Raw genomic sequence first — 128,469 nt, 5'->3', positions numbered from 1 at the left:
TGTTTGGCACAGAGCTTTAAAAAATGAATGTTTGGGGCGCCTGGGTGGTGCAGTCGGTTAAGCGTCCGACTTCAGCCAGGTCACGATCTCGCGGTCCGTGAGTTCGAGCCCCACGTCAGGCTCTGGGCTGATGGCTCAGAGCCTGGAGCCTGTTTCCGATTCTGTGTCTCCCTCTCTCTCTGCCCCTCCCCCGTTCACGCTCTGTCTCTCTCTGTCCCAAAAATAAATAAACGTTGAAAATAAATAAATAAATAAATAAATAAATAAAAATAAAATAAAATAAAAAATGAATGTTTATGGGTGCCTGGGTGGTTCATTCAGTTAACCATGATCTCATGGTTCATGGGTTCAAGCCCCGCATCCAGCTCTGTGCTGACAGCTCAGAGCCTGGAGCCTGCTTTGGATTCTGTGTGTCTCTCTTCACCTCCCCCATTCACACCCTGTCTCTCTCTCAAAAATAAATAAACATTAAAAAAAAAATTTGTTTTTCAAAGAATGTCTAGGGGCACCTGGGTGGCTCAGTCGGTCAAGCATCTGACTCCAGCTCAGGTCATGATATCATTGTTGTGAGTTCCAACCCCGTGTCAGGCTTTGTGCTGACAGCTCAGAGCCTGGAGCCTGCTTCAGATTCTGTGTATCCCTTGCTCTCTGCCTCTCCCCCACTCACTCTCTGTCTCTGTCTCAAAAATAAATTAACAGTAAAAAAAAATTTTTACATAAAAACTTAAAAAATGAATGTTTAATGATAATTTTTTTAAAAGAAAGAGTGTTTAATGAAACTTTTGAGGTAGAGTATGGTTATTGATCATAGTGATAGGTTTAAAGTGTACATTGTCAAAATTCGTGTGCTCCACACTTCAAATTTGTGCACTTTATTGAAAGTTATGCTTCAATAAAGCTGGGGGGATAAAGGATATTTCATGAAGGAACTATTTAGGAAGTCTGAGCAAAGTCAAGGGTAATGCATCTATGGACAAACAATCCTGAGAAGCCATTACCACCCTAGGGCTAAAGGAGCACTGAGAGGAAACTTTACAGGAAATCATCAGAGCTATAGCTGTAAACATGGGGCCAGCCATCTACAAACTGTTTGTAACCATCTAGGAAGAGAGAAGGACAGAAACTGAGAGTGAGCATTTAGAAACTTCTATACCAATTTAACAGACTAATGTTATGTTTTTTTTAACCAAATGTTATGTTTTAGAAAACCTGAGGATTATATTTTGTATGTATTTAGTTTTTAATTTCACTTTTCTAGTAATTCACTTTTGTTACTTATTTTTTAAGGTGTTGGTCATTGGTGGGGTGGTAATTTAAGAAAGATTGTTCATCACTAGTTTGAGAAACGCTGATCTAAAGAAATTCAATCTCTGATAAAACTTGAGCTGTGCATGGAAAAAGCTAGGGAACATGCATACGTCAGTCACTTTCCTCCCACGCTGATCTCTGTCTTTCCCCTGGACCAAACCCAATTAGAAGCCAGGTGACAGAGAAGTTCAGGTGATGCAGTATATAGCCAGCCATGGCAAAGAGCCCAGCAGGGAAGGGTGGATCTGGAGGAACATACAGAGAATACGTTGTACTCTGGGCTGTGACACTCAGATGTGTGATCATCAGAGAGTAATTTTTTTTTAATTTTTTTTCAACGTTTTTTATTTATTTTTGGGACAGAGAGAGACAGAGCGTGAACGGGGGAGGGGCAGAGAGAGAGGGAGACACAGAATTGGAAACAGGCTCCAGGCTCCGAGCCATCAGCCCAGAGCCTGACGCGGGGCTCGAACTCACGGACCGCGAGACCCTGACCTGGCTGATGTCGGACGCTTAACCGACTGCGCCACCCAGGCGCCCCCATCAGAGAGTAATTTAGTTTCAATGATCCTTAGTTCACCTCACCCCCAAAGAAATGGGGATCCCTAGACCACCATTCACTTATTCTACCACTCTGCATTCGCTTCTTAAACTAGAGACTTGGCAATGTTTTATTCTCTTTACTCCCATCCCATCCAGTCAGTGCTGATTGGCTCACCTCCATAATGACATTTACATGTGACCCCTCCTCTCCATTCTATGCCCTGCCTGAGCTGATAAATTTTTTGGCATTTGTGCGCTGAGCTGCAACAGCTTTCTAACTGGTCATGCTCTATTCCAGTCCATCCCCTAGGGTGACAGATACAGATTTGACTAGCTTATTCCCTAGATTAAATGCAGATCTGGAAAGAGAGCATTTAGAAAAACTTAAGTGTTTAGAATCCTTGAAAATTTTGGTTTGCTTTGATTTTGGTCTTCAGATTATAATGCTTTCTTGGGGCACCTGGGTGATTCAGTCAGTTGAGCATTCAACTCTTGATTTTGCCTCAAGTCATGATCCCAGGGTCATGGGATCGAGGCCTGTGAGGAGCTCACATCAGACTCTGCACTGAGCATGGAGCCTGCTTGGGATTCTCTCTCTCTCTCTCTCTCCCTCTCTCTCTCTCTCTGCCCCTCTCCCCTGCTTGTGCTCTCTCTCTCTCACAAATAAAAATAAAACAGATATTTTCTTATGCTTCCATGCTTCTAATCATGCTCTATGTCTCTCTATGTAGCTGTTGTCTACTTTGCCAGCTAATCCTCTATACACCTTTGAGAACTTGGGAAAATTTCCCTGACCACCACACCCAATACAAGCAAGGGGCGGCTATATGCTTTTATTGTATACTTTATTACATGACTTATTTCTGCATTGTAATTAACTTTAGCTTTAGAAACTGTAAACCCCTTGAGGCACCTGGCTGGCTCAGTTTGCAGAGCAAGTGACTCTTGATCTCAGAGTTGTGAGTTCAAGCCCTATATTGGTCATGGAGCCTACTTAAAAAAAGAAAAGAAAAACAGACCATAAACCCCTTGAAGAAAGGAACTACACCATTGTCATGGTTGTATTTCCATGCCTAATATTACCTGAACACAATAAGTGCTCTCTTTATGTATTTGTTGAATGAATGAATAAATGAGAATTGGGGTGGTTAGTTGATCTTCATGGACATAGAATTTGAACTAAATTCTGAAGGACATAAGAATGAGATGGCCAGAGCAATCTCAATCAAAATAACACCATCATTCTTCACAGAGCTAGAACAAACAATCCTAAAATTCGTATGGAACCAGAAAAGACCCCAAATAGCCAAAGCAATCGTAGGTTTGAGCCCTGCGTCCAGCTCTGTGCTGACAGCTTGGAGCCTGGAATCTGCTTCAGATTCTGTTTCCCTCTCTCTGCCCGCTTGTGCTTTCTCTCTCTTTCTCTCTCTCTCAAGAATAAACATTATTTAAAAAAAAACAACAGTGGTCTCTTATGATGAGCTTAAGTGCATGCAGCTTATCATTTACTGATTGACACTGTAAAATTCTGGTCGGTACCAATGACAGAAATAAAGATGGGACAAGATGATGACACGATGAATCCATCTGGTTCCTAAAGTATACTGCTGTTATTATTTAAATATAAAAAGTTATGTTGAAAATTAAAATCTCAGGCAAAAATTTTACATTTTGAACCCCAAGGACTAGTTACAATATCTACTGCCACCTGCTGGCAGAGGTACAGTGACTATAGTCTCTTAATTGTGAAACCTGCAAGTTATGGTTAACATTATATAGTCATCTAAATGTCAAGCATCTGGATGATAATAGGAGTTTCTGTTCTTTATTATATACTCCAATAGCCATATCAGTACCAGCTCAAGGAGCCCTATGGATCCGCTACTGACTGATCAAGCTTGATGCCTTATCCCATTTTCATTTGACTATTCGTGAATGGTTTTAGGATTTCCTTAGATTAACAATGTCCTCACTTCTAAGACTGAAATAGCAAAACATTGCTAGTTACTTTTGCAATGTCGTAAAAAAGAATGGAGAAAAAAAAAGCATTGAAAAGTAAGGATGTTTTTCTTTTGTTTGTACCAGGCATCTGTTTTGTTCTACAAATTGATTTTTTTTTAACGTTTATTTATTTTTTGAGACAGAGACAGAGCATGAACGGGGGAGGGGCAGAGAGAGAGGGAGACACAGAATCGGAAGCAGGCTCCAGGCTCTGAGCTGTCAGCACAGAGCCCGACGCGGGGCTCGACCTCCCAGACCGTGAGATCCTGACCCGAGCTGAAGTCAGACGCTTAACTGACTGAGCCACCCAGGGGCCCCTACAAATTGATTTTTTAAGAACTTCGATTCAGTACCTTAAAGTTTTTATTCTTGCCACGTTGTAGTAATATATTTTAAAATATACTAGCGTGAGGCACTTGGTTGGCTCAGTCGGTTGAGCGACTGACTCAATTTCAGGGTCATGAGATCAAGCCTCGAGTTAGGCTCCTAAGATTCTGCTTAAGGTCCTCTCTGTCCCTCTCCCCTGCTCACACTCTTTCTCTAAAGTAAAAAATAAAGAAAGAAAAGAAAAGAAATCAACGTAAAAATTTATAAATAAATAAAATATACTAGAGTGATCCTACGTTTAAATGAATATTGATAGGTTGATATTAGTAATACTGGATCTAAACACATATCCATAAAAGATTCATGCCCTTTGACCCAATACTTTTCATTTTGGAAGTTTATCTTAAAGATGTAATCACAAAATGGTAAAATCAGCTTTATTTACAAAACATGTATCACATCATGTGTAATAACAAGAAATTAGACATGTTAAATGTCCAACAAAATAGTAGTAATTTTAAACAATGTTATAATCATAAAATGAAGTGTTTTACAGCCATCAAAATATTTATGAATAACTTAGAATCACATAGGAAATGTATAATTACAGCTATGTAAAACTAAACAAAATTTTAATAATCCACGAATATAAAAAGCTAGAAGCAAATATACCAAGAGGGGTGTTTCACAATGAATCTCATTTTAATTTTTTTCTATATTCTAATTTTTTAATGTTTATTTTCAAGAGAGAGAGGGGTGGGGGAGGGGCAGAGAGCTACAAGAGACAGAATCTGAGGCAGGCTCCAAGCATTGAGCTGTCAGCAGCACAGAGCCCAACTCGGGGTTTGAACTCACAAGCAGTGAGATCATGACCTGAGCCGAAGTGGCTATTCCCTGAGAGTATCTGCAAGAAAAAAGTACCTCTCTGTTACTACAAGTGTGCAATTCTCTGTTATATGAATGCTATGATTATTATGCTTTGTTATATTGAGACAGTACTATGCTGTAGGGATGAAGCTACATTCTTGCAGGTCTCCCAGGAAGGGTAAGGTCACTTCTGATGTCAGATATGAGGGAGGAAGTGTGTTTTTCAGATAGAAACTTGAAACAAAGAGGGAGGTCCAAGATAAATAGTTAAGGTGGTTTTGCTGAATGAAGGGTTAAATGCCTAGGAACTAAAGGATGTTATCAAGAAAGTGAAAGGGTAATTTACAGAACAGGAGAAAATACTTGTAAATCATATACCTAATAAGGACTACAATCTAGAATATATAAAGAACTTTTATAGCTCAACAACAAAAAGACACTTTAATTAAAACGTCCAACTTTAGTTAAGCGTCCAACTCTTCTTGATTTCAGTTCTGGTCATGATCTTGAGGTTCATGGGTTAAAACCCCCATGTTGGGCTTTGCACTGATGGCTCAGAGTCTGTTTGGGATTCTCTCTTTCCCTCTCCTCTTTGCTCCTCCCCCACTCCCTCATGTGCATGCATGCGCACATGTTCTCTGTCTCTTTCAAAATACATAAACACTAAAAAAAAAAAAAGGGCAAAGGACTTTATAGATATTTCTCCAAAGCAGATATGCAAATAATCAACAAACACATGAAACGATGCTCAACATCATTAGTCATTAGGGAAATGCAAATCAGAACTACAGTGGAAAACAAAAAAAAGAACTACATGAAGAGGGGAGGGGTGGAGATATGAATTAAATAGATGGGGATTAAGAAGTGCACTTGTCACGATGAGCACCGGGTGATGTATGGAATTGTTGAATCACTGTACTCTACACCTGAAACTAATATAATCACTGTATTGTACACCTGAAGCACTATATTGTACACTTGAAACTGATATAACTAATATAAGAATTAAAATAAAAACTTTTAAAAACCAAAAAAAAAAAAAAAACTACAATGAAATACTGCTTCACACCCAGTAATATGGCTGTAATGAACAAAATATAATTAACAGGTGTTGGTTAGGATGTGAAGAAATTAAATGTAACTGGTGCATCTATTGTGGAAAACAGTTTGGTGGTTCCTCAAAAAGTTAATCACAGAATTACCATGTGATCCAGAAATTCCACTCGTAGGCATACACCCAAAGAAATGGAAATAGAGACTCAAATATTTGTATATACAGCAGTATTCACAGTAGCTCCAAAGTGGAAACAACTCAAGTGTCCATCAACGGATAAATTGGTAAATTGTAATGTATCATACAACAGGCTATTAATCAGCCATAAAAGGAAATGAACTCCTAACATATGCTGTAGTATGAATGAACATTGAAAATATTATGCTAAGTGAAAGAAGCCAGGCACAAAAGACCACATATTGTATGATTCCATTTATATTAAATATCCAGAATAGGTAAATCCACAAAATTAGCAGATTGGTAGTTGCCAGGGACTGAGGACAGGGTGGGAAGGGACGTAACTGCCTAATGGCCACAGGGTTTTTTGAGGGAATATGAAAATGTTTTGAGGGTAATAAAATGTTGTGGTTGTGCAACATTGTAAATGTACTAAGTGTAAATGTAATTGTTCACTTTACCTTTTTTTTTTTTTAAAGAATGAGAGAGAATGCATATGCACGAATGGGGTAGGGGCAGAGGGAGAGGGAGAGAGCTAATCTCAAGCAGGCTACACCCCCAGCGAAGAGGAGCCCTACTCAGGGCTCAGTCTCACGAATTGTGAGATCTTGACCTGAGCGGAAGTCAAGCTTAACTGATTGAGCCACCCAGTTGCCCCTGAATTGTTCACTTATAAGTGATTAGTTTTAGGGGCACCTGCGTGGCTTGTCAGTTAAGGGTCTGACTCGATCTTGGCTAAGGTCATGATCTCTTGGTTTATGGGATGGAGCCCCACCTCGGGGTCTCTGCTGACTGTGAGGAACCTGTTTGGGATTCTCTGTCTCTCCCTTGCTCTCTGCCCCTCCCCTGCTCATGCGCACAAGTGCACTCTCTCTCTCTCTCTCCCTCTCTCTCTCTCTCAAAAGAAATAAACTTTAAAAAATAATTAATTAATTTTATATTATGTGAATTTTGCCTAAAAATAAATAAAACCAAAACACCTAAGAAATTGCTTCTGGGTATTAAATGAAGACAGCTTCTTCCACGGAGAGAAAAGGGAGGAGCCAGGAGGTGAGGGACCTAAGCAGGCTACTTTGGGCCAACTCTTTGGAGCCACAGTGAAAATATCTCAAAAAGGCAGTAGAATAAGGACAACTGTGCCAACTGTGGAAACTTCTTTGTAAAACAGACTTTTATAATGCTTCCAATTTTTATATTTATTTCCCATAATTTTGAGTAAAATTGTTTGGAAAATTTGAAACTCTTAGACTGAGCTTCTTCAAAATCAAGAACTGTCATATTTTTGAACCCTTCGTTCCTGGTACAGAGTAGGTTCTATAAATGCTGATTTGATGACATTGGAGCAGGAGGGTTTGATTACACTTATACAGGAGCGTAAAAATGAGAACAGCACACTTTTGGAACATCGTTGTCATAGCAACAATAAACAATTACAGATCCCAAGGGAAAGTGAAACTCTGAAAGTCAACTTCAAGAGGAGGGGAGAGAGGAGTCAATCTTCCTTCTATGGTTAAATAGGTACTTATTTTCTTAAAAGGGTCTGCAAACCTTTATAGTGTATGTCTGACTATGGTAAGCAAACTCTCATCAGTTAGTAGGAATTTCATCACAAATAAGAAAACCAAACTTAACTGGCTTAACAATAAAGGAAATCTATTGGGTTGTACATAAGATGTCCAGAGGCAGGGCTAGCAAGCTCCACGTTCCCTGAGGACCAGTTTCTCACTGTACACTCTGCCTTCTTTGTTCTTGCCTTCGTCTTAAAGCTGGCTCTCTGCATTTCCAGGATGATAGCCTAAAGTTCCTGTGATGGCTTACTTTCGTACATCCAACAGGAAAAAGCCGGCACAATTCTCCCACATGAATTTCCAAGAAAATTCTGATTGGATTGGTTTCACTATCTGCCCACCCCTGAACCCATCACTGTAGTCTGTTGGATGGAACACACTGAATGGGATTAGCCTAGGTCATATGTTTCATCCCTGGATTGAGGGGCAGAACCAGCCTCCCTAGAACCTTAGGATCTCAAAATGGAAACTGAGGGTTGCAAGAAGGGAGAAGAGGAAAATGTTGCTAGGAAGGCAACTGACAAAAATGCCTACATAAACTGTCTCAAAACCACATTGTAAAATCCATCTTTTCTGGTTAAATGTTAGTCGTCCTATGGGATGCTCCTCAAAAACAAAACAAAACCAAAAAAGGAAAAAAAAAGTCCTATGATCAAATACATTTGACAAATAGCATATACTGTAACCTCCTCTTAGAGGTTCCCATTGCACATTAATATAGTGAAGGCTTTAAGAAATGCTTCAGCAGAGAGAGTGCTGAATTTTGTGTAGTCAATTGTTTCAACAACTTCTTTGGAGAAACTTTTTTCTGAGGAACACCTTTAATAGCCTTGGAACATGTTTTGGAAAAGACTGTGTCAAGGCAAACATCTGACGTCTTCAGACTTGGCTGTCTCTGGTGGTTGGAACTGGTCTGTACTTAGTTACCAAGTCAACAATTACAGAGCCATACTAATGTAACATTGTATGTCAAATATCCTCAAATTTAAAGGAACAATGTAAAACCAAACAAACAAAAAATCAATTACAGAACCAGGAGTGAATTTAGCAACCATAAGATTAAATGCCATTTTATAATTTTTTAGCAATATGAAGTGATTGTTTCATAATTTCACTAGACTTTTGTCTGCCAAAGAGTTCTGTGCCAAATCTTTTTGTAACTGGTTTTGTTACTGTGGTTAGAAAGAAATGAATCAACATTAAATAGTTATCTCTGGGAATGGCAAATTGTTAAGGGCACTGTCACAGTGTAAATTTTAGAATCTAAATGCACAAGAGCTCTAAAATCACAGGAGAATGGCACCCATACTTTCTAATATTTCCAGAAAATGTTCCCTATTAAAAATCATCTTTGGAGCACCTGGGTGGACTCAGTCAGTTAAATGTCCAACTTCGGCTCAGGTCATGATCTCTTGGTTTGTGAGTTTGAGCCCAGCTGTGCTGACAGATCAGCGCCTGGAGCCTGCTTCGGATTCTGTGTCTCCCTCTCTCTCTCTCTCTCTGCCCCTCCCCTGCTTGTGCTCTCTCTCTCTCTCTCTCTCTCTCTCAAAAATAAACTTAAAAAAAAGAAAGTCTTTAATCCACCTTATCCCTATTTCACAAAATGAAGAGGTCTCATACATGTCTTTGTAAAAAATCCTGTGGGAATCTTTTAAAAATTAAACTTAACATGTGTTTAAAAAAAAATTCAACTGAGTAAAATTTAAAGATCTAATTGGCTTTACTCAATGAGTCATGAATCAGGCAGCATCCCATATAGCAAATAGAAAGGCACAGCTTGTCCAAACTGCTGCACAAAAGGGGAGACTTCTACAGGCAGAATGGGGCGGGGACAAAGAAAGAGTGGATTACTCATCTTTCTTTGGGGGGATGAAAGGGGTCTATTAAGTGAATTACCTCACTACCGCAGACCAGGAAATTCCAGACTGACCAGTTAAAATTATATTCCTCGGGGAGGTTGAAACTGCAAAGTAGGTTAGGTATTAAGTTTCAGTTTGGTGATATAGTCTTAGCACAAGTGACTCCATTTTGATGCTGTTCTTTTTTTTTTTTTTTTTTTTTTTTTAACATTTGCCATTACCATTTGAAAACTTCTTCCCCAAATATCTCATTGATTTAGAGGGCACTGGAGAAAAAAATCTGGGAAGTGAGTAATGTATAAAAGAAATGTGAAAACCATGATTCTCCATCAAAAACCAGAAGAGGGGCACCTGGGTGGCTCAGTCAATTAAGCATCTGACTCTTGGTTTCACCTCAAGTCATTATCTCACCGTTCATGGGTTTGAGCCCCGCATCAGGCTCCATATTATTATCGGGATCTTTGGGATTCTTCCTCTGCCCCTCCCCCGCTTGCGCCTCTCTCTCTCTCTCTCTCTCTCTCTCTCTTAAAATAAATAAATAAACTTTAAAAAAAAAAGCAGAAGCAATGTGGGCACAGATGAAATTCCCTTTGAATATCCGTCAAAGATATTGAATGGTGTCAGCTTCCCAGTGTGATGGTGGGTAATAACCTCAGATGGTCTGAGGCCTTTATTTTCTTCCTGCCTTTATTCCCTAGCTGTCTTAGTTCTCTCCATCACTATACTTTGGTCTTCAGTTGTATATTTGTATCAAATGTCCAGTTTCACCCGAAACTCTGGTTTCAGAAATTTTTCAAAACATATCATAACAGGCCAATCAACAAGTGCCCAGCTAGGTATGTGGTTTTTTATAGACAACGACAGCTGCTGATTTGCTTATTTCCTCCACTAAACGTTGCTTAGTTGATAGGTCATCTGGCTTTAGTTGTTTTATTGCAATGGTGATTGAATCAATCCTTTAAAATCTATTTTCTTATTCATATCTCCATGATCCAGGAAGAGCAAAGTGTGAGAAGGATCAATAATATTCGTGGAATGAGTTATGATCATGTTAGGCAGGTTTTCCAGTTTCTCTTATTTAGCAGCATATATATTCTTGCTGTATTTTGTATATTTGTGAAATTATTGCCTGGAACTCCAATATGCATGATGAACAGTTTCAGATACTAAAATTCTAGTTATATAATGCATTTAGTATTTTTAGCATATGTCTCAATCATTAAAATTTATGTAATAAGCATAAATTTATGCAATAACTAGGGGTGCCTGGGTGGTTCAGTCAGCTAAGTGTTTGACTCTTGATTTCAGCTCCGTTCATGATCTCACAGTTCATTGGATCGATCCCTGCATCAGGCTCTATACTGACAGCACAGAGCCTGCTTGGGATTCTCTCTCTCCTCCTGTATCTGCCCCTCTTCTGCTCGTGCTCTCTCTCAAAATAAATAAAATAAACTTAAATAAATTAATAACTACAATGTACTCTGGAATTTTTTTAAAAACGTCACCACTTGCTTTAAAACCCCAGGAAATCCAAAGATTGAAACTACAAATTAGGGATACCTGAATGGCTCAGTCAGTTAGGCATCTAACTTTGGCTCGGGTCATGATCTCAAGGTTTGTGAATTTGAGCCCTGTGGGAGGCTCTCTGCTGTCAGCACAGACCCACTTCAGATCCTCTGTCCTCATCTCTCTCTGCCCCTCTCTTGCTCTCTCTTTCAAAAATAAATAAACATTTTTTAAAAAAACTCCAAATTTAACTAAATTTTTTAGTGACTGATAAATTACAAAACTGGATGAAATTCATATGAAATATATCTTTCAAAATGCATATTAAGCATGATATGATTTAATCTTTTTTCCTTTGAACCACTGGAGCATGACTTCCTTTTAGTTAAATTTTTACCTTTTTAAAAAAAATTTTTATGTCTGTGTCTTCATTAGGATAAATAGGCTATTTGGGCCAGAAAGGATCACAGAATGTTGAATCTCTATACAAATAATCTAAACATTAAGAAGGGTATTCAGACTGAAATTTTTATGTTATCAATGTGAAAAACCCACAAATGATAAATTTATCCCTGAATTATTGAGTGCCACTTCATATGTTTTTCTTTCTGTTTCAGTAGACTATGATTTTATTAAGAAAAGAAATTTGGGGGGTCTCCTGGCTGGCTCAGTGGGTAGAGCATGTAATTCTTTATCTTGGGGTCTTGAGTTCAAGCCCCACATTGGGCACAGAGCTTGCTTAAAAAGAAAGAAAAGAAAAGAAATTTTTGTATTCCTTTCCTAGACCTAGTATAATTAGGTGGTTAGTTGGTGTTTACTTAGCACTGGTTAAAAGAACAATGAGTTTTAAGGGCACACACACATACACACACACGCACACACAAGTGAAAATGAACATTGGTCAGAGCCTTTCAGAGGTAAAGAGATATTTAGGTCATTTGAATCTGGGGCAGCTGTTGATACATTAAGAATTGAAGAAGTACCAAAACAGCTTGTAAGAATTGTGGTATATTTTTCAATGCTTATATTTAACACATTAATGCTTTTTAATACAAAATATAGAATGCAATATAATTAATTACATAAATCACAAAGTAATTAGGGGGGGTTAGTTAAGAAATATGTATAGTATCCCCTAGGCTGTATGGTCTGGTAATAGGACAGGAATTTCAAGTTCCATGACAAATCTCTTCTGTCCTTGTAACAGTATCTCTCTGTAGGAATCATCCCTATTGGGCAGGTTGAGCCCCACTGTGAATCTGTGGTCAGCGCCAGGAAAGACCTGCTGGAACTACCTGCGAAAGAACACTTTGATATTAGAGAATCGAAAGATGGCCTTCATCATAACCATCACAACCAACCACAAAGAACAGTCGAACCACATGAAATTGCAGCTGTTTGACACTTTTTGACCTGAAACATCCAGTTTTAGCCTAAAAGTATGCCCTATGAGCCGAGTTGCTGAGGACTCAAGGAGGTACAAGACATGTATACAGCCCTCTGGGGCACTGGGGTAACTGGATTAGAATGAAGCTTCTGTCTCCCTCCTAGGTTTGACAAGGAGTAGAGACTCCCAACAGGAGAAGGGCAGCTGGATCTCATTGCCTCCAGTCTTGTTGACCTCACATCATGTTCCCCTGGATATCTTCAGTGCTAGCCTTCAGGTGCACTCCTTGAAAATTCTGACCCCTTCACAGACACGCTCCCTTCCTCCTAACTCTCGGTGACAATTACAGATGCCTTTCTTTTATTCGCAGAGGTAGCTAAACTTCTGCGAGTTTGAGACCCACCTTGGGTGTAGAGATTACTAAAACAACAACAACAATAACAACAACAAGAGCAAGGCAGGAATTAGTGAATTAGGGGCAAAAGACCAGGGAGAAGAGGGGAGATTAGGAGACAAGAGTTGGGGTGGGCTGGGACATACCTAGCATTTTTGACACCATGGGTAGATCATTTTTAATAATCAAGAAATTTATGGGGCACCTGGGTGGCTAAGTTGAGTGTCTGACTTCGGCTCCGGTCATGATCTCACAGCTTGTGAGTTTGAGCCCCATGTCGGGCTCTATGCTGACAGCTCACAGCCTGGAGCCTGCTTCAGATTCTGTGTCTCCCTCTCTCTCTGCCCTTCGCCTGCTCACATTCTGTCTCTCAAGGTCTCTCAAAATTGAATAAACATTAAAAAAAATTTTTTTAAAGTGCAGACCACACACTCCTTTATTACAAACAGAAATAATAATAATAAAATTTCAACTTGTTTGCTCTGTTGTATAGTTAAGGTACTATTCACTATAAAGTCTTTTCTAAAGATTTAAAAGCAACAATCGAGAAATCAAGTAGAATATGCACAACTAGAGAATGTAATCTACAAAATCTCTCTCAAGTGCACAGTACACACCTGTGTAGTTCAGGCTCTGCCTGCTGTGGACTGAATTGTGTGTCCCCTCACCCCCTGCAAATTCATATGTTGAAGTCCTAACCTCCAATGTAATTGTATTTGGAGATAGGGCCTATAAGGATATAATTAAAGTTAAATGCGGTCAGAAGAGTGGGATCCTAATCCATAGGACTGGTAGCCTTATAAAGAGGAGGAGGAGAGAGAGCATTCTCTCTCTACATGCACAAACCAAGAAAGGTCCACGTGAGGACATAGGAAGAAGGTGGCTGTCTGCAAGCCAGGAAGAGCGCTCTCACCAGGATGGAACTGGTGGCCATCTTGATCTTGGACTTCTTAGCCTCCAGAACTATGGGAAATAAATTTCTGTTGCTTAAACCACCCTAGCCTATTGTATTTTGCAATGGTAGCCTTAGCAGACTAAAACACTGTCCCTTGTAGTGAACTCTACCTTTGCCCTTACAGGAACTGATAAAAGAGGTAGCGCTAATCAAGAAGGATATTCAGTCCATGGCAAGTAAAGCAGGAACCTCTGGGACCATAGGCACCCCGACTGGACTTGGCTGTGGACTTGGTGAGATGAGCTTCAAGGGGAAGAGGTTTGCATGAGACTAACTCCTATGCCTCAGTGTCAGCTTTCCTCTCACCCCAGTTTATGACCAAATCTGTGTTTGTATGTACGGTGTGTGCACATGCACTTGTGCCTATTTTATCATGCTTTCAAATATCTTTGGAATCAAGACATTTTAAGCATATCTTTTTTTTAAGTTTATTTATTTATTTTGAGAGAGCAAGAGAGAGAATCCCAAGCAGGCTCCAAGATAACAGAAGATCCGACATGGGGCTTGAACTCATGAACTGTGAGATCATGACCTGAGCTAAAATCAAAAGTTGGATGCTTAACCAACTGAGCCACCAGAGTATTCCTAAGGATGTCTGTTTTAAGAAACTTTGGCAAAAGGCAGACAGGACCCGGTTGTAATTCTGAAAATTACTGTACTGACTCCATGTGGCCACCAGAGGGAGTCAAACTATTGAGGCTCTATCACCAGAGGCATTAAATGTGATCTATGCCTTAGACTTGCTCCAACCCAAACATAGATCTAAATTAGGGGATCAAATTGCAAAAGGCAGTCCAGTCCTGTTTTCCTCATATAAAAGCCTGGGAGACTTTTCTATTTATTTACTGCTCCACCAAAGTAGTTAAGGGGCCAGTGTGACAAAGTAACAGTTCTAAACGAAAGTGAGGTCCTACAGGTCCAAATCCTAACCACTACTTGCATGAAGACATTGTTAAATTCAAAGAGGTTATAGAAGTTTATGTATATATACACACATACAGATAAAACAGTTTATACATATACATACATATATACATATGTATACATACATGATACATATATATGATATAGATGAAATGTAAATAATTGAAAGGATATACACCAAAATGTTACAGTTATCTCTCTTTGGATAATGGGATCATAGGTGATTTTTATTTCCTGGTTACCTTTTTTTTTTTCCTGGTTACCTTTGTTTTCCAATTTTTAAATATTTTAAATTTATTTTTAATGTTTATTTATTTTTGAGAGAGAGCACAAGCAGGAAGGGGCAGAGAGAGAGGGAGACACAGAATTCAAAGCAGGCTCCAGGCTCTGAGCTGTCAGCACAGAGCCCGATGCGGAGCTTGAACTCACAGACTGGGAGACCATGACCTGAGCCAGAGTCAGATGCTCAACCAACTGAGCCACCCAGGTGCCCCTAAATTTTTATTATAATAACCAGAAGTTATTTTGGTAATTAAAAGTAAAAGTTTGGATTTAAAAAAAAATTTTTTTAACGTTTATTTATTATTGAGAGACAGAGAGAGACAGAGCATGAGCATGGGAGGGGCAGAGAGAGGAGGAAACACAGAATCCAAGGCAAGGTCCAGGCTCTGAGCTGTCAGCACAGAACCTGACGTGGGGCTCGAACTCACAAACCACAAGATCATGACCTGAACCAAAGTCAGACGTTCAACCGACTGCGCCACCCAGACGCCCCTAAAAGTAAAAGTTTGGATTAAAAAAATTTTAAATCTACAATATATTACCTCTAGAGAAATCCCATATAATTACCAGTTACAATGCACACAGTTCTGGATTTTTCCCAAAGTCCTAATTTTTTTATTAAATAGCGTTTTCTAGGGGTTGCTCCATTTAATAATAGTAATTCCCACTACAGGCAGAGGTTTGGGAAGACAGATTCAATCTCTTGTAGGTCCTTGAAGTTGAAGCAAACACAGAGCTGGTTCTGAAAGCCCAGAGATGGCCCTTGTTAGGAAGAGGTATTTAAGCAGAATCTGGGCTGGCCACAAACCACCTACATTTGTGTGTGTGTGTGTGGCAAAATATACATGACATACAATTTACCTTGTAATAATTTTTAAGTATACAATTCAGTGGCATTAAGTAAGTACATTAACAATGTTGTACAACCATCACCACTATCCATTTCCAGAACTTTTCCATCATCTCCAAGAACCCAGTAACCACTTTTCTGTCTCCATAAATTGATGACTCACGTAAATGGAATCATACAATATTTGTCCTTTTGTGTCTGGTTTATTTCACTTAGCATAATGTTTTCAAGGTTCATCCGTGTGATAGCATGTGTCAGAATTTCATTCCTTTTTACAGCTGAGTAATATTTCATTGTATGTGTGTTCCACATTTTGTTTATCCACTCATCAGTTGATGAACACTTGGGTTGTTTCCATATATTAGCCATTGTGAATAATAGTATTACAAACATTGGCATACAAGAATCTGTTCAAGTCTCCGCCTTTTAATTCTCTGGGGTATATATCTAGGAGTAGAATTCCTGGGTCATAGGGTAACTCTATGTTTAACACTTTGAGGAACTATCAAACTATTTTCCATAACAGCTGTAACCACTTTACCTTCCATTCAGCAATGCACGAGGGTTCTCACTTCTCCGCATCTTTGTTGTTTCCAGTTTTGCTTTTTTTTTTTTCTTTTCATTATAGTCACCCCACTGGGTGTGAGACCCACTCACATTTTCTATGCCATATATATCCTTAGCAGGCACACTACCAATAAACAATTATGCTTGTTGGTTAAGATTTGTCACACTAAGTGTTATATGACCCAGGGAATTTAAAAAGCAAAGTTTACTGTTCGCTTTCCCACCCCTAGACACCTCCTAAACACTTTGTATAGGAAAACAGGCACAGAACCAGACAGCCATAGGAAGCATCACAATTGAGGGCAGGAAGAGTCTGAGGGAAACACGGAAGAAGGCAAACATGGAGCCCAGGGGAACCAAGAAAGCCAAAGGATGTGACACAGAGATAAAAGATAAGAAGAAAAGAGAAAGATTACAGAGTTAAGGGGGAGGAGCAAGGAGAATGAAAATTCAAAGGAACATTTTACCCAAACAGAAATATCACTAACTGTCACTCACCCGGACCAAGCCTGCCTCCAGAAAAGCCAGTTTGGCAGCTTGGAAAGAGGAGAGGGTAAAAGTCAAAGTTTCAGATTTGAGCGTTAAAAAACATATCTGGACACGACCCTTTTACATTTTCATCTTTTTTGGTTACTTTGCTAATCCCCACCCTGCTTTGAGTGATTTCTGAAATTAACCTGGGCATTACATAATCACAAAATTATTCAGGCATCTACAATGAAACCCCTTCCACTAGTTTTTGGAAATAGATGTCTGGGTGTGGCAATCAGGTAATTACCAAACTTGCATGTCTCTTAATGCCATTCTATCTCATAAAAGCATTTGGTGGATCAACAACACACTTTACATTTTAAAAGATTAAAAATCTTTTTGCATTTCCTAATGTTTTGCCAGAATTGTTAGATTTTAACAGAAGCCTTCTGTTTTAACTGTAAAGAATTAACTTCTGGTGGGGCACCTGGCTGGCTCAGTCCCTGGAGCGTGAGACCTCGATATCAGGATTGTAAGTTTGAGCCTCATGTCGGGTGTAGAGTTTACTTAAAAATAAAATCTTAAAAAAAGAAAAAAATAATTAACCTCTGGGGCACCTGGGTGGTGCAGTCAGTAGAGTGTGCAACTCTTGATCTTGGGGTCATGAGTTTGAGCCCTAAATTGGGTAGAGATTATTTTAAAAGAAAGAAAGAAAGAAAGAAAGAAAGAAAGAAAGAAAGAAAGAAAGAAAGGAAGGAAGGAAGGAAGGAAGGAAGGAAGGAAGGAGGAAGGAAGGAAGGAAGGAAGGAAGGAAGGAAGGAAGGAAGGAAGAAAGAAAGAAAGAAAGAAAGAAAGAAAGAAAGAAAGAAAGAAAGAAAGAAAATGGGCTCCTGGGTGGCTCAGTCGGTTGAGCGACCGACCTCGGCTCAGGTCATGATCTCACGGTTTGTGAGTTCCAGCCCCGCGTTGGGTTCTGTGCTGACAGCTCAGAGCCTGGAGCCTGTTTTTGATTCTGTGTCCCCCTCTCTCTCTGCCCCTCCCCCTCTCATGATCTGTCTCTCTCTGTCTCAGAAATAAATAAACATTAAAAAAAAATAATTAACTTCTAAGCCTCAAATAAAGTAAAAATATATGTAATATATTCTGTTGCAAAAATTAACTCCTATTCCTAATGACTCACTTCCTCTGTTTCATATTTGAACTTGGTGGTCTCAAAAGAGATTTTTTTGAATCTTAAAATTAAAACATTTATGAAAAATATTTTAAATTCTTTTGAAATATTTGTCACAGGGGGGAAAAAAACTAAATACAAAATAGAAAGATTCTAAATGGAGCCCTGTATCTTGTATGCTATTCTCCCAAACTAATTTCTTTTCTAGACATGACTAACTGGACATCTTTGGAGTCCTTCAGGAAAACCTAGTGTGCTCAAGGACATAATACAAGTGATTTAGTAAGACAAAAATCCCTTCTGAGTTGGCACTGGGACAATATAGTTTATACTTAAAAAGATACATAAGACATAATCTCAGGCTGAAATTTTAAGGTGCCAAGTAAGCATTATCTCATCTATTACTATGTGACATTTCACAACATATTTATTTATAACTCATTCTCTCTTTCTTAGTCGCTGCTGAGGGTACTTTTTTATATCATCTGCCAATTTCTCTGTACCAGAGAATCAATCAAACACTACTCATTGAGCCTCTTTCATAAACATCACACTGGCAGACATTGTGAGGGATGGAAATGAGGGAAAGTATAACTTTTGGTGCTTAGAGAAGTGACTTTTTTTGATTGTTTGTTTGTTTGTTTTGTTTTAATATTTCACAAGAGCTGGGATCCTGGGTGGCTCACTCTGTTGAGCACATGACTCTTGATTTCGGCTCAGGTCATGATCCCAGGGTCATGGGATGAGCCCCACGTTGGGCTTCCACTGAGCATGGATCCTACTTGAGTTTCTCTCTCTCCCTCCTTCTGCCCCCCTTCCCCACTCGTGCTCTCTCTTTCTCTCTCTCACAATAAGATAAATTATTAAAGGAAGATTAAAAAATATTTCACAAGAGCTATGTGGCCTGTGTTGTGTATGTTTTGCCTTCTGTTATATTTAGTTATTTAAATGCCTGTCTCTCCAAATGGAATCTACATGTAAATTCCTGAAGACAAGAATAAAAACTGTCCAGAAAGCACGTTTTATTCTTCCATGAAGTCCTCACAGTGAAGCCCTCATAGTACACGGAATATTTGTTGATATATAGAAACAGATGGGCCACAACTTACAATATCATGATATAACTTATTAGTTAGTTTTAGGGACTCAGCATTAGATTTCTAACAGAAACTTTTAAAATTGGTGGTTCAATGGCCAAACTGGTAAAAATGGGAGTTTAGTGGCCAAACACACAACACTGAAAATTGAATTTTAAAACTATACAGGTCTTCCTTCTAAATTGTAAAAGTACAGCCCTAAATTAAGATAATCATATACTTCAATAAATAAATAAAATGTAAAATGTAGGAGAGCAGAAAACGTGTCTGTCTTGGTGTATCTGTAAGGATGCCTTTGCTACAAACAGTAGGAATCAACTCTGGGGAGCCTGATGTGTAAAGGAATGTAATCAGTGAAGAAGTGTGACAGAGGAACACAGAAGGTACTAGAAGAGTACAAGATGGGGAAGGCATGTGGAAAGTTTCCAAGAGGCGTTGTTTCATTTAAGGTGAATCTTAGAGGACAAACACATTCCTAGGCAAACAAGAGAGGAAAGACCACCCAAACGGAGGTGGCAGCCCATGCAAAGGTCGGGGAGAAAGAGGTCAACAGAGACATCCAGTGAATGGCTGCAGTTTAGTAAGGCAGGAAATAAAGCTTTCAAGTATTCATTCATTGCTTTACATTAATATGTTTATTGAGTGCTTCCCATGTGCCAGTGTAATGAATGTTTGTCTTTTTAGCTACCATGTATCCATTTGTCCTATCTAACATTATTTTATTCCTTTCAAGAAATTACCTCACCTCTATTGGCCAGGTATATGGGACTTCATCAGGGACCTTGCTGTCATGGCTAGGGATGGGCATAGCTATAATTGGGTAATCCTTTCTTTTTTTTTAATATTTTAATTTATTTTTGAGAGAGACAGGGTGAACAGGGAGGGGCAGAAAGAGAGGGAGACAAAGGATCTGAAGTGGGCTCCACACTGACATCAGCAAGCCGAATGCAGGGCTTGAACTCATGAGTTGTGAGATCATGACCTGAGCCACCCAGGTGCCCCCAGGTATTCCTTTCTTGAAGTCTGCCCAGCCAAAGAGACAAAAAATGGTTGGAGTCCATTTAGTTTGCTCCAGTTACAAGATTTTCTCTCCACCTCTGTTTCCTATCTCTCAAGAACAGCCCTAAGCCCTTCCTACTTCCAAATCTGGCTCTCTGTTCTTCCCATTGAGTCTGCAAACTGATATCCCTCCTCTAAATCCCTTTTGGTTTACGTTGATCAGAGTCAGGCTTCCATGGTCAATAGAAGACTCTCACCAATACAGCCAGTCTCTGTGTTAGCAATGAAAATATACTACTAAAAAAGATGTGGGTCTTATTCAGAAGGAAGCATATTTTCCAGAATGGAATGGGGGGAGTAGTGAGGATTACATAACCAATATAATTGAGTTATGTAAAAGATATAATGGGAGCAAAAGAGAACAATCCTAAGACCCTCTGAGAAAATCAAAGTAGGCTTCAAAGCAGAGGAAGCTCTTGTGCTTTCTCCTAAGGGAGAAGTAGGAATTTATGGATAGAGAAGTGTAGAAGGACTACCAAAAAAAAAAAAAAAAGAACCATATGCAGGAAGGAAAAATCATGACTAATCTGATGACTAATCTGGGGGGACTGAAAGAATATTTTGGAATGTGGAGAAGATTCTGTATAGGATTCAGATATGCCTGGAATTTATCTCATAAACAGTGACAGGTCATTCGAGAATTTTAGGCAGAATTATATGACCTGGTTTTTATTTAGAAAAATAACTCTGCAGACCACTGAGGATAGAGTGAGAGAAGGTAGGAGATGAGAAGGTGGGAGAAGAGTGTGAGGAGGAAGGCAGTGATAGAGAGGAGGGAAACATTAGACTGGAAACAGAGTCTAGAGAAGCAAAAGTGTTACTTACATGAGAAATGGCAAGGGCACAAACTCAAAAAATTGCAGTGGGAAGGACTGAGTCCAGCGATATTTCAAAAAGTAATTGATAGATGGGGGGCCTGGGTGGCTCAGTAGGTTAAGCATCCGACTCTTGATCTCAGCTCAGGTCTTCATCTCAGGGTCATGAGTTCAAGCCCCGCATTGAAAAAAAAAAAAAAGGTAATTGATAGACTTGAAATCTGTTGGCTGTAAGAATTGAGGGAGAGGTGAGGGTGACAGTCTAAGATGAAGGATAAATCACTGGGTAATTGGTAATAACTAAGATAGGGTATGCAGGGAAGGAGCATCTTTGGGAAAAGATAATGTGGCTCCTTTAAGAGGTGATACCTGTATGTCAAGCCTTGAGCTCAGGAGATAGGGATGTGGGAGTCATCATGAGCCAGTAATTAAAGGAAAAAAAGTAGGTGAACTTTCTTGGGAGAGTATGTATAATGAGAAGGAAAAAGGGCCCCAACAGAAGCCTGATGTGTTGCAAGTCTTCAAAGGTGGCCCCAAACTGCCTAGGTGGCTCAGTCGGTTGAGTGGCTGACTTCAGCTCAGGGCATGACCTCATGGTCCATGAGTTCGAGCCCTGTGTCAGGCTCTGTGCTGACCGCTCAGAGCCTGGAGCCCGTTTCAGATTCTGTGTCTCCCTCTCTCCCTGCCCCTCCCCTGCTCATTCTCTCTCTCTCTCTCTCTCTCTCTCTCTCTCAAAAATAAATAAACATTAAGTTAAAAAAAAAATTACTAGAATAAATTTGAAATACTGTACTGGTTAACTTGAGATTTCACTAGACTGTTTACAGAACTGGCCGAAAGTACACAGCAGTTTTTAGAGAAATAAAAAGTCATGCCTTGCTAGAACTGACCAATCTTGAGTGATTAATTTTGTGACCTGATTGTACAATTTGTGCTATACAACTAAAAGATGAGCCTCCAGCCCCAAGACCTTTCAATTAACGGTTTCCTGGAGTCTGATGGCCCTAACCGATGAACTTCTTATACTGAAAGAAGTATAGTGAACTAGTGACTGAAGGTGAGTTATTTCATTATCTCAATTTTAAAGTTTTTTATGTCTCCTAAAATATAAAGTGACACAACCACCTTGGAAAACTGGCTCTTTCTTTCTTTCTTTCTTTCTTTCTTTCTTTCTTTCTTTCTTTCTTTTATGTTTATTTATTTTGGGGAGAGAGAGACAGAGACAGAGCAGGAGCGAGGGAGGGGTAGAGAGAGCAGGAGACACAGAATCCAAAGCAGACTCCAGTCTCAGAGCGACAGCAGAGAGCCCTACGCGGAGCTCGAACTCATGACTTGAGGCGAAGTCTGATACTTAACCGATTGAGCCACCCAGGGGCCCTAGAAAACTGACACTTTTTAATAAACTCAAATATTTGCCCTATGACCCAGCAAATTCTGTTTCTAAGTAATTTTCCAAGAAAAATGAAAACATAACATCCGTGGGACGCCTGGATAGCTCAGTCGGTTTTGTGTCCGACTTCGGCTCAGGTCATGATCTCACGGTTCAGGGGTTCAAGTCCCGCGTCAGGGTCTGTGCTGACAGCTCGGAGCCTGGAGCGTGCTTTGGATCCTGCGTCTCCCTCTCTCTCTGCTCCTCCCCTGCTCTCACTCTGTCTCTCTCTCTCTCTCAAAAATAAATAAAGATTTTTTTTTAATTTAAAAAAACCCGTAACATCCGTGAAGAGCTGTACACAAGTGTTCACAGTAGCTTTATTTATTTATAATAGCCTGAAAAGATCTGGAAGCAGTCTGAACATCCATCAACAGGAGAATGGATAAAGAAATTATGCTATGTCCATACAATGGAATTCTACTGAGCAATAAAAAGAACTATTAGATGCAATAACATGGATAAATCTCAAAAATATGCTGAATGAGGGGCACCTGGTTTGGCTCAGGCAAAGCATGTGACTTTTGATCTCGGGGTTGTATTTTCAAGCCCCACATTGGGTGTAGAGATTACTGAAAAAAAAGGTTAAATGAAAGAAGCCAGAGGCTCCCCCCCCCATACATATTGTATAATTCCATTTATATGAAGTTCAACAACAGACAATTCTAACCTATGGTAATAGTCAAAATTCAGTTTATCTCTGGAGAGTAAAAAAAATTATCCTTCCCAGGATGTTTTCTGGTTTAGGAAATTACATGTTATAAATCCCTTAGTTTGATTAATTTTTATGAATAGGAAATTAGTTTCTCTCCATCCTCACTAAATAAATGTTGAACACTTACAGAATATCTGTTAATTTGAAGAGTTACCAAATTCTCATTTCAGCCCTGAGAGCTCCCTGTCGTGAACAAGGGACACAGAGGAGAAAAGGGAATATATCATTGATGGGGTGATGGGGGTAATTCTGAATACAGAAATAGCTTGACTGTCACCAGGACACAGAGAGAGCCAGTTCTCCTGAACCCCCTTGAGTGGAGAGATTCTCCAGCAATTGGGTTCTTCTGGGAATGGAAGCTAGCTGCTCTAGAAATAGGAGTGCTGTGGTTTCCATCCGAGATGTGTTTCCAATTTCAGCTACTAGGGGGCAGAATTGCAGCAGCAGGAATGGTGGAATGGTTCCAGAAATGGAGAAGCTGGAGGCAAAATTAGGCATCTAGCCAGTAAAAAAGCAAGAAAAGGTATAGGCCAGAAAAGGCACAGGAAATATGGGCTCAGCTGAGCTGGTAAGCAAGAATGAGGGTGTGGACAGACCAGGAACATCACGCTGAGGTGGCAATAGGCTACTGAAAACTGCTGAGGTGCAAGGTGGATAAAGATCACCCGACCCCCAGAACCTGACATTGCCTCTGAGAAGAGTACCCAAGGTGTAGCTACTGCAAACAAGAATCTGTAAGCCCGGATGTTCAAACATCTATTAATGTTGGGGTGGGGGGTGTGGAATTCAACTAGGGAAGAACAGTTTTCTGAGGGAACCTCCCAGGAAAGTTGGAGGGGATCCAGAAGCAAGTACAGACATTAAACAGGGGTGGCCTATAAAAATAGAGGTATGATTTTTCAGGGGAGTGGTAAAGAAATTCTCCTCAGTCAGTAAATTGATAATTAAAATCTTACCAGCTTGCTTTTTCCTGATCTTAAAGCTTTGAGTCCAATTAAAATGTAACGCCCAAGAAAAATAGAGTACTTGGAGCACTTGTCAGACATTTATACTCTCGTGTGAATAAGTGATCTATTAAGCAAATTTTAACTGAACATCTACTTTGTGGAGCTAGAGCTTGCATTCCAATGGGGCTGGACCAGCAATAAGCAAGTAAACAAATACGTAAATAAAAATTTCAGAGAGGGAAAGGGCATTGGAGAAAAGCAGTCAGGTAACGACAAAGCGAAAGACAGGGCAGGTTGAGAGTCTTCAGAAAAGTATTTCTTAGGGTGATGTTCAAGCCAAGACCTAAATGTTGAGGAGTCCATAATGCAAAGATCTCTGGGAAGAATCTTCCAAGCAGAGGGGACAGCAGTACGAGGGTTTAGGGCTGTGTTGTTTAAACTTCGTAAGCTCCAAAATAAGGAGTTGGATCTTATTCAATTTGCAGTGAAAAGTCATTAGAATTTTAAATGGGAGAGTGGTCTGACCTCATTTACATTTTTAATAGTGTTCGGTAGAACATCAACTCAGAATGGAAGCAGAGAGACCAATTAGGGAGCAATTGCAATCATTGCTGAGAGATCATGGTGGCATGGTCAGAGAAGTAGCTGAGAGACAGTAAGTGGAGAGGTTCTGATGGGATTTTGTAGGTGGATGGAGAGGTAAGCAGAAGCACAGATGACTGCTAGATGTTTACCTTGAACAACTGCCTGGATAGTGGGGCTATAACATGACAGGAGTAAGGCTGCAGAAACAGTGGTGGTGTTGGGGGTGGTCAAGAGTTCTCTTTTGGACATGCTAAGGTTGAGATGCCTAGCAGATCACCAATGGAGGTGTTGAGCTCTGATAGAAGATCAGCTGCGGAACTGTCAATGCCATTAGCATCTGGGTGGTATATGTGTTGCCAAAGGGAACACAACAGATGAATGGTATTGAAAGCCATCTGCCTAACTGGGATCACATAGGGACAGAATGCAGGCCAGGCAGAAAAGGGAGGCCATCAGGAGCTCTAGGAAAGGGAACTGGAGGAGTGAGGCATGGGAGGTGGAGCCTGCAAAGGAGCTGAGAGGGAAGAATCTGAGAGGTAGGGCAGCCCAACATGGCAGAAATCAAAAGGTGAAAGTATTTCAAGCCAAGAGGGTGTGCCACCAAGTCAAAAGCTGCTGAGTTGTTGAGGAAGAAACAGAAGTGATAATGACCTTGACAAAGGTAGTTCCAGGGAGTGAGGTTGAAAACCAACCAGAAACCAGCTTTTGATAAAAAGGAAAACTTTTGTGAGGACAGATCTTCCAGGAGAGAGGAAGACCCAGGGATATCAGAAAAAGTCCATAAGGGGCATGAGAAATAGAGGAGGTTCTCAACCTGGCTGAATGTCAGAATCATCCAGGAACTTAAAAAATAAAACAAGGGGCGCCTGGGTGGCTCAGTCGGTTAAGCGTCCGACTTCGGCTCAGGTCACGATCTCGCAGTCCGTGAATTCGAGCCCCGCGTCGGGCTCTGGGCTGATGGCTCAGAGCCTGGAGCCTGCTTCCAATTCTGTGTCTCCCTCTCTCTCTGACCCTCCCCCGTTCATGCTCTGTCTCTCTCTGTCTCAAAAATAAATAAACGTTAAAAAAAAATTAAAAAAAAAATAAAACAAGTTTTGGGGTGCCTGGGGGGCTCAGTCGGTTAAGTGTCTGACTTTGGCTCGGGTCATGATCTTACAATTCGTGAGTTCGAGCCCTGCATCAGCCTCTGTTCCAACAGCACAGAGCCTACTTGGGATTCTCTGTCTCGCTCTCTGCCCCTCCCCCACTCATTCTCTCTCTCTCTCTCTCTCTCTCTCTCTCTCTCTCTCTCTCTCCTCTCTCTCTCTCTCTCTCAAAAATACATAAGCCTAAAAAAATAAATTCATTTAAATAAATAAAACAGGTTTCTGGTCCCCTCCCAGATTTACTAAATTAGTAGGAGTGGGAGTTGAAATACATATATATGTAGATTATCTTTCATTGTCATTAGTTTCTTTTTAATTTTTTAAATGTTTATTTATTTTTGAGAGACAGAGACAGAGTGAAAGCAGGGGAGGGGCAGAGAGAGAGACACACACACACAGACTCTGAAGCAGGCTGCAGACTGAGCTGTCAGCACAGAGCCCGATCCAGGGCTCAAACCCCCAACCATGACATGGTGATTTGAGCCAAAATCAAGACTTGGACACTGAACTGCTTAACCGACTGAGCCACCCAGGCGCCCCTATTGTCATTAGATTTGAATTTAGTTTTTACTAATGGAATCTATATATTTCTTTAATTTTTTTTTGTTTTTAATTGAGGTATAATTGACATTGAGTCTATATATTTTTAAAACTCCTTCAGTAATTCTGATTTAGCTAAATAGAGTAGAGGTGAGATGTGCAAGAATATTCCCACCAAAACAAAAGAAATACCTTCTGAGGGGAGAGGTTAATAGGAAGAACTTTCAAGTTTTAAGTTTACCTCCCCTAAGGGGTGCCTGGGTGGCTCAGTCAGTTAAGCGACAGACTTGGGCTCAGGTCACTATCTAGTGGTTCCTGAGTTTGAGCCCCACATCCAGCTCTGTGCTAACAGCTTGCAGCCTAGGGCCTGCTTAGGATTCTGTGTCAATCTCTCTGCCCCTCCCCTGCTCACACTCTGTCTCTCTCTCTCTCTTAAAAATAAACACTTGAGGGGTGCCTGGGTGGCTCAGTTGGTTGGGCGTCCGACTTCAGCTCAGGTCATGATCTCGCGGTTCGTGAGTTCAAGCCCTGCATCGGGCTCTGTGCTGACAGCTTGGAGCCTGGAGCCTGTTTCGGATTCTGTGTCTCCCTCTCTCTCTGCCCCTCCCCTGTCCATGCTCTGTCTCTGTCTCAAAAATAAATAAAACGTTAAAAAAAATTAAAAAAAAATAAATAAACACTTGAAAAAGAAAATAAAATAGTTTATCTCTCCTAAACTTTTCACAACCTTTAGAGCTTGATATCACTTGTCTTCTGCTGAGCTTCGAACACAAAATGAGTATTAACAGAAAGACTTAGAAACAGGCAGCCAGGCTTAGATATCCTGCTCTTTTTCAGGGATATGAGGGCTCATGACTGTGATTTTATACTGCATATACAGAATTAAATGTATTTTCTTCTGCCATTGAAATTGGTTCTTGTGTTGGATCCCGGAGCTGTTTTTAGCAATTTTGGCAGTGTTTTGCAAATTGCTAGTAGATTTTGAGGTACTCTGTCATCAGAACAGGTTTGAGAATGCTTCAAAAGAGCCCTGAAAGCTTCATGCACTCTCCTTCTCCCTGTTCCTCTCTCTCTAAGCCTCTCCCTCCCTCCCTCCTCCTCTTCCCCACCTCTCTCTCTGTCTCTCTCTGTCTCTCTCTCCCTTGTTCCCTCCCCACCCTACCACCTCTCTCCTTCTCTGCTCAGGTTAGCAATTTCCTCAAGGGAGGGCTGAAAGTTGAACTTGAGTCCCCCTTGAGCTCAGCTGGCAGGAAGAAAATCCCAAAATGGGAGTAATTTGATATGTCTGGAAGCAGGAAAAACAAAATTTAAAATAGAAGCTTCCTTCCAAGAGGCGATTATAATAATGTCTCACATGTATACATCACTTTACAGTTCACAATACACTGTTGTGTCCATTACTTTATTTGATCTTAGTATCAGTCCTGAGAGAAGCTCTGCTCTTATCAACTTCACACCATTAAAAAAAAAAAAAAAAAAGACAGATGAATAAATGGAGGCTTAGAAGGGTTAAGACCATTTCCAAGGTCCCTCAGGTAGAAAAGTATAAACTTCTTTTTTTTTTAATACTTGTTAATGTTTATTTATTTTTGAAAGAGAGAGAGAGAGAGAGAGAGAGAGAGAGAGAGAGAGGGGGCACAAGCGGGGGAGGGGCAGAGAGAGAGAAGGAGACACAGAATCTGAAGCAGGTGCCAGGCTCTGAGCTGTCAGCACAGAGCCCTGTGCGAGGCAGCTCGAACCATGAGATCATGACCTGAACTGAAGTCTGATGCTTAACCGACTGAGCCACTCAGGTGCCCCAAAAAGTATAAACTTCTAAGTGACTTGTTCACTATCACAGAGTAAAAAAGTAAATGAACTCAACAATGAAAAGGAACCGACTACTGATACTTGAAACAATTTGGATGACTTCCCAAGGACTTATGCTGGGTGAAAAAAGCCAAACCCCTAAAGTTTACATCCTCTTTGATTTCATTTATATAAAATTCTTAAAATAATAAAGTTTTAGAAACACGACAATGGTTGCCAGGTTGCTATTCAATATCTACACTATGATGGTGGATACAGGAAACTTCATGTGTGAGAAAATTGCATAGATCTAAATACAAGTGAAGCAGGAGAAGTCTAAATAAACGAACTACACGAATGTCGATATCCTGGTTCTGATGTTTTACCATAGTTGTGCAAAATGTTCCCAATGGGAGAAACTAGGTAAAGGGTAGACAGGAGCTCTCTGCTTAATTTCTTACAACTGCCGATGAATGTATAATTATCTCAATAAAAACTTCAATTTAAAAAAGTGAATGAGTCAGGATGTGTCTCTGCTTCTTGCTTGTGCGTTATTTACCTTCCCACAGTGTAATGGAATGAGAGATGACCTTGCTCTTGGGATCCCCAGTTTGATTCGATACTCTGTGAGTGAGTGAGTTGGAGATGGGGGTATATCCAAATTTGACCCTGATTATTAAATTAGGTAAGGGAATAGTGTCCGCAGAACGTTTCCTACATTGAGAGTCAGGGGAAGCTTAATTCTGTACCAAGCGCTGAAATGTGTTAATTTATCGAGTCACCTATTCCAGCACACACACTCTTAAGTCTTTCCTGGCTTTTTGGTCTCACCTGCTGATGGGGGGCAACGTTAAGGGTAGAGAAAGGAGGGAATGGGAACAGAGCCTCAGACCTGTGGGGTGGGGCAGTTGGGGTTGCTGGTAAGGTTAGTGATGTTCTCTCGGTGATCGTGCATGCAGAGCCAGAAGCTGAGGGTCACCTCTGATGCCTATCCATTCCACGCCTCAGATTTTGTTTACCCTTTCCTTCTCCTGTTATCTTCCTGTCATTTAATTTTAGCTGCTTCTCTCTACCCTGCCCCCACCCCTGCTGTCTTTTTGTGTCTCTTTCTCTTGATTTTTCTTTCTCTTTTTTACTATATTTTTCTACTATGGTCACATTTTATTATTTTTTTAATGTTTTTTTTAAAAAGAACTTATTCTAAATTTTTTTTTTGTTGTTAATGCTTATTTATTTTTGATATATAGAGAGAGACAGAGTGCAAGCAGGGGAGGAGCAGAGAGAGAGGGAGACACAGAATCTGAAGCAGGCTCCAGGCTCCTAGCTGTCAGCACAGAGCCCGATGCGGGGCTTGAACTCACGAACCGTGAGATCATAACCTGAGCCGAAGTCAGATGCTTAACCGACTGAGCCACCTAGATACCCCATGTTTATTTATTTTTGAGAGAGAGACAGCAGGGGAGGGAAAGAGAGAGAGGGAGACAAGAGGATCTGAAGCGGGCTCCGTATGCAGGGCTTGGACTCACAGACAGTGAGATCATGACCTGAGCTGAAGTCAGTGGCGCAACTGACAGAGCCAACAGGCACCCTGACTGTATTTTAATTAGTACACAATTTTATTTTATTTTATTAAAAAATTTTTTTTTCAACGTTTATTTATTTTTGAGACAGAGAGAGACAGAGCATGAACAGGGGAGGGGCAGAGAGAGAGGGAGACACAGAATCCGAAACAGGCTGCAGGCTCTGAGCGGTCAGCACAGAGCCCGACGCGGGGCTCGAACTCACGGACCGTGAGATCATGACCTGAGCCGAAGTCGGACGCTTAACCGACCGAGCCACCCAGGAGCCCCTAGTACACAATTCTAAAATATTAACTAAAAAATAGCAAGAAAGTCAGTGTAACCTAGTACAGGTCTTGCTGTAAAAGTCACATGACTACAACTCAAGTCCAGAGGAGTCTCTACTAAGACACAGCTTCCTGGTGCAGGAGTGCTTTTTGCAGGGTAAGAAAACCCAAATTAAGGTCTGGGTTCCACCACTGACTTTCATTTGATCTACCACAGTTTGTTTCCTCAGCCACAAAACAAAAGGGACAGACTCAAAATTCCCTCCCTAAATCCCTGCAAGTTTTGTCCGAGTCTAGAGAAACAAGCCTTCCTGGCCAGGTGTGGTGGAATGCTAAAAAAACAAAAATTAAAAACTGGTGAATCTAGGTAGAGAGCGAGATGTTGGAAGATTGCTTCATTTGGAGGCTTTCCCAGAGGCTGGGTATTCCAATGGGCCCGGAAGTTGTGATCCAACCAGGTGCCATCAACCCAAGGCTGTGCAGGCCAACACTGTAATTATGCCAAGGCCTCAGTAGCAGGCAAGGCCTGTGGGCATTGGACCACAGAGAGGGGCGGGCTAATCAAGAGAAGAGGAGGGATCTGGCCTGAGCAGAATGAATGTCTAACTAGAAAGGGAAGAGGTGAAAAAAAAAAAAAAAAAAAAAGAAAGGGAGGAGGTGATTTGGTTCATGCATCTGGGCAAAGATTTGGGTAGGGTGATTCAAACAGTGGCAACGAGAAGAAAGAGCTGGCTCTCGTGAGGGTCAGAGTGGAGAATAGAAAGTGTAAATAAAGGGGCGCCTGGGTGGCTCAGTCGGTTGAGCATCTGACTTTGGCTCAGGTCATGATCTCAGTTTGATACCTGCGTGGGGCTCGGTGCTGACAGCTCAGATCCCAGAGCCTGCTTCGGATTCTGTGTCTCCCTCGCTCCCTCTCCTACTCTCGCTCTGTGTCTCTCTCTCAAAATACATAAACATTTAAAATGTTTTTTTTTTTTAAATGTAAATAGAGTTAAGCAGTGGAAAACATTGAAGAAAAAGAAACTACTATTCCCAAGGCAACAACAACCCATAACCACTAGGCTCTCACAGGTTAGGGTCAAGGTGGAGAAGGAATTTTTATCACTGGGGCAAGGTAGATATTTGTTGTGATCTTAGTATGTGCCAGGCACTTTCACAGGTGCTACCTGCCTTGATCTTCACAGCAGTTCTACTAAGTATTAATATCTCCATTTTATACCTAAGGAAACTGACCTTCCGGGAGGTTAAGTCCCAAAGAAGGAACTTGGGGAGAGCCAGCATGAAAGCTGGGTTTGTCTGAGTCCCAAACCTAACTCCCAGGATTACTGAATGCTTTTTTTCACTTTTTCTTTTTTTAATTTATTTGTTTATTTTGAGGGCAAGGGAGGGGCAGAGAGGGAGGAAGAGAGAACCCCAAGCAGGCTCTGGCACCAGAGAGCAGAGCCCGACGTGGGGCTCAAACTCACGATCATGACCTGAGCCAAAATCAAGAGGCGGACACTTCGCAGACGGAGTCACCCAAGCACCCTTCGGGTGCTTTTTTGGAGCCGCTGAAGTCCCCAGTGTCACTTTGCCACTGACCACATGCGCTCGTGTGCTAACAATAACACCAAGAATGCTGTGTTATCTAGCAGTGGGCAGGGAGCTGTGGCCCTGATTTTGAGTCAGAAAATCCTGCATTTGAATCCTGACTCTGCTAACCTGTGCCTGGGGGCAAGATAAAAACTTCACGAAACCTCAATATTAATTTCTTTAAAGCGGGAGTAACAATACTAAAGTTCTAGAGTTGTTGCGAAGATTATATGTAAATGTAAATGAGAAGTTCAATGCTTGGCACATTATAAATGCTTCATAAATGATAGCTATTAAATTATATTAGCATGAGCTGAGGCAGTGGGATTCCAGCTTGGGTTGCACGTTGGAATCACCTGGGGAGCTCTAAAAACACTGAGGCCTGGGCTGGCTCCACCCCCCAGGGATTCTGGTTTAATGGGTCTGAGGTGCAGTCTGGGTGTGGGAATTTACAGGCTCTCCAGGTGATTCTAATGTGTGTGGTTTGCAAGACTTCAGCACGGGCATCAGAATCACCTGGAGGGCGTGTTACAACAGAGTTTCCCGGGGTCCCATCCCCATCTGAAACCTTAAATCTTTCAGGAAACCTCCAAACTTTCCAGCTGCCTTCATGAAAATAACATTTTTATTGAATACCCATCATATTCTGGATGGTGATGCTAACTGCTTTACGGGTAGTATGTCTCATTTCATCCTCACAACAACCCTGTGATTATTTTTCGTTTTACAGGTGAAGAGTCTGAGGCTCAGAGGTTAAGTGATTTGTCCCAAGTCCCATAGCTGCTAAGTGGATAGGGCCAGTTTGGACTCCCAAGTGCATCCTCTTAATCGAGACCTTGCAGGGCTGCTTTTCCTCTTAAAGCCCTGTTCTTTGATCTTACTGAGACCTCCAGGCCTTAGCCCCTTTTTTCTCAGTTTCTCAGCTATCATCCTTCCATCCTTCCCTTTCTAACTTCTAGCCGTGCCAACGGTGGAGCCTGAGAATTTGCTTTTCCAAGTTCCTAAGGTAATGGTGATGCTGCTGGCCAGGGGACCACGCTTTGAGAACAACTAGCCTAGAAGAAGTGGGGAGGGATTGAAAGGAGGAAGAGCACTTGTTTTAAAATCTCACACCCAGGAATCACAGTAGGTCTTGAGTGACTCACAAATTATTTGCTTGCAAGAGCAGAACAGGGTTCCAAGCCTGGATTTCATTGCCTGATAAATGTGTTGGACACTGTTGTTGGGAGATGTGGTTAAAGTGTGCAGGACGTGGTAGGTGGCATTGAGTGGGCAACTGGCATCTGTTGTATGTGGCAGAAGGGCCACCTTTGCCCTAAGACCCAATATCTGTAGAACAGATGGTCCAACCAGGAAATAAAATGTTCTTACAAATTCTTCACACATTCCTAGACAAACACTCATGCCTTCAGCACAGCTTTCCTTTAGTGCTCCCATTCAGGGAGTCCCACACAATGGCTTTCTCTCCAACTCTATACAACAGGCATAGTGGGTTTACTCTATTATCCCTCCCTGGAATGTTTGCAATTTAAAAGAGGTCAATAGAGAGTATGAAGTTAATCACAAAGAACTCAGTTACTATTAGACGCAACCGTCTAGAACTAATAAAAATGTCTTTCATGATGGAGAAAGAGAGCTGCGCAAGAAGCCTTCAGTCTGTACCACCAGTGCACTGGTCCTTCTTTGTTGACTCAGAATCACTGTAGGGTTTAGAGACAAGGTGACCCAGTCAGAGTAGTGTTTTAGGGAGGTCACTGGAGGGCAGTGGGATTTAAGAGGGCAAACCTGGAGCCCCTGAGGTCAACCCAGAGGCACCTAGAGTAGTTGAGATGAGCATACAGAAGGCCTGCACCAGACGAGAGGAAGCAGAAATAAAGAGGAGGCACTGGGCAGGAGATTTTAAGGAACAAGAATATGCAGGGCCTTGTGATACATTGAATAAGAGGAGAGCCAGGGAAGGAAAAAATTCTAGGCATGGTGCAGGATTCTAACTAGCGTGGCCCAGCAGGGACTTTAGAAGGATGAGTGGATTTATAGGTAGAGAAAGTAATCCATTTACTTTGGAACATATGGAATTTTTGTCTGTGTTTGGAATAGCTGAGTGGGAGATGCCTTATTTCTCAACTGTTTGGAGAGGTACTCTTGTCTTCAGATGAGACAAAGAATTAATGGATTAAACAAATGGCCTAAGGTAGATGGTAGAGTGAGGACTGAAGCCCAGCCTCCAACCTAAAGGATATTAGCATTGTGAGGAAAGGTCTGCATGGAAGACCAGAGACTTGAGGGTCATCAACATAGTACAGCTGGAGCCATGGCAGTGGAGAGAAGTGCTGTGCAGAGGAGAAGAAAGCCACCCAGGCCATCAAGAAGGCCTGGTCAGAGAGCTAGAAGGAAAATTAGGATAGGCTGTTTCCTCAGAAACCAAACAAAAGGCAGTAATACACCATGTGAAATGCCATGTAGGAAGGGACAAAACAGTGGCCTTGGGGTTTAGCAACATCTCATTGGTGACCTTTGCTAAGGTAAGTTTCAACAATGTGTGGATACCTAAAGCTACAAGATTATTGCTAGGTTGAAAGAGGGACTGGGAAAGGAGGAGGAAGATGCTATTTTTTTGAGATACTGGCTTAGAAGAGCAGGAAAGAGCAAATGCTTTATCTTGAGGAGACCCAAGAAAAGGTTTCCTTAATGAGAGGGAAAGTTTGAAAATACAAAAAAAAAAATTATATATATATATTATATATATATAATATATATAATATATATTATAGTATATATTATATATATTATATATTATATAATTATAATTATATTATATAATATATTATATATTATATATGATATATATAATATATATGATATATGATATATAATATATTATATATAATATATAATGTATATATTATATATAATATATTATATTATAATATATATATAATATATATAATATATATTATATATAAAGTTTGAAAATACAATTAAAAATATAAAATTATATAAATTATATAAATATATTAATATTAATATATTACATTTATATAATTTTAGTCAATGTATATACAATATATATTATATAGAATTATATAGAATTATATATATAACATATATAAAACAAATATATATATAAAACAAAAATATAAATAAATATATATAATTTTAGTCATCTAATCTTTTGTATTTTTTTTTCAATTTTTTAAAAATTTTGGGGCACCTGGGTGGCTCAGTCAGTTAAATGTCTGACTCTTGGTTTCAGCTGAGGTCATGGTCTCAAGGTTCCTGAGTTTGAGCCCCGAATTGGGCACTGTCAGTGCAGAGCCTGCTTGGGGTTCTCTCTCTCTCCCTCTCTCTGCCTCTCCCTCACTTGTGTGTGTGCACGTGCTCTCTCTCTCTCTCTCTCACTCTCTCAAAATAAATAAACTCAAAAAAATTTTTTTTAATTTTATTTTAAGTAGACTCCACACCCAATGTGGGACTCAAACTCACAACCTTGAGATCAAGAGTCACATGCTCTACCTACTAAGCCAGCCAGGCATCCCCTAACCTTTTGTATTTTGAAATACAGAGCATAATGATGTAAGGAACATCAGTGCATCCTCCACCCACCTTTGTCATATCTTAAAGTTTTGCCACATTTTATATGCATATATACATTTTATATTAAAAAAAATAATAACCACATCAGGGCTGCCTTGGTGGCTCAGTTGGTTGACCCTTGATTTCGGCTGGGGTCATAATATCTAGGTTTCATGGGTATGAGTCCCTTGGGCTTTGCGCTGGCAGCGAGGAGCCTGCTTGAGATTCTCTCTCTCTCCCTCTTTCTGCCCCTCCCCCACTCTCACTGTCTCTGTTTCTCTCAAAAGAAATAAATTAAAAAAAAATAATAACCACATCACGCTTAAGTTTTGAAATGGTGAGTATTATTATCTGCCTTCTTAGAGTCCACTGAGATAATGATCTGATTTATTTTCACTCCTTAAGTGCAGTGGCCCCTTGCCTTTTGCAACGCTTGTGGTACAAGCCTGCTTAGACAGTGTGGGAGGGCTCAGCTATGTCTGTGTAGCAGAGTTTGATTACACCCATATTCAAAAACAGGATTAACCAGTACATTTTTTTCTTTCTGGTTATTCTTCTCAAGTTTTTAGAGTTAAAACCACACTAGCCTCATAGTGACCAAAGTGTACCAAAGTACAAACTTTCAGTTATATGATGAATAATTTACAGCATGGCCACTATAGTAATAATAATACACTATATACTTGAAGTTTACTGAGAGTACATCTCAAGTGTTTTCACTACACACACACACACACACACACACACACACAGTAGTAACCATGTGAGGTGATGGATAGGCTATTAGCTTGATTGTAGTATCATTTCAAAACATCACGTTGTACACCTTAAAAATATTGCATTTATGTATTCGTCATACATCAATAAAACTGGGGAAAATAAAAATTAAAAAAATGCATTTAATTTCATAAAAGAAGCAAAATTGTAAAACATGTCCTTATCTTTTTGTTAAAAAAAGATAGTATGTAATGTAATGTAATATGGGGATTGTACAGTTTTTTAAAATTTGGAAAAGTCTTCTAAGAGTCTTTCAAGTGATCCTTTTTCCCCTAACAGAAATATCTTCATTGACTTTACCAATTTTAGTCACCGTAAAAAAATCAATTAGAAATGTTTTAAGGGAAGACTTCATTCATATCTCATTCACTAGAGATAACACTGTTAAACAGTTTCATATACATCTCCTTAGCCTTTTTTTTCTTTTTAAATTAGGTTATACGTGCATACCTTCTATATATAACCTGCATTTTTCTTTTATCAATAGATTTTGGTCATCATTTACGTCAAAACATAGAAAATTATACTGTTTCTACACCACATCAAATTAAAATAGTTGCTAAAGTTTTATTCTTTTTTTAAAAAATGTTTTATTTATTTTTTGAGAGAGAGAGCATGAGTAGGGGAGAGGGATAGAAGGAGAAAACGAGACAGAGAAAGAGAGAGAGAGAGAGAGAAAATCTCTAGCAGACTCCATATTCACTGTGGAGCCCAATGCAGGGCTCTATCCCATGACCCTGGGGTCGTGACCTGAGCCAAAATCAAGAGCTGGACACTCAACAGACTGAGCCACTCAGGCACCCCCTAAATTTTTATTCTTAAAAATATTCTGTGGTGTGGGGCGCCTCGGTGGCTGGGTAGATGGACTGTGCGACTCTTGATCTTGGGGTTTAAGTTTGAGCCCTATGTTGGGTGTAGAGATTACTTAAAAATAAAATCTTTTAAAAAATAAAAATAATGTGTGATGAGCAATCTCTCTTTTGAAACATTCATGTTTAAACATTTCTTCAGTAAAACTTTCTAACGTACAATTGCTGGGTCAAATGGTAACCACAAAAAAACTGTGATATTTCTAAATGGTACTCCAGAAAAAAATTTCTACTCCCAGCAATAGTGTATGAAATGGTCACCCTTTTTGTTGTTGCTCTATTAATAATTTGTTAAGTACCTATTTGTTTCTCTGCTGTATGTATCTTCCTGGTTTCTTTCTGTGACCCCCTTGAGTTTGGTGTCCTTACAGTATCATAAGCTGGTCTTCTCTTCCTCTTCTTTAGCATATTCTATAAGCTTGTGGCATAATATAACATTACTGTCATTAAAAAATATGTTCGAGTTATGTGACCTTTTTTCTGTCCATGATTCTGTTACTTCGAATTTTTCTTTTATTAACTAATCTGGTGGTTTCTCATTTTTCCCCCAAGGCAAACTGTTGATTTGTCATCAGTTATAAAATAAACACAAAAGGCATCTGGCTGGTTCATTTGGTGGAGCATGCAACTCTTGTTCTCAGAGTTGTGAGTTCTAGTCCCACGTTGGGTATAGATATTACTTAAAATCTTTAAAAATAGGGGCGCCTGGGTGACTCAGACATTTAAGGGTCCGACTTGGGCTCAGGTCATGATCTTGCGGTTCATGAGTTTGAGCCCCATGTTGGGCTCTGTGCCCAGAGCCTGAAGCCTGCTTTGGATTCTCCCAAATCTCCCTCTCTCTGTGCACCTCTCCCGCTTGAGCTCTGTCTCTCTGTCTCTTTCTCTCTCTCTCTCTCTCAAAAAGAAACATTAAAAAAAACTTTTTTAATCTTTAAAAATAAAATAAAATTGGGGTGCCTGGGTCATTCAGTCGCTTCAGCATCCAGTTCTTCATCTCCGCTCAGGTCTTGATCTCAGGGTCTTGAGTTCAAGCCATGCTGGGTGTGGAGCCTACCTACCTACCTACCTACCTAAATGAATAAATAAAGAAATAAGTAGGGGTGCCTGGGTGACTCAGTTGGTTGAATGTCTGACTCTTGATTCTGGCTCAGGTTGTGGTCTTGGGGTCATGGGATCAAGCCCTGTGCCCAGCTCTGTGCTGAGCATGGAACCTGCTTGAGATTCTCTTTCTCTCCCTCTGCCCCTCTCCTCTGCTTACACTCTTTCTCTCTAAAATAAAATTTTTTAAGTTAATTTAATTAATTAATTAATTAAAATACAGACAAAAAATAAAATTGATAAGCAAACCAATATAATTCTTTAAAAATTAACAGAACACGGGAGCCTTGGTGGCTTAATTAGTTAAGTGACCTGCTGACTGACTCTTGATTTCGGCTCAGGTCATGACTTCAGCTTTGTGGGATTGAGCCCTGCATTGGGCTCAGTCCGGACAGCACGGAGCCTGCTTGGGATTCTCTCTCTCCCTCTCTCTCTCTGCCCCTCCCTTGCTCACAGTGTCTTTCTCTCAAAATAAATAAATAAATAAACTTTAAAAAAATTAACAGAACTGATTTTTCAAGCCTGTAATTTCATATAAAATATGCCAAAATGTTAAGATATAACAGAACTGGACTGTAAAGAAATACTTTGTTTCTTTTCATACTCTTTAGAGAAAGACTTAATTTATCATGCTTCTTTCTTAAATTTTTTTCTTTTTGCTATGGGGTGCCTGGGTGGCTCAGTCAGTTGAGCATTCTACTCTTGATTTTGGCTCAGGTCATGATCCCAGGGTTATGGGATCGAGTCCTGAGTTGGGCTCTGCATGGAGCATGGAGCCCTCTTAGGATTCTCTCTTTCCCTCTGCTCCACTTCCCCACTTGCACTCTTTCTCTTAAAAAAAAAATTATTTTGCTACTATAAGCATTTAAGAGCAAAGAGGTTTTCTTCCAAATACTGACTTAATAAATGATATGTATATTTTAATTTTGTTGTTTAGAAAACTGATTATAGTGTGAGCTGGTTTTGCTTTATGACTTAGGTTTTATTTAAGCATATATGCGGGGTGCCTAGCTGGCTCAGTCCTTAGAACATGTGAGTCTTGATCTCTTGGTCATGGGTTTGTGAGTTTGAGCTTCATGTTGGGGGTAGATATCACTTAAAAAAAAAAAGTCAAAAGTATATGTGTGGTGTATATATATATATACAGATACATATACGTGTTCATGTGTTTATTTTAAAAGATATTACATTAAGAATGTATTTAAAATTTTGTTTCATCATTGTCAAAGAATACCATACATAGAAATAATATCTTGAAGGGTGCCTGGGTGGCTCAGGTAGTTAAGTGTCTGCCTTCAGCTCAGGTCATGATCTCATGGTTCGTGAGTTTGAGCCCCACATCAGGCTCTCTGCTGTCAGTGCAGAACCTGCCTCAGATCCTCTGTCCTCCTCTCTCTCTGCCCCGGCTCTGCTCTTTCTTTTCTCTCTCTCTTTCTCGCTCTCAAAAATAAATAAACTTAAAAAAAAAGAAATAACATCTTGAGATATTAACTATGTGAATCTTTGTCCTTTAATACAGGATCAGATTATATGAATCTTACAACTGCATCGAATAGAGTGTGTTCCCCAAATTCTACCAGTAAGATATTTTCACATGTAAAGTCTACCACGAATTTTCTAGTTCTGTAGTTTCCTTAGTTCTTTTGGTATCATGGGACTGATGTATTAACTTTTCAAATATACTTTAGTGTTATGGTTCCTTTTCATCTTTCACTGTCATATTTCAAAATGGGTTTGGTAGCTCTGTGATTTGGCTCATCCAGGCAGTGGGAACAATGTACACAAAGGAAAAGTGCTATACCACACACCAGGTGGGTTACTATGAGTGGTTTGGTGTGGCTGGAGGATAGAGAGTAAAGAAAGGAAAAGTGACAGCCAGCAGAAAGGGAAAAAAAGGAAACCAAGGCTTCTGAGTTCTCAGTAAGATCAAAGAACAGTTGCTTTAGGAGGAAAAGAGGCTCTTCAGGGTCTCCATTAAGAGGACGTACTTGGGATCCCAAACTGGCTCCGTCTACTTACCAGCTGTGGGACTTGGAACAAGTCACTTAACCTCTCTGAGCCCCAGATTCGCCATGTGTTAAATGAAAAATACTCACAGGGTTCTTGTGAGGATTAAATGAGATATAGTACCTATAAAGCAGTTAGCACAGTGTTCAGTACGTAATAGCTAATCAGTAAAATGTTATTTTCCATAATTTAAAAAAATGCTTATTTATTTTGAGAGAGAAAGCTTGAGCAGGGAAGGGGCAGAGAGGGAGGGAGAGAGAAAATCCCAAGGGGGCGCCATGCTCAGCTCAGAGCCCAGCTGGGGGCTTGATGTGGGGCTCCATCCCACTACTGTGAGGTCATGATTTGAGACAAAATCAAGAGTCGGACGCTTAACCAACTGAGCCACCCAGGTGCCCCAAATATTATTTTCATTAAGAGAGCTGGAAAGCTTGGACGTTGTCAGAAAGATTTAAGATTTTAATGTAGAATTATCTTTATAAGTGATTGTTTCCTAACTCTGGTTCTTAAGAAAACTTCCATTATCATTATAGCCCTTGCCCATTATAGCATGTATTTACATTGTATTCTAATTATTTGCTTCCCTATGTAGACAAGGGGCCCTGAAAGCTGGGGTGGGGCCTCACTTCTGTTTATATTCTCAGTGCACCAGTCATTTTGTCATTCCCACAACATTTGTTGAATTGAATTTGGAAATCATTCCCAAAGAGGCCAGTAGCTGACATAAATGAGAAATATCTCTAGGAGAGAACTTTGGGTCAGGAACTACACACTTAGCTAGGGTTTGATTTCTGTTCTCACTAATTACACACTTACAAGTCTTACAGAAACATATTTTCACAATGTCCCCATCTGCTGGGTTCATTACTTTGCTTCTCAATGGCTGCTTGTTTATACAATTGACAACAAGCACAGTGATGGTTTATTAAAAATTAAAAAAGAGGGGTGCCTAGCTGTCTCAGTCAGAAGAGCATGTGACTCTTGATCTTGGGGTGGTGAGCTCAAGCCCCACATTGGGTGTAGATATTACTTAAAATAAATTTAAAAAAAAATTTAAGGGGTGCCTGGGTGGTTCAGTCAGTTGAGCGTCTGACTTCAGCTGAGGTCATGATCTCATGGTTCATGAGTTCGAGCCCCATGTCGGCTCTGTGGATGGCTCAGAGCCTGGACCCTGCTTCGGATTCTGTGTCTCCCTCTCTCTCTGCCCCTCCCAAGCTCACACTCTGTCTCTGTCTCTGTCTCTAAAAAATAAATAAACATTAAAAAAAATTAAAAACTCAAAGGGAACAGTTCTCTACCGCCTTATTTACACACAGAGTGAGGCCTCCTAGGAAGTCAGACCTTCCTGTCCCAGTAAGGGGTGATAGAAAAAGCAACCAATCAGAAGTAAGAGCTGAGTTCCCAAGCCAGCTTTGTTGCTTACTAGCTGTGTGACCTTGAAGGAAATCATCTAACCTACCTAAATCTCGTTTGTGTCATCTGCAAAATGAAGATAATATTTGCCCTACCCTTTTTTCTTTTTAATAGATTTGAGTATAAAATGGAATCTTGCATGTGAAATCCTTAAATACTATATGGTTCTATTCAAATACAAGATAGTATCTTGCATTCACTAGAACTGGTTTTTTAATCTTTCTAAAATATTGCTACTAATAGTCCAATAGGAAGGCTTCAGCCCAACATTGGATACTGTACACATATTAACATAGTTTACTTATTTGCTGCTATATCCAGCGCCTGGCATAACACCTGGCAAAAAGTAAGTGCTTGATAAATATTTGCTGAATGAAGGAATGAAAGAAGGAAGGAAAGAAGCTGGGCAGCCAGGTGCGAACAGTAGGTTTTTGGCTTTAGAACTGTGTGAAAGCAGGGCAGAGTAGTTGTGTGAAAGAAGCATGATGATCACCTGGGCTTTCAAAGCAGGTTTTCCAGTGTGGCCAGAGCTGGTCGTGACAGCCGACAATGAAAAGGTTTTCCTCCTCTGTTTTGCTCTAATTGGAGCACTCTCCCTTGTAGATTTTGAGTAAACTAATGGAGTAGGAAAAGGCATAGGGAACAAGTAAATGAGACCTAAGAACTGGCCTTTGGTTTTAAACATTTAATTTGTTTCTATAAACCTTGTTAATAAAAACAGTAGATCAAAAATCAAAAAGAAAAGAAAAAAAAGAAGAAAAGGTGTAAGAGAGAAAGGTTGAATCAGCATTTTGTTTGAAAATACTTTTCATTAGCAAAACACCACCAATTAGCCAAAATATTGAAGGACAATTAAAAATGGCGCATGTTTGGGGCACCTGGGTGGCTCAGTTGGTTAAGCTTCCAACTTCGCCTCAGGTCATGATCTCATGGTTTGTGGGTTTGAGCCCCTCATGGGGCTCTGTGCTGACAGCTCAGAGCCTGGAGCCTGCTTTGGATTCTGTGTCTCCCTCTCTCTCTCTGCCCTTCCCCTGCTCACTCTCTCTCTCTCTCTCTCAGCAATAAACATTAAAAATTTGGGGGGAAAATGTTTTGGGGCACCTGGGTGGCTCGGTCAGCTAAGCATCCAACTCTTGACTGTGGCTCAGGTCATAATCTCATGGTCCTTGAGTTTGAGCCCTGTATCAGGCTCTGCCCTGATAGGGTGCAGTCTGTTTGGGATTCTCTCTCTCCCCGTTTCTCTGCCCACTTACACACTCTCTCCATTTCAAAATAAGTAAATAAACTTAAAAAAATGGTACATGTTTACTAGGTACTACCACCCTTACCACCCATATCTGGACAGCTTCCTTTTCTATGTCTCCTAGCCAGATGGGATTTCAGGTTGCTCAAACTCGGTGCCTTTTCTTCTCTATACCTTTGCCCAGCCACCAATAATCTTTTCATTCCCACTGCCTGTTGAAGTCTTAAACTTCTTTCAAAGATGTCAGTGAATGAATTATTGATCAACAGGTATTTATTATGTTCACTGAGTACCTACAATATGTAAGGATGAAGGGAGTTCATAGTCTAATTCCAGTAGGAGGACAAATACATAGAAAGACATAATTTTAATGTTATATGATAGGCTTTTTTATATAACAGCTTTATTGACATGTAATTCACACACCATAAAATTCATCTTTTTACAGCATGCAGTCCAGTGGGTTTTAGTATATCACAGAGTTATAAAACCAACATTACTATCTAAATTTCATTGTCCTCAAAAGAAACTCCATGTTTTTTGTTTTTTGTGTTTTTTTTGAAACTCCAAATTTATTAACAGAAATTAGCCATTTCTCTCTCTTTCCCAATCCCTAGAAACCACTAATCTACTTTGTGTCTCTATGGATTTGCCTATTCTGGGCATTTCATATAAATAGGATCATATAATATGTGGCCTTTTGTGATTGGCTTCTTTCATTTAACATAATGTTTTCACGTTTCACCTAGATCGTGGCATGTATCAGTACTCCATTCATTTTCATGTCCTTCATTCGAGATCATGTCCTATGTATCTGGAAATTCTACAGAGAGATTTACTGATATCAAAAGAATGCACCCGTTAAACTTTCTTTGGACAGCTTTATATATTTTTTTTTATAAAGTTTATTTGGTTATTTATTTAGAGTACATGAGCAGGGGAGGGGAAGAGAGAGAGGAAGAGAGAGAATTCCAGGCAGGTTCTGCACTGTCAGATCTGAGCCAAAATCAAGAGTCGGTTGCTTAACTGAGCCACTCAAGCACCTCTGGACAGTTTTAAACTAAAAATGGCTCTAGGGGCACCTGGGTGGCTCAGTAGGTTAAGTGTCCGGCTTTGGCTCAGGTCATGATCTCACAGTTCGTGGGTTCGAGCCCGCGTCGGGCTCTGTACTGACAGCTCAGAGCCTGGAGCCTGCTTTAATTCTGTGTCTCCCTCTCTCTCTGCCCCTCGCTTGCTCACACTCTGTCTCTCTCTCTCTCAAAAATAAATAAACATTAAAAAATAAAAAAAAAAAAAAAGAATGGCTCATTCAGGGGCTCCTGGGTGGCTCAGTTGGTTAAACATCCAACTTCAGGTCAGGCCACAATTTCAATGTCCATGAATTTGACCCCATGTCAGGCTCTGTGCCAACAGCTTGGAGTCTGAAGCCTGCTTTAGATTCTATGTCTCCCCATTCACACACTCTCCCTCTCAAAAATAAAACAAAAGTATATATATAAAAAAAAAAAAGAATAGTTCATCCAGGGATGCCTAGGTGGCTCAGTTGGTTGAGCACTTAACTTCGGCTCAGGTCATGGTCTGGCAGTTTGTGGGTTTGAGCCCAGCATGGGGCTCTGTGATGTCAGAGTGGAGCCTGCTTTGGATCCTGTCTCCCTCTCTCTCTGTCCCTTCCCCATTCATGCTCTCTCTCTCAAAAATAAACATTAAAAAAAAAAAGAAAAAAGAAAAAAGAATGGCTCATCCACCCCCCACCTGCTCTCTCCCCACCAAAACTCTTCTAAATTCTCAATCCATAGGCAGTAGCTGTGGAATCAGACTCCAGGACAGCAAGTAGACGTGAGTCAGCATCAGACACTCAAGTCTCTCTCTCTTTTTTTTTTAAATTTTTATTTATTTTGAGAGAGAGAGAGAGTATGCACAGGTGCATGAGCAGGGAAGGGGCAGAGAGAGAGAGAGAGAGAGAGAGAGAGAGAGAGAGAGAGAGAGAGAGAGAATCCCAAGCAGGCTCTGTGCTGATGGCACAGAACCCCACCTGGAGCTGGAACTCACAAACTGTGAGATCATGACCTGAGCCAAAACCAAGAGTCAAATGCTTAACTGACTGAGCCACTCAAGCACCCCTCAAGGCCTCTTTCTATCCCCTAAGTTGCAACCAAGATGTCTTTTCCCTACCAAAACCTTAACGGTAAAGGTCATTTTCACCAAAACCAGCTACATAGACATTTCTGAGTCCCATCTAGAAAGCCTATCATATTCTCAGAGGGAGCATGCTTTCTGGGTAGTCATGGACACAACAGGGAAAGAGCATTGGGCTAGGAGCCAGGAGACCTGAGCTCTGAATACAGCCCTTCTGCTATGTCACCTTGGTTGGGCAAGTCACTTACTTCTTTGGCCTCTTGTGAAAAGGAGTTGGAACAAAATTTACAAAAGTCTCTTCCAAATATGAAAATAATAAGCCTTGATGACAGATTTAATGCTTATTTTAACTACCATGTTATTTATAACTGTTGTAGAATATTATATCCTCGATTGGTCTCAAGTATACTTCATAATACATGGTTATTTTGCAAGCAAGCTGAGGTATAAAATGCGGGCTATTTTATAAAATTTAAGGTGTGATATTACTAAAACTATTAAATCAGCTTACCGTAGCTTTGTTTTTGTGGCTTCTTATTGGCCATGTGTATGTGTTATAACCCAGTTTTCACAGGGAGATAGGTTTTACTTTGTGACAGTCTGCTTTATTTTAGTTTATTAATAAAATTTCTGAAGTACAAATGTGGTTCGTGTTAAGTACAGAGTAGTAGCTAAATGCAGTCTCCGGTGTCAGACTACCTAGGTATAAATCCCAGCTCTGCCAGTGCCCCCCATGCTGTTTTCACCAAGTTCTTTTTTTTTTTTTAAGTTTATTTATTTATTTTAAGGGGGTGATGCAGAGAGAGAGGGAGACAGAGAATCCCAAGCAGGCTCTGCATTGTCAGCACAGAACCCAACGCAGGGCTCAAACCCATGAACAAGATCATGACCTGAGTCAAAAATCAAGAGTTGGACGGTTTAACTGACTGAGCCACCCAGGCTCCCCACTAGGTTATTCTCAACCTCTGGTTTCATCAGTTGTAAAGTGGGGGATTAAAAAAAAATGTACTTTTACCTTATTTGGTTGTTGTGAGAATCACATGAGATAATATATAGTGTCAATTTAATAAATAAAAGCTATTTTATTGTTGTCATTTATGTTTATTAAGAGAAAGATCTTCCTCCTGCCCCCTTTCCCATCAAGTCCACTCTTTACAAGGAGTAAGTGCTAATGGTGTTTTTTTGTGTGTTGCCTTTCAGCATGATGATGTGATTCAAAATATTGTTTGCAAAAATGGATGCTGATTTAAATAGATTCTAAAGCAGAAATACAGATTTGAACAGGAAAGGGATGTCCTATTGCTGAGAGCAGTGCTTCTATTTTGGAAATGTTATTCTTCTAAGGCCAGCATAATTGATGGGTACCCTCACCAAACATCTTTCCCAAGTTCAAAGCATGAGCAAGTTCTCCAGGTTGTTACAGTGCATAGAGGGATGACAGTCTGACTCAGTCAGAAGAGCATGTGACTCTTGGTCTTGGGGTCATGAGTTTGAGCCCCACATTGGATACAGAGATTACTGGAAAACAAACTTAAAAAAAAATAGAGTGCACATAAAGAGTTTAATAAATGGGAATAAAACCACCCATCCAGTGACCATTAAGAGTCTAGAATTTTAAGAAAAGAAAGCCATTGCCTACTTGAAATAAATAATTTGGACAGAATATTAAGTATATATTCTATTGTGGTAATCACTGAGGGCTTGACTCTGGGAAGCATCATAGATGGATTTGAGATTTCAGTTAAATAATATACAATTTATCCCAGACTTCTAATTTAATTTGAAAAGAGAAGCAACAAGATTGAACTAGGCTTCAACCTTTCTGAGTCAGGTGGCCTGAGCTGGTGGGACTGCGCCGAGGTGCTTAAAAGCCTTATTAAAAATGTTGCGATCCCCATGAAGCTCTACTAGATTTGGGTAGCATGAGGTTGATGGGCTTCATGACTTATAAAATCAGGGTTACTGATTAAAAAAAAAAAAAAAAAAGTAAAGCTTTGAAAGCTCTGAGTCCTGCACCTGCTCACGGTCATCTTTAATCAGCTTTACTTGAAGTACACATCAGAGGGACTATCAGCCTGACTGTAAACTTCAGGAAGCTCTGTTGGATGGGAATATGGAACATCATGTGTACACTTGTAGGAGTGTTGTTCCCTTTGTGGCATGAACAAATGTACCTGTGAGATACACTTAAAAAAAGATTGAAGTAGGATTTTAGACTAAATTTATTTATTTATTTATTTATTTATTTATTTATTTATTTATTTATTTATTTTAGTATTAGTACGTGCATGTTATTTGTAAATGAGGAGGTCACAAGAACAGAAAACAGCTGGAAGTCGGTAGTGGCTGCCTCTGGGAAGCAGGAATCAGAATTCAGGGAGAGACAGTTTTTTTCTTATAAACATGTAGAAGGATTAGACTTATAAAATGACATATTTGGTTTTTTTTAATGTTTGTTTTTGAGAAAGAGACAGAGCGTGAGCAGGGGAAGGGCAGAGAGAGAGGGAGACACAGAATCTGAAGCAGGCTCCAGGCTCTGAGCTGTCAGCACAGAGCCTGATGCGGGGCTCGAACTCACGAACTGTGAGATCATGACCTGAGCCGAAGTCGGACACTTAACCGACTAAGTCACCCACGTGCCCCTAAGGTGACATATTTGAATTACTTTAAATATATATTAATTTTAAAAACACATGAGTTTTAGGGAAAAGTTTTTTACTACACTCAATGTACTAAACTCACGACCCAGAGATAAAGAGTTGCTGGCTTCACTGACTGAGGTAGCCAAGTGCCCCGGAAAATCAATTCGTTGATAATTTTCAGAAGGGATGGAGGCAGTGACTTCAAAACCCTGGTATATGACTTTTTCCAATAGGAGATTCGATGAGACAAAAAAGGACCATGTGGAGGGGTGCCTGGCTGGCTCAGTCGATGGAGTGTGCCACTCTTGATCTCAGGGTTTTAAGTTCAAGCCCCACGTTGGGTTGAACTTAAAATATTTAAACAACCACTCCTGTCAACCCAACTTGACTTAAAAGATAAGGTTTGCTTCTATGCTTCCCTCTCTAACAGGATTTTGGGAGGGACAGGGATGTGCTTCTGGGCAAACGGCATGAGGCCAGGAGTAGGGAGGAATTCTCTAGGTGGCATAATTCCCTTGTATGCCAAGTTAAATCTGTCGTTCCCAAGGAGAAGGTTCATCTCGTCTAGATTCATGGAATATTTCCCTGCGTATAATTTTTCTGTGTATTTCCCTATGGCATGGGAGTCAGTAAAATCTTGTTTAAATGTTTCAGCCTGCCTTCAAGGCTAGGGTCAGAAGGTTAAGGCCTTTGTGGTTGTCCGAAGACACCCCCTCCCCACCTGGATATTGCTCTTGAGTAGTAAACTTCCTGGTACTCATGTTTGTCTTCTTTAAGGAAGACACTTCTTTTTAAATTTTATTATTATTTTTTTTATGTTTATTTTTGAGAGAGACAGAGACAAAGACAGAGACAGAGTAGGGGAGGGGCAGAGAGAGAGAGGGAGGCACAGAATCTGAAGCAGGCTCTGAGCTGTCAGCCACAGAGCCCAATGCGGGCTCAAACCCATCAGCCTCAAGATCATGACCTGAGCCGAAGTGGGATGCTTAACCAACTGAGCCACCCAGGCACCCCTAAGGAAGACACTTCTTTATACATTTCCTCTCAACTATGAAGTGTACATTGTCATCATCCCAATTTTTACAGGCGAAAAACTGTATCCTTGTCAAGCTAAGGAACACATTCAAGGGCAGGAGGTAGCAAATGGCAGGGCCAATTAATAAACCCATACTTTTTCCATACAGACCATCTATAATAGTTGCTATAATAAAGGTTCAGACCAGTAATTTGTTTAAATATGTGATGCACAGAGTAATTCACAGGAAATTATAATGTATCTAATTATCTTGACCATCACTTCCTCTTACCACTCTATTTCAGAGAGGTTGGATTTGTCCATGGAATATAAAATATGATCTTTTACAACTGTCTCTAAAACAAATAACTAGGAAATATCAATGGCTTGTGGTAGCCTCAGAACACAGGCTTTCACTTTGATTTGCTTTTAAAAAAACTGAGATATAGGGGCGTCTGGGTGGCATAGTCAGTTAAATGTCTGACTCTTGGTTTTGGCTCAGGTCATGATCTCAGGGTGGAGATCTCAGGTTCAGTGAGATCGAGCACTATTTCTGGCTCCACACTGAGCATGGAGCCTGCTTGAGATTCTCTCTCCCTCTCTCTCTCTCTAAAAATTAAAATAAATTTTAAAAACACATATAATTCATATGCCATAATATTCATTTTCAAGTGTACAATCCAGTGGTTTTTAGTATATTCACATGTTTGTGCAACCATCACCATTATCTAATTCAAGAACATTTGTTTCACTTTTTTTTTTTTACCATTACAAAAGTTTATTTTACAAAAAGGTTCAATATGAAAATGCACATGATCTGATTTTTATATTGTAGGAAAACAGGTGCTATGGAGAGGGGACATGTAGAAGCAGAAATCAACTGATTTCTTCCAGTGAACACACCCATTGTTTATACTTGTTCCAAAGCTCTAACATGATACTATTTCTTCATATCATCACCATTCCAATATTGTTCTGTTGCCCACTGGTTGACATCTCCACACATTTCATCTGTCACAAGATTTATAAAGGGATCGAACCCCCGCAATATTTTTTGGACACGTCTGCCAACCTTTCATTTCTTTTTCTTTTTTTTTTTTTTTAAAGTTCTCCACACCCAGCATAGAACCCAATGTGGGGCTCAAACTCACAACCCTGAGATCAAGATCTGAGCAGAGATCAAGAGTCAGATGCTTAACAGACAGCCACACAGGTGCCCCTGACACCATTTAATCTCAATGATACATAAATTGTACATAAATTTTTCAACTCAGATGGGTGAGCTTTGCTGTGGTACCTATTTGTTAGCTCAAAGATCCATACTTTGATTCACTTTTGAAGGCTCTATTCTAACACATGCAAGAGAACAACTAGGTATGTGCAACTGAGAACTCCAAGAAAGATCTAGAGATCTCAAACAAAACTGGAGCCAGCAAATGTAATGCTACTGTAGTCTTAAAAAGGGAATTGTATGACAAGTTATAAGAATATGACATATAGATACCACTGTGTCAAAGGTCAGGCCATGGTAGACACGTTTGAATTTTGTCTAGTTCAAGAGCGGCTCTCTAAAAGTGATAAAAGGAAAAGGGTCCAAGGAGTATAATGAAGATCATTAAAAGAAGAAAAGTAAGATTCACAATGAAAGCTTTAAAGAGCTTGGAGTAATTCAGTCTAGGAAAACTATTTAAGAACAAACTTGGGGCGCCTGGGTGGCTCAGTAGGTTAAATGTCCAACTTCAACTTCAGCTCAGGTCATAATCTCAACAGTTGGGTTTGTGGGCTGGAGCCCTGCGTCGGGCTCTGTGCTGACAGGTTAGAGCATGGAGCCTGCTTCAGATTCTGTCTCCCTCTCTGCCCCTCCCCTGCTTTCTCTGTCTCTCAAAAATAAATAAACATTAAAAAAAATTTTTTTAAGAACAACCTTAAAGTATATAAGAGGATTGTTATACAAAAAATGTGATGACCTTTATTTCCTTCTTTCACTAAGGAAAAGACAAAGAAAATGGATTCATTCTACAGGAGGAAGGATTAGGTTAGCATAGAAAGTCATCAGAGCCTTATTAAACACCAAATGGTAGTTGCAGCAAAAAGTCCTCCGAAATTTTTTTAAAAAGTTTTAAAAGTTAAAGGATAGTATAAAAAATTCCTTCACCCAGATTCACCAATGTTATCATTTTGCCACATTTGCTTTATCATTTTCTCTCTTCTGTATGTATATTTACAATCATTTGAGAGTAAAATTATTTATATGAATCCCCCTTTATCCCTAAATACTGGGTATTTCCTAACACAAAGCACATTCTCCTGCCAAGCCACAGTAGTATAAAAATCAGGAATTTAACAGATACAATACCATTTTTTAATCTATAGCCCTTATTCAAATTTTTCCTATTGTCTTAATAATGTCTATTAAATTAAGAAAAAAAAAAGTTTTCAGGTCCAGGGTCCATGTTGCATATAGTTGTCATGTCTCATAAATTTCTTTAACTTGAAATTTAAAGACTGAGTTCTTCAGTCTTTGTTCTTCCCTTAATACTGGCAAGTTATGTAGCCTGTCTTGCAATTGGGTCTCTGCTGCTTCAAAAAACAAAAACAAAAGAAACAGATTCTCATTTGTTTTGGGAGTTTTTGGTGTGGTCTTGAGTGAAGATCACTGGTAAATGAGCCATTCAAGGCTCCTTCCAGCCATTTCCTACTGCTTATTGTTACTAAACCAGAATTATTCTAGATGGTGAGGATAGACAATAAAACATATTTGTATTCAGAGCTGCAATGTATTACGTAGATTTTGTTTCCTTGGCACTCCTGTATTTTATGAGAGTTTAATGTCTTTAAAAAAATTAGGTTTGGTGAAGAATTAGCACCTACTCTTTTTAAACACTTGAGACTTAAATTCCCGGTAGACTACCATTTTCAGAATTTCACCTTCGCAGTGATGAACTATGCCCTCGCTAGGAAACAAGAGCTGCAAAGATGGGTGCGTGTCACTCATTAAAATCTTTCAACAAATATTTGTTGAGTGCCTCGTAGGTGTCCAGCTCTGTTCCAACCCTGGGAATACATTAGAGAACAAAACAAAACAAAATCCCTGCCCTTGTAACCTAATTGTCCAAATTTAAATTAAAAAAATCAGAGCCCAGGCACCCGACTTCCTTAAACAGGAAGAAGCCAAGCTCTGAAAAGGGGTAGCTCGGTGATTCAAATCGAATATGGATAACGCCGCGGAATCCCCGACAAACGCGCGGATAGTAAAGTTCCCAGTTTATCCAAACGCGCTATACAAATGATTAATCCGAAGACCAGAGGCCACAGAGGACAGGCGGAGCAGGACTTCAGAGCCGTTCTAACCACTTTCTCAGCCACAGTCCGCCGTCCCGCCTTGGGCCTCCGGGCGGTCGCGGCTCGCGCTCGGGTCCGCCCCGCAGGGGCCACGCACCCAGCCCCGCGTCCCCTCCAGGCGGCACCTCCCGGCCCAGGCAGAGCCGAGCACCTGGGAACCGCGCATCGAGAACGCCCCGCGGGGAGGCGGCTCGGGGGAACCGGCTCCTCCGGCGGCCTCGCCCACTGCAATGCAATCTGGGTGGTTTTTCCAGGTCCCTCCCTGTCTTGTTCCGCGCCCAGTCCCTGCCCCCGCAGCGCCTGCGGGCCGGGGAGCGCGGCTCGGGGACCGGGGGTGAGGGGCGAGCCCGCCGAGAACCGCGGGGGGCGCCTTCCCCACCACGCACTCTGCGGTCCAGGAACTGAAAGCACTCGCCCCTGGAGCTCGAGCTGCGGACGAGGATGGCCCCGAGCACTCTCGTGGGCCGGTGAAGCGCTACCTAGCCCCAGCCTCCGCCCGCTCTCTGGGGACGCGAGCTGCTACCTGCGCCGCGGGCGGCAGCGCCTCCGCCCGCACAGTCCTGCCGGGAAACGCAGCGGCGCGGCCCTGGGCTCCTCAGACTCCCTCCTCCCTGCCCCCGGAACGCTCAGCCGCTCCCCACTGTGTCCGCGCTGCCTCGCGACGGGGAAAGCGCGCTCTCCCGCCGTCCCGGACACGCATCCCGACAGGTTCTCAGATCTGTACCCGGAGCGGGTTCCGGCAGTGACTATATATATGCTTGCCTGATTTCACACCATGAACACAAAGGGCTGGACACCTTGGGCCCAACTAAGTAATACTTCGGACCGATTTCGGTTCTCCAATAATAGATAAGTTGGAAACATAAAACTCCAGGAAACGTCACCTCTGGCTCTTTCCTCTCCCACGTCAACAGGTCCCAACCACATTGCCTTCTGACTTGGTGGCTGGGTGGCGATAGTGGGCGCATAAGCCTCTGTGCAGACCATGCTTAGCTAGAGAAGGGAAACTGCTCGCAAAGTTGGCCAAACCGACACATAAGTACAAAGGCAAAGGTATGAGGAGGGACGTAGGGGTCAGAACTGGGAACTGAGGGAAAATTTGCTTTGGCCTGATTTAGGAAAACATTAGTATGTTTTACTTAGGGCCCAGAGCAAAACAAAGTTTGTGGGCCCAGCCATGGAGAAGGTTCTAGTCTCAAGCTAGCAGCCAGAACCAAACAAGACGTGGCAATTAAGAAGTAGAAGAGAGACAAGGAAGTGGGGTCCATTGTGCCTAAATTTCCTCGCGGGGACTCCCTGCTCCGTAGCGCGCAGCCTCTGCGCCTTTGAGCGAAACTTGGTGGCTGGGCGTGCTGCCCCGGGCGTCTGGCTGTGTCTCCAGAAGGTGGGTAGCGTCCCGGGGTTTGGAGGAGCTCAGGCCTGGGCTCTGGCCGGGAGAGAGGGAGGGCCCACAAGGTTTCACCTACTGTTTGCACTTAAAGGTGTGTTGGGCTCAGGAGCGGCTTTCCCGGTGCTTGGCAATTGCCCCTGCCGCTTCCCGGCTATGGTTGGCCGGTGCCTCCCTCCGCGGTTCGCCCTCTTGGGGCGCCGCGCCCTGAGCAGCTCCGCACCCCAGGCTTCACCTCTGGCCTCTTTTCTCCTTCCTGCGCCAGGCCTTTTCCCTTGACCCTTTAGAACCCCCGGCTTAGTTCCCCCACAGTCGACATTTTTCCATGCCCCCCATCCCTCTCGATTACCTCCAAAGGGGTGACCCCCCACAAGCGACTCCGGCCCTCCCCTCCGCGCCCTTCACCCCTCACCCTTTTCCCGTCTGGCCTCGGCTACCCTTCGGGTGGCAACCGCCTCTTCCCCGCCCCTCACGTCTCCCCCTCCTTCTTTCTCGCCCTCCAGTCTCCATTCATCCAGCCATTGTCTCCCACCCCCTCCTCCCCTTTCCCCAGGCGGCCTCCACCCCCACCGCTGCCACGTCGTGGTTTGAAGGAGCCAATGGGCCGGCGCCGCCAGGTGTCTCTTACCTGCACCACGTGGGGGAGGGGGAAGGGGCGGGCAGGTAGAGCCACATCCCAAAACAGAAAAGCTTTCAGCCATTGCGCGCTCCACCCGGGGTGCAGCCCAGCTCCTGGCTTTTTGCATAGACGCACGGGCAATTGAATACAAAAAGGACAGGCCTCCTGCGCCCTCCTTCCCACCCCCTTCCTGCCCAGGGTGTGGAGCACCGACCAGGTGTGGGCTAGGGTGGTTGGTTACCGCCTTTTGCACCGGCGGCGGCGAGGAGGGGGGGGGCGGGCGCTCTTTCTTCTTTTTCTCTTGGAAGAGGGTTTAGCACGGGTTTTCTCGTTCTCACTTCCACCCCGCCTCACCGCCTCCCGACCCCCCTCTCCCCCTCCCCACCTATCGTCATGACGGCGTCTCCGGATTACTTGGTGGTGCTTTTTGGGATCACTGCTGGGGCCACCGGGGCCAAGCTGGGCTCGGATGAGAAGGAGCTGATCCTGCTGTTATGGAAAGTCGTGGATCTGGCCAACAAGAAGGTATTCCTCCAGATTTCTGTCCAATTGATAGGAGTGGGGCAAGAAGTTTATTGTAGAAGTTTGGAGAGTCGGTAAACAAGTGCTCTCGTTTAGCCACTTGTGAGGCTGGACCCGAGGCCTACAGAATCCAGAGTAAAACCAAACTTGTTGGCCAACGGCCTGGGAACCGTTTCAGTAATCTGAAATCTGGCTCAGGGGGAGCGGCCGGGCGCAGCCGAGCCAGGTTCTCTGCCCGTCGGGGGACGCCCGGCGGAGCTGGGGTGAGATCCTTGGGGCTCGGGTTCCCACTTCTGGGCCTTTCCGACCTGATCCGGGTGGGGGTGGGGCCGGAGGCAGGGCCGTGCCGACCTCTCTGCCACCGGAGCCGCTCGCGACGAGTGAGCTTTGATTCTGTGGCCAGAACCCTGCAGCCGCGCTGGCCGCCCCAGCAGGGGAGCGAGGAAGGAGGGTGAATATGGAGGCTTCCAAATTGAGGAAGGGGGAAACTGACCCCAGTTTCTTTCCGCCCTGGAGGTGGGACAGTTGCATGAAGTGCTAGTTAGACCGGATCAGTTGGAGCTGACGGAGGATTGTAAAGAAGAAACGAAGATCGACGCGGAAAGCCTGTCCTCCGCGCCGCAGCTGGACCAAGCCCTTCGACAGGTGACAGCCTTGGGCCGCGCGGTCCACCTTTATCCAGGCCACTCCGGCGTCCCCCGCAAGGCAGCCCAGCCACACCAGGTCCCACGCCCTCGCCGGCCGGTCCACGCACATCCCCGGGGCAGAGTGGCAAGACGCCCAACCGCGTGGGTGGAAACCCGGCCTTGGAGGCCGAGGTGGACCTCTTGGGAGGAGGTCGCTGCTCCTCCAAGCCTCCCAGCCCCTAGCGTCGTGGGCCCAAACTTGCTAGTTTTCGAGTCTTTCCTGGGGCTTCAGGAGCAGTTGGGTTTTACCAACTGAGGAGCAGAGGTTGAATCCTAGCGCCCCCATCCCGAGGCCCAGACGCCCGACGCGCCCGTCCTCTGCGGGGCTTTGGGTGTGTGGCTCAACGCTAGGACAGAGGGCGCTGTAGTGTAGATGAGCGGGTGGGCCCCGCGAGGCGTGCCAGAGGCGGCCCCAGTTCGGTGGGAAGCTGAGGGTGCCTGCTTGGCTTCAAGCTTCTGAACTCCTCCTAAAGGCTCGGTTTGGGTTCCCTTATTACTTCTTCAGTGGCTTTGATCCTAGCTGGGGAGGGCTTGCAGACCCGAAGACGTAGGGCTGATCGTTGGGTCACTGTGAAACTGGTGGAATCCCCTTAACAGAATTGAGGTGACCTAAAAACCTGCTGCTTCCTGGTTCTGACGGGTACTGGATCAGGGATAGGGCGGGGCGCTAAACACCTGTGCACAGGTGCGTGTCCGGTGCTCTCTTGGCCTGTGCGCCAGGACACGAGGTGCGAATTAATAGGGGAAAGTTATCATTTGGGATTGTGTTCCAGGGAAAGTGTTGCCAGACTTCCCAGAGGTCTGTATACCCATTAACCGCCTTTGCTTATCAGAAACTGGCATCTTTCTTAATCTTGAAACATCCGAACATAGAATAACACCAGGGAATGATGTAATCTGAAGGCAACCTGCTGATGAAACGAGACCCGACTTAAAAGTCTTGAATGTGGATTTAGCGCAAAAGTAGACGGGGGCACTGAAGGGAGAATGTCTATACTAAATTCTCCTGCGGGTGAACTGTGGGTTGATTGGAAAGCTTGTCAATCCAAAGGATTCTAGATAGCTTGTGGGAACGGAGCCTTTCTTTCTAATGTTGCCCCAGCACTGGTGTCCTCTTTTATGGCAGCGTGGTTTTCGTTGGTTACCAACACGTGGGGCCACTTTGCCGGAGTTTGTAAATCCTGCTTAAGTTGCATCCCTGTGTCTTGTTTACAGTTTAACCAGTCAGTAAGCAATGAACTGAATATTGGGGTTGGAACTTCCTTCTGTCTGTGTACTGACGGGCAGCTTCATGTCAGGCAAATCTTGCATCCTGAGGCTTCCAAGAAGGTAAGAGTGCTGGCTTCTCGGAGAATGATTGGACCTTCCTTTGGGGGTGACTGGAGGCTTTTTTCTTCCCCCCATGGTTTATCCAAGTTTTTCCATTTTAAAAAGATGTGTGTCGGGAGTTATTGTTTCCTGGCAGAATTTCAGTTTGAGAAGATAACAAAGGAATAGTGGTAATGGTGTCACAACAGTGTGAGATGTAGTTAATGCCACTGAACTGTAAATATTGTGTTGTGTATATTATTGAATGTTAAAATGGTGAATATTGTGTTATGTATATTTTACCACAAAAAAAATCATGACCCTTTAATAGAGATCTTTGAGATTGCAGTAATTTTATAGATACCCTCTGGTGACTTAACAAAAGTTTCTCTTTTTTGTTTTATGTTAAGTTTTTGAGATGGTTGCCATTCCCCCTTTTCTAAGCATATTAGCTGAATTTTGACATTTAAAGTAACAGCAAGTAGGCAGGAGAGAACATTTACTTTTAAATTTTAAGACATTGTAATATTCCCTTCTGTAGAAAATGCTTTATCCTAGAAAGGAAGGAGCAAAGAAAAATAGTTTATTAAACCTTGTTAATCGTAACTAATTTCATTAAAGAGCTTTGTACTGTGTAAAGACCTAGTCATATAACTAGTGAAACATTAATTATAGCATACTGCACTTTGACTTAAAGTAAATATTCAAAACTGATTAAATACTGTATCATAACAGTAGGGTCAGCCTTCATCTTTTACCTTTGCTGGTCTTTCTGACATAGAAAAGGGTATGGAGTGAAAAAAACATAATCTTACTGTAAAAATGTGACTCCTCTCTGGGAAGAATACTGAGGGGGCTGTGGGGAAATGGAGACAGCAGAGGGCAGCCCCAATGTAGCCAATCATTGCTAATATCGTTGATCTTATCAACTTAATTAGTTTGAACTGTAACTTTTTATTGTGGTAGGCAAATACTGAACTTGAAAAGATGAAGTATTTTCAAGAAACTGGATGAAGCAAGTCTTCAAAGAAAGATTCAGACTGACAATTGATGTCCCAAGTATAGTAGTGACTAGTCAGTACAGATTTTTCTTTTTACCTCACTAGGGAAATGGAAAGAAAGGAGTTAAATATATGATGACAATTTCAAAAATTCAAGGGAGAAACTCAAGTTCCTAGATCTTAAAGGTTGAGAAAATCACTCCTCTTATAGCAACTTTTGTAATAACTTGGCTAAAGGGGTGGGCACGGGGAGTGTTTTTTGTTAATTAAATGTTAGACCAGTTGCTATCCCCTTGATCCAGAAATAGACATATGAGGATTTTTTTTTCCCCTTTCAAATTCTTTTGGAGAGGATAAAACTTAATACTTTCCCTATTTGGCTTGAGGAAAACAGCTGTTTTTGTTATTTTAGATGGGCTGCTTTAAAATGTGGGGAAACCTCCAGAGAACAATTGAGACATTTTCCTGAATCACTTCTATTAGGATTTTCATAAAGAAACCTGAACCAACTTAGTATCCTAAAACCAGAAACTAATTTAGTAACATAAAGGAATTCTATTCATGGCAGGGGGGAAGGGGGAGAGAAAATGGTAAAACATAATAATCTGCCATTCAGAAAACAATATTATTATTTTTCTCTAATATGAACATATTTGAAAATATTCTTCCAGGTTTTTGTAGAAAAGCCTCATTTTTACAAGGAGCATTCATACTACACACACTTTTTAGCCTATTTTATAATTAATATAACATCAATATCTTTTGTAGGAATTAAATGTTAAGTATTTTTAAGTGGATACAGCGATTTAAAATCTTTTAGTGTAAAATGTGAGTTATCAACAGGTTTTAAATGAACATTTTTGTAGATAATCCTGAAGATTTCACCATTTTTTTTAAGTAACTGTTTTGAAAACTGTTTTGAAAATGGTACAATGATATCTATTTCATTTTTTTTAAGATTTTATTTATTTTTTTGTGAATCTCTACACCCAACATGGGGCTTGAACTCACAATCTCGAGATCGAGTTGTAGGCTCTACCAATTGAATCAGCCAGGTGCCCCTGCCAGACATCTATTTTAATTATAGCATGAGCAGGTGTATATCTGATAGATCCAATGAGGAAATCTGAATAGAAAGAGACATTGTATAAATGTTATGGTTGCAAACATTAAGTCTTTATTTCCTTGACTTTCTAATGTATAAGTAGGTAGAAATTCCCAGTAAATCAACAGAAACTATTTTGAAATTGTAAGAAAAATCTAAATTCAGTTTTAAAAAATTCATCTTTGACAGATGGGACTTTTTTCTACTAAGGGAAACAAAAATGCATTAGTACAATATTTGCCCAGACAGTTGAACTTGCTTAATAAGTACGAGAGTAGTACTAGTAGCTAAGAACAGTAGGGTAACTAGTTCTTCTTTACCCTTGAGATTTGTGATTTTTTTTTTTTTTGAGTCTAATTTGAGTTCTCAGGTATAGCTAGAATATTGGTCACAAAACTAATGTGGGACTATAATTTGGCACAAAATCATGCTTTTTAGGTAATCAGGAATTTACTATCTTGCTCTGATTTTAGTATAAAAATATGAGTATTATATGAGCCTAGTATTTAACTATGTTTTGTAACTGAATCCTATATCTGGGTAGACACTGTAAATATAAGCATCTTTATGAGAACTGAGAGGGCTAATGTTGCTGCCTGAAAATATAGACTATGAAATGATTATGGCTGAAAAGAGTGTAATTTTATCAGTTAGAAAATGTATGACAGCCCAAATATAGCTTCAGAAGTGTTTTGAATGGAATGTGTAATGGAACACAAATGTAATCTATTGCCTTAAAATAAGATAATTTTTTTCCATGACACTTGTATATAGGATATAATACAGTACCAGAAAATAGTCACTCTTATATTTAATTTTAAAAATTAATTTTGGTAAAATATACTCCATGCAATTCTTAGGTTCCTAATTATTAGAGAAACATTAAATTCATCGAGTTAACAGTGTCTACCTTGTCCTTCCTCAGAATGTATTATTGCCTGAATGCTTCTATTCCTTTTTTGATCTTCGAAAAGAATTCAAGAAGTGTTGCCCTGGTTCACCTGATATTGATAAACTGGATGTTGCAGCAATGACAGAGTGTATCCTTTAAGTGATTACCCAAGAATCCTTTGAAAAGGTAGCTCCAGATAAAATGGCAATTCAGGAAACTTTAAAATCCTTTTGTTAGTGTATGAATGAAATTGACCTGTCCAAAATTTGTCTACTGTGCTAGGAAGAACTAATAGTATAGTTATAGGCATCTTTCAAAGTACCTTTTATTTTTATTTTTTTTTTATTTTAGAGCGCCTGCATGAGCAGGGGAGAGGGGCAGAGGGAAAGAGAGAATAAGAATCGTAAGCAGGCTCCCTGCTCATCACGGAGCCTGATACAGGGCTCGATCCCATGACCCTGGGATCATGACCTGAGCTGAAATCAAGACCCCGATGCTCAACCAGCTGAATCACCCAGGCGCCCCTCAAAGTTATGATTTAATTAATTTAAATACTGATTTAGTGTGATGGATTTAGAGTTGGATTTTTGTGAGTTGAACATATCTAAAATAGATTTCCATTTCACATTATGGGAGTGTTTTTGGTTTTTTGGTTGATGAAGAATGTGAAGACTACCTTCTTTGATAACTGATTCCAAGGCCACTTATTCTTGATTATCTTTGTTTTAGGGCTTATTTTGACACCTTTCAAATGGATATGCATTTTTTTAAATAGCGGAATATATGCTCTTTACAAACGTTTCATTGGTATTTCTTTTAACCCTCCTTGGGTTTCTCAAATACGTATGGTGATTATAATGAGTCCTCTTTTGAGATGGTACAATGAGGTGGGGACTTTACCCCAAAATCCTTTCATTACCAAAATAGCATATTTGATGCAATATGCATCCTAAAAGTAAATTTTATAATCACAAATCTTGTAGTCATGAATGACTGACTCGTCATCTTTCATCCAGTAAGTTTTAAAAGTGCTAACTAATAAGCAGTCATGTGCTAACATCAGATGTGAAATTGAGTAATAGAAGCATTGGGCAACTCACCCAAAGCCACTATGAGAACCAACTTAAAATTGCATTTAAGTTCTTTCAGGAACCTGTGGGTCATAGGTGTTTATTCTTAAACTTTCTCATTTTTTAGGAGCCAAAGCCTGATTCTTGTTTTATTTCAGAATTTCCTTTCCTGATTGGAAAATGTTTGCATGTTTTTCTTAACCCCTTGTAAGCAGGTCAAACCCATTATGTCTACCTTCTTTCTGGAAGTAGTTAGCTGGAAATTTGCTTTAGCGTCCCTAGTAGTGCTGGGAGATGGATGTAGTAAGCTCATTTTGAGGGAACTTTTGTAAGAGTTAAAAGGTTTGGACACCAGAAAAATTCTTACTGATTGTTTTGTTGGTTTGAATGCTGTATTAGCCTGCTAGGGCTACCATGACAAATACTATATAGACTATGTGGCTTAAACAACAGAAATTTTATTTGCTCACAGTTTTGGAGTTTGGGAAGTCGTAAGGTAGACAAAAAGAGATCCAAAAAACAATAGATGGAGGGAAAGTCTAATAAAGTTATCTTAATTTAGAAAAAGACAATTTGAGTAGAAAAGGCAGTATATTAAGAATTGTTTATCCTTGACAATTCAGTATCCTCTTTTAGCAAAGAAAATCTTCCCCTAGTGATTATAGGTCACATGGTAGTAAAAATTTCCACAGCTACAAGCAAGAGATGCTTATATTTGGGTTTTTTGGTTTTTCTCAGTGTGTTGACAGTTCAGGGAAAATTTATTAAAAGTTCATCCTTTTTTTTTTTTTTTTTCTTTTTTTCTCCTTGGCTTCTTGTGACCTTCACGTGTATAAAATTTGGGGCTATTAGTAAGCATTTTCATTGTGGTGATCTGGACTTTTTACTTGCTCTCTGCTTTGCACTGGTATATAGTACTTTTTAAAATAAAATTGAATTATCTGACATTAAATTTTTTTTTGTTTTTATATTTGAGAGAGAGAGAAAGCATGAGCAGGGGAGGGACAGAGAGAGAGAGAGAGGGAAACAGAATCTAAACCAGGCTCTAGGCTCTGAGCTGTTAGCACAGAGCCCTGTGTGGGGCTCGAACCCACGAACTTGAAGATCATGACCTGGGCCAAAGTTGGATGCTCAACCAACTGAGCCACTCAGGCACCCCTGAATTATCTGACATTTAAGTGAATAGATATAGGATGCTATGACAATTATTGTTGTTTTCTTGTCATTCAAATTAATCCTAGCTCTAAAACTATTGTTGGTGGTTCTTTTTCAAGTGCCATGAAGATGAAAATCAGAAATATTTGACTATAGTAAACAAAGAAATTGTGAATAAAGCAAACTTGGACTCCATTTCAGACATATCACACTTGGAGTATGATCTCATGGCCCTTTAGTAATGCATTCATTGGAAAAACTAAGGTATTTTCTTTTTTCAAGTTCATTTATTTTGAGAGAGAGTATGTTCAAGTGCATGAGCAGGGGAGAAGCAGAGAAAGAGGGAGAGAGAGAATCCCAAGTAGGCTCCACACTGTCAGCGCAGAGCCTGATGCTGGGCTCGATCCCGTAAGTCGTGAGATCATGACCTGAGCCAAAACCAAGAGTCAGCTCAATCAACTGAGTCACCCAGGCACCCCACTATTTTCTGTTTCTTAAATAGCTTAATTATATCCTACTTCCTTTGGGCTTACATTGGAAAAGTCTTAGATTTATAGTTTTATTACCAATCAGAAAATTGATTTTAATCTTAAATGTTCTTATTAATGTTTTATCTGCATATTTTTCCCCACTTAATGGGTAAGAAATCTTAAGCTTTCCTAACAGTGGTTTTTATTTTATATTGCAGCTGTGACGAATTATTTTATGACTTCTATTCAAAGGAATCATTATTTCCTTGACTAGACCACCAAAGTCCCCAGCTCAAAAAGTCATAATGGGGCTTCTAGGTAGCTCCGTCGGTTAAGCATCGACTCTTGATTTTGATTCAGGTCATGATCTCATGGTTCGTGAGTTGAGCCCCACATCAGGCTCTGTGCTAATAGCACAGAGCCTGCTTGGGTTTCTCTCTCTCTTTCTCTCTTTGCCCTTGCACTGCTCATGCTCTCTCTCTCAAATAAATAAACTAAAAAACACAATCATACCAAATATGACTATCTACTTGTCCTTATTTATGCATAGGATTTCTACAATGTCTGGACCAAAGAGTTCTTTCAGTTCACTAAATATTTCCCTTTCTAATATGGAAATGACACTGAATTTGGAAACCTAAAGATGGTCATTACACATCCTTGATGGTTTTGCCAAGTAGATGGAGAGTCATTTGCTCCTGAGGGAATGAATACCTGTTGGACCAGGTAAACCAGCAAGGGAGGGAGAGGCTCTTGCCAACCCTTGGAAAGGAACAAGTAAGAGAATATGTAGCTTTACTTTCCTGGGAAAGTTACTTACCTTCTCCAAGCTTTACTTTGATCTCAGGTATTCCCAAATGAAAGCTTTGTAAACCACTAGGAGCTATGTAAATGAAAAAGTATGACCACTTTGATAAAAGAAAGGGTTTAGGAATTTCTTGAGTGCGGTTCTCGTCCTTATTTTAGTGCTTATTTCCCTCTTTTGTCTTTGTGTTGGTTCTGAGACCACTTCTGGTGTTAGTTATTGGGTCTCTCTCTGAGTTCTTCAAGTTGCAGTTTTGTTACCTGCTTTTTAAATTATGCAGTCTCAGCAGACAAGAAGACCTCATTTAGCAGATGAACGATGGGTAGCATTTTGTAAGCTTTTTAATCAGGTGAGGTGGTGAGGGTGTGAAATAGGGATTGAGGCCTCAATTTTTATTTTTTATTTTTGGAAGAAATTATCTTAGATTTTTTTTGGAAATTAATAGTTTTCTCCTGTGGAAAAGACCTTTCAATTATGGGACTATTTGTATAAATGACTTCTTTTATCCATTTAAAAAAAAGAATCCTATTTTCCCCCCAGTGGTGCATGGAATTACTTCCTCTTGGTTTCTTAACCTATTTTTTTCTTTGCTTTGTTGTTCATGAACTAATTTATTTTCATTAATCAAGACCTCTTCCATTTTGTTTATTTTACTTAGCCTTTGGCAAGAACTTTTTAATGAAGTCTGGCCTTGTAAGGAGAGCAGTGAGCACTTGTGAGTTAAGTGCTTACTGTATGCGCCTCCAGCAGCCTCATAACCAGTGGGGGAGTGTCGCCCCCTTTTTACAGCTGGGAAAACTGAGGCTTAGAGTTAGAAGTGTCAGCATTTGAGCCAGAGTCCTTCTGAGGTAAAAACCGTGCTCCTTAACTAGGGGGTAATATTTGAGAATTTACAGAGCTCACTTGAGGGTGGTGTTACATGTTTAAATAGATGATCTCCCTTGTAAATTTATATTCTGTTTCCTGAGCACGTGTTGAACTATTCAGCAAGAAAGAGGAGTGAATAGAAATTTTGTAAAATTTTTATCCAGTTGGATCCGTAGGTGCTGTTTATTATTAGCAAATGCCATTTCACTAGTACAGCTTTCTATTATCAGGATAAAAAAAAAAGTCACTAAACCACTCTTGTCTGCCTGTCCAAGGGTTAGTAGGGGTGTGTGTGTTTCACCACTTATTTATTTTTTTAATAAATGTGTCATACTCATGTTCTCCCAATCACTTTTTTTTTAATGTTTGTTTATTTTAGAGAGAGAAAGAGACACAGAGCACAAGCAGGGAAGAGGCAGAGAGAAAGGGAGACACAGAATCCAAAACAAGTTCTAGGCTCTGAGCTATCAGTACAGAGTCCAGTGCTGGCTTGAACTCATGAACCCCAAGATATGACCTGAGCTAAAGTTGGATGCTTAACCAACTGAGCCACCCGGGTGCCCCTGTTTCACTACTTCTTGATGAGGGTGAAGGATTGTATGTGTGTATGCATGTGCTAACACAGTGATATTGGCCTGTTTTCCCATATATTAAAGATCAAGATAAAGCCTTACAAGCAGAATGGTTGAGAACACAAGCTCTCAAGTCAGATTTATTAGGGGTGAATTTACTATACCTCTTAGCTTCATTTTCCCCATCTTAAAATGGCCATGCCTATTATAAGGAATAATAAGAGGGGCACCTGGATGGCTCAGTTGGATGAGTGTCTGATTCTTGGTTTCTGCTCAGGTCATGACCTCCTGGTTCAGGGGATTGAACTCTGTGTCAGGCTCTGTGCTGGTGGCAGAGAGTCTTGGGATATCCTCTCTCTCCCCCTTTCCCCCCTCCTTCCCTCCCTCCCCCCCACCTCTGACCCTATCCTGCTCATGCTCTCTCTCTCTCTCTCAAAATAAATACACATTAAAAAAAAAAAAAGGAGAAGAAGAAGATAGTATATGCAAACACGTAGCCAGTGCCTGGCCTCCCACACACTTTCCAATGTTGCTGTGATTATTCGAACCTCACCAGGTTGTTGGGGATGAAGAAAAACAGCTTCAAAGGACTTCCTTGTTGATTTAAGACCTTATTTAAACTATTTTACACTTAAAATTTTTTTTTTAACTTTGAGCGAGTTTGGATATAGACCTTTTAAAGCCTCAGGTACATGTTAGTACAGCTAATCTTCAAGGTTAACTTAGCTTCTCCAGTTGTAAATAGTGTGTGTGGTTCATTCTGCACTTACTCGCTTATTCTGATAAATCCAACAATTGCATAAACCTTCATTGCCCTTCTTAAAAGGGGGAGGGAAGTACCAAATCCTCCTTGGTACTTTTTTGCGTATGAAAAGGATTTTACATATCCCCAGTGTACAGTTAAGCTAGGTTAGTAGTTGACCTTGTTCACTGGAGGGGGAAAATTATCTTTGGCATCTCATCAGCATGATATGAGCCAAATCCACAAATACTCTGGTTTGTGGTCTGTAGTAAGTGACTAGAAATACTGTATATTCTTGGCCAGCACTCAGAGTTATGTTAATTTTGTGTGGTTATTTTAATTATAAAATAATTTACTTTTAAAATCGGAGTTTGGGAATTTCGGGATAATTTTTTTGGTTTGTTTTAGATGGCGTTAGAAGACTTTGTTACCATAGAGTCTCTCTTTTCCTAATTTGTTTATCCCACATACGTGTCTTTTTCTAAAGTAGACATTTTCACTCTTTTGTGGCATTAGCCCATACTTCTATTTTATTTCTTTGAGATTACAATTGAGTCATCAGTTTTGTGTTTTGTTAAAATAATACCTCCTGAAGTAATATTCGTTAGGATCGGTATTATTTTTCCCTTCTTGGAAAGAGTAAGCTTCTGAGAAATACAGTTAGAAAACTATGGGTTTTTAGATTCTTTTTCCAGCATTTTATTACTGTTATGAAAAAGTTTTTGTTGCCTTGGCTGTTAGTTCTGTTTGACAGTGGCATTCTTGATTTGCTTTTTTCAATTTTTTTTTATGTTTATTTATTTTTGAGATAGCATGAATGGGGAAGGGTCAGAGAGAGGGAGACAAAGAATCTGAAACAGGCTCCAGGCTCTGAGCTGTCAGCACAGAGCCCGACGCAGGGCTCGAACTCACGGACCGCGAAATCATGACCTGAGCCGAAGTCGACTGAGCCACCCAGGCGCCCCATTGATTTGCTTTTTTCAAAGCCTACTTTAGTATGAAAGTTTACTTACAGAACCTATTTTTTTAATTATGGAACGCAAGGGTAATTTATCACTTGCTTTTTCCCTTCTTTCCTTCACATAATTGTAGGAAATTCAGTTCTTTGTTGGAATACTAATCCAACTTTTCTCTTGCCATATTGTTTGTTATTCTTTTTGTTCATTAGCATAGGTATTTTATTGTAATATGTCTGGCAATTAGGCAATTGGTGCTTTAAATCAAAGAGTAAGAATAGAATTGGAGGAAACAAACTTGTCTTCTGAAGGGTCTATGACAGGAAAAAATGGCGTGGGGTTGGAATTTCTAATTGGGATGCAATTATAATGTAGCTTTAGCTTAAAAAAGAGGTTACTTAAAAGTGAAAATTAATAACCAAATGTGTATTTTTAAGCAGTCAGAAAAGGTAACTTTTTGGCTGGATAAGCTAATAGTGGCGAGTTTTTGGTGATTCACCCCGCCTCGAGAGAGTTAGCTAATATTGATGAACTCCAAAATCTCACACTGTGAATTCCACCTTCAGCTATGGTATAAGTTTGGGTCAAATCCTGAAATCTGTTTCACTGAAAAGAGTGCTAAGGAAAATGTTCCCCCTACTCAGATGAAGGCAACAGCTGGACTTCTGTAAGCTCAGTGTAAATGCAGCACTTTGCTCAGTTGTAGCCCGAAATGTTAGTTTTGTTCCCACCATGTCTGGCTTTACCCTTCCTCATTTCCTCATGGCATTTCTCATTTGTAAAGCTGGCTGAGCCTGTTCGTGCTGTTGTGGTTGCCTCGAGGGCAGAGTGAGTAAGTTGCATGATGAGCCATAAATCAAGGGGCATAGACTCATCTTTCCTTTCCTCAAGATCAGACGTGCAGCAAGTAATTCAATATATAATTAGGAATTGATAGAGGAAAGAATTGGTACTAAAACATTTATTTTATTTTATATTTTGCTATTCTTTATTTGTTATTCATGTTAAATTCTGGTAAGGATTATGGATTGAGCAAGCCTTTTGAAGAGAGGGTGTCTGTGTGTGTAAGTGTGTGTGAGTTTTGGTTTAGGTTTGGGCATGCAGGAGGTTGGGTGACTTAAAAGTTGTCGGGAGCTTAGAGCTGCTGATCCTTGGTGTGTGATGTCTTGAAGGGAAACATGTTGGGACGTGTTATGTGGAACCAAGTTAGCCAAATGCCTAGAACATATTCCTACTTTAAATGTAGAATTCAGTAAATAATCCTTCATCTACCAATCTTTGTCTACACAGACAGGATACTTTACGTTTTTACTTTTGATCTTTTTTCACTTGACTTTGATATATACATTTAGAAAATCTCTCATAAAGTATTGCTTAAAATGAATTAAGCAAAGCTGCTTCTCTTGGTTCAGGGAATTATGTACACATAGTCAGATCAGAGCTGTATTGTAATCCCAGCTCTCTTACAGACGAGCTAGTGGACTGGGTAAGTTATGGAACTTCTCTAAATCCTAGTTTCTTCATCTGTTTGGTTTTACTCTTATCTATCTGGTAGGGCTATTGCAAAAACTGGAGGAAACAGTCAGTGTGTGTGGGGCGTGAAATGTTTAATAAATGTCATCATTTATGTCACTAGATTCTGGGAAATGATAGGTGCTGTGATAGACGGATAGAGAACAGAAGGAGGTAGGGGCCTGTGCGTAGGAAATATACAGTACAGTTGAGGACAGAAATATTTTATGCGAATGGTAATATCTAATCAACTCTTAAATTGACGGCTGCAGCCTAGAGCAGTTAGGGAGGGTATTGGTGCTGGGTAGGAGTTACCTATGGTCTAATTTGGTTAGGGGATTAGAAAGATAGGAGAGCTTCATAGACTAGTTAACTGAGGAAAGGTGGGAAGGCTAGAAACCTCTTTATAGAAGAGAGAAAACAGTGGTTTGAATGGAATATACTCTCCCCATTCCTATTCCTTCAAAGCTTGATTTCAACCAATATTCTGTTTGGGGATAGAATGTTGTGATGTGGTAAACGTTCCTGTGCTGTTCTGCTTTTTGGCCATCTTCAAGCAATTGCTCTTCCTTTAGGCCAGAGGTCAGCAAACTTTTTCAGTAAAGGTCCAGATAGTCAATAGTTTATACTTTTTGTAGGCCACATATGGTCTCTGCTCATATTTTTCTTTTTATAATCCTAAAAATGTAAAATCCATTTTTCTGTTTTTGATCGTCCAAAAACAGGCTGACCATCAAGGGTTGACTCTTGCAATGTTTTTCTTTCATTTCCTAAGATAGGGTGTGTGTGTGTGTGTGTGTATTTACTGATAGGGGTTTTGATAGAGCACTGTACAGGTCCTTACATGGGGTTTTTTTAGCCAATTTTCTTGAAACTCTGTTCAGTAATGGTCTCCTATATTATAAAAACTTTCTAGGGGTGCCTGTGTGGCTCAGTTGGTTAAGCGTCCAACTTTGGCTCAGGTTATAATCTCAGAGTTTTTTGGGTTCAAGCCCAACATCAGGCTCTGTGCTGACAGCTCGGAGCCTGGAACTGGCTTTAGATTCTGTGTCTCCCTCTCTGCCCCTCCTCTGGTCACGCTCTGCCTCTTTCTTAAAAATAAATGTTTAAAAAAAAAAAAAAAAAAAAAACTTTCTCTGATCATTCAGTGGATGGTGAGGGGTGAAGTTGGAACAATTGGGAACCATTAGCCTATACGAGTGGTTCTCAACCTGGAGTGACTTTTGCCCATTTGGGGACATTTGGCAATGCCTGGAGATATTTTTAGCCAGAACTCAGGTGGGTAGAGGCCAGCATGCTAGTAAAAATCCTAGAGTACACAGGATCCCCACCCTATGCACCACCACCCACCCACCCCAAAGAATTGTCTTGGCCAATAGTGCCAAGGTTGAAATAAAAGTGATTTATACAGTGGGATTGGTCTCCATTTCTTGGATACTTTTCTCTTGATTCCATTGTAGCCCCTGACAAGGCCAAAAGCAATTATTCTAATTGCAGGGTTTCAGGGGTGCCTGGGTGGCTCAGTTGGTTAAGTGTCTAATTCTTGAGTTTCGCTCAGGTCCATGAGCTCACAGTTCATGGAATCAAGCCCTGAGTTGGGATTCTCTCTCTCCTCTTCATCTTCCCTGCCCCCGTTCGCACGTGTGCGTTCTCTCTCAAAATAAATAAACGTTAAAAAAAAAAAAAAAAAGAATCGTGGGGGTGCCTGGGTGGCTCAGTTGGTTAAACATCCAACTCTTGGTTTTGGCTCAGGTCGTGGTCTCGCATTTCATGAGTTCAAGCCCCGCCTCTGGGATCTGGGCTCCATGCACTCAGTGCAGAGCCTGCTTGAGATCATCTCTCTCCCTTTCTCTCTGCCCCTCCTCCTCTCACTCTCTCTGTCTCTCTTGAAATGAATAAATAAATATTAAAAAAGAATTGCAAGGTTTCAAGGGACTGTTTAGTGGCAGGGTTTGCGTGGTAAACTATGGCTAGTCACAGCTGGTCCTTCTTAGTTCTGTAAGGATTCTTAAAGTACCCCTCCTCACCCCCTCCCTTGCCTTCCCAGAAAATTTAGGGCAATTGTCTCCCCAGAGTATCTTCATCATTTGTTTCTCCTGTTTCTGTCCTGTCGTACTTTTTGAAAACAACACTGGATTAATACTTACTGTATACCTTCCATGGATAATCATTTCATCTTATTTTTAAGATTTTATTTTTAAGTAATCTCTACACCCAACATGGGGCTCCAACTTACAGCCCCACGATCAAGTGTCACATGCTCTACTGAGCCAAGCAGGTGCCCTGATAATCATTTTAATGACCCATTCCATGGTCATTGCTCAGGTGGAAGCATCTCCTGGGATTGATTTTCTAATTCCTGAGGGGTCAGCACATTTATTTCATCACTAGATGATGTAAACGGTGGGATTAGGGGGTGGGGAGTGTAGAAATTATCTACCATTTCAGCTTGATGATTATCCTGTGAGTATACAAATAGGCATCTGGTGAGTTCAGAATTTTGGTCATAAATGTGACTCTCAAAGTGTGATTATTGTGGGTTATGAAAGTTGGTTACCCAAGGGTTCTAGGATGAGGGGGAGGACATCGCTTTTTATAATGTCTGCTTTGTGCCCTGGACTTGTTTTATCTCATTTAATCTTCACAAAAATGCCCAGGGAGGTAAAGATTATCACAGCTTTGGCTTTTCAGATAAGCTGAAGTTTAGTAGGGTTAAGTAATTTGCCAAGGAACATATGCCTGCATTTCTACATGTAGTATATTTAACTGCAGAGAAATGTAGCTGGATGAGGGCAACACAAAGTGAATTTACGCAGCACTGTGGGAAAACAACATCTCTTTAGTGGAGAAAGAAAGGAGGAAGGGGGGGTGGAGCTTGTGGAAGGATGAAATGGAAAGGGATTTTTAATTGAATGGAAAAGGATATTTATTGCTCATTGAATTAACTCCTCAGATGATTGGTTATAATGCTTGGTGGAAGTTAGGCTCTCTGAACTCTTTGAATCTTGTATCCTCTTTGATTGCCGTGAAGTAGTGCTTTGAAGTTTTTCTTAATGTCTGTCTTCATTTTTTACCCTTATTATAAAGTACCAGTTAGAAAACTAAAAGGCAAACAACCACCCAGATTGCTGTTTTCATTCCAAATTGGAGGAAAGATAGGTCCCACAGTGTTATCTGTTGTATACGTTGTGTACTATATTATGAAATTTATGCAAATTTATACATAATACAAAGTATGACTGTAGTATTGAAACTTAGAAATAACAAAATTAAACCTTTTAATGACTTCTTAAGCAACCATTTTGTCAAAGATACATGCTTCTTTTAGAGAGATTATAAATTTGTAAAACTTGATGTAAATCTCTTCTGGTCCCACTCCCCAACCCAACTTAAGCCATGCATTTCTCAAAATCCATGTATCCTGGCTTGCTCAAAGCATGTATTCACTTGATTGAGAGGCATATTAGCCATTGTTTGTTAGCTCTGAGTATTTGAATTCTTTCTACAAATTTACTCTCAAAGGACAAGCATTTGCTGCCATCTAAGAAGGCTATACTATATGGCTCTATAAATCTGGTAGGGAAGTTCTGAGTAAAGGTGGCATAGAAATAGTGTCATCACTAATCTGAAGTTGGTTTTTTTTTTCAAACAGCCTTAAAAAGCCTTTTGATGCCTCATGATCTTGACTGATGTAACTATCTTTTTTTTTTTTTTCCTTTGAGAAAGAGAAAGAGAAAGAATCTAGCAGGCTCCATGCCCCGTGCAGAGCCTGATGTGGAGCTTGATCTCACAACCATGAGATCATGACCTGAGCTGAAATTGAGTCAGACACTTAACTGACTGAGCCACCCAGGCACCTGCCTATCTATCTACCTACCTACCTACCTACCCACCTACCTACCTACCCATCCATCCATTCATTTGAGAGACAGTGGGGGATATTTATTGAGAGAGTGAGAGAGATGTAACCATATCTTTAAATTTTTTTTAATGTTTATTTGAGAGAAAAACAGAGCTCATGTGGGGGAGGGGCAAAGAGAGAGGGAGACACAGAATCCAAAGCAAGCTCCAACCTCTGAGCTGTCAGCACAGAGCTGGACGCAGGGCTCGAACTCACGAACCATGAGATCATGACCTGAGCCGAAGCTAGATGCTTAACTGACTGAGCCACCCAGGCATCTCTAGATGTAACCATATCTTTAAGTCAGTATGATCACTGCCTTGGATGTGCTATAAAGATAATAGGATGAGTATACTAGGTAGTTTGAAACTAAACGAAAGTGCTTAGTATTCATGCCTTTGCTACTACTCAATAAATAGAAATTTTATTACTAGTAGTGCCTCAGGATAGGATTGATTAGGCCACTTTTTTATATATTTGCCCAAGAGGGAAATTGGAGACTCCAAAAAGTGTGGGTGAACTCCAGACTGACAGGAAGCATCTATTCTGTGATTTCAAATAATTCTTGATCTCAGATGTATTTTACTTGGCTTCTTGGCTCTGTGTAAGTTTAATTTGGGGTTAGAAGCAACCTCATGTTACTTCCTCAAAATGTTTCCTTAACTTAATATCCCAGGTTTAAACTTTGAGAAGAATAGTTCAGTCTCCCGGTATGGAGCCTCTCAAGTTGAAGATATGGGGAATATAATTTTAGCAATGATTTCAGAGCCTTATAGTAAGTATTGCTGTTTTAACAGTTGTAGACGTAGAGTTTGATCCTGCCATTTTTCTCTCATGTATACTTTTAAATCTCCTGCCATATCTTTGTCTTCCTAATAGGTAAAATGATGACTTCTGTTTTCTCATTTTTAGATCATAGGTTTTCAGATCCAGAGAGAGTAAATTACAAATTTGAAAGTGGCACTTGGTAAGTACTAGAGTGGTATTCAGTTTGAGCCTTTTAATTTGTTTTATTCATATTGGGATATTTAACTCTTCTCGTAACTTCACTAAAACTTTTGGCTATCCATTGTTAAAAATATTATGTTATTTATAAAAGAAAGTTGTATCTTAAAGTGAGCTTGGATGTTGGCATTAAACTTAAGTGGAATATTTGTATCTTTAGTTACTATGACCCATAGGTGTTGTATCTGTGACTCTTGCTTTAGCCTCTCAGAACTATTCATCCTCTCACCAGAGAACTTCCAAAGGAAAAATCATAGGCTTTAAAAGAGTTCACAAGGCCCTTACGGAGATAATTTTAAGTATGTTCTATCAACTTCTACTTTAAAGCAAAGGAAATAACTGACAAGAAGTATGAAATGGTGGGATCTCATTCTGATGACAGAACTGTTCGTAAACACAGCAGTGAATCCCTGAGATTGCCTGCTGCCTGAAATGAGCAAAAACTTTGGACGTCTTTGCCCAGTGAGAGACTTTGAGGCCTATTTAGTTGGGGAGAAAGTGACTCATTCTGAAAGTGTCCTAGGACTATTAGAAATATGAATATGGGAGGAATAGCACATCAAAAGGTGTTAAAATATATAATAGGTGACTTGCAAATGACTCATTAAGGTGTGGGAACTCCCATGCATTTCCTTAAACACTCTGATGGCTCCCCTGTTTGATAGGGGAGATATTTTAATGGCAGTGTTCTGACTGCATGCACACATTCCTGATGTGGGTTAATTGTCAGCTTTATGCAGATCTTAACTTTTGCTGTCAAACTGGATTTAAACTCCACTGGTATACTGGCCGGATCTCATAATAAATTTAAACGTATTCTTCTTGGTTCTAGGAACTTACTGGCTATCAGGGTATTGGGAGAACTTTGCTTTCTGTGACTTGATCCTAGGTCCTTTTGAGTTTATGGCAAGCAGGCAAGCAACTCCACTGATAGATGGTTTGTTGAGTGAGCTACCTGTGTGGGACCTGCTTTGGCACTTTCCTTTCTATAGTGAACCACCTAAAGAATACTTTGTTCCCAGATAATTTGTTTTTAATATTTTTATTTATTTTTGAGACAAAAAGAGACAGAGCATGAGCAGGGGAGGGGCACAGAGAGAGGGGGACACAGAATCTGAAGCAGGCTCCAGGCTCTGAGCTGTCAGCACAGAGCCTGACGCGGGGCTCGAACTCACCAACCGTGAGATCATGACCTGAGCTAAAGGTGGATGCTTAACCGACTGAGCCACCCAGGCGCCCTGAGTGCCCAGATAATTTTTGAGGTTCTGAAATAAATGAGGCAGTATTACAAGTCTGTCTGAACACCAAACAATACCTTATGTGTAACTAGGAAAATGGTGGGAGGGAATAGTTTGGACTCCCTAGTGCTAATTATGCAAACTGAAGTTTTGCTTGACCCACAGCAGCAAGATGGAACTTATTGATGACAACACCATAGTCCGGGCGAGAGGTTTACCATGGCAGTCTTCAGATCAAGACATTGCAAGATTCTTCAAAGGACTCAATATTGCCAAGTTGGTTTTCTTTAATTCTATTTTGTTTAGTAATCCCAAAGGGATAATGGGTGTCCTATCATTTTTCCTCACTGTGTTTTTCCCCCACTGCTGTCTGTCCTTTTCAAAGGGGAGGTGCAGCACTTTGTCTGAATGCCCAGGGTCGAAGGAACGGAGAAGCTCTGGTTAGGTTTGTAAGTGAGGAACACAGAGACCTAGCATTACAGAGGCACAAACATCACATGGGGACCCGGTACATTGAGGTACGTCCTCACAATCTGAGATCCTTGGCATCTTGAATGAATATTAATGTTGGAAGGCTCAGAAACTGTATTTAATTCCCCTTTCTTTTCTTAGGTTTACAAAGCAACAGGTGAAGATTTTCTTAAAATTGCTGGTGGTGAGTGCTTTTTATATAATGTGGCTATAAGAAGAATCTAAAATTTATTTATATACTAGAATAAATTAGGGTCATGAATGGTTTCTATTGCCTAAAGAAACAAAGGAATTGACTTTTTTTTTTTTTATAAGTTGGAAACAAGACCCATATGGTATCAGTGACTAAATGTATACACTCACCCTAAGGCTTGAGTCAACCAACTGTAGTTAAATAGCCATTAACAATAGTAACATACGGGAGAGCCTGGCTGGCTCAGTCAGTAGACCATGTGACTCTTGATCTTGGGGCTGTGAGTTCAAGCCCCATCTTGGGTGTAGAGATCATTTAAAAATAAAACCTTTAAAAACAAAATAGTATCATAAAAAGGTGAAAGGGTCATTGTAAAGTCTTGTACAAAGGAAGAGAGTAGTTCTTGAAAGAAATTAAATAGTCTGAAAACTACTGTGAAACAATCACAGAATACCACACCAGAATACCTGGAATTGTTGCATATCTGCTTATGGTTTTTCTCTCAAGCTTCCTTAACTCATCAATGACCAAAAACATAGTACTTTTCTTGCTCTAATATGTTTGAATATGTAGTGTTTTGTTTGCAGTACTATGGTCAAAAAGAAATGGGAACAGATATTTATCTAATTATTGAGTAATTTGTTACTTTAAAAGCTGTAAGTAATGGATAAAAAATGTTAACTATGGTTTGTCTGACAGATTTTTTCTATACATAAAACTACTTTGTAAGTTTCTATTGCTCTGTTCATACAGCTTTATAACTTTCTCCTTTTAGTATATTATAAATATTTTCCCATGTAACTAAATATTACATGTTAATTACTATACAATATTAAGTACCATACATTATTTTAAAAACACCCCTGTTGGGCATTTAAAGCTTATTTCCAATTTTTCATGCTAAGTATGTTACAGTGAATATTTTTGTGTCTCTGAATATACCACTCATTAGGATACCTCTCTAAAATTAGGATGGCTGAATCAAAGAATGTAGGTAGACCTTTTAAGAGGCTTTTGAAAATCTTCTATTGCCAAATATATACTAGGATGACTTTTACTTAAATATAGAGAACTTTTGTATCTCTGCATTATATAATATAGCCCTGGTTAAAATCCTTGCAACTGTTGAACTTGTAGTAAAAACATCCTGTTTTTAATTTGCTGGTATATTTCTATTCTGGCACTTATTCCTTTAGACAAATGAAGGCTTCCAAATTCAGAGCTTCAAATTTAATAGTGCTTCCAGAATCCCAAAGTGATGTTTGATACTGGTTGGTGATAAAATACATTTGGAGTTGCTATGGCTCTGAGGTTCCATGATAGCTAATATTGTAAATTGAAGAAGCAAAGTTAACTAATATGTTCATGCCTGGGATTTCATGGCTTGTAGGTAGTATGATAGTTTGCTCTTAAAGGAAAATGTTCCTGGGGCACCTGGCTGTCTCAGCCAGTAAAGCATGTGACTCTTGTTCTAAGGCTTGTGAATTAAAGCTCCATGTTGGTGGTAGATGTGCATTTGAACATTTGCTATGAGGCAATATTGTACAAAATGCTTTATGTCAGGCAGAATGTTGATAAATCTTGAAATTAGCTGCCATGTATGTTCATTATATTCCCCTTAACTTGATTATTTTTGAAACTTTCTTAATAAAACATAGGAAAATAATAACAAAAGTCACCAAAGTGCTTCATGTATAGTAACTTATTTAATTATCATAATTTATGAAGTAGGTAATTTTACCTCCACTTTTAGATGAGGATACTAAAAGATAGAGGTTAAACTTGACTAAAGTCATAACCTAGTAAATGGCAAAGTCAAGATTGGGCCCAGACATTCTAGCTCCCTGACCTGTGCCCTTACCTATCACAATGACTTACTGCCTCTCTGTGAGAAGAATACAGTGGTTGGTGCATGATTTAACTGTCTGGCCACCTTCCTAAGTTAACAGGTATTTTATGAAAATAGTAGGGGAAAAGTTTCAAACTTGTGGGAAGAGAATTCTGATTCCTGGGATGTTGTCATGAATTCAGTGGGAGTGTGAATTTTAATTAAAAACTCAAGACATTGCCAAGAATTTTGCCATTTTAAATTTGGTAAAGTTGATGTCTTAACCATTTCTCCCCATGTTTCCTGGTATTTGTGTTCCCTAGGTACGTCCAATGAGGTAGCCCAATTTCTCTCCAAGGAAAATCAAGTCATTGTCCGCATGCGGGGGCTCCCTTTCACGGCCACAGCTGATGAAGTGGTGGCCTTCTTTGGACAGCATTGCCCCATCACTGGGGGGAAGGAAGGCATCCTTTTCGTTACTTACCCAGATGGTAGGCCAACAGGGGATGCTTTTGTTCTCTTTGCCTGTGAGGAATATGCACAGAATGCATTGAGGAAGCATAAGGACTTGTTGGGTAAAAGATACATTGAACTCTTCAGAAGCACAGCAGCTGAAGTCCAGCAGGTTGGTTTTTTAAGAACATTTTGGTGCTTAGTGTGATTTATTATTTATTCCCAAGAACAAGACTACATTATTTATTGTGCTAAAATAAAACTTGAGAAATGTAGAAAGTGTAAGTGCATTTTAAAAATTTTTCATTCCGTGATTAAAAGATAACCACTGTTATTTTCTATACGCATAGGAAAAATACTATGTTTTTATATAATTGGAATACTGCTGTAGATATACTTTATATTCTGTTTAAAACCTATGTTTAAAACCTACATATCTTGAGGAGTCTGAGTGGCTCAGTTGGTTAAGTGTCCAACTCTGAATTTTGGCTCAGGTCATGATCTTCCGGTCCATGGAATTTAGCCCCCCCAAGTCAGGCTCTGTGCTGACAAGTCAGAGCCTGCTTGGGATTCTCTCTCCCTCTCTCTCTGCCCTTCCCCCGCTCACACGTGTGCTCTCCCTCTCTGTCTCAAAATAAATAACCTTAAAAAAAACAAAAAGTCTCTTACCAATAAAAAAAGAAAAAAGAAAAAAAACTTCCATATCTTGGAAGTTTACCCATGTCTAAAAAGTTCCATTTTTGCTATGTCTCAAAGGTACATGATTTATTTAGAGAACCCATTGTACATTTAGGTTGGGGTTTTTTTCTCCTATAAGAAATTTCTATATAAACATGCTTATAAAACTCAACTTCTGGTTGATTTCTTTAGAACTGGATGGTGTGAGCTTTTAATGTTTTTAATAACTTACCAAATTTATTTCCCAAAAGGCTTACGCAGTTCCATACTGCTGGTGACAGCATGAAGTGCCCTTTTGTCCTGTTATTGCCTTTCAGAATTCAGAGTTGTTTTTGAGGCACAGATGGGACAATCATTTGCCCCACATGGTCCAGACATGAAGCCATCTGCAGGGTTTCAAGCATTTTGACTATTCTTGACTTACCAGCTGAATGGTCTTCAAGGGTCTGTTCATTTTTCCTTGTATCTGAGATCATGTGGACTGCCTCACACGTGGCTCTTCCAACTTCTTTTACTTGGGTCCCATAGTAGAACAGAGTCACTTTAATGATTCATTTTTGTCCTCTTTACAAGCAATTAGGACACTGACTCCACTATTATTTCTATGAGTTCATAAAATGATTTTGTCTAGCTTTTTTCTGCAAAGCCCATTGTGTATTGTGGTTTGACATCATTGCCCAAAGTTGAAAAGAACGTTTCACCTGGTAGAATACCAACATGTTTTTATACCTACAGTGAACAGAGGTGACATTCTGAGCTAGTTCTGCATCCTGATGTCCTCCTGTTCTTGAACCCTAATCTATGAACATACTTCTACTTTAAGTAATTCTGTACCTTGTTGAAAATTAGAATCATAAACTCTGAATTTCTAAAATATGCTAAATGTGCTTGAGGCTTCACATATTACATTCATCAGTGCCAAACCAGAGGAGGTGAAAATGAGACTTTAGATCTTTAATTGGAAGAAAAGTTTTATGGAAATCTTGGCCTAGAACAGACTACTCCAGGGCCTTGGCTACTGTATGTTGATTGGTTTGGGTATAGAGTATGCTGCCTCTGTATGACTTTAATGTGGTTTTGGTTATAGATGAGCTTCCTCTCTAACCCCATCCTACTGACTTATTTAAGAAATGCTGAAGTAATCATATGCTCTGTACTGTCATCTTCTCATTACTCATACAAGTAATCATTTCATTCAATAACTATTTGCTCACCTCCTATTTGGCAGTTATTGGAAGGTGCCTGACCATGTCCTGTCCTGAGTTTGTCTACAACTATATTTATTTTCATGTTCATCCTGTAATGTTTGTTCTATGTCTAGATTATTTGTATAATTTCTTTTTTTTTTTTCTTTTTAAATCTTGCTGTCTCTTTAAAGTTTATTTGGCTGTGTTTGTATTTATTTTTGTCACCTCTTACTTAGATAGCAACCAGACAGGGTGTGAGTGAGAAAATCAGGACAATTTTTTTGGGGAGGGTTTTGATTCTATATTTCTAGTTTATAGGATGATGAAGGCTACCGTACTAAGTTCAGAAAACCTAGGGATGTCACACATTGTTGCACAAGGACCTTCTAGTATTATAAACAAGTAGGCATGTTCTAAACTAAAACAAAAGTAGACCAGAACCTTACAATAAGGTTTTGCCTGGCAGTAATCCTTTCTCCTAAATATACCTGACCTCTCATTCATTATCAAGATAGCTGAATTCCATGACTTTAAATGATAGTCAAGGGGCACCTGAGTGGCTCAGTCAGTTGAGCATCTGACTTTGGCTCAGGTCATGATCTCGCAGTTCATGAGTTCAAGTCCTGCATCGGGCTCACTGCTGTCCATGCAGAGCCTGCTTCAGATCCTCTGTCCACCTCTCTCCTTCCCCACCCCCGCTTGCTCTCACTCACATGCACTCTCTCTCAAAAATAAACATCAAAAAAAAAAAAAAAAAGATAGTCAAGATATTCTGTCTTGCTACTATCACAAATTCACATGACAACTGATTATTTTGATGGTCACCAAATGATTTTTTTCTTTCATTTTTTACATTACCAGTTATTCTGTTTTGGGCTTTATACGTTATTATAAATGTGGCGTTATATAATCCAGAGTCATTGTTTGACCTGTGGTTCCTTTATTATGTCATTCTCTTGCTTGAGTTTGGAGGTAGAATGTGGTAACAGTATTAAGGGAAACACTGTGCCTGGTGAAATGAAATCTAATAGATTGCTGCAAATGTCCACATTTAGCAATATGTCTGGTTTTTATAAAAGCAGCATACTTTCAGGATATGTGTCCTGAGACAGTGATGTACTTGTCCAGTAGACAAGTCCTTAATCTAAGTGTGTTGTATTGTGTGTGGCACATGCCTCAGCAGGTATCTGACAAAAGTAGGGATCATGCTTTCCCAGCTGAAAAGCATGGATCCCTTTCTCCATAAGTGCTTCTCAAGCTTTAATATGCTTATGAATTACCTGGGGATCTTGTTAAAATGCAGGTTCATATTTACGAGGTCTGGGTTGGAGCTGAGGAGACACATTTCTAACAGATTCCACAGCGCTGCTGGTGCTGGTTTGCAGACCATGTTGGAAGAGTAAGGCTCTAAATCACTTCTCTTTTGCTTTGAGTATAGGTGCTGAATCGATTCTCTTCGGCCCCTCTTATTCCACTTCCAACCCCTCCCATTATTCCAGTACTACCTCAGCAATTTGTGCCCCCTACAAATGTTAGAGACTGTATACGCCTTCGAGGTCTTCCCTATGCGGCTACAATTGAGGACATCCTGGACTTTCTGGGGGAGTTTTCCACAGATATTCGAACTCATGGGGTTCACATGGTATTGAATCACCAGGTAAGAAAGTTACTTATCGAACACTGACTTGCTTATTTTTATGATCAAAGGCTCTCTTCCAGTAAAAAAAAAAAAGTACAAATGTTCATCAGCTGTGTACTAAGTCTTTAAGGAAAGATTTAACTATAAATGGAGGAGGTCTTTAAAATGGACTCCAGAAAGAATGCTATCATTAGCCTGGTAATTTAAATTCAGCTCTGATTCCATCATTATTTATATCGGTCAAATTATTTGCCTCAGGAAGGAGACAAATACATTATTAGTCTAATACAACATTTTTCTGAGCTTTGCTGTTGTAGTGTGAAAGCGATTGTATATAAACCAATGAGCATGTCTGTGCATCAGAGTATTTTATATTTATAGACTGTTTAGAAATGGCTTGTTTTATATGTATGACCTCAAATGACGTTTAGTAAAATGCGAAGTTAGTAAGGATTTGTATCTGTACCACCTGGAACAGTATGTGATCATAACAGGTGCTCAAATGTATTAATGAATTGTGGAGAATTCTCCATCAAAGTGGAACCAAATTCTAACTGTATACAAGTATACTTATGAGTATATTAGCAGTAGTTCCTGGCTTGGTGTCCTTTGATTTTTGGTTAAATAAAATTAGCCCTATTTGTTGCTGAATAATTTACCAGCATTGTGTGCTATTATAAGCAGGACAAAATTTCTAAAAACCCCTAAGCCAAGCAATTCTAATTAAAATTTTGGAACTCTCTATTAAAAGCAAAGTTGAATTTTTGAAAATGTTTTCTTAGTATTATGGTTTAAATATAGACTTGTATTGGAAGTTCCAACATTTTTCTAAATTGCTAGTCTCTGGCTTTCTCTTCTCATGTGGAGATTTGGTCACATTCATAACCATAATCCTGTCCCACTGGAAAGTACATCCCTCTGGGGATGAGGAATCAGAAAACATCCTGAGCCTCTGGCTTGGGTTTCCACACCAGCACATGCTCATTCTTACTCGTATGTCAATATTAAGCTACGCAACTTTTTATCTTACACACCCTCAGCATGCTTCACTGGGGGGAGTCGTTTTAAATAAAACCTCCCCACAATTCAGCATCACCAGGGGATTATTTTGTTTCTCTTCGAGCACCATTTCTAATAACCTAGGGGCTATTATAATTCTTTGATTAACCACAGTAGACCTATTTGTCTCTTATTGACCCACATGACCTATTATGATTGCACTTGGGAGAAATGCTTCTTTAATGATGGACAAGCTTTTAGCTGCCTCAAAGATGTTAGGTTTCCATCTTGGACTGGGTTTCCATGGTATCCCTAATTTCCCTGGTATGGTAACTCTTATGGTAACTTGCATGGTTATAATTTGCACTACATAGTCCCTTAGAGATTTTTAAAGAAATCCATAAAAAAGGAATCTTAAAAACTGTGTCTTTTTCTCCCCCACAAAATGTCCATGTTAAATAAAGCCAAGGTGTTCTGGTTCTGTGAAACAGAAATCTAGTGTGGTTTTAAACAGGATTTTTAGCAAGCTATTAGTAATAGAGGAAGTGTCTATAAACACCTGTCTGACCAAGGTTTAAGATGGAGGTGCCAGGGAAGAGATGAAAGAAGGGCTCCCACGCAAAACTTTTAGTACAGCTTTCACCAACCCCCACGGTGCTTTGCATCTCCCGTTTCCTTATCCCCCTTCTGTATTCCTAAGCCCACGTCACCACCTAGGCTTCAGGGAGAAGGGAAAGGGATGTTGCAGGTCAATGATAGACAACTGAGAGCCAAAAGAGAACACTGGTTTAGTCAGCTTCTTGTAGGAGGATACATAAAGCTCTTATACTGGTTCTATTCCTAGCTTTTCTCAATCAAATAAGATTTAATCAGGTTTTTCAGAAATGCAAAACCCAATATACACTCCTATACTTTGAAACCACAGTTACAAGGAGACCCTTTCAAAACCCTGTAAATCTGATACTAACTAATAGAAATGAGAAAGGATCACTTTTACTACAAGCCCTCAAAACTGTTTCCAAGGTTTTGTGGGCCATTCTGGTGATTAGGTGATGAAATGCGAATCAGATTTCAGTAGACAACACTTGTCACCCAGATTTTGTGGCTAAAACGTCTGTACTATGGGTGATTGTCACTTTGCATGTTTTGTAAGCAACCATTTCCTTGTTGAAGGAGACAGTCTCCTTTTGTTTTTATTCTTCCCCCACACACTCAGGGCCGCCCATCAGGAGATGCCTTTATCCAGATGAAGTCTGCGGACAGAGCATTTATGGCTGCACAGAAGTGTCATAAAAAAACCATGAAGGACAGATATGTTGAAGTCTTTCAGTGTTCAGCTGAGGAGATGAACTTTGTGTTAATGGGGGGCACTTTAAATCGAAATGGCTTATCCCCACCGCCATGTAAGTTACCATGTAAGTTTTTCTTGGGTCTTGGCGCTATTCTACGCTATATGCTGGTAGGTGCTTAAGCTGCTTTCATAACTTTCTGTGCCCCTGGTTCTTTCTAAGGCAGGTGAGATGGTTACATAAGGCTTTCCCATCTGAAATCGGTAGTATCTGGTAATCATTTAAGACCTTGGTTGTGGACACCCATAATTAGAGATGCTACGAATACCTCCTTTCAAATTATATTCTTGCTTTTCCAGTGATAAGCACTTGATTTCTGAAGCTTAGTGTGCTCAAGATAAGCACTGACTCTGAGAGGCAACCTGGCTATGTAGATATTTTAATACGCATTTAAAGGTAAAATAAATATGGCTGGATCCTTTTTCTTTTCCTTCTGCTTTTTTTTTTTTTTAGAAGGGTGATTGATGCCCATTTTGCATTTTTAATTTTTTGAGCATTAAGTATGTCTTTGGAAAGGACAACCTGGGGAGCATTTCTCTTGCTTTCCAGGATATCTGTAATGAGTAAGTTAGTAACAACAACAACAACAACAAAAAAAAATATATATATATATATGTATGTATACACACACACATATATATATACACATAAATGCGTAAATAAATTAGCCAAAGTTTCCATTGGATCGCAGGATCAGTGCTTAATTTCAAGCCATGCTCTTGCTCATTGGCACCTGGGTGCAAGCCATCTGGAATCCTGTTTGAGAGGAATAAGCCCTTTAGTCTGGAAACCACGTTCTGGATAGTGAGGGACATTTGGGGATCTTATGTTAAAACTTGAATCTTTTTGACACAGTTTTCACTTTTGAATAAGACATACCTTGTTAGGAGTCATACTGGGTATGTTCAAAGAATGTAGCACTTGGAATGTAGTTCAAAGATGACTGAGAAAGCAAACTGGATTATGTGCTTGATCCCAATAAAATGAGGAGTGTTAGGACATCGCTTTCTAATAAAGAGTATCTTTACCAATGAAACTATTTGATAAAGTATTTTTCATAGAAGATTCGGTGGGGCTTAATCCTTTTTTTCCCCCTTGGACTTCCTAAATGCTAATATTCCATTTACCTGCTGCTTGCTGTTGGTGAATAGGAGTTGATGACTAATGGCTATCAAGTTTTGAAAACTTGTGATTGGGTTTAAGCAGTATCTTAAAGTAATCTTAGTCCTATGTATCCTGTCCATAAACCCCTGATAATATCAGTAACTTTCAATTTCCTTTAGTGATAATGTTATCAAACATTGTGACATAAGGGAATTTCTTCGTGATGTATAACCCAAATTATTCTGCTGTGGTATCCTTTTACTTCTCTCTTCCTAGTGGAAAACTGGGCAATACAGACTTTCTTCTTAAGACTTCATTTTTCCCCCTTTCCTCCTACAAGTCCTAAAATAATAGAAAAAATTAAAATTTTTTTTGTAAAAATAGATTTCCATGTATTTTAATATTCTTCAAAAATTTTAACCCAAATTAACTACTTACAAGTGGAAGACATACTCATTTAAAAAATAAAAATAAAAAATAAAAGAATTCTAATCAATACATTGTAATATTATGCCTGTTCTGGAGTTTTTTTTCCCTGCCAACTCTAGGTGATTTCCTATTTTTACAGCAACCAAAAAACTTAGGGAAATTGCATATATTTTTTATCTACTCTCAATGACTAAAGAAGTTAAAATAGTGATTGGAAATTCCCCACTGAGGAGTTTCTTGTTCAATGTGGAAAGAAATGCTGCTACAGTCTCAGTGGTTTAAAGTTTAAAACATTAATTTGTTCATTGAAATTTTAACTTTTGCAAAAAGTTGAACATTGGAAGGTGAATTCCACTTTTCTAATCTATGAATGTATACATCTGATTTTCTCTTAGGGGTATAAGAATAGCTCTTTTCAGTTGAGGAAAATCCAAATCTGGGCAGCCTAATCTGTTTTGTTATCAAAAATTTCTACCTTTCTTTATATTGTCACATACTGAATTACTTGATAGTTCAAAAGCAAGATATAGGCATAAGCTTTATAATTTTCTGTATGACTTAGTGCCTCAATTTGTTCTGTTTGCCCTTTTGTGGAGTCTTGAAGGCCAGGAATCATAATTTTAAAATTTATGTACATTACGGACCAAACATGCATCACAGTTTTTATTGAATTATGAAGGAGATACCTAAAAGTTGAATAGGAGATCGATATGTTGGTCTTTGGTTTATGTACCCCCTCTCAGACTCTTACTCATCACCATACATGTGTAGAAACTTTTAAGAAAAGCATAAGACAATAGAGATTTTCCTGTGAAAAGGTATCCCTTGGGCCTCTGTTATTTACAAACTATATTAAATAGTTCCTGGTGTAGAAATTAAAGTCAGGAATTCCAAATTCAGGCCACCCCTCAGTTATCTCTTCTGTCGGGTGCAGATGGCCTGGATAGTTATATTCATCCCGCTTGATAAAGCCGCTGTCTAGTAATGAGTCTGATTTAAAAGGGTTATGGGGCCTGGAAGATGCTGAATAACTGGAAGTTAATAGAATTTCATCCTTTTCTATTTTCTGTTTAAACTGAGGTTTTTATCAGCTGATGCTTGGAAGCCTTGAACATATATTTCTTGAGAGTTATTTTTCAGGTTACATGTGGTCTTTTGTTCTTTTTTTTAATTATTTTTTTATATTAAATATGATTTATTGTCAAATTGGTTTCCATACAACACCCAGTGCTCATCCCAACAGGTGTCCTCCTCAATGCCCGTCACCCACTTTCCCCTCTCCCCCACTTAATTATTATTTTAGAGAGAGCATGCGTGAACAGAGGAGAGGGACAGAGGGGGAGAGTGAGTGCGTGAGAGAGAGAGAGAGAGAGAGAGAGAGAGAGAGAGAGAATCTTAAGTAGACTCCTTACTCAGCACAGACCCTGATGTGGGGCTCCATCCCAGGACCCTGGGATCATGACCTGACCCAAAATCAAGAGTCAGATGCTCAACCAGCTGAGCCACCCAGGCACCTCTGTTGTCTGTTTTTTAAAAACAGGTCCAAAAAGTTAGATTAGCTTCAAATCCCACCTTCTGGGTTTTGTTTAGGTGGAAATAATGGAGTTAATCTATTCTTAGATCCATTCACTCTGGTGTGATCTATGCTTGGGCATAATGCATGGAACTGGTTAAGTTGTTTTTATCATAACAATTTGCATCTCATGCTTACTACAGAGTAGTTAATAAGATGAAAGAACAGCATAGCTCTCAAAAGGGCAACAACAACCCAGCTTTTAGTTTGAAGTTATACTAGATGTGAGTCCTGTGTTTGTTTCCTCAAAGGGTTAGTTTGTAGTAACTGGCACTCAAGAGTAGAAAATAAAAATCAGGGGTGCCTGGGTGACTCAGTCGGTTAAGCATCTGACTTGGGCTCGGGTCATGATCTCGTGGTTTGTGGGTTCAAGCCCCATGTTGGCTTCTGTGCTGACAGCTCAGAGCCTGGAGACTGCTTCGGATTCTGTGTCTCCCTCTCTATCTACCCCTCCCCTGCTCTCTTTCTTTCTTTCTTTCTCTTTCTCTCTTTCTCTCTCTCTCTCTCTCTCTCTTTCTCTCTTTCTCTCTTTCTCTCTCTCTTTCAAAAATAGACAAACATTTAAAAAAATCACATCATGAAATGGTTGAAAAGACGTAAAAGTTCACTTGCTAATTGGTTTCTCCCAATTTCCAGGTATTCGGGTTTTGAGATTATTTTTAGGTGTTATCTGTGTAATCAAAAGGAAGTTATTTGGACATTTTAATCAAATTTTGTATGAAGGATCAGGTTTCAACGATTGATGAGTTGAAGATTCACCAAAAAATTACCAACCTTAAAAATGTTTTTACAGATTTGTAGAAGATTACACATTTGAGAAAGTTCACGTTGGTATAAAGAATTCAGAAAATATTAAATCTATGCAATAATAAAAAAGCTGCTTGGAATGACAGAGCTAGTCTCTTCAAAATGTATGGATGTGTGGAACGCTGACCTTATGGCTTTAGTGTTAGCATATGTGTCGGTTGTGACAAATAGGTCTTAAAGTCTCTCTCTTTGCTTATTTAGGCCTGTCTCCTCCCTCCTACACATTTCCAGCTCCTGCAGCGGTTATTCCTACCGAAGCTGCCATTTATCAGCCCTCTGTGCTTTTGAATCCACGAGCACTACAGCCCTCCACAGCATACTATCCAGCGGGCACCCAGCTCTTCATGAACTACACTGCGTACTACCCCAGGTGAGGCTCGGGTGGAAGTGGAAGCGAAGGACAGAAACAAAGGACTCCTTTGATGGCCAGTGCCTGGGTTCACAAAAGAATATTGTCTGCCATTAAAGGTTAGGATGGCGGGCAGCAGCCTCTGTCCTATCTCTCTGACCACAGAGGTTGTTTCGAGACCAAAATAAGTTTATTTTTTCACCACGTATTGACAGCAGGATCTTTTAGGTTACTCACGGAGACAAATTTCCTTTGTTTCCTGCTCCTGTCTTAGGACCATAAGTAAGTAGCACTGTAAGTATCACAACAGCGTGGCAATATCATGTAACTGGATTTTAAAACAGGAAAATCCATAAGAACAATTATATTTTTAAGTAGCATCAATTCATACGTCGGCCTATAATAAATAAAAACTTTTAAATTTTACAGAACTTGTATTTTGTTCGCCCCACCCCCACCCCAAACCAGTACTAACAAGTCCAAGATGAGATTCGTCAGTACTTTTCTTGGAATCAACATATTTTTAATCCAGTTCATTCTTTTGAGTTCTGTTCAATTTCTGGAAGGCAGGAGGTATAATGGAGAGAAAGCTGTTGGTCTGGAAGTTAGGATAGCTGAGATTTAGTCTCAGCTCTTATTCTAACTGGGGCAAGTCACTTAAGTTTTCTGGTTCTTAAAATATGATAAGATTGACCAAGTTTTTGAAGTCCCTTTCACGTCTGATTGCTTGTGAATCTAACTTGGATGTATAATGACATCTCAAAATTTTGTTAAATTTTCTTTTCAAAAAAACTGTTTAGCCAGTAACCGGTTCACGTTATTAGAATAAAATTTTACTTTGGTGCAAGCAATATTGCTCAAAAATTTTTAACTTATCCCAGGCCTTATTTTTCCTTCCCAAGCTATTTGACTACATGTTTTGAGTACGTCCACCAATATGTAAGTGAAGTTTTTTGATAAGTGATCTGGAAGTAACCTATCCGATCCCCATAGTTGCCATGTCACATTGTAGTTTTCTTCCTTCTCCATCTAGTTTTTGAGAATGGAGCAGAAACTGTAGAATCTCTAGCAGTGAAGCTGGTAACCACAGTTCATTACATTTGTTACTTAATTAGGCATTTTAAAAATATTCACTAATGTTATTATACATATTCTTTTCTTTCTTTCTCTTTCTCTCTTTCTCTCTTTCTCTCTTTCTCTCTTTCTCTCTCTTTCTCTCTCTTTCTCTCTCTTTCTCTCTCTTTCTCTCTCTTTCTCTCTCTTTCTCTCTCTTTCTCTCTCTTTCTCTCTCTTTCTCTCTCTTTCTCTCTCTTTCTCTCTTTCTCTCTTTCTCTCTTTCTCTCTTTCTCTCTCTCTCTCTCTCTCTTTCTCTCTTTCTCTCTCTCTCTCTCTCTCTCTCTTTCTCTCTTTCTCTCTTTCTCTCTTTCTCTCTTTCTCTCTTTCTCTCTTTCTCTCTTCTCTCTCTCTCTCTCTCTCTTTCTCTTTCTCTCTTTCTCTCTTTCTCTCTTTCTTTCTCTCTCTCTCTCTCTCTCTCTCTCTCTTTCTCTCTTTCTCTCTTTCTTTTAAGAGAGCACATGAACAGGGGAGAGGGGCAGAGGGGGATTGAGAGAGAGAGAAGGAGAAATAGAGGCTTAAGGAGAACCACGCTCAGTTCAGATCCCAACATGGGGCTCCATCCCATAACCCCAGGGTCATGACCTGAGCCAAAAATCAAGAGTCAGACGTTCACCCAACTGAGCCACCCAGGTGTCCCACAGCTATCCTTTATTCTACTGGGGAAGAATAGGGAGGAAGCAATAATAGTCAGTTGGCCATCTTTTGAAGGTTTGAAGAAGCTCAGAAGCATGAATGATTGTTCATGGTTGAGTACTGTGTCAGGTGCCCAGCCGAGTCCCAGTCTGTCACCTTCTCTGGGCCCTGTGACAATCACTTGGCTAGTAGTGGGTCCTGGTTATAAGAAAGATCTTTGTCTACACCATCAGAATGTCAGGAGTGAAAAGCATTGTTCCTTTGGGTGCTATTTCTCAACTCTAGAATACATTTGCAGAGTATTCGATTCCACTGTTGACTTGTAAGCTGGATCCTATGAAAAGAAGGAATCCCTTAGAAATAGCTAGCTATCGTGGTAAGATGGGAACTTGAGTCTTGAATGGAAACCCCAAAGGCAGGAGGAACTGACATTTATGGCTTGATAGCTCCTGTAATTTCATGCCCTTGCCTGTAGGTTAATTTTTTTCTAGTAGTTTTAAAGTTGGTAAGGTCCTCTTGTTAAGTCTAAGAGTATAGAAATATGGTGAGTAAAAGTAGACTCCCATTTTATAAACCTCTAAGTCCAGAAGCAATCACTCTTATTGGTTTGAGAATATACACATGTTTGCATTTCTAAATAGTGTGGCATACTTAACATGTACTGCTCATTTGTTCCTTTTTTATTTTTGGGAGAGAGAGTGGGGAAGGGGAGCAGAAGGAGAGAGAGGGAGACAGAGCCTGATTGGGGGGCTTGATCCCACAACCCTGGGATCATGACCTGAGCGAACATCAGGAGACAGTACAGTCAACCGACTAAGCAACTCAGGCACCTGTTTCTTTCCTTTTTTTTTTTTTTAAACCTGCCATGAGAGGTTTAAACTTCCGCATGATGTCACAAGGGTGAAAATACATGAGAATTTAACAATTCCTTTATTTTTAGACCTCTAATTTAAAAAAAATTTTTCTCAGGGCACCTCGGTGGCTCAATCAGTTGAGCATCTGACTTTGACTCAGGTCATGATCTCACAGTTCGTGAGTTCACGCCCCAAATTGGGCTCGCTGCTTATCAGCATAGATCCTGCTTCAGATCCTCTGTCCCCCTTCCTCGCTGCCCTTCACTGCTTGTGCTCTCTCTCAAAAAAAAAAAAAAAAAAAAAAAATTAAAAAAAAATTTGTTCTCTATTAAAGTTTGTATTGATCTTTAAGTACATCTATTTCTGTAGGGCAATTTCACAGAAATGAAATTTTTAATCAAAGATCATGTGTATTAAATTTAAATTAATACTTTCAAATAACCCCTAATATATTTCATTATTTTAATTGACATTTCCCTAATTGTAATGAAATTGCCCACATAAACAAGGTGTTGAAACATGGGAATGTCCTCTTATTTATACTGCAAAATCTAGAATAATTTTTAAAAATGAATTCCAAAAAACTATAAAATAGTTCACAGTTTTGGAATAATACCACTAAACTCTAATCTGACATGACTATAAAGCATTTGAGGCTATTGAAAAATTTCTGCGTAAGTTTTCATGTATATTTTGACCATATTCCCTGATAAATGGAGAAAGTCTTAAGAGAGCACATGTGAGGCTAAAAAAGGATATTAATCAGAAGTGTTGGAGTTTGTGTCTCTTTTTAAAGATTTTTAAATTCCCTACTTTTTTTTTATAAAATATGTCAGTTTGACTTGAAATTAATTTAATGTGTTCATTACTTTAAGAGTTTAAGATGCCAAGTATTTTGCAGAATTTTTAAAGCATGTCCCTCAAAAAGAAGTGATTGGTTTTAACTGTTTAAGATTTTATTATTATTTTTATTTTTATTTTATTTTGACTATTCTCTGCCCCTGACATGGGCCTCGAACCTATGACCATGAGAACAAGAGTTGCATGCTCTACTGACTGAGCCAGCCAGGCACCCTGGTTTTAACTGTTTTTGACTTTCAATTTAACTGAGCAAACTATTACTTAGTACCTCTGTGTGATATCTGTTGGGAACATTAACAAAACCTGGACTCTTTCTGGTATAGAGCAGCTGACGGAGTATGTATATAACCCTGTTCAAAGTCAGTGCCGTCAGTGGTCTCCTTCAGCTCGAGAGCATTTGTCTTTATTTTGTCTCTAACTTGCTCTCTTTAAAAATGTGAAGATAAACTCTCCAGTGGCTACTGCTCTGAGATATGGCATCTTTTATCATAAGGATTTGGGTTTCTTGAGGAACAATTTAAGGAGAAAACATGAATTATTTGTTTGTTTATTTAATGTTTATTTTTGAGAGAGAGTGTGAGCGTGCCCATGCTTGAGCTGGGGAGGGGCCGAGAAAGAGGGAGACACAGGATCCGAGGCGGGCTTTGTGCTGACAGCAGACACAAACTCAAACTCACGAACCTCGAGATCATGACCTGAGCTGAAGTCAGACATTTAAGCAAATGAGCCATCCAGACGCCCCATGAACCATTTAATACTAAATAAGTTTTTGGCAGTTTAAATGTGTGGCTGTGACAATAACATCATGAAGAGTAAGTGAAATAAAAGCATATGTGGTTTTTATTTTCTGTTTATGGACATTCTTTCTCCTCCTTTTTTTTAAGTTTGTTTATTTTGAGAGAGAGAATGTGAGCGAGCACACAGGGGAGGACAGAGAGAGGGGAGAGAGAGAATCCCAAGCAGGCTCCACACTGTCAGTGCAGAGCCCCACGCCTGGTTTGATCTCATGAACCAAACAGTGAGATCATGACTTGAGCTGAGATCAAGAGTCCAACACTTAACCTACTGAGCCACCCAGGCACCCCCAATTCCCCTCTTTTTGGAAGACCGTTCCAGTTCCTTAGTATCCTAGAGCTTAGCCAAGGGTACAAAGAAGTTAGAAAGGCCAATATGTTCATGTCCACCCTGTTTACCACTCAAAACTCTGTTAGATCACACCTTTTCCTCTCCAGTTACATGAAGTCCCACCTTTTATTCTGATCTTTCAGTTTTCTAGGAAAAGCATATTCTCCTTTGCATCAAAGCTGTAGCACCGGTGAAAAATCTGCTTTTTAACTCAATGCCATCTAATTTAAGAAAAGCCAGATTAACATAAATGTCTTTGTATGCATCACCTCACCTTTTGTAGGACACTAAAAAAGTAACATATTCCTTGGACCAAGAAAGAGGACAAGGGATATTTTATTTTATTCATGAGTGTGCTTCATTTGCATGCCCATGTGAAAGATTGGGGGTGGTAGAGATTATTTCTTTCCTGGGATAACCATTTGTTATACAATCAGCTTATTTCTACCTAAGCAATGTAGATTTAGTAATATTGAGGCATTCTGCACTGTTTGCTTTGTTGTACAGCATTATCGTATTCTATTCTGGAATTCTTTGCATTTGAACCAAAAAAAAAAAAAAAACAAAAAAAAAAAAACTACCAAGCCTCTGGGAGATGCCTATATTTCATATTTTCAAACTTAGCTTTTGAAAGAAGTATAATTTAATTCACATGCAATTGTAGTAAATAGTAGGGAGAAATCTCCTATACACCCTACCTAGTTTCTCCCAGTAGTAACATTTACCTTCTAGTCTTTAAGAAGAGCCCAGGTGTAGTAATCAGTATGGGCAACTGCCACACAAAATTCATAAACAGTGCTGAAAATTAACCTTGAGATTATTGATTTCAAATGAAAAAGCCAAGTCAGATCAAAAATTTCCTACATGAAAATTGACTCCAGACTTCACCCTTGCTGGAATTCAAAGAGTCACTTCCGAATACATGGTCTTTGTAACACTGTGGTGTTGATGAATGTTGTTACAAAGGTTGTGCAATAATTTTGGCAAGGGAATATTTCCTAGGTTAATGTGTTATAACTCATCAGAGGGGAGAATGTATTTCATGAATCTTTTCACTTAACCTATTTCTCTAACAGACTACATAATGCTTAGATTTCTCTTTTCAAGAGAAATCTGGCAAGTCTTCAAATTAAGAATATTGTCACACTATGACTACCTTGATTTTGAATGTCATCTGATGACATTAATTTGTGTTACCAATGTTTAGTAGTTTGTAATTAGTAAATGAGGAAGGGTATTATGAGGCTTGTTTTCAACAGAGTGTGTATTATGAGTGTTCTGATGTGGTAGGCATCTTGGCCCCAGTATTTTCTTTCTTTTTTTTTCTTTTAATTTTTTTTTAATGTTTATATTTATTTTTGAGACAGAGACAGAGCATGAGCAGGGGAGGGGCAGAAAGAGAGACACACAGAGTCCGAAGCAGGCTCCAGGCTCCAAGCTGTCAGCACAGAGCCCGACACGGGGCTCAAACCCACAAACCGCGAGACCATGACCTGAGCTGAAGTCGGACACTCAACCGACTGAGCCACCCAGGCACCCCAGCCCCCAGTATTTTCATATATCTTTCCCTGTTCTGCAAGAATTTTTGTAAGACTTACTCAAATACATTGGGTATTACAAAATTAGATATAAATTCGAATCTGGGAAAATAAAGGATAGAAAAGAAATGTTTGGGTAGTCTTGACAATAGACTCTTAGGCTATTGATATGGGAATAACAATCTTGAACTCTGAGCAGGTAGTCAGATGAAAGGAAACCTATATTCAAAACTCCTAACTTCAAAGGAAAGGAAGTCATAACTTCTCAGAAATATAGGTTTTCTCTACATTGGGTTTGAAAAAGGTTTTAACTGGACAGAGAAGACATGGAGTACTGCAGTGGAGGGAATCTTCAACAGCTTTATAATATACTTATTCATGTGTTTCCTTAAGCAGTTTCTTAACACTGTCTCAGTGCAGCTTGTCCCAGCAAGTGGTCATAAATAATGTCTTTACTTCTTGTGTTCTTTTTCCCTTCATTTCCTCTGCCTCTCCTCATTCTTATTGGGGTTGCACCCAGCTCAAGTGCAGTCTCTCCCTTTTTTTTTTTTCTTTTAATATTATTTATTTTGAGGGGGGTAGAGAGAATCCCAAGCAGGCTCCACCCTGTCAGAGTAGAGTCCAATGCAGGGCTTGATCCCACAAACTGAGATCGTGACCTGAGGCAAAAGCAAGAGTTGGACGCTTAACTGAGCCACTCAGATGCCCCTCAAGTGCAACCTTCTTGCTTATGTGCCTACGGTACAATCTTTCCAACCACAGGACCTTTGAGTTCAGTGTTACCTTTTTAGTCCTATCAGTTTTTTTTAACCTTTGTGGCTTCTGAGTAGAATTTACATTGTGGACCTCCTATACGCATGAGACATTGATAAACACTTGCACTTGAGAATCTGAAACCTCACTAAGGGTATAATGGCAGCAAGAACCCAAAACAGTAACGACTGAACGTAAAGATTAAGATGAGTTACTAGTATAATCTTTTGATGGGTAGCTCTTGTTTATGGTTTGTTTGTTTTAACGTTTATTCGTTTTTGATAGAGACAGAGTGTGAGTGGGGGAGGGGCAGTGAGAGGGGGACACAATCTCAAACAGGCTCCAGGCACTGAGCTGTCAGTACAGAACCCGACGCGGGGCTCAAACTCAAGGACCGCGAGATCATGACCTGAGCTGAAGTAGGACACTCAACCGACTGAGCCACCTAGGCGTCCGTCTCATTTATGTTCTTAATTGGAGTGGTTAGAAAATGTCCTGCTTGAATTTCTTGTCTTTTTCTAAATTACTGCCATAAAGCAAATGCACATAATTTCTGTGTTCTCCTTATTCTGTTGTGGCAGAGAAATCCATACATATTTTGAAGCTATTCTTATGTTGAAATTTGTTTCTCTTATCTTTCATAATGTTTTTTAATCTACACAGAATCTGATAAAAGACTTAAAATTTTTTAAAGTTTTATTTACTTAAGTAATCTCTAACACCCCATGTGAGGCTCGAATTTACAACCCCGATATTAAAAGTCTCATGCTCTTCCAAATAAGCCAGCCAGGCACATCCTAAGATTTTTTTTTATAACTCAGTAATTTATGTTCCATGAAAAGCATTGAATATCTCAGACATTGACTATAAATTGGTCTTTAACTCAATTAGCTGAAAAGTTAATGCTATGATTTTTCATATTTATTGAGGCACTTTATATACTGTAAAATTGACCCATTTTATTTTTAAAAATTTATTCAAATTCAAATTAACATACAATGCAGTAGAGTCTTTTATGGGGCACCTAGGTGACTCAGTCTGTTAAGCATCCGACTTCAGCTCAGGTCATGATCTCACGGTTCCTGAGTCTGAGCCCCATGTTGGGCTCTGTGCTGACAGCTTAGAGTCTGGTGCCTGTTTCAGATTCTCTGTCTCCTTCTCTCTCTCAAAAATAAATAAACATTAAAAAAATATTTTTAAAAATCTCTTATGGTTTGCCTCCATCTTTGTTTTTATCTTATTTTTCCTTCCCTTCCTCTATGTTCATCTGTTGTGTTTCTTAAATTCCATATATGAGTGGGGCGCCTGGGTGGCTCAGTCGGTGGAGCGTCCGACTTCAGCTCAGGTCATGATCTCATGGCTTGTGAGTTTGAGCCCCACATCAGGCTCTGATAGCTCGGAGCCTGGAGCCTGTTTTGGATTCTGTGCCTCCCTCTCTCTGCCCCTCCCCTGTTCACACTCTGTCTCTCTCTCTCTCAGAAATAAATAAACATTAAAAAGAATTTTTTTTAATTCCATATATGAGTGAAATCATATATTTGTCTCTCTGACTGATTTCACTTAGCATCCATGTTGTTGCAAATGGCAAGATTTCATTCCTTTTGATTGCTGAGTAGTATTCCACTGTGTATATGTAACACATCTTCATTTGTTAGTTGATGGACATTTGGACTCTTTGCATAATTTGGCTATTGTTGATAGTGCTGCTATAAACATTTGGATGCATGTGCCCCTTTAATTCAGCATCTTTGTCTCATTTGGATAAATACCCAGTAGTGCAACTGATGGATCAGAGGGTAATTCTATTTTTAATTTTTTGAGAAACCTCCATACTGTTTTCCAGAGTGGCTGTACCCAGTTTGCTTTCCCACCAACAGTGGAAAAGGGTTCCCCTTTCTCCACATCTTCTCCAACATCCGTTGTTGCCTGAGTTGTTAATGTTAGCCATTCTGACAGGTGTGAGGTGGTATCTCATTGTGGTTTTGATTTGTATTTCCCCGATGATAAGTGACGTGGCGCATGTTTCCATGTGTCTGTTAGCCATCTGGATGTTTTCTTTGGAGAAGTATCTATTCATGTCTTCTGCCCATTTCTTCACTGGATTATTTGTTTTTTGGGTGTTGAGTTTGAATAGTTCTTTGTAGATTTCGGATATTGACCCTTTATGTGATATGTCATTTGCAAATATCTTCTCCCATTCTGTCGATTGCCTTTTAGTTTTGTTGATTGTTTCCTTTGCTGTCCAGAAGCTTTCTATCTTGATGAAGTCCCAATAGTTCACTTTTGCTTTTATTTCCCTTGCCTCCAAGACAGGTCTAGTAAGGAGTTGCTACAGCTGAGGTCAAAGAGATTGTTGCCTGTTTTCTCCTCTATGATTTTGATAGTTTCCTGTCTCACATTTAAGTCTTTCATCCATTTTGAGTTTATTTTTGTGTATGGTGTAAGAAAGTGGTTTCATTCTTCTGCATGTTGCTCTCCAGCTTTCCCAGCACCATGTGCTGAAGAGTCTGTCTTTTTTCCATTGGATACTCTTTCTTGCTTTGAAAATTGACTCATTTTAAATGTATTTTTAGTGTATTTACAGAGTTGTGCTGCTAATTTTACAAGTTTTATAATCCAATTTTTAGATAATATAACATTCTAATTTTAGAATAACCTATCACCCCAAAAAGAAACCTGGTGACCATTAGTAGAAACTCCTATTCACCTCCCTTCTCCCCCCTTCACTCTCTCCCGTAACCCCATCCCTAAAGAACTACCAACTTATTTTTGGTTTCTATGGATTTGCCTCTTACAGATACTTCATATAAATGAAGTCATACCACATGTGGTCTTTGTGCCTGGCTTCTTTTATGGAGCATGTTTTGAAGTTCATTCATACTGTAGCATTATTCTTTTTTATGGCTAAATAATATTATGGCTAATAATATTTTAGGGATTTACGACATTTAGTTTGTCCATTTATCACTTGTTGGACATCTGAAGGTGTTTTGACTATTAAGTATAATGGTACTGTGTACCTCTACATTCAAGTTTTTGCATGTGTATAAATTTTCAGATTTCTAGTATAAGGTTTACACCTAGGAGTGGGATTGCTGTGTCATACGTTAATTCTAAGTTTAACTTTTGAGAAAGAGCGAAACTGTTGTCCAAAGGAGCTTCACCATTTTACATTTGTTTCTTTTTTTTTTTTATGATGTTTAAATTTTTTAATGTTATTTATTTTGAGAGAGTGTGTGAGCACACACGAGTGGGAGAAGGGCAGAGAGGAAGAGAAACAGAGGATCTGAAGCGGGCTCTGCACCAACAGCAGAGAGCCTGAGGGGGGGACTAAAACTTACAAACAATGAGATTACAACCTGAGCCACCCAGGCACCCCTTAAGACTTTATTTTCAAGCAGTCTCTATACCCAACTTTGGACTGAAACCCACAACCCAAGACCAAGAGTCTAATGTTCCACCAACTGAACCAGCCAGGTGCCCTACCATTTTACATTTCTAACCAGCAATGTATGAGAGTTCAGTTTCTCCACAACCTTTTAATTTTTTTTTTTTAACGTTTATTTATTTTTGAGACAGAGAGAGACAGAGCATGAACGGGGGAGGGTCAGAGAGAGAGAGTGAGACACAGAATCCGAAACAGGCTCCAGGCTCTGAGCTGTCAGCACAGAGCCCGACGCGGGGCTTGAACTCACGGACTGCAAGATCACGACCTGAGCCGAAGTCGGCCGCTTAACCAACTGAGCCACCCAGGCGCCCCTCTCTACAACCTTTTAAACTTGATTTTATTTTAGTCAGTTTTGTAGGTGTGGATTGCTTTCTCATTATAGTTTTGATTTACATTTCCTTAATGGCTATTGATTTTGAGCATCTTCATATGTGCTTATTATCCTTTTGTATATTTTCTTTGGAGAAATGTTCAAATCTCTTGTGCATTTTAAAACTGGATTAGTCTCCTTACTGTTTTTCAGTGGTAAGATTTCTTTATATATTCTAGATGAGAGACCTTATTAAGGTGTGATTTACAAATACTTTTTCTCAGTCTGTGGGTTATCTTCATTTTCTTAATGATGTCTTTTAAAGCACAAAAGTTTTAAATTTTGATGAAGTACAATTTATCAGTGTCTTATTTTCTCACTTACAGTTTTGTTGTAATATATCACCCAAGTTTCTGGAGATTTACTACATATTCTTGCAAGAGTTCTATAATTTTACTTTATTTTTTTAAGTTTATTCATTTATTTTGAGAGTGAGTGAGAGAATCCCAAACAGGCTCTGTGCTCTCAGCACAGAGCCCAATGCAGGGCTTCATCCCACGAACCATGAGATCATGACCTGAGCCAAAATCAAGAGAGTCAGTCACTCAACTGACAGAGCTACCCAGGGGCCCCAGAGTTCTGTAATCTTTGCTCTTAATTTAGGTGTCTTATTCAACTTGGATTAATTTTTTGTATGATATGAGATAGAGGCCTAAATTCATTCTTTTCCATGTGGGTATTACATTATTTCAGCACCATTTATTGGAAAGACAACAGACATGCTTTGTTTTATTGTGTTTTGCTCTCTTGTACTGTGTAGATACTGTGTATTTCTTTTTTTTTTTTTTAAAGAAATTTTTTTTAATGTTTATTTTTGACAGAGAGAGAGACAGAGCATGAGTGGGGGAGGGCTGGAGACAGAGAGGGAGAGACACAGAATCCGAAGCAGGCTCCAGGCTCCGAGCTGTCAGCACAGAGCCTGATGTGGGGCTCAAACTCACAGACTGCGAGATCATGACCTGAGCCGAAGTCGGACACTCAACTGACTGAGCCACCCAAGTGCCCCTGTGTATTTCTTTTTTAATGTTTATTTATTTTTGAAAGACAGAGCACGAGCAGAGGAAGGGCAGAGAGAGGAGGGAGACAGAGTATCCAAAGTAGGCTCCATGCTGTCAGTGCAGAGCCCAACGTGGCGCTCAAACTGGGAGACCATGACCTGAGCCCAAATCGAGTTGAATGCCCAACTGAAAAAGTCACCCAGGTGCCCCTCGGTACTGTGTTGTTTTTGTTTTGTTTTGTTTTGTTTTTGTTTTTAACAAATTGAAGGTGTATAGCAATCCTGCATCAAGCAAGTCTGTCGGCACCATTTTCTCAACAGCATTTGCTCACTTTGTTTCTCTGTCACATTTTGGCAATTTTTGAAATATTTTGTAGTTTTCTATAATTTTATTTGTTATGATCTGTGATCAGTAATTATAACTAGCTGAAAGTTTAGGTGATACTTAGCATTTTTTAGCAATAACGTATTTTTAGGGACGTCTGAGTGGCTCAGTTGGTTGAGTATCCAACTCTTGATTTTGGCTTGGGTCATGATTCTGGGTTGGTGGGATCAAGCCCCGAGATGGGCTCCATGCTTAGCATGGAGCCTGCTTAAGATTCTCTCTCTCTCTCTCTCTCTCTCTCTCTCTCTCTCTCTCTCTCTCTTCCAACTCATGCTCCCTCTCTAAGGTAAAAAATAAGTGAATAAAAATTTAAAACTTCTAAAAAATAGTTATTAAAAAAAACTTTAATGTTTGCTTATTTTTGAGAGAGAAAGACGGTGTGAGTAGGGGAGAGGCAGAGAGAGGGAGACAGAATCTGAAGCAGGTTCCAGGCTCTGAGCTGTCAACACAGAGCCTGATGTGGGGCTCGAACTCATGAACCAAGAGATCATGACCTGAGCCAAAGTCAGACGCTTAACCAACTGAACCATCCAGATGCCCCCCAAAATAGTTATTTTTAAATTAAGGTGTGTTTTTAGACCTCATGGCATTGCACACACTTAGTAGACTGCCGCATAGTCTAGACAAAACTTGTATATGCACTGGGGAACCAAAATATTCATTTGACTCTATTTATTGTGATGTTTACTTTATTGCAGTGGTCTGGAACCAAACCCACAGCATCTTCAAAGTTTGCTTGTATTCTTTCCTCACCAAATTGTCTTGGAATCTTTGTCAAAATTCAAATGACCATAAATGTAAGGGTTTATTTCAGGCCACCCAATTCAATTCCACTGATCATTGCCTACCCTTATGGGAGTATCACACCATTTTGATCACGGTAGTTTTATAGCAAGTTTTAAATTTAGCAAACATAACTCCTACTTTGTTCTTTTTCAAGAGAGTATGGCTCTTCTGGGTCCTTTGCATTTCTGTGCACATTTTAGGTTCAGTTTTGTTGATTTTTGTAAAAAAACAAAAAAAAACAAAAAAAAAACAGTTGAGATTTTGATAGCTTGTGAATTGAATCTGTAGGTCAATTTAGACAAGATTGCCATTTTAACCATATTAAGTCCTTTGTTTATGAACATGACTGTCTTTCCTTGTGTTTAGATCATCTTTTGTTTTCAAATAATGTCTTTTAGTTTTCAGTAAGTCTAACTATTCCTTTTTAAATTTTTTTCCTAAGTGTTTTTTTTTTTTTATTGCTATTGTGAATAGAATTGCTTTCTTAATTTCATTTTTGTGTTTTCACTGTAGTGTATAGAAATGCAATTGATCTATTATATGTGTCGATCTTGTATTTTGTTACCTTGCTGCACTGGTTTTTTCTACCTTGTTTTTAGTAAATTCTTTTTTATTTTCTACATAGAGGTTTACCTTGTCAATATCTTGTCATTTTTTAATAAGTTATTTTTGTTGATTCTGATTTCAATAATCTGAAAGACCTTTGCATTTAGGTTGATAGAAAATTCTTATTCTCATTTCCTGTCAGGTACATACACAATTATTTAATTTTCCTTAAGATGCCTTGTGTACAGCAGAAATCCTAGTGCAAAAATAAGGATGTGATTCCGAGTTTAGGGTTCCTGAAAATAGGTGTTACCTTATAGATACTGAACATAATTGTCACTTATAATGTTACATTTCTAGTTGGATAACTTTTATCTATTTTGTCTTGTTTGTATTTTGAAGGTACTAGACACCTGGATTTAATTTATAGGAGATCGTTAGCCAAAGGTATAGAATGTGCCAGGACAGAGTCATAGAAGTAAGTTGTATACTGTGGGAACAATCTGACTCTACTAGTTAGTAGGAAAAACCTAGTTACTCCATTAAATACACAGAGAAGTCTTGGTGGTTTTTGAGAATGAGTTATCAGGCATTTGACATGAGCACATATGGTCTTTGAATGAATGGTGGTTAAAAACTCTGGGTGGTTCTGGTTTGGTGAAGAGCTAACTAGTTGTGTGACCTTTGGGAAATAATTTAACTCTTAGTTTCTGTTTCTACCTCTGTGAAAACGATGAAGTATGTCTGAGTGATTGCTAAAGTTCTACTCAGGCATAAATTTCAGCATTCCCTCTGTATCTGCTCTTATAGTTGCATATAGATTGACTGTTAGTCTCTAAATAGACTTTCCCCACACAAAGTTAGAAACATCTCCCAACTATCTTTAATATGCACATAAGTTGAGGATCACTGCTTTATAGACTTAAAAGATTAAGGGCAGCTTGATGTCAAGTAATTTTTTCACGCTCTGATATTTTAAAAATGATGGAATGATGGTTATGGAAATAACAAGAATGAGGTAACAAATTATTTTATGATTTATGGAGTAACTTGGTATGTTACATTATTGAATCCGAAGAACAATTATGTGAAACTAGGAAAGTGCTATTATCCCCATTTAGCAAATGATGAAATTGAAGTTCAGAGAAATTAAGTGACTTGCTCAAAGTTTCTGTACTAATAAAAAAAAAAAAAAATGGAGTCTGGAACTATATGCACATCTGGCACCATTCCTATTAACCCATCAGTTAGGATTATGTAGGATAAATAATCTCAGATTCTTAGCCCTTCCATTATGTGTTTACTGGTCTTTGAAGTTGGATAATTACCTACTTAGATTTAGAAGATTGAATAATCTAAAGCTGTGGGTCTTTATTGATCCTTAAGCTACTAACATCTTTATAATTTTTCTCTATGTATTTTCAATTATGGGTATCTGGCCACTGTGATGGAAAACAAATTGGGTAGGGGGGCAGGGTGAAACTAATTTCAAAATATGGTAATCACTTGCGTTGCCACATAAAGAATAATTATGTATTCACTTGGCTTGTTCTTCTTGGTGGTAATTGCTGCAGATAGCACGGAGAGGACACAAGCATCAATTTTCCCTTTGTGTTAATGGTGATTGATTTAGCTTGTTATGCATCCCTTCCAATTTACCCACTTCGCTACCTTTTTTTCCAATCAAGGTTGGAAGAACTAATTCATGAGTGCTATAGTACTTTGTGTTTTATGCTGTACAATTGCTTGTATATGTGGGTAGAACCGTCTATTCTTTGGAGCAATAACTTTGGATTTTTTTCTCTTTTTCTTTTCCTTTTGGTCACTGTGGCTGTGGTTCCTATTAGTGCTTTGAATTCATGCATTTTCATGCCTAACTATTCCTGGCAACTACCCAGTTAATCATCAATGAGCTGGGCTTTGGAAGTGGTGCTTTGTGGTTGAGTGACTACGAAGGCTTAATTCTCTCTTTCCTGTCCCTTTAAGAATCTCAGAACTGGATCTCTGGGGAAGACTTGCACTTAAGTCTATATTAACCCTTTTGCTTTTCAACTTTGGACTTTTGTGGAAACGTGGGACAGACTAGCTATGGTATTCTTACCTGTCTTGGGACAGATAACTGAGAATTCTAAGAAAGATCACCTTGAGGAAGTCTGTTTCCTTACATAACTGATGCTTTTAGAATAAATATTGGACATTGTCTATTCCTATTGGTTCACTGTGCTTTCTCTCCCTTTAGCCCCCCAGGTTCGCCCAATAGTCTTGGCTACTTCCCTACAGCTGCTAATCTTAGCGGTGTCCCTCCACAGCCTGGCACGGTGGTCAGAATGCAGGGCCTGGCCTACAATACTGGAGTTAAGGAAATTCTTAACTTCTTCCAAGGTTACCAGGTCAGTAGCTTGAAGAAGAAAATACACAGTGCCCTTATTACTTAAGTTGATTTGCCTAAAGAATGCAGCCAGGAAAGAGCAGATTTTCTGAACCTCATGTGTGCATATGCTAATAGGTTTGCTTATAGAGGCAAAAAGAACCAGAGGCAAAGTCAGGGGGACTAGTTTTGAGTGCTATTTTCTTTTTCTTTTTTTTTTTTTAAATTTTTTTTTTAATGTTTGTTTATTTTTGAGACAGAGAGAGACAGAGCATGAACGGGGGAGGGTCAGAGAGAGGGAGACACAGAATCTGAAGCAGGCTCCAGGCTACGGGCTGTCAGCACAGAACCCGACGCGGGGCTCGAACTCACGGACTGTGAGATCATGACCTGAGCCGAAGTCAGACGCCCAACCGACTGAGCCACCCAGGCACCCCTTGAGTGCTATTTTCAAACTCACCCATTTGACAAGATTAGGACTTTTCCAGGCTACTCTAATTGTCTCAATATAATCTGTTGGTGCTCTTTTTGAAAATTGGGCTACTTTGGGAAAGCTCTTCAGGGTACACAGCAATGTGGGTCTTTTCATCTAGAATAGGATTGGCTAAGAAGGAGTTTTCCTCTAATTCTTGACTACCCCCCCCCCCAAAAAAAAGTACTTAAACATGCAATTTGAGTATGTAAAAAGTAGTCAAGGCCTCTCTACCTAACCTGGAAAAAACAAAGGAGACTCAATGAATCTTTAGATGCTAACTCATTAAAATGAGCTGTAGGATATTTGGTGAGCCTTATATGAAATGATCTGTGATAATTCTTGTGAAACGAATGTTGGCTCTTACCAACTTTTTCTGCCACTGCCTATGTCCATCAATTGTTTTCCGACTCAAGTTACGAAATGAGATGTTTCTTGGTAAACTCTATAAGAGCTCTGTAAGAGTGAGCAAAATCTCCTCATTGCCATCTCCTCTGAGCAGAGACCTTTCTTTCCTCGAATCACATAATTACCTAGAACCCAAATTCCTTTCTTGCAATACCTAAAAATCAGTATCTTGAAACTCTTTTATTGTATTAATAGCAAAAATTATCTTTCTTCTTGAAGCTGAACTTTGCTTGAGTCTCTAGAGCCAAGAAGTATTTATGGACATAATCATCAAACCTAAAATAGGCCTTGAGCATTTGCAGTACAGAGTTGTAAGGATTATGCCTACAGAGGCTGTTTCACCATTGGAATGGGTTTACAAGCTTGGCGTCCATGAATCCTGGAGGATTGTGGAGCTCGTCTAAAATTATCTCTGTGGGGATGCCCCAAGCCTACCAAGTTATTGTAATGTTCTTATGGGCTTTTAAAATTGAAAGTGTATTTTCTGGCAAATGAAGAATATCTAATGAAGGTTAGACAAAAGTTATTTTTTGTTATTGCCTGGCTTAACACAGTCATACCGGAAGTAAGAGGTCTTTAGAGATCAGTAGATCTTTTCCCCTTATCTATGGAGAAAACATTCCAAGACACCCAGTCGATGCCTGAAATTGCAGATAGAATCAAACCCTGTAATTTCTTTTTTCCTATCCCTACCTACCTGTGATAAATTCTAATTCAAAGACAGAGATTAACAATAATAAAGCAGAACTGTAATAAAAGGGATGCGAATGTGGTCATTCTCTCTCAAAATATCTTACTGTACTACATTTACCCTTGTTGTGATGATGTGAAAAGATAAAATGCCTGTGTGGTAAGATGAAGTGAGGTGAATGACGTACGCATCGTGATGTAGTGTTAGGATTGTGTTAGGATCATTTGCTTCTGGTCAGTCCAGAGTAACTGAAACTGCTGATAAGGGCGACTATTGTACATACTTTGCTTCTTCCCTAAACCATTATGCTGCCTATTGGGAGCTCTTGCAGGGGGGGAAACAGTTACTCTAAACTTCACATAAGATTCATGAGATTCTGAAAGGAATAGAGAATTTTACTGAAGGCTATTGAGGAGGTTGCTTAATAAACTTTTGAGTTTGTGTTTTCTCCCAGTGTTTTCCAATTCTGGAAAGTACAAGCAAAGTTTCAGGCTCTAAAAGTCAGCTGATTTTCTATTTTGAAGTCAATTAATTTTCTATTTTGTTTTGACTGGTCAACATTTAGCTTTGCAATGACTAGAATTAAGAGGTCATACACATAAATTGGTTGTGAGATTAAGCAAAATTGCTCTTATTATGAAGTGTTCTCTGGCTGGCTTTTGTGGGTATTCTACCAGAAACAAGTAAAAGCAGTTATTTCTAGATTTATAGCTACAAGATTGATGTGCTTCAAAGTTGCAGTTTATACCAGTTTACCTTCTAGTATCTTCTAGGGAATCATTGAAGGCTGGAGTAGAGTTACCTGGTATAATCAGAAGTAAGAAGATCGTACAAAATTATTTGATCTCAAGGAATTTGGCCTTCATTGCTGAAGTGCTTGGAGTTCATGACCTGGTTCAACCAATTAGGATTACGTAGGAACTAGGAGCACCTGTCTGGTTCAATCAGTAGACCATGCGACTGTTGATCCCAGGGTTGTGAGTTCAAGCCCCACATTGAGCATAAAGCTTCCTTGAAAAAAAAGAAAAGAAAAAGATTATATATAAACCTCACTTATCAAATTAAGTATATCAAATTATTCCAATGTCTTTAGTAATTTGAGTTTTAAGGCAGTTACAAAATCCAAAATCTTTTGTATCCTAATTTTATATCACTCTTACATGAAGGCTCATACATTCAGTCTTTGAGAGTCTATGTCTATTTTTTTGTTTGTTTGTTTTTAATGGTTTTGTTTTTTAAGTTTTTATTTATTTTTGAAAGAGAGAAAGAGAGAGAATGAATCACAAGCTTGATTGAATGAATCACACAGGGCTTGAAACCGTGACCCTGAGATCATGACCTGAGCTGAGATCAAGACTCGGATACTTATGGGACTGAGCCACCCAGGTGCCCGAAGAGTCTGTGTCTTCTTATTTTTTCTGTCCTTAATTATTTTGGTAATAGTCCCTAGCTATAGGAATCCAGATTGGGTGTAGATTTACCATAAGACAAAATCAGTAGAGTGTGACTTAAAACCGTGTTCTCTTAAGTATATTTTGTATTTATTTTTATTTACAGTGTATTCATTGCTGTTGATGTATTGGGAGGTTTTCATTTTATTTCTGGTTATGTAATATATTCATATAATAAAGCAAATACTTAGTAATAATTGGTTGAGTGAAATCTCTTGATAGTTTCCAATTCTGCCTTCTAAAAAACATCTCAAGATAATAATGGCATATGTCATTTCCTATAAACATTATATTTAAACATAATTTTTGGATATATGTTTCTCCTACCCTTAGCAAAATTCCTTCTACTTCGACGTAATTTTTCTATACTTCACACTTGGTGGTAGTGGGGAAGGGGGTATGAAGCCAGAGAGGGCAAGGATTTACAAAAAGGGAAGAATTCTGATGTCCAAAACAAAGTGCAGCACATGGGTTCTGCTATCAATTTTGTAATTTTGTAGGGGCACCTGTCTGGCTCAGTCAGAAGAGCATGCTACCCTTGATCTCAGATTTATGAGTTTGAGCCCCACGTTGGGTGTAGGGAATACTAAAATAAATAAATAGGTAAACTTTTAAAAAATCTGTGATTTTATAAAGTTAAAGTGCCTGGGTTGGGCCCATTTTGGTAAATGAGATTTATAGAATGAGGACTGAATACATGAAGACAAACTACCATGAAAATATTTGATCAGGAGAATGTCATTCTGGTCGTGAAAATAAACCTGTATCTATATTTGATGGGCCTCTTATTCTGGACTCTCTGGTCTCCTTACATAATTCTTATAACTTGATTTGCCATTTGCTTTATCCTTTACTGTTAATACTTTGCATTTTTAATGGTTTTAGTTTTTGTTTTTTCTCAGAATACTGACTTTAATCAGTATCTCTTTAAGCCTCTTGCCGCTATTATGTTTATCTGCTGTCTGCTTGAGAGAATTAGGTTGATATTACAAATACAATATTTAAAGTTCACAGAGTTGCTTGCTTGCAGATGCTGGGCTTATTGGACAATACTTTGCAAATAGTTGGTACTCAAACTATTTTATATCTAGTCACACCTGTGATATCATGGAAACTACTGTTAGCACGATCTGACGTGTTTGTTGTTTATTGTGTTATGGGTTCTTTATCCCTGTGTTCACTCTAACTAACCCCTTCCCTAAAAGAAGGTTTTATTAAGTAGGAAGTGGTGACTTGGGATTAGTTGTTACATATGTGGCTCTTACCAGCATTTGAGCTTGTTTCCTACATTCTGAATGTCGTATAGTACTGTCCGTAGATCTATTCAGTTGAAATGCTAATCGTCCATAGTGGCAGTTTGTCCATCTTATGATCCTGTTTGTTCTAACTTGCATTGTAGTACGCAGCCGATGATGGACTTGTACACACAAATGACCAGGCCAGGACTCTACCCAAAGAATGGGTTTGTATTTAAGGGCCCCAGCAGTTAGACCATCCTCAGAAAAGAAGGTAAGGCGCTATGATGTGAAAGCTCAATCATAAAGGGCCAAATAGAGATCGAGAATCTGAATGTATTTTTTATGAGTCGCGTAAGAAGTTCCCCCTTTTCTTTAGTATGATGTAGGAGTGACAGAGATTCTGGAAGAATTGGGAGACTGGAATTCAGTGTGTCATCCAAGGAGACAGTATCTTAGAAACATTTATGGATCGTAGTTGTATGTTATTTGGGGGTAAGGGAAAACTTGTCAATTTAGAAATTCATTTGCTAGATTTAATGTGGAATACAGTTTGGGTATGCTTTTTTGTTGTTTTAATTTAGGTAAAAATCATAACAATCTACCATTAAAAAAAATTTTTTTTTAACATGTATTTACTTTTGAGAGAGAGACAGAACATGAGTGGGGGAGGGGCAGAGGGAGGGAGACACAGAATCAGAAGCAGGCTCCAGTCTCTGAGCTGTCAGCACAGAGCCCGATGCAGGGCTCTAACACACGAATGGTGAGATCATGACCTGAGCCGAAGTAGGACACTTAACTGACTGAGCCACCCAGGCACTGCCCCTAAAATCCATCATTATTATAAGTATACAATTCAGTGGCAGTTAGTATATTCATAACATGTGCAACCACCACGTCTATCTAGTTCCAAAACACTTTCATCACCCCAAAAGAAAACCCCAAACCCATTAAGCAGTATCTCCCTATTTTCTTTCCCTATAGACCCTGGAAACACCATTCCTGTCTGCGTGGATTTGCCTTTAGTGCATATTTCATAAAAATGGAATCCTACAATATGTGGCCCTTTTGTGTCTGGCTTCTTTCACTTCCCAGGTTTTTGAGGTTCATCCTTGTTGGAGCCTGTATCAGTACTTCCTTTCTTTTCATTGTTGAATAACATTCCATTGTATGGATAGACCGCATTTTTTATTCATTCCTCTTTTGATAGACATTTGAGTTGTTTCTGCCTTCTTGCTATTGTAAATAGTGCTGATATGAACATTTACGTACAAAGATTTGAGTACCTGTTTTTTAATTCTCTTGGGTATGTATCTAGGAGTGGAATCACAGAGTCCTATGGTAATTCTGTTGAGTGGACTTTTTTCCCATTTCATTTTTTTTAATGGTGGTAAAGTATACATAACATAAAATTAACCATTTTTAAGTGTATGGTTCAGTGGCATTAAGTACAGTCACATTATTATGTAACCATCACCACCATCTATTGTCATCATCTCAAACTGACACTCCCCTCTTCCCTCACACCCTGGAAACTACCTTTCTACTTCCTGTTTCTATACATTTGACTATTCTAGGTAACTCAAAAATAGAATAACCTAATATTTGTCTTTTCATGATTAGCTTATTTCCATTAGCATAATTTTTTTTTAATGTTTATTTTTGAGACAGAGCATGAGCAGAAGAGGGGTGGAAAGAGAGGGAGACACAGAATCCAAGGCAGGCTCCAGGCTCTGAGCTGTCAGCATAGAGCCCGACGCAAGGCTTGAACTCGTCAACCACGAGATCATGACCTGAGCCGAAGTCGGACGCTCAACCGACTGAGCCACCCATGTACCCCCATTAGCATAATGTTTTCAAGGTTCATTGTCTAAATCTAGAGTAAAGGAATCCTGATAGTTTTTGAAAATAGTTTTTTAATTGGTAACCTTTTCTTAAAGGATATTGGCTTTCATTAACTAACTTGAACTTAAATAAAAACTTCGGGGGTGGGGTGGGGCACATGGGTGGTTCAAGTGGGTTAAGCGTCTAACTTCCACTCAGGTCAGATCTCATAGTTTATAAGTACAAGTCCCACATCAAGCTCTCTGCTGTCAGCACAGAGCCCACTGCAGATCCTCTGTCTCCCTCTTGCTCTGCCCCTACCCTACTTGCAAGCGTCCTCCCTCCCTCCCTCTCTCCCTCCCTCTCTTTCTCTCAAAGATAAACATTTAAAAAATACACACATACATACATACTTGGAAGGGAAAAAAAGGATACTGGGTTTCTGTGTGAGCTTGCTCTAGAGATGGCATTGTGGGGACATGGTCAGGAATTGCTGTAACTTAATTCCTTCATTTTTTGTTGTTGTTGGATTTAGTTTCCTGGTATGCCACTTTAAAATTTTGTTACTGGGGCACCTGGGTGGCTCAGTCAGTTGAGCGTCCGACTTTGGCTCAGATCATGATCTCATGGCTCGTGAGTTCAAGCCCTGTGTCGGGCTCTGTGCTGACACCTAGGAGCCTGGAGCCTGTTTCGGATTCTGTGTCTCCCTCTCTCCCTGTCTCTCTCTCTCTCTCTCTCTCTCTCTCTCTCTCAAGAATAAATTAAACATTAAAATAAAATAAAATTTTGTTACCATTTTCATGGTTGAGGACCCTATGGGCCTTAACTATATGAGTTCTAAATTGGAAAGTGTGGTTGCCAATAGTACAATATTGTCCTTGAGAAATGACAATTGGGGTCTTAGGCTCTCGTTCTGAAGTTGTAGAAACCCCAGTTCTGGGATGGAAGTGATGATTCTCTGCTATTTTCTGTGAGATTTCAAGATATCTTGGGTACTAAAGAACATTGTGCCCAGATACTTTGCAGTGGGTATGGGGTATTTTCTAGTTTAGTTCACAGGAATGAGAGCACATTATTCTAGCCTTTTGATACTCTTTTTGATCCATACTTCATCATTTGAAATGTTCTTTATTCAACTTCTTAATGCTGTTTATGAACGTGATAAGCATATTCTTCTATATCATAAAATGAATATATTGAATGAGAAATGACTAGAGGGGTGACTGGGTGGTTCAGTCAGTTGAGTGTCTGACTTCAGGCACTCCCAAGGTCATGATCTTGGGGTTCCTGGGTTCAAGCCCCTCGTGGGACTTTGTGCTGACAGTGGGGAGCCTGCTTCAGATCATCTCCTTCCTTCTCTCTCTCTGCTCCTCCCCTGCTTGCACACACGCTCTCAAAAATAAATAAACATTAAAATCTTTAAAAAGAAAAAGAAGAAATGACTAGACGTGGAACTTTGTTCTTTTTTAAAAATGTTACTTACTTTGAGAGAGCATGTGAGCATGCACACACATATGAGACAGGGAGGAAGAGAGAGAGGGAGAGAGAGAATCCCAAGTAGTCTTATGGGCTATCAGTGCAGAGCCCCAGACAGGGCTCTATCTCACCAATGGCAAGATCATGACCTGATCTGAGATCAAGAGTAGGATGCTTAACCAACTGAGCCACCCAGGCACCTCAGAGCTTTTTGTTATTATATGAGAAATGTCCTAACTTGACTATAACCATTACTCAACTCTGATTCTATCTTATGTTTATATATTTGAAGTCATGATAGAAATATCAGGGGCTCTGTTAAAATCCAGGTGTTTGGATTTATTATTATAAAATCAGATTGATCTACTTTTATATTGAAATTTTAAAAAATTCACATGGAGTACTGGCTGAAACACCTGGTTAAGTTATCAGTTATTTAATGATCTCAGCGATCCTGGGAGGTAAGGATCATAAAAGTATTGTGTGCTCATTGTAAAGAATTTGGAACATACAGACAGGTGCAAAGAAGTCACTAATAATTCCACCCTCCAGAAATAACCATAATGAATATTTTCTTTCAGATTCTTTTTTGTACGTCCTTATGCAATTTGGACCCCATTTATTTCCCTTTAACCTTCTCGTGTGGCTATATATTTTTTCTCATCATCTATATTAATAATCAAATTTATCATCACTAGTCATCTCTTAAACATTACTAGAATGCCTTATGCTCTGTAAGCAATTTTATATCTCCAGTGCCATTTAAGTCTCATTGCAGCACTGTGAGGCATCAGGGCAGGTACCCATGGCTCCATGTGACAGATGAGGAAATGAAACCCAGAGAGGCTGGGTAACTTTCTGAGTCCTACAGTTAATGACCAAGCTGACTAAAGATACATCACTTTGAGTTTCAGTCTTGGTGCTCTTTTCTACTAAGCAAATAAGAGCCTGGCAGAGTAAGTACTTATAGTGGGATGGATGGTGGCCCCAAATAAATGTCCACATCCTAATCCCTGGAACCTGTGACTATTACCTTATCTGGCAAAAAAAAAAAAAAAAAAAGTAAGGATCTTGAGGGGAGTTTATCCTGGATTATGTGGGTGGGCCCTTAATGCAATTATAAAAGAAGCAGAAATAGGGGCACCTGGGCGGCACAGTCAGTGGAGCACATGACTCTTGATCTCAGGGTCATGAGTTCAAGCTTTCACACTGGGTATGGAGCCTACTTAAAAAAAAGGGCAGTGGGGAGGAGACCAGATGGACACAGGAGAAGAGGAGGCAATATGACCATGGAGGCAGAGATTTAAATAATACAGACATAAGCCAGGGATCACCTGCAACCATTGAAAGGTGGAGAAGGCAAAGAATTGTTCCCTAGGGCCTCTGGAGGATGTACATCCTGGCTGACACCTTGATTTCTGGCCGCCAGATATGTGAGAGAAGTTTCTGTTTTAAGTCATCAAATTACATTATTTTTTACAGCAATGACAGGAAACTAGTAACAGTACTTGAAAAATTTATTGAAAGCATGATGCCATTACTGGTTATGGAGTCAGATAAAGGTAGCCAAAGCCCATGATAAGGTCTGATAAAGAAGTTTCAGTATTCTGCCTTCTTGTATAGCCAACATTTGTCAGCTAACCCAAGAATTACTCTAGGTATGCCTCTTTTTTTTTTTATCATAAAAGATCCCCAACGACTGCTCACAAGCTGTTGAAGATGCCCTCTTGGGAAGGAGGTTTGATGGCTGTCTGGAAAAAAATGCCTCCTCAAAAGGCCAGAGTTCTTGTTTGTACCCCCAACTCCCTCACCATAAGCTCCAAGTGTAACTCTCCTAGTGTGTTGGGGGGGGGGGGGGCGGGCAGGACCAGCTCATAAATTTGTCAACAAATGCTTGGCTATAAACATATTTTGCATACATATGGAGAGACAGTTCTTCAGAGGTAACATTTTCCTATTCTGTAAAATGCATATAACATCACTTCTTCATATGTGACTTAACTTTTCTAGGTAAGAATCAGGTGGGTTAATGAGCGTAAGCAAGTTTTACAAACTATAAAGTTATGCATATAGACAAATAACTACTTTATTGCTATGATTACAATAATCAATACAGAAGCAATGTTGATGACTATTATCTATGCTCCAGGCATTGTTCAGATTTCACCAATTTTTCCATTAATGTTCTTTTTCATTTCCATGATCTAGTTCCATGATCCAATCTATGAATCCATGTTGCAGTTACTTGGCCTGTCTCCTTAGTATCCTCTAGTCCATGTTAGTTTCTCAGTCTTTGCTTATTTTTCATGACCTTGACAATTTTCAGGTATTCTGCTTTTGAGGTATTTTGTGGGCTATCCTTGATTTTGAATTTGTTAGATGCTTTTTTGGCAATTATACTGGGGTAATGAGTATTGGGAAAGAATAATATCATGGAGGTGAAGTGCACATCCTATCACATAATATCTGGGATGCTATTACCTACATAACATTACTGGCGGTGTAATCTTGATCATTTGCTGAATGTCTTAGTTCATTCTGGCTGCCGTAACACAATTCCACGGACTGGGTGTTTTATAAATAACAAACCTCTAATTTCTCACAGTTCTAGAGGCAGGGAGGTCCAAGATGAAGTGTTAACATTTTCCTTTGCTTTTTTGTGAGAACTTTTGTCTATACTAGGTATTTTTGGAAGTTCTTGTGATGTGTTAAGCCTGGTATTTTCACAACAGCTAGGTTTTAAGGAAAAGCAAAAGAATACCCAACAATCAAACAAAAACCATGCAGCTTTCATTTGGAGAGTATCTTTTATACCTGGCCTCTTAAGTATATAGTTTAGATTACTTTGTAGTTCGAAAATTATCTGTCTTGCACTATCAACAATAGCCAAATTATGGAAAGAGCTCAAATGTCCATCGACTGATGAATGGATAAAAAAGATGTGCTTTGTGTGTGTGTATGTGTGTGTGTGTGTGTGTGTGTGTGTGTGTGTGTACTGGAATATTACTCGGTGATCAAAAAGAATGAAATCTGGCCATTTGCAACAACACAGATGGAACTAGAGTGTATTATGCTAAGCAAAATAAGTCAGAGAACAACAAACATGATTTCACTCCTATGATGAATTTAAGATACAAACAGATGAATATAAAGGAAAGGAAGCAAAAATAATATAAAAACAGGGAGATAAACCATAAAAGACTCAAATACAGAGAACAAACTGAGAGTTGCTCGCGGGGTGGGAGGTGGGGGATGGACTAAATGGGTGATGGGCATTAAGGAGGATTTGAGATGGGATGAGCACTGGGTGTTATATGTAACTAATGAATCACTAAATTCTATTTCTGAAATTATTATTACACTATATGTTAACTAACTGGGATTTAAATTTTTTAAAAATGGTATGTCTTTTGTATTATATAATTGTTTGGAGCAATATAGTGACTAATATTTTAGTTTCTGGCCAAAATATTCAAGATGTTTCTTGGATAAATGAGATTTTAAAATGAAACAAGATTTTACTTTCTTTCTCTTTCAGCTAGTATTTATAATAGTGGGCAGCAACAGCTACCTAAATGCCGATTAGTGATTTAAGTGACAAAAAGGCTATCAAAACATTTTTCTTTGATTAAAGAATCTGAGTTATGGGTTTTATTTTACCTATTATATAAGGAAAAAGAAACTATTTCTTTGTCCTAACAAAGAAATCTCACAAATGACTTAATTTTTTTAGAAAAGAGATGTCAAAATTACTACAAGGAAATAAAATATTACAACTAATCAGAATTGCAGGGTTTTTAAGGGGTTTAGCTTCATTTCATAAGACGTAACCCCAGTTGGTGAAATCCAGTTTTCTTAAATGATTTCTTTGTACATGGTACTTTCAATGTCCGTGTACAAAAAAACATTTTTTAACACAGATCTTACTGGAAAGGAAAGAGATTTGTGAATATTTGCAGTTGTAACTTCAAAATTGTCTTTGCATAATAGTTTCTTTATACTTTTACTCTTTTCTGCAGCTAAGGGAAAATAGGAAACATTGGTTGTTTTTTGTTTGTTTTGGGGGTTTTTGTTGTTTTGAGGGGGAGTTGAAGGTTTTGTGGGGTTTGTCTTTTGTTAACAGCTTGAAGTCTAAAGTTTGATTACTAAACACTAAAATTCCATTGGATACTACTGGGATTAAAAAGCAAGGGGCACCTGGGTGGCTCAGTCAGTTGAGCGTCCGACTTCCACTCAGGTCATGATGTCACGGTTTGTTAGTTCGAGCCCCAAATCAGGCTCTGTGCTGACAGCTCAGGGCCTGGAGCCTGCTTCGGATTCTGCGTCCCCCTCTCTCTCTGCCCCTCCCCTGCTCATGTTCTGTCTCTCAAAAGTGAATAAACACTAAAAAAAAAAAAAAAGGCAGGCTTCAGAGGTGAGTGGGTCGCTCAGTCAAGCATCTGACTTCAGCTCAGGGACTTCAAGACCCATATCAGGCTCCACACTGAGGGTGTAGAGCCTGTTTGGGATTCTCTCTCTGCCCCTGCCATATGCATGTGCACTCTTTCTTGCTTTTCTCTCTCAAAATAAGCTGAAAAAAAAAAGAGGCTTGAGAAAGCTAAACTTTTCATTTTTTTCAGACTTTTCTATGTTTTCACAGAATATGAAGGTATAGTTTTCAGCATCTACATTGGTTTCTTATTAGAATGATAATATGAGCTGGGAATGGAAAAGGTTTTATTTATTGACTCTGATAACAGGCCCATGGTTGACTGACTTGACTGGATCCAAGGGCTTGCTCTTTCCAAACTGTCTCTGTAGGGTACCTCCAGCAACTCTTGGCTTACATCCTTCCATCTTAAATCCAGAGGCAGGCCAGGAATTGAGGTTATTTGGCCTGGCTTAGGTCCATTTCAGAAAGCACTGTGGCCAGGAACATGCAGGGCTCTGATTGGCCATGTCTGTGTCACTTGTTGGGCTCAGTTGTAAAGTTGCTTCATTATGGGTTTAAGATTAGGTTATGGGACAGTCAGTTATTTAAGGACAATTCAGATGCTATTGCCAAAAGAATATAGTAGATCTTGGACAATTGTGTTGGTAGATCATTGATAGAGATTTTATTTGTACTTAGTAACCAAGGGGAAACTTGCGTGTCCTGTGTTTTACACTAAGTACTAAATTACAGTCACTTTGTAAACCACATTTTAAGAATGATTTCTAACAAGTATTTCCCTGTTTTATAAATACCTGATTCTAAATTTGTATCAATTTTAGAGTCTATTATTAAAGCAAATCTAACCTTGACCATGATTTCAAACTGGCCATATGAACAGATCTGAACTCTGAAGAACCATTTTTATGTCTATCTGCAGTCCAGTTTCTCATCTACTTGTGAAAGCATGCACAATGCCAAAAGTTTTCACTTTAAAGTTTTTGTGTGGTGGGGTACCTGGGTGGCTTGGTCAGTAGGGCAACCAACTCTTGATTTCACTCAGGTCATGATCTTGCAGCTCGTGAATTCGAGTCCCGCGTCGGGCTCTGTGCTGATGGTGCACAGCCTGCTTTGTTTTCTCTCTCTCCCCCTCTCTCCGCCTATCTCTCTCTCTCACACAATGAATGAATGTATGTATGTATGTATGTATGTTTTTGTGTGGTGTATAAGTGAAATAGCATAACGGAACCAATTTGTGTTCAAATTCTGGACCTGCCGATGACTACTTTAATTGCTCTGTGCCTCCGTTTCTCCATCTGTATGATGGGAATAGCATGGTAATCTTTATAGGATGGTTGTGCAGATGAATGAATTCACATAAAGGTTGTCTATCAACTGTTCACTGAAAGAGTTGATGTTTCCTATAATGTCATGCCTCATTGCTTCTTATTGACTCAAATATTTTTGTTTCATATATGAAATTTCTTATACTAGACTTTAATTTTCAAAAATTGTCTTAATGGTTTTAATAATGGCATCAAGCCTCTTAATAGCAGAAGAATTGCTATGATGGAGTGCCTGAGTGGCTCAGTCAGTTGAGCTCTTGATTTCAGCTCAGGTTGTGATCCCAGGGTTATGGGATCGAGCCCCATGTCAGGCTCTGTGCTGAGCATAGAGTCTTCTTGTGGTTTCTCTCTCTCTCCCTGTGTCCCTCTCCCCAGCTTGCATGTGTGCACGCACACTCTCTCTCTCTCCCAAATAAAAATTAAAAACACAACAAAACAAAAAAACGCTGTTGTAACTTGAGGACCCAGACTGAGGAATGTCTGTATGTATAGACATTGTGAAATAGTCACTCCACAAAGGAGCTGAGTAAAGTATGGAGGTGCAAACATACACATCATCGACACATAGTAACACAAGGGAGGGAGCTGTGGGAATGCCAGTTACCACTTAAATTTCATCTGCCAACACTGCTCCTTGAGAACTTGCTGTAGAAATCCCAACTATGTGTAAAATAACGGCTTCGGATTCTGTGTCTCCATTTCTCTCTGCCCCTCCTCTGCTCATGCTCTGTCTCTGTCTCAAAAATAAATAAAACATTAAAAAGAAAAAAAGAATCCCAACTATGTGTAAAATAAAATTGTGGACTCCCTTAAGGCTTTTGGGGGGGGGGCCTTTTGTAATTCGAAATTGTTTTATTATAGCTGCCAATAATTGAAAATTTAGAGACTGTAATATTTCTTTTTATTGTCTTGTTTTGTTTTTTTCAGTGTTTGAAAGATGTATGGTGATCCCGAAACCGTCAGATATATCAACTTCTAGCAACTTCAGGGGAAGTTTGTCTACACTCAGGCTGCAGTATTTTCAGCAAACGTGATTGGACAGTGGGCCTGTGCCCTATCTTTTGGTAGAGGAAAAAATTTGAGCCAATGAAGCTAAATCCTTCTAGCAAGCAGCATGCCTGGCTCCTTGCTGATTGCAAATAGGCATTTAAAATGTGAATTGGAAATTGAGTGACTCTAATACTTCCAGCTAACGTGGCATCATAGGTGTTTCCTAAGTTTTAAGTCTTGGACAAAAATACTAGTGTCTACCGTCTCCATCAGGAACTCTGTTGTGGAAGCTTCATTTGTGTGTTTCCATTTTTCTATCTCCATCTCCCTATCTTCTGCACGAGTGTGCCCTCTTACTAAGTAATTCAAGAATAAGATCTTGGAATACTTGAGTCACAAACTTAAGAAATAAAACTATTCTCCCACTATCTTGGCCATCATGGTGTCTTACAGTTAAAAACGAATGAAAATGATTTTTAAAACACCTTGGGATAAATTAGAAGATATTGTACACCCACTGCAAAACATACATGGCTTAAAAGTTGCATCTTTTTTCTCAGCAGGTACCAGTTGTAAATAATGAACTAGGGGCCAAAATGCAAAACCAAAAATGAAGCAGCTATGTGTAGCTAGTAATTTCTAGTTTAAACTGTAACTGAACATTGTGGCTTCAAATGTATTATTTTATATTGTACTTTTCCCATTACTGATGGTTTGGACTTTAATAAGAGATATTCCATAGTTTTTAATATCGCAAAATGAGAATATTTGAACAGTGTATTCTAGAAAGCAATATACTAACTGAAGTGAATGCTTGTATATATTAAGATATAGCCTTAAACCTTTCTCTCTAATGCCTTAACTGTCAAATAATTAAAACTTTTAAAAGCATAGGATTAGAGTCAGCATGCTGGACTGAGAAGTAAACACTGAAGCAGTTAGAGCAGTTACTGATGCTGTCAGCGTTTAGCACTATGTGTTTAGCTGTGTGTATGCTACAAAAGTGCAATATTAGACACTAGCTAGCTAGTACTGCTGCCTCATGGAACTCCAAAGAGGAAAACAGGATTTGATTAAGTAAGTGCACATGTGTCTTTAAGTTCCTCCTATTGTCCTTGGCTTGGATGCAATGCCATGCAGATTTATGTGGCTGCTATTTTTTATTTACTTTGCATTACTTTGATTAACACCTTGAATGGAGAGCCAAACCTTCCCTCTTCACTTGACCAGCAATGGCCCTTTAACTGCAGTAGGAAAAAAGAAAAAACAAAAAACCTTTTTGTGTGAAAACTGGTGACAACTGGCACTTAGGATCAGAAAAAGAGTTGTTTATACTTGATGCCTTAAGATGCTGTCTGCCCAAAGCTCTGAAAGCCTTAAAGATAGTAATACTTAACTACAATACTACTGAGAGTTTTCATAGAATTGTTACATTTGATAATAAAACATGCCTGTTTAATCTCAAAGTGCGTGTTCTTTTTTATTACTGAAACGGTTAGGGTCATGGAAAGGGTGTGGGTAAGCCATTTTTTCCTGAGGTGCTAAGGTTTTTCCCTAAGTTTGCTATAAGGATTTGCTTGCACTCTCTCTCTCTAAATAAATAAACTTAAAAAAAAAAATGTTTAGGGGCACCTGGATGGCTCAGGAGGTTAAGCCTCCGACTTTGGCTCAGGTGTCATGATCTCACAGTTAGTGAGTTCAAGCCCTGTGTCATGCACTGTGCTGACCACTTAGAGCCTGGAGCCCGCTCCGGATTCTGTCTCCCTCTCTCTCTCTGCCCCTCCCCCACTCACACTCTCACTTTCTCTCTCTCTCCTTCAAAAATAAACGTTAAAATTTTTTTTAACGTTTATTTTGAGAGCATGTGTGTGCACACGTGAGAGCAGGGGAGGGGAAGAGAGAATCTCAAGCAGGATCCTTGCTATTGGCACAGAGCCCATCTCGGGGCTCCATCTCATAAGAATCGTGAGATCATGACCTGGGCCGAAATTGGAGACTCTTACTCAATTGACTGAGCCACCGGGGCACCCCTTCAAATCAAATTCTATCCATTCTTCAAGTCTTTCCTGAGTGGTGCTACTTCAGAGCTGTATATATTGTCAGTATCACTTGACATATATAATCTTGTTAACAGAGCACAAGTGTGTCAGTTCTGAATTTAGGTTATAACCTCGTGGACAGGAAGTATGCCTCTATTTCCCTCTGTTTAGCACATTTCTATTCACTCAATTAGCCCTTATTAAGCATTCACCGAATGAAGTTTAGTTCACGTGGGAAAGTCCCAGTCCTTGCCAATATCATTTACAAAAATGGAGCTGTTGCTTTCAGGTTTGTACTTCACCTTTGGGTGTGTCTGGCATTATCTGTAAGGAGGTGGTAGAGTTCTCTAGACAAGCTGAGATTCTGACCCATGTTCATGATCTCTGGCAGGCATTTGACATTGCCCAGTCTATTCCCTGCCTTCAAAAACAAAGTTGCCTGTGCTGAACTTATTTGTCTGTTTACCTCCTTGAAATTGTCCCACGTGTAGCTGCTGTTTGCATGGCAGAAAAGAAAAATAGGATGTCGAACTGAGTAAGGGAAGGAAGACAAGATGAGGGCAAAGAGGACCAGAATATATAAAATACCTTAAAGGTTCATCTTTTAGGATCATAGTTGATTACACAATTTCTCTTCCTTTCCCTGCTTTCCCCAGCGGTGGTTGGAAGGGGTGGGTAACCTGCAAAAGTAGGATGATGAACACTTTGTACCCTTTAGCCAGCTTCAACAATTATGAACTCCAGGCCCATCTTGCTTTATATCTCTTTCCTTTTTTCCCCCGTTGTATTATTTTGAAACAAATGTTTTGGGTCAAGTTTAAAATGTATCTCTGGGGATGCCTGTGTGGCTCAGTCAATTAAGCATCCGACTTTGGTTCAGGTCATGATCTCACAGCTCGTGAGTTCAAGCTCCCTGTCCGTCTCTGTGCTGACAGCCTGGAGCCTGCTCCGGCCTGCTCCCTCTCTCACTCTGCCCCTTCCCCACTCGCACTTTGTCTCTCTCTCAAAAACAAACATTAAATATTTTTTTTTTTAAATTGAGCCACTGTAGGAGGTGCTGTTCTTGATGAAAAGAGTAGAAGACTGGAACTGAACTGAAGACATCTGTTTATGGATGTCTTTGGTTCAAGGTTGGATCTAATCTATGATCTATTCATGTTGTAGTCTATGTGCTAATACAAGGAAACAGACTAGGCAGGAGATGATCTACACTCAAGACCAGAAGGCCACCGGGATGAAATTCGCAAGTAAGACCACTAAATGGGTGCCACAGGGAGAAAACCGGTTTTTTTCATTTTTACTGCTTCCTTTGTATTGAGCGAATTCGTGAAAGCCGAGTCCCAAGGCATGAACCTAAGGAAAAAAGGTTCAGAAGCAAACTACTTGACTTGCCCAAGCTTAGACCTGACTTTTGTCTTTATTTCAATGTGGTTCAGCACAATTCCATTATGTGGAATGTGGAGGGATATTTAAAGCCAAAAACCAAGCAAGGACTCATTATATTGGAAGAGTATACCATAAACTACAACAAAACAATCACTGAGAACACATTTTGTTAATAATAATAAGCATTATATTGGTTAAATGAATCTTCACAATAACCTATTATAGTAGGTACAACTATTATTAATAGACTAGGAAATTGAAGCATAGGTCAAGTAAAAAAACTTCATGGTTGCACAGAAAGTAAAGGAAGGGATCTGGAAAATAAAGTGAGATTTGGAGACTGGTTGATAGGGTTACTACTCCCATAGTTTCTCCTGTATCCACTTTGGCTCTTTTTCCTAGCACTGCACAAACACAGTTCATTGTTTACAGTGTCACAAAGTAGGGCTTCGTAATGTTCCTTTGGTCCACCTTTTTACCCCCTTTGGTCTGCCTTTTTATTTTATTGCCAGCAATGCATTAATTCAGCAGCTGAATTCGTAGCTGCCTATTGTTGCTGTTCTAAAAGTGAACGTAAATGGAAACAAAGCTGCTGGTTGCACACTTGAGTTTGAGCTAGTGTTTTATAACTGAAACCTGTATGATAGTAGAATTAAATACCGAGGCACCTGGGAGGCCTACTCAGTTGAGCACCTGACTGTGGCTCAGATCATGATCTCACAGTTTGTGAGTTTGAACCCCACATGGGACTCGCTACTGTCAGAGTGGAGCCCACTTTGGATACTTTACCCCTTCTTTCTCTGCCCCTGTCCTGCTCACACACTCTCTCTCTCTCTCAAAAATAAACAAACATAAAAAATAAAAAGAATTAAGGGACACCTGGGTGGCTCAGTCAGGTAAGTGTCCTACTCTTGGTTTTGGCTCAGGTCATGATCTCGCGGTTTGTGAGTTCGAGCCCCGCATCCAGCTCTACGCTGGCAGTGCAGAGCCTGCTTGAGATTCTCTCTCCCTCTCTCCCTGCCCTTTCCCCATTCATGCTTTCTCTTACTCAAAAATAAATAAGCAATAATAAAAAAAAAAAGAATTAAACACCAGAAAGAGCACATTAAAAAAAAATCAATGTAGTGGCGTCTGAGTTGCTCAGTCGGTTGAGTGTCCAACTCTTGATGTCAGCGCAGGTCAGATCCCAGGGTTGGGATTGAGCCCTGCATTGGGCTCCTTGCTGAGCATGGAGCTTGCTTGAGATTTCTCTCTCTCTCTCTCTCTCTCGCTTCCTTCTGCCCTCCCTCCCCTCCTCACATGTCCTCCCCTCTCTAAAATAAAAACAGGGACGCCTGCGTGGCTCAGTCGGTTAAGCGTCTGACTTTGGCTCAGGTCATGATCTCGCGGTCCGTGAGTTCGAGCCCCGCGTCTGGCTCTGTGCTGACAGCTCAGAGTCTGGAGCCTGTTTCAGATTCTGTGTCTCCCTCTCTCTCTGACCCTCCCCCTGTTCATGCTCTGTGTCTCTCTGTCTCAAAAATAAACATTAAAAAAATTTTTTTTAAGTAAAAAACAAAAAATTTTTTAAAAATTAAAAAACATCAATGTAGGAGTTCCTGGCTGGCTCAGTCAGTGGAGCATGCAACTCTTGATTTCAGAGTTGTGAGTTTGAGCGCCACGTTGGGTGTGGAGGAGACTACTTAAATAATCTTTAAAAAATATGAATTGCTTCTCGGCCTTTTGGCTAAGATCGAATGTAGTATCTGTTTTTATCAGTTTAACATCTGGCATGTCCTATATCAGAGGACCATATATTAAATGGGTTTTTGGAGATGGAATAAGAGCTTGCTCCGTCCACTCCCCCCATCGACTTGCTACTGCAGTACTTCCAGGAACGGTGCACCCCCTCAGGGACAACAGTAGGGAAAAAAAAAGAAAATCAATGTGAAATTCTTGGCTTGCTCTGCTTCTGGCCTCCCTTGTGATTCATCCTTCCCTACCTGGAGGTGTTTTTCATGGTTCCTTCCTCAGCTACCTTTTCCATCCATTCATTCTCTGAGCAAACTCATTTTCTTCCACACACACAGGTGTGCCACAGACTTCTATACTCAACACTATAATGGACATTTCCATTTGGACATCTCCCTGGCAATTCAAATTCAACATGCTTAAAATAGAACTTATCTATGACCAAAAACCTGCTTGTACTCTTGCATTCTGGTTATACTCCTTGTATTCTTTTTACTTCAGGAAGCCGTGCAGCGTACCACCAAATGTTAAAGTTAAGAAAGTCATTCTTGGGGTGCCTGGGTGGCTCAATCGGGTAAGCGTCCTACTTCGGCTCAGGTCATGATCTCGCGGCCCGTGAGTTCGAGCCCCGCATCGGGCTCTGTGCTGACAGCTCAGAGCCTGGAGCCTGTTTCAGATTCTGTGTCTCCCTCTCTCTGACCCTCCCCCGTTCATGCTCTGTCTCTCTCTGTCTCAAAAATAAATAAACATTAAAAAAAAAAAGTCATTCTTTAACTTCCTCTTTCACGTGTTTTTGCCTCAATACTGGAGTCCTTGCATCAAATTCTGCTTTCCTCTCTTGGCAGAATGTTTAAAAAAAAACAAAAAACAAAACAACCTTTTAAATTAACCCAGATCTGGGGCACCTGCATGGCTCAGTCAGTTAAGTGTTCAACTTCAGCTCAGGTCATGATCTCTCTTTGTGAGTTCGAGCCCCGCATCGGGCTCTGTGCTGACAGCTCAGAGCCTGGAGCCTGCTTCACATTCTGTGTGTCCCTCTATCTCTGCCCCTCCCCCTCTCATGCTCTATCTCTCAAAAATAAACATTAAAAATAAATAAACACAGATCTGATTACATGTTCCTTAGAAAAGCACTTATTGAGGTATGATTGAGATACAAGAGCTGTACATATTTAATGTACACAACTTGGATGAGTTTGGAATTAAGTACGCACTCACCACAACTGATGTCACAAACATCCGTTGCCTCCAACACGTTCCTCCTGGCATCTTTATTTTTTGTATGTGTGTGATAACACACAATGATTATATATTCCTAAAATCTTTTTTTAATAAATAATTTTTTAAGTTTATTTATTTATTTTAAGAGAGAGAGAGAGTATGAGCAGGGGAGCAGCAGAGACAGAGGGAAAGAGAGAAAATTCCAAGCAGGCTCCACACTGACAGTGTGGAGCCCAACACGGGGCTCGAACTCGCAAACCATGAGACCATGACCTGAGCCAAAACCCAGAGTCTTTAACCAAGAAAAAACCAACCAAGCCATCCAGGTGCCCTGTTAAAATCTTTTGATTAAATGTTCCCATTTGCTATTGGAAAAAATCGACACATGTATGACTGCATGGTATTGCATGGATGCCTCCTGCTACTTCTTGAGCCTTTTTTTGTCAGGGCACTCTTCCCCTCGTGTGCTACATTTTGTTGTTTTTTCTAGCTTTTTGTGGGTTTTGTCTGAAATACCCTTTTCCCCCCCTCTGTTATTCCTCTTTTCACTAACTGCTACTCAGAAATATTTTTCTCAGGGAGGTCTTTTCTGATTCACTGAGATCAACTGCCTAAATTGTAACTTTCATCGAGGCAGTGTGTATCTTCCCAGTGTATCGTTAGTGACTAGCCAGTTTTGAAATATGTACACAATAACTGTTGAATGAAAAAGTTTATGTTCATTCCTAAAGAGGAAAATTAATGTGATTCTTTTTTAAAAAAAGTAATTCTATACAGTTTTAAGAATTTTTATAAATTGAAGTGTTGCTAAACAGCGGCACCTGGTGGCTCAGTCAAGTAAGCATCTGACTTCGGCTCAGGTCCCACAGTTTGTAGGTTCGAGTACTGCGTCAGGCTCTCTGCTGTCAGCATGGAGCCTGCTTTGGATCCTCTGTCTCCCCTCTCTCTGCCCGTCCCGTTCACACTCACACACACACACATACACACTCTCTCTCTCTCTCGCTTTCTCTCAAAAATAAGTAAACATTAAAAAAAATAAAATGTTGCAAAACAGTAAAAATTGTTTTTGTTTAGCACCATTAAAAATGTTTAAATGTCAGTATTAATGCAGTTATTAATGGTACGCTTTTTATTTTGAAGTAAAAATTCAGAGAGTCACTTTGTACATTGTACACATCCAAAGTACACATCCAAAGTCACAGTTTTGTTTAAAATTTACCTAAACATGACGTTTTCGGCTGCTTCTGCCATCTACTGGACATATAGTGTTACTGGATCTTCAGAGTCCTATTCTCAGCCAGAGTGTTTATTCAGGATTCCAATAGGATTTTAAAAATATATTTGTATTTAAATCATGTCATAATTGATTTCTTCACAGTACTTAAAAATATAGGGTCACCTCGGTGGCTCAGTTGGTTAAGCGTCCGACTTCGGCTCAGATCATGATCTCACGGTTCTGGTGAGTTCAATGAGCCCCGCATCGGGCTCTGTGCTGACAGCTCAGAGCCTGGAGCCTACTTCGGATTCTATGTCTCCCTCTCTCTTTGCCCCTCCCCCACTCATGCTCTGTCTCTGTCTCTCTCACTCCAAAATAAGCAAACATTTAACAAATAAATAAATAAATGTTTTGGCAATTTCTCTATTACACATGAATTGTTATGTTGCTAAGTCATAATTTTGAAGAGAAGCAGTTTCCCCCACAAAATCATTGTGCTCTTTTCGATTTAAGATACGTATAATTTGGAAGTGTGATTAGTGCCCAGCAGAGCAGGTCTTGAGATGCCTGGTAAATCATCTGCACTGGCTGTTTGAGAAGTAGTTCAGTGGTAGCTCCAGGACTGGACTAGGCCCATCCAGGTCTGGCCTGAGCCAGGATGGCAAAACAGCAGAGCAACTTCATGTGCTGGGGCTTTAGAAATGACAGATTTTTTTTTTTTTTCTGAATTAGTTCAATTGAGGTACTCAGAGTCCACCTGCTATCTAACTGCCTTCCCTCTATCATAAGAAAGAATTTAATCTGTTAATTACACGTTCCCAGAGGCCTGAAAGCAGTCAATGCTAGATGGCTTCAAATGGGGCCGTCTCAATCCGTGTAAATAGGGCTACTGGAATTAGTGGAAACAAACAAAACACCAAGTCAAACTGAATAAAAAAAAAAAATCAGATAATTAAATGGGAATTTCAAATAAATAGATAATTTTTATTAAATATGGCCCAAATAATACATGAGACATAGTTATACAAAAGTGTTCTGCATTTTATCTGGCACCTTTAATATATAATTCAATTCAATTTCACAAATATTTAGAGAGCATACTATCTGAAAGAAAAGAGGAATGGATCTTGGTACAAAGTCAGCAAACTGTGTCTACTAAAACAGAAGTTTGCTGGGAAAATCTCAGTAATAGACCACTAAATGCCAATAATGTTTTGCTTTAATTTAGGAGTATTCTTTCATATGACCAATGTGGTCAAAAATCTCTTTCTAGAGGAGTTTTAACACTAGAAAAAAACTGAAGTTTAGAAAATGTCCTAAGATATCTGGTTAAAAAATATTTACTTACTTTGGAACACCTGGGAGGCTCAGTCAGTTAGGCAGCCAGCTGTTGGTTCCAGCTCAGGCCATGATCTCATGGTTTGTGAGTTGGAGCTCCACATAGGGTTCTGCGCTGACAGTGCAATGCTTGCTTGGGATTCTCTCTCCCTCTGCCCCTCCCCTACTTATTCCCTCTCTCTCTCTCTCTCAAAATAAAGTTTAAAAAATATCTATTTATTTACTTATTTTATTTTCGGGAGAGCAAGAGTATGCACATGAGTGTGGGAGAGGGGCAGAGGGAAAGAGAGAATCCCAAGCAGGTTCTGTGGTCAGCACAGGGCCTGATGTAGGGCTCAACACAGGACTCGACACAGGGCTCAATCCCACAACCCTGAGATCATGAACTGTGCTGAAATTGAAAGTCGGATGCTGAACCTACTGAGCCACCCAGGTGCCACAAAAAATATTTAAATGTAATATAGATTGTTTAATGTATCCCCCTTGGGAGGACTATAGCGTTCACAGTTTGACTCTGTTGGTTTGTATGATTGTAGCCCCTCCTGATCAGTGGAAGAGGAAGACAGCAAATCCTTACAATGAGTGACAAAAGAGAAAATGTATTCAGGAGGCGTGGAAGCACAGCTTCAAACAATGAGGAATAAGTGAGGCCTCTGTGAGAAACAAGTGAGGAGCAACTGAGAGTGTAACCCTGATTCCCTTTTAAAAAAACTTTTTTTAATGTTTATTTTTGAGAGACAGAGAGAGAGAGACAGAGACAGGGCACAAACAAGGGAGCAGCACAGAAAGAGGGAGGCACAGAATCCGAAGCAGGCTCCAGGCTCTGAGCTGTCAGCACAGAGCCCGATGCGGGGCTTGAACTCATGAACTGTGAGATCATGACCTGAACCGAAGTCAGATGCTTAACCAACTGAGCCACGCAGGCACCCAACCCTGAGTCCCTTTTAATGAAGAGGTACAGGGGGTAAAATTTCACACTAATCCAAAATCACAATCAGAACTAGTGAACAAAACAGCTTCAAATCAAGGGATAGTTCTCATGGATAGTGTAGAATACACAATTTATGTTGGTCTTCTAAGTCACATCCTCAGCTAATACTTGCTATTATCAACAACTTTTAAGTCAATTCCCAAAATATTTGTCTACAAAGTGTTTTCAAAGAGTTGAAAGTATGGGGATCAAACATGACCAAAATACAAGCCAGAATATAACTGTGGTCAGGGTGCTACATGTTTCAAAAATGAATTGATCCCATTTGGTTAAGAGGTCACAAAGGAGACGGTGTTTCAGAATAATATAAACATGTTGTTAACCAATGTGCAGTTGAGACTTTATTATATAATAAAAACAAAATTCCGTATCTTTAGGAGAGGAAAAGCTGAACTTACACAAGGATTTTCTATTTCTGTTCTGTTCCTAATAATAAGATGAAGCATTTGACAGAGGAATGTTGATGAAATAGACTTTGCCTGTATCTGATTTCAAGTAGCTAAGTCCTCAGGGGCTTTTTTTTTTTTTTAAGTTCATTTATTTTGAAAGAGAGGGAGTGTGCTCATGAGCAGGGGAGGGGCAGAGAGACAGAGGAGGGGTGGGGGGAGAGAGAGAGAGAGAGAGAGAGAGAGAGAGAGAGAGAGAGAATCCTAAGCAGGCTCCACACTGTCAGTGCAGAGCCTGATGCGGGGCTTGAACTCGAGGGTGATCTTTGGACCATGCATCCATACCCATGCCCATTGCCATCTGGAAGCAGCTGGTATTAGAGAATAATGGATTGGCCTTCTGAAAACTCAGGTATAATGCCTACTGCAAGGCAACATCTTGAGCAGTTAGGGTTCTATCTTTTCAGATTATGTATATATTTTGAATACAAAATGGCCCATTTCTCTCAAAGCAAAATGAGAGATGGAGGGGAAATAGAATGCTCCATTCTCATTACCCTTATGTGGAGGTTTTAGGGTTCAAGGGAAGAACAATGTTTCTACTAGGAAACAAACAATCATGATTCCACTGGTTATCTATCTAAAGATTGAATAATGATCTTTGTTCTTTCATATTTTCATTTCATTTTAAGAAGCTGTCTTCCCTTTCTATCCACTACTGTTTAGAGCAGGTACATTTGTAATTAAGCCCATCAGTCACCTTGAGGTGATTATGAAGGAACTATAGGAAGAATGGTCATCATCACCTCAAGACTCTCAGAAAAACTGTTTTTCCATGAGATGGAACTCTTGCAATGAAGCTCATCTAATAAGGAGAGCGCTCTGGTATCTGCTGTCCATGGCATGGGCCCTGCCATAGCTTCAGGTTTTCAAGAACCATACATTTTGTTCTCTGTCCTTTGATCTGGGTCTTTTCTGGTCCACTGGCAACCTCCACCGTGTTTCTAACTCCTGGTCCAGTGTTGTTTAAGGGCAAGACTTATGTATAGGCAACCAAAGCCATAAAGAGTTCTTGGAACCGTTTTTGCACAGCACTGAAAAACGATAGCTTCTCTCCAAATATCCTAACTTGACAAAGGCGCTATTAGGCGAATCTTCATGCCTGCTATGAATGGGATGTTCATAATTACCCCAGGACTTCAGTGAGTTCTTGTGCTTCTTTCTCTCGCTCTAAAATGAGCATTTTCTCATCTAAATCTACTTCTGGGTATTGTTGGGGGAAAGTTCCTGGCATTTGTTGGAGAATGCCAGCCGTAATACAAGCAAAGATATAAACAGCCTAAC

General features: G+C 39.8%; 1 protein-coding gene and 1 non-coding gene across 7 annotated transcripts; both read left to right on the top strand.

Moving 5' to 3' along the window:
- The first annotated feature begins 53,934 nt into the window (after positions 1-53,934).
- Positions 53,935-118,286, top strand: ESRP1 (epithelial splicing regulatory protein 1). Of its 6 annotated transcripts, none has more exons than XM_015072163.3 (16): positions 53,971-54,395; positions 54,909-55,037; positions 56,294-56,407; positions 59,418-59,532; positions 72,111-72,209; positions 72,347-72,401; positions 73,843-73,953; positions 74,063-74,195; positions 74,290-74,332; positions 76,493-76,794; positions 79,926-80,144; positions 82,342-82,528; positions 86,589-86,757; positions 102,388-102,538; positions 106,938-107,047; positions 116,758-118,286. In XM_015072163.3, the coding sequence occupies exons 1-15, from the start codon at positions 54,264-54,266 to the stop codon at positions 107,010-107,012; spliced, it is 2,034 nt and encodes a 677-aa protein (XP_014927649.1). In that variant the 5' UTR covers positions 53,971-54,263; the 3' UTR covers positions 107,013-107,047; positions 116,758-118,286. The 6 variants fall into 6 exon arrangements, with proteins under 6 accessions (XP_053064087.1, XP_014927649.1, XP_014927650.1 ...); XM_027064216.2 differs by having other exon boundaries at positions 53,973-54,395; positions 82,342-82,540; XM_053208112.1 differs by lacking the exon at positions 106,938-107,047 and having other exon boundaries at positions 53,935-54,395.
- Positions 118,287-121,948: 3,662 nt separating this feature from the next.
- On the top strand, positions 121,949-122,132 carry LOC113600701 (U2 spliceosomal RNA). Its single transcript, XR_003421821.1, has one exon. It is a non-coding gene; the product is annotated as a U2 spliceosomal RNA (small nuclear RNA).
- Positions 122,133-128,469: the final 6,337 nt, after the last annotated feature.

This window comes from Acinonyx jubatus, chromosome F2, assembly GCF_027475565.1.
Source record: "Acinonyx jubatus isolate Ajub_Pintada_27869175 chromosome F2, VMU_Ajub_asm_v1.0, whole genome shotgun sequence".
Classification (NCBI taxonomy): domain Eukaryota; kingdom Metazoa; phylum Chordata; class Mammalia; order Carnivora; family Felidae; genus Acinonyx; species Acinonyx jubatus.
Note: the sequence above shows the minus strand (reverse complement) of the source record. Positions and strands in the feature narration are given on the sequence as shown.

Bases quoted from the DNA above. Each gene is read 5' to 3' on its own strand.
- ESRP1 (XM_027064216.2), top strand. From the start codon at position 54,264: ATGACGGCGTCTCCGGATTACTTGGTGGTGCTTTTTGGGATCACTGCT. The intron at 55,038-56,293 runs GTGACAGCCTTG...TCTTGTTTACAG, and splicing joins TGGACCAAGCCCTTCGACAG to TTTAACCAGTCAGTAAGCAA. The intron at 59,533-72,110 runs GTATCCTTTAAG...TTAATATCCCAG, and splicing joins TGTTGCAGCAATGACAGAGT to GTTTAAACTTTGAGAAGAAT.